At 43.1% G+C, this 144,179-nt stretch overlaps 3 protein-coding genes across 8 annotated transcripts in view; 2 read left to right on the top strand and 1 right to left on the bottom strand.

The window, feature by feature from the left end:
- Positions 1 to 10,875, top strand: part of LOC135526953 (proline-rich membrane anchor 1-like) — a 14,595-nt gene extending 3,720 nt beyond the window's left edge. For both annotated transcript variants that reach the window (XM_064955620.1, XM_064955619.1), the window contains exons 3-4: positions 3,854 to 3,977; positions 8,767 to 10,875. In XM_064955620.1, coding sequence (XP_064811692.1) covers positions 3,854 to 3,977; positions 8,767 to 8,866 — 224 coding nt within the window. In that variant the 3' untranslated portion in view covers positions 8,867 to 10,875. The remainder of the gene's footprint in view (positions 1 to 3,853; positions 3,978 to 8,766) is intronic.
- Positions 10,876 to 13,759: 2,884 nt separating this feature from the next.
- On the bottom strand, positions 13,760 to 62,865 carry LOC135525826 (protein unc-79 homolog). Of its 3 annotated transcripts, XM_064953725.1 has the most exons (51): positions 62,778 to 62,865; positions 61,157 to 61,277; positions 56,456 to 56,769; positions 52,108 to 52,278; positions 51,774 to 51,869; positions 51,578 to 51,633; positions 51,144 to 51,273; positions 50,657 to 50,721; positions 49,699 to 49,787; positions 49,461 to 49,501; positions 49,227 to 49,255; positions 46,967 to 47,196; positions 46,392 to 46,563; positions 45,962 to 46,192; positions 45,533 to 45,723; positions 45,136 to 45,259; positions 42,696 to 42,839; positions 40,808 to 41,023; positions 40,279 to 40,506; positions 40,005 to 40,155; positions 39,619 to 39,698; positions 39,312 to 39,460; positions 38,919 to 39,076; positions 37,962 to 38,143; positions 37,230 to 37,431; positions 36,828 to 37,007; positions 36,267 to 36,335; positions 35,448 to 35,737; positions 34,995 to 35,177; positions 34,631 to 34,793; positions 31,027 to 31,176; positions 29,510 to 30,880; positions 28,659 to 28,760; positions 25,901 to 26,017; positions 25,689 to 25,791; positions 25,431 to 25,571; positions 25,262 to 25,300; positions 24,971 to 25,083; positions 24,788 to 24,873; positions 23,834 to 24,007; positions 23,659 to 23,727; positions 19,712 to 19,822; positions 16,743 to 16,847; positions 16,556 to 16,633; positions 16,344 to 16,433; positions 15,930 to 16,105; positions 15,509 to 15,692; positions 15,148 to 15,351; positions 14,669 to 14,746; positions 14,516 to 14,557; positions 13,760 to 14,409 (listed from the first exon to the last, which is right to left on the bottom strand). In XM_064953725.1, the coding sequence occupies exons 1-51, from the start codon at positions 62,797 to 62,799 to the stop codon at positions 14,221 to 14,223; spliced, it is 8,199 nt and encodes a 2,732-aa protein (XP_064809797.1). In that variant the 5' UTR covers positions 62,800 to 62,865; the 3' UTR covers positions 13,760 to 14,220. The 3 variants fall into 3 exon arrangements, with proteins under 3 accessions (XP_064809797.1, XP_064809795.1, XP_064809796.1); XM_064953723.1 differs by lacking the exons at positions 61,157 to 61,277; positions 62,778 to 62,865 and having other exon boundaries at positions 56,456 to 56,739; XM_064953724.1 differs by lacking the exons at positions 28,659 to 28,760; positions 61,157 to 61,277; positions 62,778 to 62,865 and having other exon boundaries at positions 56,456 to 56,739.
- A 10,710-nt stretch (positions 62,866 to 73,575) lies between these two features.
- Positions 73,576 to 129,985, top strand: LOC135525825 (BTB/POZ domain-containing protein 7-like). Of its 3 annotated transcripts, XM_064953722.1 has the most exons (12): positions 78,931 to 80,086; positions 80,406 to 80,612; positions 103,709 to 103,932; positions 105,752 to 106,888; positions 123,737 to 123,945; positions 124,497 to 124,572; positions 124,854 to 125,014; positions 125,177 to 125,320; positions 125,450 to 125,639; positions 125,739 to 125,917; positions 126,072 to 126,467; positions 126,596 to 129,985. In XM_064953722.1, exons 3-12 carry the CDS (start codon positions 103,851 to 103,853, stop codon positions 127,349 to 127,351), a joined length of 3,330 nt encoding a protein of 1,109 aa, XP_064809794.1. In that variant the 5' UTR covers positions 78,931 to 80,086; positions 80,406 to 80,612; positions 103,709 to 103,850; the 3' UTR covers positions 127,352 to 129,985. The 3 variants fall into 3 exon arrangements, with proteins under 3 accessions (XP_064809791.1, XP_064809794.1, XP_064809792.1); XM_064953719.1 differs by lacking the exons at positions 78,931 to 80,086; positions 80,406 to 80,612 and adding an exon at positions 73,576 to 73,921; XM_064953720.1 differs by having other exon boundaries at positions 78,931 to 80,612.
- Positions 129,986 to 144,179: the final 14,194 nt, after the last annotated feature.

The raw sequence follows: 144,179 nt of genomic DNA, 5'->3' as shown, positions 1-144,179 counted from the left end.
AAGGAGTATCAGACCACTGCAAATTTACCAAGACCTGGCCGTCCCTCTAAACTTTCAGCTCATACAAGGAGAAGACTGATCAGAGATGCAGCCAAGAGGCCCATGATCACTCTGGATGAACTGCAGAGATCTACAGCTGAGGTGGGAGACTCTGTCCATAGGACAACAATCAGTCGTATATTGCACAAATCTGGCCTTTATGGAAGAGTGGCAAGAAGAAAGCCATTTCTTAAAGATATCCATAAAAAGTGTCGTTTAAAGTTTGCCACAAGCCACCTGGGAGACACACCAAACATGTGGAAGAAGGTGCTCTGGTCAGATGAAACCAAAATTGAACTTTTTGGCAACAATGCAAAACGTTATGTTTGGCGTAAAAGCAACACACCATCCCCACTGTCAAACATGGTGGTGGCAGCATCATGGTTTGGGCCTGCATTTCTTCAGCAGGGACAGGGAAGATGGTTAAAATTGATGGGAAGATGGATGGAGCCAAATACAGGACCATTCTGGAAGAAAACCTGATGGAGTCTGCAAGAGACCTGAGACTGGGATGGAGATTTGTCTTCCAACAAGACAATGATCCAAAACATAAAGCAAAATCTACAATGGAATGGTTCAAAAATAAACATATCCAGGTGTTAGAATGGCCAAGTCAAAGTCCAGACCTGAATCCAATCGAGAATCTGTGGAAAGAACTGAAAACTGCTGTTCACAAATGCTCTCCATCCAACCTCACTGAGCTCGAGCTGTTTTGCAAGGAGGAATGGGAAAAAATTTCAGTCTCTCGATGTGCATAACTGATAGAGACATACCCCAAGCGACTTACAGCTGTAATCGCAGCAAAAGGTGGCGCTACAAAGTATTAACTTAAGGGGGCTGAATAATTTTGCACGCCCAATTTTTCAGTTTTTGATTTGTTAAAAAAGTTTGAAATATCCAATAAATGTCGTTCCACTTCATGATTGTGTCCCACATGTTGTTGATTCTTCACAAAAAAATACAGTTTTATATCTTTATGTTTGAAACCTGAAATGTGGCAAAAGGTCGCAAAGTTCAAGGGGGCCGAATACTTTCGCAAGGCACTGTATCTGCCACCTGTTGATTTATGAGTCTACAATGTCCACCATGAATGCAGGACTCTTCCACTGGGTGTTTTCTGCGAACTTGGTCTACAGTCTAGTTTTGGTTGTGTATCTTCTCACCATATTGTAATTCCCTTTTTCTGAATCTAGAGAGTTATCTACGGTTTGTATGTATGTTGTTCTATTTCTTTGGTTATAGACCTCTGTGTGTGTGACTGCTCTCAAGGCCTCTGCATGGAAGATTCTCAGAATCATTTTATGAGATTCTCTAACTGTACATTGCAGCATGTCGTTCTGTGTTTGTTATGCGGTTCGACAAGAAGAGAACCATTACAACTGCGAAGAAAAAACTCTTGGCCCCAGCAAAAGAAATATTCATTTTTAGAGTACATTTTGAAAATAGCAGCTTTTTATAATAGCCTATGGTAGGTTAGGAAGGAGGCACTTATTTATGTTGTTTATGTATTGGGAAGGAGGCACTTGTTTATGTATTGGGAACGAGGCACTTATTTATGTTGTTTATGTATTGGCGGGAGGCACTTATTTATGTTGTTTATGTATTGGGAGGGAGGCACTTATTTATGTTGTTTATGTATTGGGAGGGAGGCACTTATTTATGTTTTTTATGTATTGGGAGGGATGCACTTATTTATGTTGTTTATGCATTGGGAGGGAGGTACTTATTTATGTTGTTTATGTATTGGGAGGGAGGCAAAACATGTATCATCTGGCCTTAGTGAGAGTTTTCTGAATAAATGAGAGGCGTAAATGATTTAACTGTAATCATTGCTGCTATAAAATCTGTTTGTTTTGGTATGTGCCAGATGCATAAGGGAGCCGATTGGAGTTTTCAGAGGTTCCAAAATAATACATGAATATGCATGAAGTATGCATGAAAGTGGGACAATGAGAGAGACTGTATCTATAAAAAGTTTCAAATAAGGGAAATTGGCAGTGTTGAGTAAGAGTCTGTGCTCTAAAAATGGATCAGAAGACCTTTCAAAGGAGAGAGGTTTATCACAAGGAAGTAGATCCTTACCCTTGACTGAACTAAATTGTACAGCCGTTGACAAAATGTAGGATCAAAACCGAAGTTGGGCTCAGAGGAGATTTTACATTCATAGTGACTCATGACGTGGTGTACTGGGGAGAAACGTGCCTTGTCATTTGCTCTGGATAAATATGCAGTGTTGGAATATTCCACAGCATTACTAAGGGTTATGTGTTACCATGGAGTCAATTCCTCCCTCTCGTTCACCAAATAACTATACTCCAAATACTTGGGTATGTGATTATTGCATTTCTCTCTGTTACTGGATGGTAGGTAAACCTAGATCAGGGATGGGCAACTTTGATGGAGGTGGGGGCCACAACAAATCTGAACTCATCATGAGCGGCCGCAGTGGATTGCGGGTCTGTGTACCCACATCCCATACCCACACATGCAGTCAAAGCCAGCCCTGACCTTTTGGGGGCCCTAAGTGAAATTGTGTGAACAAAACATTTTAGTAGCCACCCTCTTGACAGCAGAGAGAGAAAATATATGTTTTAGAGTTAATTTCCTGCAATTCTAAACATTTTGCCATAAAGTGGGGAGAAATGTTTGCAGTTCTTAATAGGATATCTGAGTGAGAGTGACTAACAAAATCAATGGGGGCCCCCCGGTCAGTAATTTGACTATGATTACTACAATTTTAGATAGCTGGCTAAACTAACTTACCAATATAAGAAATGTTAGCTGACATGGGTTAATTGAGGGACTGTCGGTGACTGACATAGCAAGAGAGAAACTGCTGATGCACTACCAAATATCAAAATTGCACCTTTTGTATTCTAACTCTCAACAGTAAGTTGAGACTGACTGAGTTCCTACAAATGTAAATCAAGTTGCCAATCCCTGATCTAGATTATTATATCCAGAATACAGCCACATTCATACTTAGATATAATAAAATATATCCCCTCTCTGACAGAATGAGACATGCGTATTGCTGGAAACCTCCCTCCTGTCAAAATGAGCAGTATTGTCAGTGCCACATAGTTCAAATCGGTCTCCATGGAGAGAGAGAGAACACTCTTGATACTGTAAGTTGCTAAGCTGCACTGAGTGTAATACAATGTCCCTGACATGTCTTCTTGTACATGGTTCTACCCTCAGTCAGACATAATGTGACCAGAACATGGTGCTCCTGCAGGTGAAATCCATTTGGACACGGAGTGCTCTTGTAATAAAGACTGACTGCATTTTAAATGATTCATGGAGCAGGGTTAGATATCTCTGAGCATTGAACCTTAGAACAGGTGAGCACCACCCTGCTACCCGGATTTAGGAAGCAAATCAGATCCAGAGCTTTATGGTGTAATGGTGTGGTGTAATAATGGTGTAATAACTGAATGCATTCAACTGAAATGTGTCTTCCACACGTAATGGCATAGTAATACAAGGTTTCTGAGAATCAATACATTTTTATTCAGCAAGTTGATTTACAACATGGACAGTGGTTGGGTTGCATTAATGATGAGCTTTCATCATGCTATCTTAAGCTATAATGGCTGTCTATGAAGCAGTTATGATGTAATACATAGAACAAACACAGTATCTAGTCTAAAGCAGTTTGCATGATAACCTAATCTCGATAAGAGGCCAAGTGCTGATGCTGTTAGAATGCTAATGATGTTTGAAAAATAAAACTACTGTGTCTTTTTCTCCCTTTGTCCATCCCCCTCTCTCTCTACCCCCTGTCCTCCCCACTTCTCTTCCCTCCCAGTAGTTGAGTCTCCTCTGCCCCTGTTGAGACCGTGGTGGATGGAGATCTTAGTGCTTGGGACAGTGGGCTGTGCCTCAGCTGTTTTCCTCCTTTCAGCCATGATCATCTGCTACAAGGCCATAAAGAGGTATGTTGGTTAGCTGTCAATGCGATTGGCATGGAAGAGACTGTGGTGACATTCTTATAGCCTACATCCATTCAGAATACACAAAAAAGTATTGGCCAAGGAATTGGCTTTGGGGGTGACCAGTGAAATATACCTTCTGGAGCGCGTGCTACAGGTGGGTAATGCTATGGTTACCAGTGAGCTGAGATAAGGTGGGGCTTTACCTAGCAAAGACTTATAGATGACCTGGAGCCAGTGGGTTTGGCGACGAATATGAAGCGAGGGCCAGCCAACAAGAGCATACAGGTCACAGTGGTGGGTAGTATATGGGGCTTTGGTGACAAAACGGATTGCACTGTGATAAACTGTATCCAATTTGCTGAGTAGAGTGTTGGAGGCTATTTTGTAAATGACATCGCCGAAGTCAAGGATCGGTAGGATAGTCAGTTTTACGAGGGTATGTTTGGCAGCATGAATGAAGGATGCTTTGATGTGAAATAGGAAGCTGATTCTAGATTTAATTTTGGATTGGAGATGCTTAATGTGAGTTTGGAAGGAGAGTTTACAATCTAACCAGACAACTAGGTATTTGTAGTTGTCCACATATTTTGAGTCAGAACCGTCCAGAGTAGTGATGCTGGATGGGCGGGCAGGTGTGTGCAGCGATCGGTTGAAGAAAATGCATCTAGTTTTACTTGCATTTAAGAGCAGTTGGAGGCCACGGAAGGAGAGTTGTATGGCATTGAAGCTCTTCTGGACGTTAGTTAACACAGTGTCCAAAGAAGAGCCAGAAGTATACAGAATGGTGTTGTCTGCGTAGAGGTGGATCAGATAATCACCGATTTGAAACACTGAACTCTGACTGAGAAGTAGTTGGTGAACCAGGCGAGGCAGTCATTTGAGAAACCAAGGCAGTTGAGTCTGCCGATAAGAATGTGGTGATTGACAGAGTCGAAAGCCTTGACCAGGTCGATGAATAGAGCTGCAGAGTATTGACTCTTATCGATTAAGGTTATGATATCATTTAGGACCTTGATTGTGGCTGAGGTGCACCCTTGACCAGCTCAAAACCAGATTGCATAGTGGAGAAGGTCGGTGGGATTCAAAATGGTCAGTGATCTGTTTGTTTACTTGACGTTAATCATTAAGAAGATAGATTGGGGGTAAGGCCCTGCGATAGACTAGCGTCCTGTCTAGGGGATGTACTTGTACATCAAGTTGCCTCACGCTAGAGAAACAGGAGATAGGAGCAGGAGCCTATGAGCCGTTCCGGCAGGTTCTATTTCTCGGAGTGGGCTGATTACTCAATTGTGTAATTGTACAGAGCTTTTTAGACTACCAGCTGAATGTTTGTGAAAGTAAAGGCAAGATGGCATACCGGAGAAAGCCCGTGACCCCTGTCCCTCTCACCGTAGAGAAGATGTGCACTGTTTCGATTAGTTCATCAAAGGAAAGGCCATGTGGGGTTTTAGCCTGCAGCACAACCAAGAACCAATTCCCTGTCTGATATTCAGGCAGCACAGTGTGTCACACAGGCACCCAGAAACACTCGTTCAGACACATAAACACACACATATACTGTGCAAGGTGCTGGACACGGTCACACATGATAAACACACATAAACACATGCTAACAGACACAGTGTTACTAAAGAACATGAATGTGCGTGAAGAAATGCATACAGACACAGCTGTAGATACGTTTCTGCACATTATTTGAATACATCAAATTGTTAATCATAAAGCTGTAAAAAGTGGATGCTACATATGTCTTTCCTCAGGATTATATTTCTACTTTTCTGTAACGACAAACAGGCAAGGTCAGGCAGTGGAACTAATAGGCGGTTGGCTCAGGAATTCATTATGGCAATTTTCCAGCCCCCTCTGTCGCCAAGGGGCACCTTTTTTAATGCAGCGATGGCAGGAAAGTGTTGTTGCAATATGGGCCGCTGTAGCCTCAAACCCAAGTCATTATTTATGAATTAATTTGCGCAGTCATTCAGTCGCAGGCCACATCTTTTATACATGCAAGCAGGTTGTGTCCTGAAGCTCTGATGGAAGTGGGCTCTGTGACTGCAGAATCTGTGAAACACCAAGCCTCCATCCCCTCTGACTGAGTGAGGAGGGAGAAACTTTCTAGGATCCAGTCTGATTGCCCACATTGAACACCCATTAGTCCTGAGCCAATGAAATATCAGTCTGAGGAAACTGAGGAAATTAGAAATAGAAAATATTGATTTGAAAATTGTCATTGGCGCTATAATCATGCATCCTCTCTGACTGAGTGTGAGAGAGAAACATCCAGAGAGATGAAAGATGCAGGAACAGATACAGATGTTGTCTACCAAAGCTGGGAAACAGCAGTAATTGGATGTCCTTGTCAATAACAATGTGATAGTGGGTTTGTCAGTGAGAAAAGCAGAGCCTGTTATATATAGCCCTTCCGGGCCCCTCAGTGGTCAGGGCTTTCCCAATGAAAATCAGCTGGAGTTTAGCCAAGGCCCCAGCAGCACAGACACTAGAGGTGCGATCTCTGTAAGCCCTGGCCGTTCCTTAGCTCGGGCTGCACATATTTGGCCTTTTTGTTTTGTCTCATAATCTTATTCCGCCAGTCATCTGCCAGAGTGAATGGGGTTGGACGAAACCCATTCCATTCAATTCAATTAGGTTTGTAGCGTCAGGGGAGCTGCTGTTAGTGAGCATAGAGAGGAAGATTCAGCCATGCTGTGTGACAGTGCTGTGCTATCCAAACCGCAGACATGATGCTGCAGTCCATGCTGGCAGCAATGCAGGGAGTCTAAACACCACAACAAAACAAGATAACATACTAATGAATCTGTTCTGGTTTTTCTCAACTACTTGCTCCTCAGGGATTTCTGTCCAACAAGGAGGACAAATCAGGACAGTTTGTGTTCAGGGTAAATCCACCATAACCATTCAGTTATGGAAAGATTTAATGAGGAAGCTAAATATACTGTATCTGTAATAAATATATTACATAGTAGGTTATCTATTATGGTTTTATGATATTTAATTACCACAACAACTTTCAAAACAGTGAAAGTGAAAACCACTATGTGAGGGGTGAACAGTAGATTGTTCCTCTAATATCCTGATGGGATGAGAATAACTGTAAACAGCTCAACACATGTCCCAACCTCAACATTATCCCTTCCCCAAACTTCAAACGGATGTGTGCTGCGATTGCACAGCTTTGATATGAAATATGAATCTGACCTGTGAAGTGTTGTGTAGCCACCTGCCACGTGTCAACAGCATGACATCTATTATTGAAGGCCTGGGGAGAGGTTGCTGTGAGGTCCAAACACCCTGCCCTCTATGATGGCCTCCCTAGAAAAACATTGATCATTTACTAGAGACTAGGTCAGTGCCTTTTGAGAATGTTAAAACACCTCTTTAGTGGTCTGTGAAGACTGCAGTGGGGAAGTCTGGTGTATCCCATCTCCCCTAGCTACCTCCAATCACGAACACATGCGCGCGCACACATACACCCCAGCAGTAGCACATCATGTCCCAGCAGGATGCATTGGTACACTTGGACCCAGAAGTTTCCTCTCCCAGGCAGGTTGTCCCAGAGGGAGAACACAGCATCTGTTTATCAGCAGGGCTGGCGTCTGTCTAGCCATCACCACCACCACCGTCCAGCACTACAGGACACATTTACAGAAAGCACAGGAAGTGCACTGAGTCACTATCACTGTCTCGTGTGATGGGTAACCTTGCCTGAGATTTAGGAAGCCAACGGTCACCCCCAGACAGGAAGCTAGTAAGGAAGCTACTGAGTACTCATTAGTGACTATTCAGTTATACTAATGAGTGACTCCAAGTTAAGTGTTTCTAAGTTAAGACTGGAAAGAGGGAATGGGTTCAGAGACATTAACACAGGACATTAACCATGGAGATTAAACATGCTCTTTTTACAAGAAGACAGAGCATTTGTGGTTGATGATTTGTTTAGTTTATTTGCACCAACGGAAATAAGTGATAAACAACAATACATCTTTTTTTTCTTTTTTTTTTTAATACTGTGTGCAGGTGCGGTTGGAAGCCAAAGGGCTGAAATATAAAAACCATACCACAAAAAAACAATATACAATACATAAATGCAAAAATAAAAAAGGTTTGTTGTGGACATAGCATTTGTGGATTAAACTGAGAATGACTGTCTGTCAGGTAAGACTAGCCAGCTGTGGCTTTAAGAAGAGAGGGATGGAGACACTGACCTGAGATGTAACTTAAGGGTCCCCTGTGCCACTGAAGGCTATGTACAGTATTGAGTGGGATAATGACTGTACTGACTGTTTTCAGATCTGTCCCTGGGTTACATAAGCCTGGACAGAGGAGAGCAGCTGAAGGGGTCGGCACAAAAGACACAGTACACTGGACAAATATAATAACCACAAAAGCACTGAGGGATGCATGAGAAGGTCTTGCATTGAAGGATACTGCTTTTCACAGAGCAATTACAGTGGAGGATCATGTGCTTCGGCTTGTTTTTATCCCGACTGTGGCTCACCACCATCAATGGAGAGTGTGTCTAAATGCCACATCCAACTCTTCTGTTTGACTTGTATCTTGTCTTTCCTTTCATGGCTCTGAGAGTAATGTGACCTTTTAATGTTCAGCTTATTAGAGAACATGGCTGACCAGTGCGTCCAAACACACTCGCCTATGGAATCCAATCTCTCCGCAGGTGAACAGACACAGGCTTTAGTAGAATGATTGATGTTTTTCCGGAAATTGACTAAAGCCCTTTTACTGTCCTGACATAAGTTGTGTCTGTTTGCAGGAAACCACAACGGAAAGAGGAGAACGGGACAAGTCGTGGGGAGTATGCCATGAGTGTACGCAAAAAGAAGGCCATGGGCCCCAACAACACTGTGGTGTAGACTGTCCACTGACAGAAAGAGGAAGTCACATCACCATCATCCCCACTACCCACCCTATCCTACCCAAATCTCCTATTACCTAGAACGCAACAGGGGGTTGACCTGTTAAAAATGCATAAACGCCTTTCCTTCTCTCCTAGCATGTTGCCTGGATGAAAGACAACGTCCAGATAAAGGAGAGTAGCGAGAACTAGAGAGAGAGAAAAATTAAACATGGAAGTGAATTCAGAGAATGAGTAAAAAAGTGAATTGAGGAATAAAGCGAATTGAGAAGTTCTACACCAGATTGTCGACAAGAAGTGTCATTGACAGGGGAATGGTTGACTGCTAATCTGTCAACCTACACAGCTCCACACTTCTTACAGACAACTTCGATGTAGGAACAGACACTGAAGCACTGCGATGGGATAGGAGGTTGCGGGGGACCAGATCAAGAACAAAATGTGCACGCAGTTTTTATGGAAAATGCAACATTCTTTTCTACGGTCGGGCTGTCTCATCTATTCTCATCTGACCGTTTTTCTTTTTAATTTATTAAAGCAGAATTTGTATTATACTGGCACAGTTGCAGGTTCTTGCTGTGTTTTGAGATGTATAGTGCTCATCTGACTATGCAATTAAAACATACATTTACAGGTCATACCAAGTGGGAAGTAAAACAACAAGATCAAGTCAGTTCCTATGTTCCATACCAACGACACAACTGAGAACAGCCTGAGGACAAACTTTATCTACTTATCTAATTTGTTCATTTATTTATTTACTGTATTTATTCATTAATTTGTCTGCTTATGTATGTTATTATTGTTTAATTCAGTCAGTTTAATGATTTGAAATGTTTTCTTTTTATATTAATTATTTAGTAATCATATCATTCATTTTAATGGTCTGACGCTTCAAGCCCACTTTTAATTTGCTACAGACACTGATGCAGAAAACACATCTGCAAAGAGTTTTGGCGCTCAATTGTTCATCTCTTGCTGTTTGATATGCCTTTCTGTGTTCCCCTGCGACTTCAGCGAATATGATGGGGATTTCTGTGATGCGAGTTTGTGAATGTGTGTTTTCTGACCGTGCTTTTAGCAGCTTATTCTACCCCTCAATTCTTTATCACAAGACTAACATGGTATTACATTTTGTGCTGTCACATCTCACTGGTTAGACAGTCAGGGGGAGGTAGTGGGGGACAATGGGAAGCCCTTTGCCGTGTTCGGATGTGATTTTTACAGTCTTAATTGTTCCACCTCCCAGCAAGGAGAGAACCCATCACTATAGAAACAGTGCACATGATCCCAGGACTGACATGCTGATTGGTGGAGGACGGGATTCCAAACAGAGGCTAATCTGGATATCAAGTTGCAGAGAGGATGGCCTCAAAAAGGGACATGTGACTCAGTGCACTCACACTCGCAGGCATCCCCAACATCCTTCTGCAATAAACAGTCCACAGTTGATTTAAAGCATCACTCAATTATTACGCTGCGTGTTGGCATAGGTGCAGTTCATTTGTATATTAGTGCGTGTTGTGTGCGTGAGAGAGAGCACAATACATGTATGGCTGGCAGTACCTCTGAAAATGTTCCATTACTGTTGAATTTTGTAAACACAGACCTTGCATTGTGAAATGCATAGGAATTAGCATATCTTACCAGTAATGTACCCAGAAACTGAAGATACGTCACTAATACTGTACATTGAGGGAAATTACCTTGGATGCATGAATGTAAATATTGATATTTAAAAATATCTGCCTTCTGGACTGTTAATAACATGTACAGTGTAACAGAAAATATGTTTATACATAGTAGAAATTAAACAATGTGCTACCAATTAGAAATAAATCAATGTCATCATGTTTATGGAGCAAGCCATTCATGTATATTTGGCAATGAAAGTTATTTTACAATTGATGCATTATATACCAAAAGGATACATAGAGTCCTATGTATACATCGATAATGTGCATTCAGTTGATTTAATTGCTAACTTTTTCAGTTGTAAATAAAGGTGAACAGAATAACAGGCCTATAGTCTTATCACATAAGCATCAAAAGGAGAGACAGAATTAGAACATGGTTTAATTGAATGGCGTACAGTACAACATTGATAAAGCCAGTGTATGTTAATGTTTTTTTTAAGCCTGTACCCATGGTGCCTCACCTCTCCGTGTCTCAGAGAGCTCTGTGCTGGTCTTCTTCTGGTCTCCCCTGGGCGCAGGACGTGTTCTCAGTCTGTCTCACACCGTTCATTTTTAATGAACAGCTATCAAACACGGCCATCTCCCTGGGGCTCGGTCATGCAAACAGGATAACTTGTGGGCCACTGGGGTTCTTTTGATGTCAGGGTCTTGGCACGGCCCAATCCCTGTACACAAACTACATTATGTACATAGGACTGGTCAGCCACTCTGGCCATTGTGACACATGGGGGAATAGAGCAACTGACAAACCCAAATCATACAATCTGGGAACATGTACTCTCCTCATGAATGTTGTCAATAGATAATAGAATTGGGAAAAGCTATGGGCTCTGGTAGGTCATCAAGGAATCAATAAGTCCATATTCTTGAGAATTTTCCTCCTTTAAAAGGGGAGACCATTAGAAACACAACCACTTCAGAGGGGGAGAAATCCAGCAGGGTCCAAGCTGAGCCATGTAGAGAGGGAGAGAGGAATGGGAATGAGAGACCATACACTAGTCTGCCTTCTCCTGCTTTAAATGTGCCACTTGATGATAATGCCATGGGACACTCTGGGCAATTTAAACATTCATGCATTGTCCAGCCAGGGTACTCTGAGTTGCTCTGTATTAAAAAGGATCTGACAGGCCTGAAGAGGAAGGCCAGGGATCCTCTCTATCTCAACAAGCTCTGCTTTCCCAGATAAAAGACAATGTATTCCAACAGGGTAAATGGGAAAATAATCACCTTGTTATTTGTTTAGCAGCAAATTCAATCCATTCTTGACAGTAATATAGCGATTGTGGTCTTAGATCGTTTCTATCATTACAAGAGTTTAGGCTTCTTATATGCTATTGACTGATTATGACCAATCAGAGGACACTTGCACTATTGGTTATATATGAGTATATACTTAAGCTATAAGGCACGAGGGGGTGTGGTATATGGCCAATATACAAAGGCTAAGGGATGTTCTTATGTATGACGAAACACAGAGTACCTGGATACAGCCCTTAGCTGTGGTTTATTGGCCATATACCACAAACCCCAGAGGTGCCTTATTGCTTTATAAACTGGTTACCAACGTAATTAGAGCAGTAAAAATAAACGTTTTGTCATACCTGTGGTATACAGTCTGATACGACTGTTAGCCAATCAGAATTCAGGGCTCAAACCACCCAATTTTTAATTGTTATTAGACATCCAATGAGTGTTTCTGTGTTTCTCTTATTTGTGGCTGTTAGCTCAAGGCTGAACTGTTTGCTGTTGAGCAGTAAACAGGCTTCCCTTTATATCAGAGAAAATTCATGCATGTCCATGCTGCTGTGTGTGTCTCAAAGCTGACCTTCGCAATCTAGGGCTGCTTGCTCTGGGGACACTCTCTGCCTGAGAGCCCTTGGTCAGCATTAATTACCCACTAGATCTCCAACTGCCTGCTCATCAGGTCAGTGCTCCCATATGGTCCTCCAGGAGGAGGGAGGCCAGCAGGCAGGCCGGGGCAGGGAGAGTGCTGGGTACCTTTGGGACATTGATTAGATAAGCAGCTGCTAATAAGAGATTCTTTAAAAAAGAGCTGCAAGTTCAAACGATCATGACAGTGGCAACGGCTGGCAGATGCAGCCCCGGTGCAAGGGGATTTCACTTGATTAAACACACACACACACACACACACACGCACACACACATAGGAACACTGTTGCAGAGAGGCTATTTGATGAGCCAAGCACAGAGATTGATGGAGTCACCTGTGTGTGTGTGTGTGTGTGTGTGTGTGTGTGTGTGTGTGTGTGTGTGTGTGTGTGTGTGTGTGTGTGTGTGTGTGTGTGTGTGTGTGTGTGTGTGTGTGTGTGTGTGTGCATGTGATATCATCAGACAGCACTCAAAGCTGGTGACTCATTTGACACACGCCTCTCATAGAGGATCCCTTTACAAAGTGCAGGCGTAGAGAAGTTATGAAATATGATACATTCTACAGGACTCATCTAATTCTACCCTGCTTGTTTTCATTTTGTGTCTGACAACCATGGCATTAAATAGCTTTTTAATTCAACTTGAAAATAAAGGGGAAACAATGTAGAGAAAAAAAGTGAGTGAGATCAAGCTTTGATTTAAATATACGGTAGCCCAGCTCTCATGTGGCGTGGCATTCCCTGACAAGTGCCCTTTCCATAATGTCATTAGATTCCACAACAATGCTTTATCATGACAAACCACATTAGACCAGAGGTAACTGTATTTGGGCCATGTCAGTGGAAAATGATGGCTAGGCTCTACAGGGGGCGGTCAACATGGACAAGCTTGTCTTGTTTACCTCCCCTGTTTGGTTTCATCCTGATCGAGTTACAACGCTGATGCTTTTGTTGCTACTGCAATCTTTTGTTGCTACTGCAATATTTTGTTGCTACTGCGATCTGGGCTCTGATGGCGAGAGGCAACCTGTTGGAACTGAGCAGAGGAATAGGTGAGACAGGAGCCCTAAAGTCTAATTGGATTTACTGATAAGATATATAGTATGATTGCTAATGGTTTCTTCTGAGCTAGGATATGGGTGGTTCCTATACAGTCTTTGGGTTTAACAGATCCTCTTGCAGTCATTTAGTTTTCCCATAAACCTTTAGGGAAGATATACTGTAGTAGTTACTGTGCAGATGTGCAATCATATCACACTTTGTGCACTTTAACTGTTCTCTGTAGAAATGACAGTGACAACAATATTTAGAAAATGTGTCTTGATTTTATTATTTTTATCAGGCTTGCAACCAAGCAACTGAACATATAGACCATGAGCATCACCAAGTGAACAAGTCTGAGCTTCAGCATTCCTCATCCAGACTATCATCTGCTGCTATATATTCTCTCCGTCTGTTCTGACCTCTGATGCAGCACACAGCATGTTGGAAATCTAACCTGCTATCTACAGAACTGTGATCCCCCTACATCTGCACACCTGCCCAACCTGTACTCACCTATCCTTTCATTGCACCAAAGAATAGTATAGATATACAAAGTTTAGAAGGTGCTGAAGATGATTACATCCGAAGCAGTGTCTTAAGACGGTGAGAGTCAGTTTATGCAGGAGTCGACTTCCTGATATGTATGGTCAGGCAGACAGATGCATGCTGGTCCTGAGGAGGACTGGGTCTTGGAGGATCTCCCATAGTGAGAGGTGGGCAGGTCACATGGGGTAGAACTGTGAGGCAGCCTCGGATGACTGGATTTCCACCTGGGCCATCTTGAACTGTGTGCACTGCAGCCACTTGCGCAGGGCGAAGGGCAGGGCCCCGGCCGCCTGGCCCTGCACACACTGGTGGTTCACTCTGTTCTGGATGGCCTGCAGCCGCAGCTGTAGACCAGCAGACAGGTGCTGCATGGGACAGGGTGAGAGTTTTTTGTTCTGGAGAAAATTTGAGCATCTATATCCATATATAAACATAATACAAATCCTATTTGAATTGCAATTTAACTCTTACCTTTAGGTTAGATTGAATCATGGGCAACCACATAGGTATTAACTGATGGAGAGAAGAGGGGAATTTTGAGTTGAAATAGAAAGCAACATGAAGAGGCAAAATAAAGTGTAAAATCAAATGTTAGGGGAAATTGTGGGTAAATGCCCCTCTTACCTTCACAAAGATAGTTGAGTTGCATTCTTGTAGAGCCTCCATCAGGCTAATGACATGTAGACACACCATCTCCACCATCTTGGAAAGTTAGAAATAACACGTTTGTATTACTGCAAGGGATCAAAACATGATTTATGATCACCCCGCTTCCAAATATGAATCAAAATATATCATGGCAAAGCAGCTTCTTAGGTCGGGATTCAATCTGACTGTGTATTTGGACAATGCTTTAAAGGTTATTTCCGATTGGGCTTTTACATAACAGCAATGTCCTGTCAGACACAACAAGGATCTGTTTGTGCTTTAGCCAACTCCTCTGCCACATTTACAATTACCGAAATCTGGGTAGTAGTTTGCCGAGGTAACAATAGCCTGTCTTTACATTTCATATTCAACTGCACATATCTCCATGCACATCCTATTTCCAGCCCACCCCCTCGTGCAGCTGACAGAGAGATAAGCGTGTGGATCTTCCTCACCACTTTGTTGTGGGCCATGAGCTGCAAGATGCTGGGTGTGACGCGGCTCCAGAACTCCAGGCCGGTCAGAATGGCGTTGGAGGAGAACTCTGTCTGATTCTGGTTCTGCAGGGCCGGAGTGGCCGCCGACTGCTCACAGTAAATTGTCCACAGCTGGGCAAACATGAAGGCATGGAACAGGGAGCACATGTGCAGCACTGACGTCTGCAGACAGAGGATGGAAAGAAGAGAGAGGTCAGTGACACTTTGGTCTTTATCTTATCCTAGACTTCAGTTGAGGGAGGACAAATAAAAATCTTCATACATTTACGTAGCATTTACTTCAACATTTATGCATATAACATTTAGACATTGTCCAGACCTTGGATTGTTCAGGGAAGCCAATGAGGATGACGATGAGGTGGTCAGCGATGTGTGAGCCAGCATCCAGGGGGATGGGCATACAGGAGGTGGAGCCCTGGTGCAGGGCATAGTGGGTCAGGGAGCCCAGGAGCAGCCAGGACAGCTGGCGGATGTGGGACACACACTCAATGAACTCCTTAGGTCTAGGGAGAGGACAGAGGTTAAACACTTTTTGAGCATACATTACAGTCTTATTATACTCCCAATGTATTGTAATGATGTATAGAAGCACTTCTACTGATAGCAATCCACTAAAAACTACAGAAATCTAACTGGTCAAGTCTGCTATACCATTTGTGACATATAGTTCTATCTTCATGGTTATTATTAGGGAGATCACTGAAAGTGACATCTGTGCTGTGACTGTCTGTGCCTCTCACCCCTGCTGCATGGCGGACGGGGGATGGTAGAGCCAGGGCAGATAACGGATCACTGCCTTGTTGTCACGGTGATTGCCTTTGCTGATCTCCATGGCAGCTACCTGTGCCAGGCCCACTTTCAGGTTCCCTCCGAACGTGTCCTCGTGCAGTGGCTGACAACACGCCTTCATATGGCTCTGGAGAGTGTCACATGATCACAGGATAGGTCACATGACTAGGGCCTGGCAGTGACACCACTCTCAAGGTGTGGTGTCTCAGGGAGAGTTGGGATACGCAAACATTTTTCCAATTCACACCTGCGTATAATACACACTTGTACATGTATGAAATAGGACAAATATAAGCACCCACCCACATGACGAGATGGCTAGAGGTGAGACTTATGTAAGACAGGTGAATGAGGAGGAAACTCACTTTTAGTTTGGTCAGCGTGTGCATATCCGCTATGAAGTCTAGAAGTTCACTGATGTATTGCCTCATGCATTCCATTGCTGCTGTCGTGCACTGAAAAAGACAGAGAGAATAGCGCAACAATCAAAAGGACAATATCTGTATCTCATTTGGCTTCATTAGGTTATCATAAAGGGACCCATAGAACCAATGTAATGCATGATGTACGGTCTTACCCCTGGAAGAGATGAGATCATGTGTTTTGAGAGAACAGTAGACTCTGCTAGCCTCGTACCAATATCTGAACAAACAAACTGACAATATACACGGATGCAGTTAACATAAATAAATATGCAAAGTCATCTTAGGTACTTTGGAGTTAAAGTCTTTTCCACAAGTAGTTCTGATTGTACAACTGTTTACCTGGACCAGCAGTAGCAGGTTAGTATCGGGTAGAGGAGACTTGAACTTCAGAGCCTGTAGAAGCTCCAGCACCACAATACGAGACATATAGAACTTATCTCGCTCCTGGGCAAACAAGACACACCAAATAGCTCAGGATAGAGGAAATAAGGATAGTGGAGAGAGAATATAGAAAACCACTGTGTACAAATGTTGTAATTAATTTTAGAGGAACCATGTGAGATAAACTCTTCGGGATACTGAGGGAAGAAGGTTTGCCGAGTGGTTGTCTTATTTAATATTACAGGGTTGTGCACGATATCTCTCTGCCTCTCCAGTGCTCATACAGTGTTGCCTGTGTGGACTGGAGTATAAAGGCTGTATGTGTTCTGAATAAAGACAGAGAGACAGAGGAGCTGATTAGCACGGCACCCAGTCTAGATCTCCTCTCTCCCAGAGATCCAGTTCAGATGAGCCTGTCAGCCTGAGAAGCCACTGCTCTCTGTTAAATCATCCACTCAATACAAAGCTCTGCCTGCTGCCTGTTTACCAACTAGACTGTAATCCTCTCTCTCTCTCTCTAGTATACTTATGGCATAGCATACAGTAATTACCTTATTATCACCTTATTATACACGTTGGTAGTGGTACATATTGGTTCATACACTACACTACAAAAGTATGTGGACAAATGCTTGTTGAACATCTCACTCCAAAATCATGGGCATTCTGGGAAGGCTTTCCACTAGATGTTGGAACATTGCTGCGGGGACTTGTTTCCATTCAACCATAAGAGCATTAGTGAGGTCAGGCACGGCAGGTAGCCTAGTGGTTAGAGCAATGGACTAGTAACCGGAAGGTTGCAAGATCGAATCCCTGAGCTGACAAAGTAAAAATCGGTTGTTCTGCCCCTGGACAAGGCAGTAAACTCACTGTTCCTAGACCATCATTGATGTTGTTCTTAATGACTTGCCTAGTTAAATGAAGGTTTAAAAAAAAATGTTGGGTGATTAGATCTGGCTTGCAGTTGGCTTTCCAATTAATCCCAAAGGTGTTAGATGGGGCTAAGGTCAGGGCTCTGTACAGGCCAGTAAAGTTATTCTACACTGATCGAGACACATTGTCATGCTGAAACAGGAAACCCATTTCATGAAGCTCCCGATGAACAGTTGTTGTGTTGACGTTGCTTCCAGAGACAGTTTGGAACTCGGTAGTGAGTGTTGCAACCGAGGACAGAAGATCTTTACACGGTATACGCATCAGCACTCGGCGGTCCCGTTCTGAGAGCTTGTGCTTGCTCCTAGACGTTTCCACTTCACAATAACAGCACTTACATTTGACCGGGGAAGCTCTTGCAGGGCAGACATTTGATGAACTGACTTGCTGGAAAGGTGGCATCCTGTGATGGTGCCATGTTGAAAGTCACTGAGCTCTTCAGTAAGGCCATTCTACTGCCATGGTTTGTCTATGGAGATTGCATGGGGTGTCCACATACTTTTGTATATTATAAATTATATAGTGTATATAATTTACAAAATAAATTATTGCATGGGGTGTCCACATACTTTTGTATATATAGTGTATATTATAAATTATATAGTGTATATAATTTACAAAATAAATTATTGCCTTCTCATTAGCATGAAACCCCAATACATACAGTACAGTTGATTTGGGTCACATTTGTTAAAATGTTCAATGTATAATGCATTAGTGATAAACATAACTTCCCAAACATCCATACGTCTACAATAACCCAATGAAAAATCCTCCTTAAACTTGTATTTGAGAAAGCTCACCTCATAAGACTAACTGCACAGGAAACAGTTAAATAGACATTATCAGTCATGTTGACTTGCATATTGAGAAACGGATGTTATATAGCAGGGATTTAAAAGGCTAGAGGAAATCAATAGAGCTGGAGACATAAAGTATGGCGCTGTGACAGCAGTAGCAGGGGGAGGATCCATCATTCCTGCAGCAGGAGACAGCCAATGCCCCAGCTCTAACAGAGGGAGGCTTGCCCTCAGATACACACCATACATCCTCAGCCCAGAGCCCAAATTAATAAATGTAAATCAATACTGGCTGATTGCCTACTTAATCATCTGTGACACATAGCCACCTTGCTGTCTAGTGGGAGAGGCTGGGGATAAGTATTACAACCAAGAACTACTGTATACAAAGGTCTGCAGACATGGTTTTATATTTAACAATGTGGGAAAGTTATTGGGCTTTTCTAATTGGGCCTTTCACGTGAGATAAATGCATTGCTACAGATGAAGGATCTTAATTTAAGCCAATTTGCTACAGCAGGAAAATAATCCTGCAGCAACAGGAAATGTGAATTATTATGTGGATTATAATGTACATTTTTTGTAGGGATTTATACATGTTTCATTAAGGAAAATCGCTGCAACAAATAATTTTACAGTTTTTCTCGATTGCTAAGACACCTTTTATGAAACTGGGGTCCACTTGCTTTCCATCATAACCTAATGAGCACAACAGTTTTATGTTTTGCAAAACAGTCATTCCTCATTGCTTTCACACACAATGCAAATGCTAAGCACATTTTTACAAAACAGTCAACACAATTTTCTACAAAATGCGCAAGTTAGTTGAGTAAATCATGTCAAACCAAATTTAAACATTTGGTCAGAGCTGATACAAATTACTCCCATGAATGTGAACCTCTTCTGCAGGTGTGCAAAAATTCTTTGCACAATTGTTCAATCAGCAATCAGTCCTTATTCATGCATAAAAGAGGTCACTTCTGAGTTGCTTATTGTAAAAATAGACCAAGTAAGAGGTCGAGAGCAAGGACAAAGGAGAGGTCGATGGGCCCATAGAGGAAGATAGTGCAGCTCTCAGTTAAAATGGAAAAAGGTCAAATAAAGCAACAAATGTGATCAAATTAAGATCCTACATTTGTACATAATAAACAAATATACTAATATCAAATGTAAGCTAACCTGTACATATCTTACCTTATTGAAGGCTTTGTAGCAGAGGCCACACAGCTCCACCAGGTAAGAGAGGCTGAACACTCCATACTGGATGACAAAGCTCAGCAGTTTGGAGAAGGGCTCCAGTAAGCTCTGAGGAAGAAGAGGAAGAGAGGGAGTTAAGGGTCAATGCCTGGTGGGTGGGTGAGGGGATCTTACCACACTAGTGGTTTTGTTATTTTTTCTGCTTATTCTAAATGAGTAAGACTTCTGGGTTCAGTCATGCAAATGACAGTCAATGTGAGTGAGCTGTTCACTGACCACTGAACAAGATCTCAAATCAAATCAAAAGGTTATTTGTTGTAGACTTAACCATGCAGTTGTTTCTGACGAGCCCTTCCCAATGATGCAGAGTTAAAAAATTATCACAATAAAAAGAAAAATAGTAACACGAATAATAAAATGCTCAATGGAGCTACAGTATATACAGGCAGTACCAATACCAGATCAATGTGGAGGAATATGAGGTAGAAACTATGTGTACATGAATGCAGGGTAAAGTGACTAGGCATCAGGATAGATAATAATAATAATAGTAAAATAAATCAAATCAAATCAAATTTTATTTGTCACATACACATGGTTAGCAGATGTTAATGCGAGTGTAGCGAAATGCTTGTGCTTCTAGTTCCGACAATGCAGTAATAACCAACAAGTAATCTAACTAACAATTCCAAAACTACTGTCTTATACACACAAGTGTAAGGGGATAAAGAATATGTACATAAAGATATATGAATGAGTGATGGTACAGAGCAGCATAGGCAAGATACAGTAGATGGTATTGAGTACAGTATATACATATGAGATGAGTATGTAAACAAAGTGGCATAGTTAAAGTGGCTAGTGATACATGTATTACATAAAGATGCAGTAGATGATATAGAGTACAGTATATGCGTATACATATGAGATGAATAATGTAGGGTATGTAAAAATTATATTAGGTAGCATTGTTTAAAGTGGCTAGTGATATATTTTACATCATTTCCCATCAATTCCCATTATTAAAGTGGCTGGAGTTGAGTCATTGTGTTGGCAGCAGCCACTCAATGTTAGTGGTGGCTGTTTAACAGTCTGATGGCCTTGAGATAGAAGCTGTTTTTCAGTCTCTCGGTCCCAGCTTTGATGCACCCGTACTGACCTCGCCTTCTGGATGATAGCGGGGTGAACAGGCAGTGGCTCAGGTGGTTGTTGTCCTTGATGATCTTTATGGCCTTCCTGTAACATCGGGTGGTGTAGGTGTCCTGGAGGGCAGGTAGTTTGCCCCCGGTGATGCATTGTGCAGACCTCACTACTCTCTGGAGAGCCTTACGGTTGTGGGTGGAGCAGTTGCCGTACCAGGCGGTGATACAGCCCGCCAGGGTGCTCTCGATTGTGCATCTGTAGAAGTTTGTGAGTGCTTTTGGTGACAAGCCAAATTTCTTCAGCCTCCTGAGGTTGAAGAGGCACTGCTGCGCCTTCTTCACGATGCTGTCTGTGTGGGTGGACCAATTCAGTTTGTCTGTGATGTGTATGCCGAGGAACTTAAAGCTTACTACCCTCTCCACTACTGTTCCATCGATGTGGATAGGGGGGTGTTCCCTCTGCTGTTTCCTGAAGTCCACAATCATCTCCTTAGTGTTGTTGACATTGAGTGTGAGGTTATTTTCCTGACACCACATTCCGAGGGCCCTCACCTCCTCCCTGTAGGCCGTCTCGTCGTTGTTGGTAATCAAGCCTACCACTGTTGTGTCATCCGCAAACTTGAAGATTGAGTTGGAGGCGTGCGTGGCCACGCAGTCGTGGGTGAACAGGGAGTACAGGAGAGGGCTCAGAACGCACCCTTGTGGGGCCCCAGTGTTGAGGATCAGCGGGGTGGATATGTTGTTGCCTACCCTCACCACCTGGGGGCGGCCCGTCAGGAAGTCCAGTACCCAGTTGTACAGGGCGGGGTCGAGACCCAGGGTCTCGAGCTTAATGACGAGCTTGGAGGGTACTATGGTGTTAAATGCCGAGCTGTAGTCGATGAACAGCATTCTCACATAGGTATTCCTCTTGTCCAGATGGGTTAGGGCAGTGTGCAGTGTGGTTGAGATTGCATAGTCTGTGGTCCTGTGTGGCTCAGTCGGTAGAGCATGGCGCTTGCAACGCCAAGCGTCGTGGGTTTGATTCCCGCTGGGGCCACCCATATGTAAAAAAAAAAAAAAAAGTAGTGGCCCCAGCCGACTTGTAAGTCGCTTTGGACAAAAGCGTCTGCTAAATGGGATATATATATATATACCTATTTGGGCGGTAAGCAAATTGGAGTGGGTCTAGGGTGTCAGGTAGGGTGGAGGTGATATGGTCCTTGACTAGTCTCTCAAAACACTTCATGATGACGGAAGTGAGTGCTACGGGGCGGTAGTCGTTTAGCTCAGTTACCTTAGCTTTCTTGGGAACAGGAACAATGGTGGCCCTCTTGAAGCATGTGGGAACAGCAGACTGGTATAGGGATTGATTGAATATGTCCGTAAACACACCAGCCAGCTTGTCTGCGCATGCTCTGAGGGCGCGGCTGGGAATGCCGTCTGGGCCTGCAGCCTTGCGAGGGTTAACACGTTTAAATGTTTTACTCACCTCGGCTGCAGTGAAGGAGAGTCCACATGTTTTCATTGCAGGCCGTGTCAGTGGCACTGTATTGTCCTCAAAGCGGGCAAAAAAGTTATTTAGTCTGCCTGGGAGCAAGACATCCTGGTCCGTGACGGGGCTGGTTTTCTTTTTGTAATCAGTGATTGACTGTAGACCCTGCCACATACCTCTTGTGTCTGAGCCGTTGAATTGAGATTCTACTTTGTCTCTATACTGACGCTTAGCTTGTTTGATTGCCCTGCGGAGGGAATAGCTACACTGTTTGTTACACATGTTTCCGGTCACCTTGCCCTGATTAAAAGCAGTGGTTCGCGCTTTCAGTTTCACGCGAATGCTGCCATCAATCCACGGTTTCTGGTTTGGGAATGTTTTAATCGTTGCTATGGAAACGACATCTTCAACGCACGTTCTAATGAACTCGCACACCGAATCAGCGTATTCGTCAATGTTGTTGTCTGACGCAATACGAAACATATCCCAGTCCACGTGATGGAAGCAGTCTTGGAGTGTGGAATCAGATTGGTTGGACCAGCGTTGGACAGACCTCAGCGTGGGAGCTTCTTGTTTTAGTTTCTGTCTGTAGGCAGGGATCAACAAAATGGAGTCGTGGTCAGCTTTTCCGAAAGGAGGGCGGGGCAGGGCCTTATATGCGTCGCGGAAGTTAGAATAGCAATGATCCAAGGTTTTGCCAGCCCTGGTTGCACAATCGATATGCTGATACAATTTAGGTAGTCTTGTGAACAGAGGTGTGTGTGTTGTGTCAGTATCTGCATGTGTGTGTGTGTGTGTGTGTGTGTGTGTGTGTGTGTGTGTGTGTGTGTGTGTGTGTGTGTGTGTGTGTGTGTGTGTGTGTGTGTGTGTGTAATGTTGTGAATGTGTGTGGGTTTAGTGTGTCAGTCTAGTGTGTGTGTATGGTGTGTATATATAGTCTTGTGAGTGTTCATTGAGTCAGTTCAAAATAGTCTGGGTAGCCATTAGTTAACTATTTCGCACTCTTATGGTTTGGTGGTCAAAGGTGTTTCGGAGCCTGTTGGTCCGAGAGCCAATGCTCAGGTAACGTTTGCCGGACGGTAGCAGAGTGAACAGTCAGTCTATGGCTTGGGCACCTGGAGTCTTTTGGCAATTTTCCGGGCCTTCCTCTGATCTGACATAACTGAATGTTATCAGGTCTAAGTCATTATAATTAAAGAGTCAGAATGTAACCAATCATAACCTGCTCAGGGCCTGGGATAGGGTTACTTATGACACTCAAATGAAGACTGACCTCACCATTTGGTTAGTAGTCCTAATGTATATCAAGCCAACACAGACAGACTCACCCGGGTTGCACTTGTGGTGGGGATCTTCAACAGGCAAATGATGATCCTCAAACTGGAGTCCAGGGGACACTGAGAGAGACGTCATCACATTCTTCATAAGGCTATAGCTCTATATTGATCACAGTTAAAAAAACAAACAATCAATGCAGCCTATATGCAGAGCGAGGTCCAGTACCTTCAGAGGCAGCACAGAGGGTAGTTTAGTGAGGAAGGTCTGGAACTGATTGCAGATGGTGGTCCACAGGTTGCTGGGGGAGTCCATGGGCAGGGCCTCCATGAAGGTGGCGATGTTCTCCAGGCAGTGCAGCATGGTGCCCCCTGCTGGTAGACTCTTCTTGTTGTTCAGACCCTGAGGACAGTGGCATAAATGATAACAGGGTTACAATTTATTGCCGTAGAGCCCTTACCAGCTGTAACAATTTTGTTTAAAAATATATTCTAAACGTGGTTTGGATTATTGATTGTTATGAGCCAAAGGAGTGAACTGAGATAGACTATCATAAGTGCTATTGCTTTAACATTGTAACAGTGTGCTAAATAAAACAAACCAAGTTAATAGTGCAGAGTAAATATTGGGAATAACCATGCAGAGGCATGCTCTTCAGCAGTACTCATTATCTGCTTTAGTATCATGCTATCCAAACAGCAGTGTTAGTCTTGTCAATTTATACAAGAGCTCCTCCTGCTGGATACATGATGAAAGTGAAGATTTTTCTTGAGACTCAAGACAGAGGGCTCGATTCAATTCAAACTCTGGAAGATGTGCGTTGTAGCGCGATTGAAATTTAAAGGTAATGTCCGATAGAGCCGACATATGCAGCATTTACTATGAATGCGAAAAAAATGCTTTTAATGTCAATCGCGTTGTAACGCTGATCTTCTGTGTTAGCGATTGAATCAAATCAAATTTTATTTCTCACATTCGCCGAAAACAACCCGTGTAGACCTTGAAATGCTTACTGACAAGCCCGTATCCAACAATGCAGTTGTAAGAAAATAGAGTTAAGAAAATATTGACTAAATAAAATAAAAGTTAAAAATAAAAAGCCCATACACAAACACACACCGCATAGAACCTTCAGCCAAGTGCTGAGCTTTAAGCATTACACTAAGCAGGAAAACGTCCCACCTCCAGCAGCTGGTTCAGTGCAGCCACAGAACTCAGTTCATTAAAATCAATCAGGGAAAAGGCCAATGTTCTCAGAAACCCTCCATCTGAAAATGCACAGAAAAGAATGATGGTAAGGATCCAACCATATCCATCAGAGAGCTGCTCCTAACAGCAGACATGTTGTGGTGTGTATGAGTAGACCTTTAATGTTGCTCTGGAAGAGCTGGGGCAGGATGCCATTGGGGGCCAGCTGATGGAACACACAGCGGAGGAACTGTTTAGCCACACCTGCTGCGTTGCCAGGGATCAGCATGCTACACCAACAGAGACATCAACACACATAGAACGTCTGCACCTCATATTGGCATATATTCTCATTTGTGTACAAGAATACAGCCAGCGTCAACAAATCATCAGCATCCACATTACACCTGAGTTTAGCACACACAATATAATAATATACTTAGTATGTCTGGCTGTGATGTGTCATACCTCTCAGCCTGCCCAGAGAAATTAGCACTAGACGCCAGCCTGAAAGACACAAATCTGAATTTAACATCGGAGACATGACAGAGAGTGTGCAAAAATGTTACTGAACAATCAAGTTTGTGTATGTCAAAGTATAATAAGGTTGGTGCAGGAGCTGCTGTAGTTGCCAGACCTGCCCACAGACTGCATGATGTCCAGCAGCAGTGGAGCGGCCTGGTCAGGGCTGAGGTGGATGAACATGGAGAGCACCACCACTGCCAGGCCCAGGGTCTCCTCATCATACTCCTCTAGCACCGCACCACAGTCACGACACCTGAGTGACCACACAGTATTATCATTAATAACACTGAATAACCATTCATGTACACAGTGTCTGCGATCCTGAATGACACACCAGTCAGTGTTGGTGGTTGGCGTTAGGTTCTCTCACCTGTCAGTCATGGTGGTGGGCTGGTCATCAATGAACTCCTCAGGGGCAGGCACAAACATGCTGACTGTACTGGGGGCAGATAGGAGGCTGGTCTTGGTGGGGCCTGTAGAGAGAAACACTAAAATCAGCACAGTCAAAACCAATCATTAAAAATCTGTTTAGATGTTTTTCCCTCTGGAGAGGTGGACCAGAGATAGTTAGCAGTGACTAACCTGTCTCCCAGGTGCTGATGTTGTGAGGGGCACTGGACTGGTGCTCCAGCTGTCTCTTCATCAGCTGGCTCATGGTTAGAGCTCCCAACGAGCCTCGCTTTGCCTGACGGTACTGAGCTGGGGGTGCGACAAACACACACCCAAAGAACTGAGCTGCCTGGTACTTTTCCTCTATCGCCACTATTTTAATTTCAATGTCTGGTTTACTTAAAGGGCAACTCCATCACTTTTCAACCTCATTTTCATTATCTCCAGCACAATGCCAGTGCCAACATATGTGACAACGGTGCATTTCTACCTTGTGCTAGAAACTCATTGCAGGTTTTTTTATTCTACTCTGTGATGTCACAGAGAGTCATTTTTTAGGATCTTTCTTCTTATATTTTTAACCACTGATCATAGAAATATGCTGTTTCACATGTGACTCTTTTCAGGAAACTAGGCGTGTGTCGCATGTTACTACTTCACTGGAGCACCATTTGAACATAAACTTTTTTGGGACAGAAATGCCTTCTGGAACATGTGACCTGTCATATGCCTTAATAACAAACTTGTATGCCATCTGTAAATACAAATAAAATTGTTAAATTAAGAGCCTAGTTGGTTTAGCCATGGGAAAAGTCAGCAGCCTCCCGAGTGGCACAGTGGTCTAAGGCACTGCATCGCAATGCAAGCTGTGCCACTAGAGATTCTGGGTTCGAGTCCAGGCTCTGTCGCAGCCGGCCGCGACCGGGAGTCCCATGGGGCGGCGCACAATTGGTTAGGGGAGGGTTTGGCCGACAGGGATATCCTTGTCTCATCGCGCACTAGTGACTCGCGGGCCGGGCGCAGTGCACACTCACACGGTCACCAGGTGTACGGTGTTTCCTCTGACACATTGGTGTGGCTGGCTTCTGGGTTGGATGGGCAGAGTGGCTTGGTTGAGTTGTGTTACGGAGGATGCATGGCTCTCGACCTTGGCCTGTCCTGAGTCCGTACAGGAGTTGCAGCGATGAGACAAGACTGTAACTACTACCAATTGGATACCATGAGATTAGGGTGAAAAAAATTAAATAAAACATGTCAGCAACTTTGTAGCTCAACACTGATTGGCTGAGATGAGTTTGGATTGGTCTGCATGTAGCACGCTACATGTCTATAATATGAGCTGGTCAGTATGTGTAGGTAATCCTTTCTAACGCAGCTTTTTTTAAATATAAATCACGTAGTAGAACTGCATAAGTGTTGCTCTCCAATTTCTGGAGGACCGAGTTTTGAAATCCGTGGAATTAGAGCGTTTGATTGTAAATATGCAGAAGGAGTCGAAAAAAGAACACACGGAAGGCTGTTGTATAAAACACCTGTCTCTGGATTACATCTTCAAACTAAGGGCAACCATGGCATCCGTGACAGAGAGGGAGAAGCTTCCATCCATATATACGGGTAAGAGAGTCCAGCTAGCTACAGTTTCAGATATTACATGTTTCTAATTTTGTCAGAAAGTCATTTTCATTTCAAGTTAAATTGTACTGTAGGGTAGTAACGTTATGAGTTGGTATTATGGTTCATTGTTTAGTTAGCTAGCTACATGTCTAAACAAAAGACTCCACTATGCAAATACCTATTTCAATAAAATGTTTATGATGTCACTGCGACATCTGTCGCTGGCAGCTGATAAATTCGCTCTGGCAACCTATTCCAATTTCAGAGTACTTTCAGCAGAGTGTGCCAAAGCACAGAATAACTGACACATTTATGAACGCTCAACACCCGTTGCATATGGCCAGTGTTAGTAAACATTGGCAAAAAAATGTCATTAAATTGTAGCCAGCAGCACAGTTGCAGTCACCAACGCTCTGGATTACATAAAAACAGCCTAACTAGCTCTGCAAGGGCGAGTAAAATGGTCAGAGTGAGCTGTTCTCTAATTGGTGTCTGGAAGTAGCTAGTCAAAGTCAGCCAGTTAGCTTGGGTGCTTGACTGCTGTTGTTAGGTCAGAACGCTCGGATCAACCCTACTTTTTGTCCAGAGCGTCCTGTCTGCAATCTGAATGCTCCGAGAGCGGAACACTCTGAATTTACGGACTGACAATTTTTAACACACCCGTAGTATAAACTAGCCTTTAGTCTTGAAATCTTTGGTTGTTTAACACATAGCTTCACATGTGAATCATTAAAGAGATGGGTGGGGCTAAAGCTTAAAAGGGTGTGAACGATGCTGAATGGGTGTAGACAAAGAAGGTACCAAAACATTCAAGGGCCATTTCTCAAAAGTGGGGTAACAAGTTTATCAACTTTCAGAGCAGAATTACTTTCCCATTGTTCCTCAACTGCAGTGTATGGTATACCATTTTCTAGCTCTGAGTCTCTACTTTTATCTAAGGTTAAAAAAAAACACAATTTCAAATTTTGCAACATAAGACCAAATCGAACCGGTCGGTCACATAATGTAGACACTGGTTTGGTGCTGGAGATGATGAATATGAGGTTGAAAAGTGGTGGAATTGCCCTTTAAAGCAACTGTCAGGAAAATGGGGGGTAGAAGACACTCACAGAGGTAAATATAAAAATGAAATGATTTAATGGCTTAGTTGCGCATATTCATTAATTTATATAGTCGGATTAGTAGAATCCTGATCTATTGATCAGAAAAATAAAATAACCATGAAAAAACTGCACTGGTGTCTTAATAAACAAAAGGAAAAACACTACTAAAAAAAATTATTTTACACCTTTAAAAGTCAAGGCCAAATGTCAATGTGGAAGTATTTGGAGCCTACTTGATACTGAAGAGCGGTTGCTTGTTTCTGGGATAGCAGCTTCAAGGGTGGGGGCTGAGGCCGATTCCCGTGGCTTTTCCAGGGGAGACAGAACTTTGTGATCTGCAAGGCAATGTGGGTGAGTGATGGTGCGGAATAGTGGCTGCTTCTGCATCTCAGCCTCCTCCTTACCTCACATGTAGGCAACTAGTTAGCGCATGGGATGCTGCAGACACCCAACGCCAATACAAATGTAGTGTTGAGAGCTACAAGTAATTAACTGCAAGTATACATTGAGTCCTAGTGAAAGAGCAATCGAAAATGAAGATGTGGTTTATTGATGTACTATTTAGTAAAAAAATAAATTTCTCATTTAGGCTATTACTAGTTCTTATGTGGACAGCTATTTATGGAAAGTGTGTTGCAGTAATTTGAAGGCGCTGTACTGATATTTACTCGGTTTCTCTGACTTTCTTTTACAGTAGGCTTTTCAGAAGTTTACCATGGGTTGGAATGGGAAAAGGGAGAGACAAAGCCACAGGACAGGAAACAGCAATGGTGACCAGTTGACTAAAGATTTGAGGTAGCATGGATATGCGACGAGACAATTTATATTTTGTTCATGTGGTTCTGCAATTCTAAGCAGACACTTTAGTAGAAAACGTATTTTATCAATCATATCTCATAAGCCCCCTCAAACCTTAAGAGATGTCATCACTGAAACACACATACATCCAAAGGCACATTGTGCATGAAGTCAGCATACTTATCTCAGGGGCACAGAAAAAGGAAACAGCAGCTGTAAGTCCATGCAGAGGGACCCCTCTCTCTGTACTTAGGCTCCTGTCTCCCCGGACCCTGGTCTCTCTTACCTGTGTCAGTGGGCTGCTCACCCAGCTTGTCCAGGGTGTTGAAGGAGATGTCTAGGTACTCTCTCTGGATGGCGCTCACAGCTATCTTCCTCTGCTTGCGTTGCCTGGGAACTATCTGGATCTTAAACTCTGCCTCGCCGTTCTCATCATCATCGGGTTTAAAGTCACTGTCATCAAGGTCCTCATCATCTTCTTCATAATATTCCTCTTCGTCGTTGTTGTTCCCCTCCAGAGAGGTGAGGGGTTCAACTGTGTCCTCAGGGATGTCCAGGAAGATCATTCTGCCAGACGGACTGGTCCCCAGACCCACCCCTGCCTTCAAGTCCTCAGGATGCACAAAGTCATCCAGGGAGGTGTCAGGGACAGCAGGGGTCTTCCTCAGCAGGTCCCTCTTCTGTTGTAAGCTGAGAGTCATGGGGCTCTCCAGGCCAGGGTGCACTGACCGGTCAGGCAGCTCCAGGGAGGTAGTGGGGGTTGCATAGCATGGCCTCCTCTGTAGAGGCTGTTGGGGGCTTTCTTTTGATGGGGAGTCTGTGGTCCTCTTCTCCTTAGAACAGTCCTCCACGCTCACCTGTACCATGGGGGACAGGCACACGGTGCTTCTGCTGGCAGGGGAGGCAGTGGGCCTGGTAGGGGAGGCAACGGGCTTGGCAGGGGGGGCAGCAGACCTGGCCGGGGAGGCAGGGGGCCTGGCAGGGGAGGCAGAGGGCCTGGCAGGGGAAGCAGGGGGCCTGGCACTCCCATTCAGCCTGGGGCCCATCACCATGTTCAGGTCAAACTCCTCGTCACTCTCCACGATCCTCAGTGGTGGTAGGGGCTCAAACACCAGGGAGTCGCTGTCGGACATGGAGAGGATGGAGTGCTTCTCTGGGATTGAAGTGCAGTCGGAGGAGAGATCAATGAGGTCCTGGTCCTCCTTCTCTGCAGAAGAGCCGCCTGTAAGAGGGGAGTCCAAGTCAGCCTTGTCCTCAAACGTCTCCATGCAGCTGAGGCGCACCTCTGGGATGACAGGCCTGGAGCAGTCTGAGTGGCCCCCCCGGGTTCCTGAACGGTCCTGGTGGTCACTGCCCTCTGCTCGGCCTGAGGAGCCGTCTGACGAGCCCTTCCCATGGCCCCCTGTCCGCCTGGGGTGGGAGGTGGTGGAGGAGGGGGGCCCGGGGGTACCATGCTGCAGGTCACAGCGGTCTATGCAGGACTTGCGTCGGTGCTCGTCCAGGTTGTAGAGGATGGAGTCAGTGTTGGAAATGTCCAGGGACTTCTGCTTGTGCATGGCCTGCAGACGCTTCTTCCTGGTGCTCTCCTCCCTCACACAGTGCAAGATGTTGTCCTGCACTGCACTCGCCTCACGGTACTCAGACAGCTCAATTTCACCTGACGCAGACAAAGAGAGGATCAAAAGACAGATCATATCTGATTGGGAAAATCTGTGAATGCTCAATTCATGTCAGCGAAGCATTTAAGTTCAATTAATGTAATTGCTGGATAAAATAGATCATCCTTTGAGACGATATTCATACTTTTCTGGGCATTCAGCTCTACCGGCTGGTACTTGACAGACTTGCTGCCACCGATTCTTTTCAGACGGGCAAAGAAGGTCTGAGACTCCTTGTTGCCTGCTCCAGTTGGTGTGTCATGAACGTCAGACTCATCAAACACACTGTCCTCCTCTGAAAAAAAACATCATACACATTACAGATGTAGGATCTTTTGTTGCCAACTATTTTCTTGCACTGCAGGAAATGCGGATGTGCTTTGTGATTTACATAAATTCACTGAAAACCCACATTAACACACAGTTATATTAACATTATTGCCTTTTCATGCAGACAATTCTTTGGCCAGCAAATAACCTAACCACCGATCAAGCAACATTATGGACTAAATTTTCAAATCCTGTTGCTGAAGGATTATTTTGCAGCAACAATATAAGTCAAATTAAGATCCTACATCTGTATTTTTGGGCTTTGACGGAGACTTGGATCACCCAAGAGTACACTGCTACTCCAGCTGCTCTCTCTTAATTTCTCTCATAGTCCAAGAGCATCTGGTCATCGTGGTAGGAATCTCCTATGTGGAGATTTTATTTTTTCTCCCTCTCTCACCTGTCCATCTCCTCATTTGAAGTCCACTCAAGCTTAACATTGTTGTCATCTACCACCTACCAGGTGTCCTTAGAGAATTCCTCAATGAGCTTGAAACCTTGATAAGCTCATTTCCTGATGATGGCTCACTGCTCTTCGTACTTGACGACTTCAACCTCCTGACATCTGCCTTCAATTCATTTCTTTCCAACTCTCTCTTTCCCCTCCTTGCCTCTTTTGACCTCATCTTTCCCAGTGCCCTCCCACTCACAAGGCAGACAATATGCTTGACCTCATCTTTCCCAGTGCCCTCCCACTTACAAGGCAGACAATATGCTTGACCTCATCTTTCCCAGTGCCCTCCCACTCACAAGACAGACAATATGCTTGACCTCATCTTTCCCAGTGCCCTCCCACTTACAAGGCAGACAATATGCTTGACCTCATCTTTCCCAGTCCCCTCCCACTCACAAGGCAGACAATATGCTTGACCTCATCTTTCCCAGTGCCCTCCCACTCACAAGGCAGACAATATGCTTGACCTCATCTTTCCCAGTCCCCTCCCACTTACAAGGCAGACAATATGCTTGACCTCATCTTTCCCAGTGCCCTCCCACTCACAAGACAGACAATATGCTTGACCTCATCTTTCCCAGTGCCCTCCCACTCACAAGGCAGACAATATGCTTGACCTCATTTTTCCCAGTGCCCTCCCACTCACAAGGCAGACAATATGCTTGACCTCATCTTTCCCAGTGCCCTCCCACTCACAAGGCAGACAATATGCTTGACCTCATCTTTCCCAGTGCCCTCCCACTCACAAGGCAGAAAATATGCTTGACCTCATCTTTCCCAGTCCCCGCCCACTCACAAGGCAGACAATATGCTTTTCTTTTCTGTCTCCCTTTCCTCTAAACCTAGTCACTTAGCCCCTACCCATATGGTCATGAGCCGTCGCAATCTTCGCTCTCTCTCTCCCACTACTTTCTCCTCTTCTATTCTATCATATCTCCCTTCTGCTAAATCCTTCTCACTCCTGTATCCTGATTCTGCCTCTTGGACCCTACTCTGCGTGCAGCTGAGCGAAAATTTAAACTTCCGGAGGATCTATCATCCTTTCACTCCCTCCTCTCTACCTTCTCTTCCTCTGTATCCGCTGCTAAAGCCACTTTCTATCACTCTAAATGTTGAGCTTCTGCCTCTAACCTTGGAAACTCTTTTCCACCTTCTCCTCCCTCCTTAATCCTCCACCGCCTCCTCCTCCCTCTCTGCAGACAACTTTATCAGCCACTTTGTCAACCACTCCTCATACACTCAGCCTATTGAGTCCTCTGGTCCCACTCGCACAGAAGTACCCTACGCCTTAAGCTCTTTCTCCCATCTCTCTCCAGATGAAATCCTGAGACTAATGAAGTCCGGCCGCCCGACAACTTGCTCGCTCCACCCCATCCCCTCCTCCCTTCTCTAGACCATCTCTGGAGACCTTCTCCCATTCCTCACTTCACTCATCAACTCATCCCTGACCACTGGCTGAATCCCCTCTGACTTCAAAATGTCCCGAGTCCCTCCCCTCCTCCTACACTCGACAACTCTGACTTCAAAAACTACAGACCGGTATCCCTTCTTTCTTTTCTTTCCAAAACACTTGAGCGTTCCGTCTCTGACCATCTCTCTCGCTATCTCTCCCAGAGCGATCTTCTTGATCCTAACTAGTCAGGTTTCAAGACGGGTCCCTCAACCGAAACTGCTTTTCTCTGTGTCACGGAGGCTCTCCACACTGCCAAATCTGACTCTCTCTCCTCTGTTCTCATCCTTCTAGATCTATCTGCTGTCTTCGACACTGAACCATCAGATCCTCCTCTCCACCTTCTCAGGGCTGGGCGTCTCAGGCGCTGCACACTCTTGGATTGCATCCTACCTGGCAGGCCGCTCCTACCAGGTGACGTGGAGAGGATCTGTGTCTGCACAATGTACTCTCACTACTGATGCACCACATACTCGCACTACTCTCTGTACACCAAGTTACTCGGCGCTGTCATGTCCTCCTTTATGCTCTACAACGTCCAAAGAATACGACCCTACCTCACACAGGAAGAGGCGCAGGTCCTAATCCAGGCACTTGTCATCTCCCGTCTAGACTACTGCAACTCGCTGTTGGCTGGGCTCCCCATTTGTGCCATCAAACCCCTGCAACTTTTGCAGAATGCAGCAGCGGTTTTCAACCTCCCAAGTTCTCCCATGTCACCCCGCTCCTCTGCACACTCCACTGGCTTCCAGTCAAAGCTTGCATCCACTACAAGACCCTGGTATTGCCTACGATGCAACAAGAGGAACTGTCCCTCACTACCTTCAGAGCTCCCGAGTGGACTGCACCTCAGGCACTGCATCTCAGTGTTAGAGGCGTCACTACAGACCCGGGTTTGATTCAAGGCTGTATCACAACCAGCCATGATTGGGAGTCCCATTGGGCAGCGCACAACTGGCCCAGCGTCGGGTTAGGGTTTGGCTGGGGTATGCCGTCATTGTAAATAAGAATTTGTTCTTAACTGACTTGCCTAGTTAAATAAAGGTTAAATGCTGAAACCCTACACCCCAATCCGAGCACTCCGTTCTGCTAACTCTGGTCTCTTGGCCCTCCCACCCCTACAGGAGGGCAGCTTCCACTCAGCCTAGTCCAAGCTCTTTGTTGTGGCACCCCAATGGTGGTACCAGCTTTCCCCCTGAAGCTAGGATAGCAGAGTCCTTGCCCATATTTCCGAAAACATTTGTAACCCTACCTCTTCAAAGACTATCTTAAATAATCCCACAGCACCACCCTCGCATCCACTCCTCACTTTATTGAGGAAAATGTACTTACTATGACTGTGATATGTTGTTGTATCCCCGAGCTATCTTATGATAAATACACTAACTGCAAGTAGCTCTGGATAAGAGCGTCTGCTAAATGACTAAAATGTAATGTAAATGTAATATTCCTGATCATTTAAAATAAAAGCCTATATTTATAATCCAGGCATGTGACAATCGCTGTTGTCCCCACCTTTCTCTTTCTCGTTGTAGCGGCTGATGTTGGAGTTGTCACTATAGAGGGGTCCAGCAGTGGCATGGGGCCTACAGCTGTGGTACTGGGCATTCAGGGTGTTGATGGTGATGTGGATCAGGTGCAGAACCCCTTTACTCACATCCATATCCCTGTAGGGGTACTGAGACCACACACAGGATCGATAGAAGTGAAGGGTAAGTACAAAGCAACTTAATATATATAGATTAGCTGTCCTCAATATTACATTTTCACAATTACAGGTAATCAATTATAGACACACTGCATCTATAAAGTTTACAATGTAAACACATTCACATAGTGAATAAGATTTCATTATATTCCAACTGTGGGTGGTGTGTACCTTGTAGAGGATGACCAGCAGGGCTTTGAGCCACATCTGTCTGATGTGTGGCTGCAGGGCCCAGAGAGAGCAACGCGGCGGCTGCTGGAAGTAGTGTCTGAGCTGGGGGCAGGTGCAGTACTTCAACACCTGGACCACCAGGGGGAGCAGCTGCTTCCCCAGCCCAATGTTGTAGTCCATCACCTGGAGGAGATATCACATCACACCAGGTTCTTCTTGATGCTTGACAGATTGTCATAATTCACATCATTCAGCAGCAGCAACACAATGCTTAAAACTTTACAGTGGGAAACAATGTGAAAAACTCCCATCTTTCATGTACTCCCAACTGAAGCAGGATTTCTCTCGGGTTTAAACTCTAGATTTACTCAAGGATTGTCTTTTAAAACAAATGTTAGAACTAGTACAGCAGTAACTCAAGAGTCATTTATAGGGTTAATGATATCCTCTAACCTGTGCGATGCCAGCAATGAAAGCATTGAAGCAGGTGGAGGTCCTCATCTTTTGCGGTGCGATCATGAAGCAACCCTCCTGCTGGTCATAGCCCAGCAGCACATACAGATGGCGCTTCACCGAGTTGAAGGCCTTGGCACTGCCGATGTCTGCCTCAGCACTGCTCTTGTCTTTGGCCATGAACTTCATGAGTACCATGATGAGCTGGTGCACCGTCTGGTGATCTATCCCAGCATCCTCTGGGAGCAGGTCCCTGATGACCGAGTCATCCTCCATTGAGGGGCTGTGGCCTTGGAGAGGGGCCAAAGCATCAGGGTTAAAAGGCAGGAGGAAGCGTGCTGCCGACATGGGAGCGGATGGAGAGGGGCGGTGAAGCAGGGGAACAAAGCTCGGGGGAGGGTACGACAGTCATCGGACTTGGTCTACATTTGGCAGGGTGATTACCTATATGGACGTCACTTTAACATTGTCATGAAATATGTAAAATGCAAACAGAAAATGACAAGCTATCAAGATAGCAAGAGTAACGGACTACCCACTGGGCACAGATGTCAGTTCAACGTCTACTCCACATTGGTTCAACGTAATTTCATTGAAATGACGTGGGAACAACATTCATTCAACCAGTGTATGCCCAGTGGGTATCTATGAATTTTGGATGAAAAGCAATGAATGTCAGTGAAGAGCAAACATTGCTTTTTCATCAAGTTTCCTGATGCCCATCAACTTTATGAGTAGCCATAAGTTAGTCATATGATGCGATTTATGCTGAAGGGAATGTTGATCTGTTTCTATATTTAGATTTGGATTGTTATTTACCTGGCAGGACTTTCTCTATCATATCTCCCAGAGTCGGGGCAGAGTGCTCTTGCCTCGTAAGCCTTAAAGCTAAAAACCACACATGAAGAATGCAATTTAGGAGAATGTTCTTGGGAGGTAGCACAGGACACAAGTCTGAGCTTCCAGATAACCCTATACATCCCAATGTCTCACACCATTCACATAAAGTCATCCTAATATGTATTTGGATGCTGAGACTTTTCCGAGTTATTCTATTAATAATTTCACCTCCACTTGCTTACTCAAGCTCAACAACCACACAGTCTAAAGCCAAGAGTAAACCCCCTCTCCCAGAAACTCAGACCGCATGCTGTGCAGGGTCAATGAGGAAATCACAGAGAAGACAAACCTCTTACCTCCAGCAAGATAACAAATCACTGAGAAAATATGCAATTGAGTGAAACAAACAGGAATAAAGATTTTGTAGGTATACTAACAGAACAGAGAGGTGAATTGATGACGAGAGAAACAGTAGAAGCATGGGACAGACAAAGGCTGAGAGCTACGGACTAGTAGCCTAAGCAACCGATGGACACTCACGTAGTCGGTTACACAGAGTCTCTGGGAGGGAGAAGGCTCGCTTGGTTGTGGACGGGCCCTTGATGCTGTCACGGAGGGAACGCACACTCTTCTGGCGGTTCCTGGCAAAGCGCGCCCGTCTGATTTTCCACATCGCTGCATCACTAAGGTTGGCCACGTTGGTACGCACAGCTGTGATGGCTGACAAGGAGAGGCAAGGAAGGAAAGATAAATAACATACATCAATGTGCCGATGTCTCATAACGCTTAACACACCTCCACCACACGAACATGAACTGTAATGTTCTGATTTCACAGGTTTATGTTTCCCTACATGCTTGGTTTGTTGTATTGAACATAAGTCATAGTGAAAATTCTATTCTGCAGACTATGTAACTGATAAAATCCCCCAGCTGGGCATACTAGTGGGAAAAGGGAACTCCTTGTTGCAGTCCAGGTGGAGCTGGGCCTCCAGGGAGAGCGTCTCGAAGCGGTTCACAAAGAACTCCCAGCTGAGGGCAGGGACTTCCTGCTTCAGGTGGTGCAGCATCAACAGCTTGCTGAGGATGATGGGTCGGTCCCTCACCACCGTGTCGAACTGGAAGTCCAGGCACAGACACAAGCCCTGCAGACACACAAACACACAGACACAGACATACAAACACACAGACACAGACACACAAAGACATACAAACACACAGACACACAAACACACAGACATACAGAAACAGATATACAAACACACAGACACACAAACACACAGACATACAGAAACAGACACACAGACACACAGACACACAAACACACAGACATACAGAAACAGACACACAAACACACAGACACAGACACACAAACACAGACATACAAACACACAGACACACAAACACAGACATACAAACACACAGACACACAAACACACAGACATACAGAAACAGACACACAAACACACAGACACAGACATACACAAGTGTTAGCACTGCACTTACATGTTTTTGTGTTATTCATCAATAGAAAATTGTTTGCTGACTTGCTGCGAAGCAATTTGTCCTCCAGGACAAGAAAGACTCCATACACGTTATCAATTGTCACATGAAAAGTGGTTGTATGGCAGTTTAATAGTATTTATCTTGGCCTAGATAGATATCTGTTAATCACCTGTAGTGCTGGGCTCTTGATGGTGTCCAGCAGCAGCCTGGCGCGTGTGGCCACAGCCGGGTTGACATCCTCCACAGAGGCCAGGAAGCTGCAGAAGGCATGGGCCAGGGAGTACTTCAGCAGGTGGTTCTTCGTCAAAGAACCAATGTCTAGGAACCGACAGAGCACCGCCACCTTCTCCACTGGGAGTTCCCATGACAACACAGACAGGACACAACATCAAGACAACATCTCAGCGCCATGTCACATTTAGTTTGATAGGACACTGCAAAGGATAATGTTAAAAGCAGCATCACTCTAAAACTGATGGGTAATGTACAGTGTCACTAGATGGCAGTGTGGCAGTGGAGGGAGTGGAGATAGTATTATTGTAGCCAGATTGCCTGTGGGCCATAGTGATGCTTTGGCACCCAACTGGTATCTTTTTGGGTTGATTTACACAAACAGGTAAATTACCATGTTTCAGAATAGCTAATATGAGGCCATAATTAGATCATTAACATTCATGATCATCATCCTACGGTTCACGTGTGTACACAACCTGTAGTCATGACAACTCATTAGCAATTGTTCATGTTATTTTGCAATGTTACTTTGCAAGCAATATGCAATAAACATCTGCTTTCTATGCTGTTTGAAGTCAGAGTCTGTTAAATCACTTCATGTGAATTTAACAGACTGATATTATTATATTATATTCTAATCTGATTTAGTGGGGTTTGGTTAAATGCGGAAGACACATTTCAGTTGAATGCATTCAGTTGTACAACTGACTAGATATTCCCCTTTCCCTTGATTGGTGCTCTGTGACATTGTCAACAATAAAACAGCAAAAAATGAATTCAAAGATAGATGTTTGTATCTATTCATATCATCACATTCCTATCATCACATACAGTACCCCCCCACACACACACACACACACATACGTGAGGTGAAGGCTCATATATAATTCACCTGCTTCGAAGCGTATCTTCCAGTCCTTGCTGTTAAAGTTGCTGTCCACCAGGTTCCAAAAGATGTCTGCTCCATGGGAGAGGGAGAGGGCATGCAGGAGCTGGGGCACGGCCAAGGAGGCCAGCTGGCAGAACTCTGACTTCAGCATGGTCCACAGGCTGGAACACACTATCACATTAGACACACACGCATACCTGGCTGCTTTTCACGTATTTGATGATCAAGTTCAACTGACATCAAGATCGTGATCAACGATTTCAGTTTCAGCATGTAGCTACATCTCATGGCTCAAGGCATGTTTAAAGAAAGTACTAGTGGAGATTTCTGTAAACAAACAACAAGCTACATGTGAAACTGCAGGAGGGGCCCCATGCGGTGATGGTGACTGCTGACCTGGGAATGAGCATCTTCTCCTGGATGTGGGCCAGGAACTGGGGGTGGTCCTTACGGGCCAGGTACAGACACTCTCCGTGGAGACACAGGATATTCAGACAGTTCAGCATGTTGAACAGGATATCAGGCTCCTCAAACTTAGACATTTCCTACAAAGGGAACAAAAGGTACATTTCCTTTGCTCACTCAATCTTTTCTAATGAGGATACAGGATTATTGTCTTTGATTAGGCATCTATTATATTCTATAGACAAGTTATATCTTGACAAGATGACTTAACACTGGATAAAGGTGGACTGGCAGGTACCTGCAGAATAGTGTATATTAGCTTGAGAGATACAGGGAGCTGCTGGTAGGAAAACTTCTTATCAGCATTATTCTTCATTGCTGTAAGAGAGAAATCGTTGCTGTAAAAAGAGAGAATTCCCCAGCAGAGGAGAAACTATGCAGTGTTTCCTTTTCATGTTGTACGCAGCCTCTGAACTGTTACAGAGAAATGTTCATCTCATGTTTTTTTCTTCATGTCATAAAATTCATTTGGGATTAGATTTTGGTAATGCTGAGGTATTTACACCTACAAAACTGAGAATTGTTCTGCTTGTGTTTAATCAGATCTGTATCAGTACACTGAGATATTCGGTACTCAATCCAAAACCCTTCCATCCCAAGCTTTATTTCGCCATGGATACATACGTGGGTTGTCAGGAGAGTAACTTTGAATTGTAGGGTTGTCAGTGTGTGTGCTGGCAGGGTTGTCCGCTTCCTCTGCCCCTTGCTTTGTCCGTTGTTCAGGCCCAAACACTTGAGGCAACAGCAATGTGTCCTCCAAGATGTCTGTTGACTCCTATAGTCAAGACACAATAATGTCTACTGACAACCAAATACAGTAAGAATTACAAACCATTGAAAAACAATTGGACCGATTCAGGACATGCTGTTTTTACAGGAGTCTGCTTGTGTGTCTCACCACCAGACGTATCTCCTCCCTGGGGGTGAGTCTCTCCAGGAGCTCACAGCCTAGCTGGTAGCACAAAATGCTGGACTGGCACAGGCTGCACTCTAGAGCCTTCTCATCCTTCTGACAGGTGTGGGAGCCCCCCCACGGGGCCTGGAAGACATTGTTGATGATGCCCACAATGTCCTTCCCCAGGCTGCTTTCCAGACCGAGCATCACACCGTCATCCTGGAGCTCCATCTGAACAAGGACATTGTAGCTGGGTTTATTGTGTCAGTTGCCCTGTCTTTTTTTTCTATTTGCTTTTTATTTTTAGATTATGCACTTTGAGATTATTCTGTATAATGGAAAGCGCTTTACAAATGGATTAAATTATTATTAGAAGTAAGGAACCACTACAACATTGTTGGACAGGAGAACCCACAGAAATAGAAAGTGGGACAGAACTCAGCTTGGTGGCTCTGAGGTATTCAATAAGGTATTGTAAAATGTAACAGTACTCTATAATTGAACCCATGTCTGCAGTGTATGGGCTTGCCACCTGTTTGAGGATGAGGTCGAACATGAGAATGAAACAGCCCAGGTTCATGTCATCGTCATCACAGTCCAGGTCCAGGGCACAGTGTCCCGTAGCATGGCCCAGGTTCTTAAAGGGGCTGCAGTGCAGGGGGCTCCGGAATGGGCTCCGGAACGGACTGGGGAACGGGCTCACAGTGTTGTGCGGCCCAAGATGGCCTGGATCTGAAACCACGCTTTCCTAGGGACATGACACACACACACACACAAACACACACACACACACACACACACACACACACACACACACACACACACACACACACACACACACACACACACACACACACACACACACACACACACACACACACACACAAAAAAACAGGTATCATTGTTCCATAATTGTACTGTCATGAGATCCACCCTCCAAGTTATCAAAGTGTATTCAGGTGTAGAAATATGCTGTGGATAGATGAGCCAAAGGGTTTAACTTTCACAGATAAATCTGAATGATGGCAGAGCTCAATTAAGCTCCTTATATAGAACTATATTTAGACTTCAGCAGTTACCAGGGCAACACATATGCCTGTGGATGGTTGACAGTAGAGCGTATCCAGCTAGCATATTTGGTTCCTTGGAAGTTGTAGGAACATACTTTTTTGGTTTGCCATTGGTTCTGGGAACGAAGGCAAGTTCCCTGACTGGTAAAACTGAACGTTTTTTTTTAACGTTCTGAGAACAGAAGTGAAAATGTTGCCTGTTCTGGGAGGTACATTTTTAGATTGCAGGGAGGTTCTGAGAATGTTTAACTGCGGTTCCCTGAAAGTTTTCCTGGGAGGTTTGATAGGTTATTTTAAGGTAATTAAATAACGTTCTGAGAACATAATTCAACATGACTATTAATAACACTGCTTGCTTAGGTTAACTGTTTTGAACTACAATCACAAATAGGACACATGGACATTGATTTGCTTAGTTATTAATCATGCATACACATTTATTTTTTATTGTTGCACGGCGTCAGGGAGATTGAAACCTATGATATTCTGTTCTCTATCCATGGAATGGAGACATTATTTTTTTTACTCATACAAAGCTGTTCATTTCAGTCTACTCAAACAGACCCCATTTCAAAGCAAACAAGCACACATTAAGATCAGGTGTGGCCAATTATTGGGTGCGGCCTACACACCTGAACACACTTAACAAGATAAAGGATAGAGAGATAGAGTTTTGTTGATGCTGAGAATGGAATGTGTGTTTTTAAATAACATTATTAAAATGTTCTTTGAACCTTACTAAGGTTTTCTTGTGGGCTTTTTTGGGAAAGTTTTCTTGATGTTCTGAGAACATAACTTTAAATAGAACCATGAGGAAACCTGTAGGAAATGTTATGCTGAAGTATTGAAATTCCCACAAAAGAACATTGTTTCTTAACGTTCTCTGATCTATTTGAGAACATTCCCAATGCCAAACCAGTTGGAGAACGTTCCTAGAACATTACCAAAATATGATTGAACTTTTAGGAAACATTCTGTTAAAGTAATGAAATACCAAGCAAATAATGTTTTTTTGTCAAGTTCCTTAAATGTGCTGCCAAACAACCAAGCAGCTATCCTGCACAATTCACAGAAAGTTGTGGGAAGGTTGTATGCAAAATAACCATAGGCCAAACCACACTCTCACCAAGCTCGAAGAAACAGATGGTTCTCAGAACATTATGTGCTGGCTGGGTAAATAGATAACAAGCATTTTCAGATTGTGGATGTAAACTGTTTAGTTCCTCAGCTCATTTGTTTTGCTCTTACTGTTTCATTGACAGAGAGAGAGGAAATTTGAGTGATAATAGCTTATTTCTGTGTAATTTAGGTAGTTTTGCATGGGAGTTGATGACTAGTACGATATCTCACCCTCCGAGCCTCAGTATTTTCACCAGTTAGATCTGAGACTCGAGTCTTTCTCTGATTGGCCAGTTCCTTCACTGAGTTCACCCCGTCAAAGAACATCCCGATCAACAGCTGCAGAGGCACCACAATGTCCAGCTCTGACAACACCTGTGTCCAACCAGACACGCACACACATACACCAACAGGTACACAAACACACAAGAGATCATGCAAAGATGCACACCAAACTCACATACAAGACACATTAATGACAACAGGTTTAGGTTAACAGGTTTACACACACACATAAAACACACAAACAGACAACAGAGACATTCAGAGAGGCAAAAGAGAAGACGTATATAAGCAGATAGAAATATATAAGTAGTACTCTACACATATTCCTGTAGTATGTGTGACCTATATGCAGTTGAAGTCGGAAGTTTACATACACCTTAGCCAAATACATTTAAACTCAGTTTTTCACAATTCCTGAAATGTAATCTTAGTAAAAATGCCTTGTCTTAGGTCAGTTAGGATCACCACTTTATTTTGAGATTGTGAAATGTCAGAATAATAGAGAGAATGATTTATTTCTGCTTTAATTTCTTTCATCACAGGGGCGGCAGGGTAGCCTAGTGGTTAGAGCATTGGAATAGTAACCGAAAGGTTGCAAGTTCGAATCCCCGAGCTGACACAGTACAAAGCTGTTGTTCCTAGGCTGTCATTGAAAATAAGAATTTGTTCTTAACTGACTTGCCTTGTAAAATAAAGATAAAATCACATTCCCAGTGAGTCAGAACTTGACATACACTCAATATGTATTTGCTTTAAATTGTTTAACTTGGGTCAAACCTTTCAGGTAGCCTTCCACAAGTTTCCCACAATAAGTTGGGTGAATTTTGGCCCATTCCTCCTGACAGAGCTGGGGTAACTGAGTCAGGTTTGTAGGCCTCCTTGCTCGCACATGCTTTTTTTTTTTTTTTCCACAAATGTTCTATAGGATTGAGGTCAGGGCTTTGTGATGGACACTCCAATACCTTGACTTTGTTGTCCTTAAGCCATTTTGCCACAATTTTGGAAGTATGTTTGGGGTCATTGTCCATTTGGAAGACCCATTTGCGACCAAGCTTTAACTTCCTGACTGATGTTGAGATGTTGCTTTAATATATCCACATAATTGTCCTGCCTCATGATGTCATCTATTTTGTGAAGTGCACCAGTCCCTCCTGCAGCAAAGCACCCCCACAACATAATGCTTCACGATTGGGATGGTGTTCTTTGGCTTGAAGGCCTCCCCCTTTGTCCTCCAAACATAACGATGGTCATTATGCCTAACAGTTCTATTTTTGTTTCATCAGACCAGAGGATATTTCTCCAAAAAGTGCGATCTTTGTTCCCATGTGCAGTTGCAAACCGTAGTCTGGCTTTTTTATGACGGTTTTGGAGCAGTGTCTTCTTCCCTGCTGAGTGGCCTTTCAGGTTATGTCGATATAGGACTCATTTTACTGTGGATATAGATAATTTTGTACCTGTTTCCTCCAGCATCTTCACAATGTCCTTTGCTGTTGTTCTGGGATTGATTTGCACTTTTTGCACCAAAGTAGGTTAATCTCTAGGAGACAGAATGCGTCTCCTTCCTGAGCGGTATGACAGCTGCGTGGTCCCATGATGTTTATACTTGCATACTATTGTTTGTACAGATGAATGTGGTACCTTCAGGCGTTTGAAAATTGCTCCCAAGGATGAACCAGACAGGTAGAGGTCTACAATTCTATTTCTGAGGTCTTGGCTGATTTCTTTTGATTTTCCAAGGATGTCAAGCAAAGAGGCACTGAGTTTGAAGGTACGCCTTGAAATACATCCACAGGTATACCTCCAATTGACTCAAATGATGTCAATTTGCCTATCTGAAACTTCTAAAGCCATGACGTCATTTTCTAGAATTTTCCAAGCTGTTTGAAGGCACAGTCAATTTAGTGTATGTAAACTTCTGACCCACTGGAATTGTGAAACAATCCGTCTGTCAACAATTGTTGAAAAAATGTCTTGTGTCATGCAGAAAGTAGATGTCCTAACCGACTTGCCAAAACAATAGTTGGTTAACAAGAAATTTGTGGAGTGGTTGAAAAACTAGTTTTAATGACTCCAACTTAAGTGTATGTAAACTTCTGACTTCAACTGTATATATTCAGATTGAATTACTTTGGTGTCTGTTATCACAGTCGTGAAAGAAACCTTTCCACGTATATAGGACAGCAGGGTGTGAGTGCATATGGAATCAAAAGCAAAATCCTTCCTCTCTCACTCTCAGAACTCCAGTCTCATGCTAGCCTTGGGACCCAGTTCCATATTCAGTACAGCCCCTGCCCAGGCACTCACACATCATGACAACCTGTTCATTTCATTTCAACCACACAATATGAAATGGATCCTCATAAAAAGCCACAGGCCTTATACTCACATGCAGCCAGAGCAGAGCCTGCTCCTGCACAGAGGCTGGGTATCCCGAGAACCTGCAGCTAATGAACCCAAACATCTCCTCCATGGAGAAGGGCAGAGGGCACAGCTCAATGTCAAACATTTTGCTGCAGGGGGAGCAGAGGGGTGAGGAGTGGGGGCAATGCTTTTAAAGTTGAGCATTTGGTATATCCCCTCTCAAGTGTATCACTAGCAGGTGGGACCATGGAAACCATTTTCACTGTGTGTTACACATAGTCACATATAATTTCACATAACATTCTATTATTCGCACAAGACAGAAAATTATTTGTGCATGATCAGTAACCATAGGACACCATTGAAGTAGAGGAGGTGGTACAGTGAACTAGGTGACTTGGAGGAGGTCCAGTATACAGTACCTGAGCACTTCTCTGAACTCCTTGAGCTGCTGGTCAGGCACCTCAGTGCGGATGGCCTCCAGCCACTCTGGCATGAAGCACTCCCATAGCGGCTGGCTGATCACATTGTAGGGGATCAGGCACAGGATCCGGTTCAGCCCCTCTTTCAGCTGGGTCACCGTGCTGCAAGACTTATCCCAGTAACCCCCCACCTGGGGATATGGGTACATAGACACATACACAAGGTCAGGTACAGTATAACCAAGGGGGATATTCACCAAGAAACACAAACATCACACACTGTCCCTCCAGTGTGCATTGTCCCCAGAGAAACATTCCTAACCTCATACTACCCTACACCCAACATTACACCTTTTACAACCCCTCACGAACACTTACTGAGCCGCCTTTACCCTCCAACACCCCTTCTCCTGCCCCGCTCCTCCTCACCCTGGCAAACTCCACCGGCTTGGGCAGCAGGCACATCACCATGACGTCGAAGCGCACGTCACACACGGTCTTCAACCACTTGGTGACAAACTGTGGCTTGAGCTTCTCCACCAGGGAGCCCACCTCGTCGTCCATCATGTAGGCTGTGGAGTGGAACCACTGGAACACCATGCTCACCAGCCGCGCCAGGCTCTCAGTGGGCGTGTTCTCACTGGGGGTGCACAGGCTCACCTACAGGGGTGGGGGCAAGGATGGGGTGTAACATGGTCAGTCAGGGGCTTCCAAGATCGGAGACGGATACCGTTAAAGCATTATAATGTTTCACTATGAAGAGAGTACAGCACAGGCTGGTAATAAGAGCCCAGACAGGTGTGTCAACATCCTAATCTCTCAACTGTGATAGTGAGTAATAGACCAGCGAGCCACGCACCAGGAACCAGATGCCAAACTGACTGAGGAGCCTCTGGTCGTGCTGGTCGTCCTCCTTGTTGTCAAAGTCGATGTTGTCCAGGGAGTGGTGGGAGGCAGACAGGCCCATCTGACGACGCCTGTTCAGCTCAAACTCACGCAGCTCCGCGTGGATCTCTGCCTCCTTCAGTAGGCTGATGTTGATAGATGGATGGAGAGAGAGGGGGGATAAAGAGAGAGACAGACAGAAAGGCAAGAGGGAGATAGACAGATAGTGATAGAGAGATAACTGTGTTGTATACAGTGCTACTGTGAAGCATGCGGTTGGTTGCCTGTGTTGTCTGTGATGCTGTGACGCAGCGGTCTAAGGCACTGCATCTCAGTGCAAGAGGCGTCACTACAGACCCTGGTTCGATTCCAGGCTGTATCACAACCTGCCGTGATTGGGAGTCTCGTAGGGCGGCGCACAACTGGCCCAGCGTTGTCTGGTTTAGTGTAGGCCGTCATTTTAAATAAGAGTTTGTTCTTAACTGACTTGCCTAGTTAAATAAAGGTTAAATAAAAAAAATGTAATGCACCAAATACAAATAACAATACCTGATAACAGCCTCCACAGTACACACCAGCTCCTCTGCCCCACACTCGCGGGTGTTGATGGGAGGTGGGGAGGTCTGGTACAGATGGGTCTCCGCCGCAGTCCCCACCTCGCTGCTGTGGTGGTTGACATGGCAACGCTTACAGTAGCGGACGGGTCGGTTGCCATGGCGCCCGCAGCAACCAGCTGAGAAGCAGGTGACAACTGCCCTCCTGACATGAGAGCTACAGTTCTACAAGACAGAGGGGACAATGAGATAAAACAACTCCTTGTATAATTTATAAACTGAGAAAATCTAGGAATCCTAATAAACTGTTTTCACTGTGAAAAAAAGCTATCCTTAAAAGGTCCAATGCCTCAATAAATTAATTGATGTGTAAACGTCCTAAATTAAAAGAACGAGTGGTGTTCTTTTTGTGTGTGTATGCTAATGAATAGGCTGTCATGGGACAGATAGCATCATTCTTAGATAGAGACTGTACATATGGTGTCTTATTGGTTTCATCTGATCAGCCACTGAAACCCCCAGCCTTTCAAATGAACAGATCCTCTTCCTCTGTTCTCTTCCTGTCTTCTCCCCTCTCTCTCTGTTCTCTTCCTGTCTTCCCCCCTCTCTCTGTTCTCTTCCTGTCTTCTCCCCTCTCTCTCTGTTCTCTTCCTGTCTCCCCCCCTCTCTCTCTGTTCTCTTCCTGTCTTCCCCCCTCTCTCTGTTCTCTTCCTGTCTTCTCCCCTCTCTCTCTGTTCTCTTCCTGTCTTCCCCCCTCTCTCTGTTCTCTTCCTGTCTTCTCCCCTCTCTCTCTCTGTTCTCTTCCTGTCTTCCCCCCTCTCTCTCTGTTCTCTTCCTGTCTTCTCCCCTCTCTCTCTCTGTTCTCTTCCTGTCTTCTCCCCTCTCTCTGTAATCGTTACAAAAACATACAACTGACAATGGTGAAAACCTGGTCAATGGATACAGTACAGCAAATTGACCGCAAGAGGCCCAAACAGATACTAAAACATCATCATTTCAAACCTTGCTTACATTTGTATACGATCACATATACTGTATCTCGCTATTATGCATGGGAATCCTTTGGAACAGATTTCGAAAATTCTAATCACTTGGAGCTGATTTACTGGTGTTTTTACAGTCTTCTATGTCCAACAAAAACAAATAAAAAACAACTTTGCTCAGATAACTTGGGGGGCCAAATAAAATCACCTGCGGGTTGGGGAACACTGCACTACAGTATATCTTATACTGTAACTGCAGAGCACTGTGAAAGCAATCCCTATTCTAGCTGTAACTCTGACAAGCAATCACATCTCAGATAGAACAATGATGTGTGTGCTGATAATGAGAGAGCTGGCGTGGATCCAGGTAAGAGCTTTCTGCAGTGGGACAAAGCCTATTGAAAAGGCTGTGTGAGGATTAAAACTACTGCTGGATGAACTAGATATAGGACAGCTGTTTCCCATGACAACCCTGGGCTGCTCAGCTTAGTCTTTTCTTTTGATTATACTTTTTAAACTCTGCATCATTGTGAAGGGCTCATAAGCAAGCATTTCACGGTTAAGTCTACACCCGTAACATTTGATTTGATTTGATACACTACCCGACAGATTTGTGTGTCAGTCTCCGTGGGAACCAAGGGGGAACTTTTATGCCTTTGGACTGTGTTCCGGAACAAACATCATGCCCTGCCAATTCCATTAAGACTGGACCATCCATTAGACAAGTAATGAACAGAGTGTTCGAGTGAATGGACTCTCCAAATGAAAGTGCACGGTCCTTAAACACTTCAGAGATAAATGTGATGGTCTGCTATATGAAATGTCGAAGTGCAAGTTGTAGCTTCTTTGGGCCTCGTTAGCCTGTAGCAGGCTAGCATTGTGTTTCTTTTTCCACCACTTAAAATGACACAATTGGTTATCTCTCTCCTGTCCTCAAATCAATTACAAAGCAGTTTTTACTGCTCATGGTTAAATGAACACTGGGTGGATGTTGGCATGAAGGCATGATATTTATACACAACCAGCAATGACATAGCAAGGGAGGCCCAACCACAGTCCATGATTATGTACGCAAAGCCATCCAACAGAGAAGTAAACAAATACTAGCAAACAATTCTATTCACCAGTCTACTTCACTTGTTGCTCTAATATGAAGAAGAAAGGGGTACTCTTGTTTAGCCACGAGTTTTACCACTATGAATACTGCGTGAGCTGACGAGAGCACAAACACAAACACAAACACATATCAATGCACCAACGTTCATGTCTTACCTTCTTTTGACAAATAGCAGATATCTCAGCTGTAAAAATGAGGCCACAGAGGTATTCAGTATAACATACAGACAGACAATGGGTTCACTCAGCCTAAATAACTCCCCTCTGATTGACTCGATTTTGGGGGTATTGAGGTACATGTGTGCATGTATGTACTTGTATATGTGTGTGAGAGAGGGAGAGAGAGAGAGATGGCAACCTGAACGCTAATACTTCTTTGCTAACACTCACCTTGGGGCAAGAGCACATCAACAAGCCATTCTGAATGGTCTCTGTAAAGGTCACAGGAATATGTAAATCAAATTATAGTTAGCTGAGAATACCTCCGTTGAAAATACACTTCCAGCAAAGGAATTATGCAACCATGGTGATGCTTCTCCCTTGGGATAAAGACCAGAATAATGACGCAGACAGCAGGTGATGTTTGGAATGGCATCTATGTGGAGAGAAAGAGGTTACAACCACATACCCTGCTATCCTTTGGCTGCACTCCTCACAGATGTATAGAGGAGGGGGCTTGTCTCCCAGTGCAACAGAGAGGGTGGGGTCGATGCACATCTATAGGGCGACAACAGACAGTTACTGAATCCAGATGGAATATACAGTAGTAGCAGTGATATCTAGCTTTAGGGGTCATAAGAAGTGTATACCACACCTTATTTCTCCACTGCTTGTGCCCTGACACGTGATAACACCTCAAACTCAAATAAATGTATGTGTGTGTGTGTGTGTGTGTGTGTGTGTGTGTGTGTGTGTGTGTGTGTGTGTGTGTGTGTGTGTGTGTGTGTGTGTGTGTGTGTGTGTGTGTGTGTGTATATAATGTCCTCTTTACCTGTCTCTGCAGCTGGCTGCATGCATATGGTTCTGTTCAGTTCTTTATGATCTGTGCATGGCCCTGTATTAAGCTACAGTGCTTATGGCCTAGATGCTCAGATGGTGTTCTGTAATTTACTGCTCTCGCTTACAGGCGCCCTATCCTCAGGGGCGGCATGGGGTCATCGCTTCCAATTAGCCCCCCCCCCCCCCCCCCCCACACACACACACACACACACACACACACCCTCTGCAATCCTGGGTAATTGAAATCTGGCCCCTGTCCCTGCCCCTGTTCCCGTCTCTGCTCTACTTGTCTGTTTTTAGCACAGTTGAGCAGAGACAGGCTGAGCATAGCAAACAGGCCTTGAGTCGGGTGGCCACTGATATCATTACCCCATGGAACTACTACAGTGACTCAAGCAATCCCTGGCTCATTTAACGTTGCACTTACAGCAGCAAACACCAAGACACTTTAACACACCATGGCAATCTGGCAAATACTGTGTGTATTCACTTTATGTTTGTGTACACAATGGATGTTCTCATTGAATATATCGGTCTTGTATATGTTTTATATTGGCTACAGTGCACAGTAGTTACTCAGACGTTACCTTGACAGCAGGTTTATTGATGGCATTGTGACACTCAATGTGTTGGCAATGGATGGGGTTCCAGGCTGTGGCAGTGGGAAATAGAATAGAGGGAGAGAAGGAAAGGGGAAAAGGTAGTGTGGGAGGAGGGTTAGACTGCTGCAACCTGAGATCTACAGATGTAGGATCTTATTTTGAGACAGTTTGCTACAGCAGGAAAATAATTCTGCTGCAACAGGAAATGTGGATTATTATGTGGATTATAATTAATGGACATTTTTGTAGGGGTTGATACATTTTTCGTAAAAGGAAAATCAAGTCTGAAATTTCAAAGTGGAAATTACAAACTTCAGAAGCCTTTTCAAACCTCAAATACACTATACGTTTTAAATGTCCTGTATGTCCTGTATTGCTGGAATATTCTCCTGCAACAAGGTGATCAAATAAAAATCCTACACCTGTATTGCATACAAGCACAGCCTGACAGGCAGACCATAAGTTACCTCACCTGTGTATTGCAGTCCACTGTATTCACTGATGGCTCCTGGGGGCTTTAGGTTTGGCCAGTAATGAAAGAGCATCTGCACGGCTGGAGGCTTGACTTGGGATGGTCCGTACGAAATGACATACAGCAGGTCCTGCCACAGCACAACACAGGCCATAGTGATGAGCTAACGTGTAAGACCGTCACAAAGCTTTTCACTGACACTTTCCATATCTACAGATGTAGGATCTTAATTTGAGCAAGTTTGCTACAGCAGGTAAATAATTCTGCAGCAACAGAAAATGTAAATGATTATGTGGATTATAATTCATGGACATCACCCTGTTGCAGTTCTACTTCTACAGGGTGATCAAATGAAGATCCTACATCTGTATGAGAGAGTTGTTTGGGCATCTAATCTATGTGAATTATGACACATTCCATTTGTGAACATATACCTTCCAGACTTCCTGCTTGTGCTTCATAAGACACTCCAACAACTGGCAGTGGTATACTGGAAACAAATAGACAAAGATTTAAGTCACATAGGTGGCAGGTACAATACAGTATGAAATCAAAAGACGTGCTGTGCGACATGACAGAAAAACTGTGACGTACTGTACTGGTTGGGAATAACCTAAGTTACACGTTTACCTGGGTTGGAAGTGTACTGCATAGCAATCATTAGCATGGAGGAGGCAGAGAGATTGACATATGCTGGGACGCCCCCTTCTCTTCTAGTGGAACCCACTAAAAAAGGGCAGGAAAGACAAGAAACAACCCAAGCCTCATGAAGTAGTGCTTTAAAGTAGGACACCAACCAAACAGTTCCTTTGATATGGTGATGCACATTGATATTTCTGCTAAAAAGATATGACTACTCATATTAAATTATACTTATCCCACTTAATGACTTGTCTTGAATTCAACAGTGGGTTTTTTTCACATGCATGTAGATGGATGTTTGATACAGAGTGGCTGTACTCACATATAGCCATGGGGAGGAAAGAGGTGCTCAGGTACTCAATGATGTCTTTGTGAAGGAATGGGGGGAATGTAGCTAAAGTGGAGATCATAGTGTAGGGTAAAGTGCTGAGAATATCGTCACTGAGAAAGGGCAGGAGGCAAGTTGTTGTGTAAAATATGGACTGTCCAAGATCTGATGGGAGAAGGGAGAGCCAAAACGCACAAACACAGAGAGATAGAAATTCAATGAAATGTACATATTTTGCAAAGTAAATTAAAAATATAGCATTAAAACGTAAAGGAAACGCATAAATATATAGAATTTGTAAAATCAGATCTGTTCAGATATTTGTGGATTCGAGTATTTTCTTATTTTTTTTATTCTGTGTTTTTGAGTATTTTCAAATACACATCCCAAAACAAGTACTTTTATTTGAGTATTTGAATGGTTATTTGTAAAAAATCAAATAGACGACCAACTTGTATTTGAAAGTATTTTCATACTTTGTTTCAAGTACTATTTTCCAAATTGCTGGGTTAAATGCATGGGAGTATATTTGAGTGTATTTTCCAAATATGTTCCAATATTCAAATACTTCAAATAAATATGTATTTGAATACTTGTCTTGAAATATATTCAAAAGTAATTAAAATACCTGAAAAAGAATTTGAACCCAGGTTTGGTATAAAAACAACAACATCCTGAGAGAGCATTGTGATACTGATGCTTACACTCAGCAAAGGGTAGGGCTTTCCAGTCAAGAAGTTAGGCTTTCATGTTTTTACATTTTTTAAACTAATCAATTAGTCATGAAACACTACTGTTGCAAACATTCTATATACTCAGATATACAGTTGAAGTCGGAAGTTTACAAACATCTTAGCCAAATACATTTCAACTCAGTTTTTCACAATTCCTGACATTTAATCCCCGTAAAAAATTCCCTGTCTTAGGTCAGATAAGATCACCACTTTATTTTAAGAATGTGAAATATCAGAATAATAGTAGAGAGAAGGATTTATTTCCGCTTTTATTTCTTTCATCACATTCCCAGTGGGTCACAAGTTTACATACACTCAATTAGTATTTGGTAGCATTGCCTTTAAATTGTTTAACTTGGGTCAAACGTTTCAGGTAGCCCTCCACAAGTTTCCCACAATAAAGTTGGGTGAATTTTGGCCCATTCCTCCTGACAGAGCTGCTGTAACTGAGTCAGGTTTGTAGGCCTCCTTGCTCCCACACGCTTTTTCAGTTCTGCCCACAAATATTCTATAGGATTGAGGTCAGGGCTTTGTGATGGACACTCCAATACCTTGACTTTGTTGTCCTTAAGCCATTTTTCCACAAATTTGGAAGTATGCTTGGGGTCATTGTCCATTTGGAAGACCCATTTGCGACCAAGCTTTAACTTCCTGGCTGATGTCTTGAGATGTTGCTTCAATATATCCACATAGTTTTCCTCCCTTATGATGTAATCTATTTTGTGAGGTGCACCAGTCCCTCCTGCAGCCAAGCACCCCCACAACATGATGCTGCCACCCCAGTGCTTCAAGGTTGGGATGAGGATCTTCGGCTTGCAAGCCTCCCCCTTTTTCACCCAAACATAACGATGGTCATTATGGCCAAACAGTTTCATCAGACCAGAGGACATTTCTCCAAAAAGTACGATCTTTGTCCCCATGTGCAGTTGCAAACCGGCTTTTTTATGGCGGTTTTGGAGCAGTGGCATCTCCCTTGCTGAGCGGCATTTCAGGTTATGTCGATATAGGACTCATTTTACTGTGGATATAGATAATTTTGTACCGGTTTCATCCAGCATCTTCACATGGTCCTTTGCTGTTCTTCTGGGATTGATTTGCACTTTTTGCACCAAAGTAGGTTCATCTCTAGGAGACAGAACGCGTCTCCTTCCTGAGCGGTATGGCAGCTGCGTGGTCCCATGGTGTTTATACTTGCGTACAATTGTTTGTACAGATGAACGTGGCACCTTCAGGCATTTGGAAATTGCTCCCAAAGATGAACCAGAACTGAATTGGTCCACCCACACAGACAGCGTGGTGAAGAAGGCACAGGATGCTGAAGAAATTCTGCTTGTCACCAAAAACACTCACAAACTTTTACAGATGCACAATCGAGAGCATCCTGTCGGGCTGTATCACCGCCTGGTACGGCAACTGCTCCGCCCACAACCGCAAGGCTCTCCAGAGGGTAGTGAGGTCTGCACAACTCATCACCGGGGGCAAACTACCTGCTCTCAAGGACACCTACACCACCCGATGTCACAGGAATCCCAAAAAGATCATCAAGGACAACAACCACCTGAGCCACTGCCTGTTCACCCTACTATCATCCAGAAGGCAAGGTCAGTACAGGTGCATCAAAGCTGGGACCAGAGAGACTGAAAAACAGCTTCTATCTCAAGGCCATCAGACAGTTATTCAGACATCACTAACATTGAGTGGCTGCTGCCAACATAATGACTCAATCTCAAGCCACTTTATTAATTTTTATTTTATTTTACTAGGCAAGTCAGTTAAGAACAAATTCTTATTTTCAAAGACAGCCTAGGAACAGGGATTTGAACTTGCAACCTTTCGGTTACTAGTCCAACGCTCTAACCACTAGGCTACCCTGCCACCCCAAAATAATGGGATGTTATAAATGTATCACTAGTCACTTTAAACTATGCCACTTTATATAATGTTTACATACCCTACACTACTCGTCTTATATGTATATACTGTACTCTATACCATCTACTGCATCTTGCCTATACCGTTCGGCCATCGCTCATCCATATATATTTTTATGTACATATTCTCATTCATTCCTTTACACTTGTGTGTATAAGGTATTTGTTGTGAAATTGTTAGATTACTTGTTAGATATTACAGCATGGTCGAAACTGGAATCACAAGCATTTCGCTACACTCGCATCAACATCTGCAAACCATCTGTATGTGACAAAAAAAAATGATTTGATTTGACTCTGGTGCGAAAAGTGCAAATCAATCCCAGAACAACAGCAAAGGACCTTGTGAAGATGCTGGAGGAAACAGGTACAAAAGTATCTATATCCACAGTAAAACGAGTCCTATATCGACATAACCTGAAAGGCCGCTCAGCAAGGAAGAAGCCACTGCTCCAAAATCGCCATAACAAAGCCAGACTACGGTTTGCAACTGCACATGGGGACAAAGATCGTACTTTTTGGAGAAATGTCCTCTGGTCTGATGAAAAAAATAGAACTGTTTGGCCATAATGACCATCATTATGTTTGGAGGAAAAAGGGGGAGGCTTGCAAGCCGAAGAACACCATCCCAACCGTAAAGTATCATGTTGTGGGGCTGCTTTGCTGCAGGAGAGACTGGTGCACTTCACAAAATAGATAGCGACATGAGGGAGGAGAATTATGTGGAGATATTGAAGCAACATCTCAAGTCATCCGTCAGGAAGTTAAAGCTTGGTCGCAAATGGGTCTTCCAAATGGACAATGACCCCAAACATACTTCCAAAGTTGTAGCAAAATGGATTAAGGACAACAAAGTCAAGGTATTGGAGTGTCCATCACAAAGCCCTGACCTCAAACCTATAGAAAATTTGTGGGCCGAACTGAAAAAGCGTGTGCGAGCCTACAAACCTGACTCAGTTACACCAGCTCTGTCAGGAGGAATGGGCCAAAATTCACCCAACTTATTGTGTGAAGCTTGTGGAAGGCTACCTGAAACGTTTGACCCAAGTTAAACAATTTAAAGCCAATGCTACCAAATACTAATTGAGTGCATGTAAACTTCTGACCCACTGGGAATGTGATGAAATAATAAAAGCTGAAATAAATAATTCTCTCTACAATTATTCTGACATTTCACATTCTCAAAATAAAGTGGTGATCCTAACTGAGACAGGAAATTTTTACTAGGATTAAATGTCAGGAATTGTGAAAAACTGAGTTGAAATGTACTTGGCTAAGGTGTATGTAAACTGCCGACTTCAACTGTATTAACAGACTTGCTATTGACAGATTACTATTCCCTGGTGCAGTTAATAGATACACAACATATGCTAGCCATAGCAATTTAACCTTTAAATGGCTTTTCTGCAAATACATTTTCAATGCATTTTTCCAATTTCACATTCTCATTCACAAAGAGAAAGCAAACCAGTAAGTACATGTTTACAGTACTACAGTATGTCTGTAAATTCCATGTTTTATGTTATTAACAAAGTGAGCTGTCAGGATCCAGCGTGTTCCCCATCACCCCATGCATCCCTTCAGATCATCTGTGGGACTCCTCTCTTGGTGGAAATGAGGCGGGGGTGGGGGGTGGGGGGAGGTGGACATGTACAGAGGACACCCTGGTTCACTCACCATGCTGACCGTGCTGCAGCAGGGGCACCAGGTCAAGCAGGGTCACGAGGGTCGCATAGAGCCCCTGATAGTCCAGAGAGGGGTACTCTGAGAGCTGAGCGTCCCGACTCTGCTGCCCCTGCCCCCCGCGGTCTGACGGGGCATCACGCAGAACGCTGTAAAGGAGGGAGCGAGTAACTGTAGGGTTGATGGAACTGACTTGTGGTCTTAGAGATGGGGTGAGTGGGAATGGCACAGGAAAAAGACACATGGTCATGGGCACGGCCAAATTGGATGCTTCCTGGTTCTCCTTCCTGCCTGTGCGGGACAGAATGCTGCTCCGGGGGTGAGGGGGTAGGGGGGGAGGGGGGAACAAGGGAAAAAAGAGACAACAAAGAAACAAAGAAACAGCACATTACATTGAAATGGCACTACAGAGACAGGGTAAATAGAAAAAAACTAACCCAGATAGACTCCACATATGATGCAGTGTCTGTAATATTTCACTGAAGGCATGGGGAATTGTTCCCTGCTTTATCTGTTCAGTGTCATATAGAATTACTTACATTTTCTATTTCACTTTTTGTACATCTTTTGTCTTCTAAAAACAAAAAATATGAACAGAAACATTTGCAAAAACTGCAATGATCACTGCATCTCATGCGTATCTGGTGACAAGGAGCAAGAATGTAAAAAATGGCATGTTTTCAGTGGCAACCCCATACTTCTCCAAAGGGGAAACGGCAAATGGTTTTCCCTCTATGGCTGCTATATTCCGATCAGATTGATTCAGCAACCGCCATACAGTGAGGCCAATGGGCCATGATGTTTCCCAGGGAAATATATCCTGTTTTGTGGGGCTGTCGTGAAGGACGTGAGCAACACCACATCGTTTAGGAAAAATACAGAGGTGGCACTTTGGAAACATGCTTCAGCTAGTAATAAATATGTGTGTGAGGTTAGATAAGAATTCCTGGGTCACAACACATGTTTATTGCACCAGAGAAATGTCTGTACGCATACATTATGATACTGTGTCAGTATCATCAGGATTAATAATGAGATCCAACAGGCATATGGATTCGAGTCTCTTAAATAATTGTAAGAACTAATCTACGGTAGGGGAGAAACTATAATGACAAAGGAATAGGTTGTTTCAAACGGGATGACCGGTAGCATTATGTTTGTGAGCTAATGTGGAATGGACGTTTGTGTTTTCTGTCCCCTGGCAAGGTGGAAATCTCACCAGGGATGGAAAACGAGTTGGTTGGTTAGTGTGTGAGGATTCTAGCGTTGGGGAGGGGGGAGGGTGGGTGGAGAGCCCTTCTCTTTCACTAAACATTATGTAAAAGAACTAAGCTTTTCTATCAGTAAAATGATTTGGAGGTACGTAGCATGAGAGCACAGATTACAAATGCTGATGTATTGTGTTTTTGAAAGGTCATTTATAGAGATAGAGGTATAGCATTTCTAGAGGGGTGTGAGTAAGGAGATTATAGTGCAGAAATACAGAATAGCCTACTATTATAACATTTTACAATACCAACATCATTTCGCACTTTCTTTACTCTGACAATTCCCCTGAAAGTTATACTCCGCAAGAATTTGGATATGTTGGACAGTTTTAAATAGCAGTAACCAAAGTGTGAAAAACGTTAACATTTTTCTCTGGGAGTTGGAATGGATAGTCAGTTTAACAATCCGGGGGGGGGTCAGCTTTACATCTTGTGGAGTATGACTTAATATCACTGAGCCCTATGCACATATCAAACAGCAGAACTCAATTGAGCACACACACACACACACACACACACACACACACACACAACACACACACACACACACACACACACACACACACACACACACACACACACACACACACACACACACACACACACACACACACACACACACAGACAAACCCACATACAGTACACAGACTCAGGTTATGCGCACACAGTTAGACACACATCTCAGATCAGATAAAACATCCTACACTTCCAATCAAAGCTATATTCCAAATGTCTTCTCTAACTGTGGCAATGTGTAGTTGCTCTCAAGCATGAGTGAGCCACTGATTATAAGTAGCATTACTGTAACGAAGTATTAGCTCTGAGATACAATATCGTAATAGCCCCTGTTTTTTGTCTCAAATAGCTAGATGTGAGATTTTTGCAAGATTCAACATTCCATTATACTATGATACATTCCATTATCTGTTTTCAGTGTCAGTTGGTTCCTCACAGGCACTCTAATGAGTGATGGAATTTGGCAGGCATGGGGTCAGGGCGACTGTGAATCCATGGCTCATTGATGCATAGAGCTAGAGAGCTTGGCTGGTATGTGTTACTTTCTAGATGACTGGCTGGGAGGAAAATCTGGCAACTATATCATATTTGACTAATTTATGACATGTTACATAACACCCCCTTGGGGTAAACTTCCTTAAATTGAGCCCAAGGGTAGCCCCATCCTTTTAAACCAATACCGTCAATGTCTTACACTGATTTCTTTCTATGCTGCAGAATTCATGAAATATTAATTTGGCCGCTCCATCCTCTGTCTGTGCAGGGTTCTTTCTTTTCAGGAACCTGACATATGCTCGTTCCAGTTTTCAAGCCTCAGTGCACCCCAGGCCAATGAAACACAGGTGTCTGTCTGAACGTCTGAGAGTCTACTGAGCAGTGCAGAGTGGTTTCAATGTGGGAGGCATGGCTTGATGTGTGAGTTAGGAGGGAGGAGATTTAGCTCAAGGAAAACACGAGACGAATGTTACAGTATCATAACAGCAGGATTCCCTTCACACCCCAACGATACCGCGCCTCACAGACACAATTGTCATTCGAGTTAACTGCCACAACACAGGCTCGTACAATCACAGCCCCCATCACGCTCCATCTGTGCCAAGGACAAATAGGATGCCAGGCTTGTAACAACACACTCACAAGGGCTGCAAGCTCTCTCAGCAAAGTCAGAAAGATCCAGGATACTTTACCAATGTTTGACTTGAAAATAATCTGAATTTGGCCACAGTAAAATGTATTGACAGTACATTATTACTGTATGTCCACTGTGTGAGGAAATTAAAGGGAAAGTCATAATCCCATAATTTTCATGAAAGTGGAACATGAAAGTTCTGTCTCCCTCATGCACATCCTTTTAGATTACTGTGCCTAATGATGATGATTTCTGTAGCCAATGATCAAAGCACAGCTCATTCTCACAGAGAGCTCTGCTCAAATTCAAAGCCTTAAATGTCACATACTGCTTATGGCCATAATGGCTGCCCTGGCTTCTTGACCTGTTCTGAGGGGACGTGTTGTTCCTTCCCGTCCTCTGTCACAGCACATTGGGGACTTCTCAGACCCAAGGAGCCAGAGGACCAGACCTCCCCTAGCCCCTTTGGGAGTGAGACTCCAGGACATCCCATGGACATGTACATCTAGAAAGCTAACACTGAACCTACAGAGGGGTTGAGATGGCCTATTTCTTTTCTTTTTTTCTCAAATATAAAACAAACCATACCCGATATAATCAGCAAGATAACATCATTATTAACATTTATAACCTCCTACTTGCAGACAACATCAACACAATTCAAATCTACCAAAATTGCCATTATTGGCTTGTCTCAATTTGAGCATACTATTCCAAACAGCCATGGCATGATAAGAGGGGGAACATGTTGTTGACTCTATCATGCTGACCACACCACTCGCATCTCGTGCGCAAGCTTTGCAAAAATAAATGTACACATACATGTTATTCAATCATTGCACCCACACTGCTCGCGCGCCTCAGCAAGTGTCTGGTAGGCCAGGCGGTAAATTAGAAATAGGTTCTATTTGTGACGCTCAATGCGCTGCAAGTCCGGCCTCTCCCATCTCCTCATTGGTGTTTATGGGCATATATCCACGTGGGTGATTAAAAGATTAACTGACGTCCACACTCCAGTCGGTTGTAGTAATGCACCATAAAGTTGGTTGCCAACCGCTATATAAAGTTCAAAGAAGTCAAAAAGAAGCCTGAGGAAGGAGGAGAGATAACGTGAAAGGAATTTGGTATATACTGTTTTATCTGTGGATTAATTGTCAGAATAGAGGACCTTGTGCATTTCAGGTAAAATAACAACCCAATGTTTCTATCCCAGGACATATTAGCTAGCAACAGCAAGCTAGCTAGCTAAATTGCCATAAATGTTTAATGCTTTTCGACCTGTCCCCAAATTAATATTATTGGTTCAGAGTTTTGTTTGATATTTCAACCTGCGTGTCCTGATCCTGATCATCATGTCTGGTGTGGGGGTACAAAATCAACATGGCGCGATGGCGCACGCACGCGTCCAGTTTGGTCAGATTGTTACAGTGCACTGATGAGATACTGTAGGATCATGGTCCTCATACAGCAACATGAAGCATATGGTATCACAAAGGCAGAGGATGGAGCAAGACAATTCCCTCTCTGAAAATTACCTGAGGGTTTTCAACTAGGATTCTTAAATGATGATGCACACTATAAAGTTACATTGTAGAATACCGTTTCCCATATTTCCACTTCTATCTTTTAATTCCAACTGACTTCCTACCAGCAGTAATCCTGTCTTATTGCTGTGCATGTATTAGAATTAGACTTAACCCTAGTCACCTCTCCTCTGAAACTAAACACCAAATACTGTTACACTCCTTTACTTCACCTGTGGTTCCAGCGCAGGCTACTTACCTGAGCAGGGTTTGGGAAAAGTATTTCAATGTGTTTGCAATGTCTGTTCCGGAGGGCACGGGGTAAATATTGTGTTGCACGCGGTTGTGATACTCTTGCAAGTATCTTATCTTAGAGGCAACTAAACAAGATAAAGAGCAGAGTGACAAACATATGACGTCTGATGAAGCCTTATCACATCAGGGGGGGGGGGCTATGGGTTATGGTTGGTACAGTATAAGCCTGGTCATTGATATGCTGCCCCATAAGCATGGCAAAGGGCGAGGGTCTCTGTGAACCTTCATTGTCTCTCTTTAAGTGGCATTTGTGTTTGTCCAGCTAGGTCACAACCAGCCCTGGAATGGGTCGTTTTGGTGCCATTTTGTGACTCAGAGAGGAATAGTGGTTAGCTTTCGCTGACCTGCAAATGACAAGTCCCAAAAATAACAACAACACCCACAGGCTTTGTTTGGGGGGGGGTGCGTGCGTGCATGTGGAAGTCAATTAGTGTGTTTAGGTTATCTACGAGTGTATGAGTGTGTTATTTTTTGCAAATTTCATAGCAATGAATGACTGCATTGCTAAAATAGGCTACCTTCAGACACACTTTGCAAAACCAGAAATGTGAGCAAAGGTGTAACCTCATTCACAGGCTCACTTGCCTGCTGGGTGGACGAGATTAGCAAAGGTGCAAAATCTGGACATCTACTGTCTCTAGTTTTTGCCTGACAAAAAAACAATTTCAACTGTTGTTTTAAGGGCTAAAATTTGTGAAACTTGTGCAAACTAATGTCCGACCAATTCAGTAATGTCTATGTACTGAAGGGAGGAGAAACAACACAAATCATCTATTGGCTAGAGTTGAAATGGTGATTATTTCCCTTTCATGCGATGTTTACAATACATAGCCTACATGGGACCATAGATTAGCCTATAGAACATTCTATTTTGCCCCAAACATGGCCAAGTACATTTCAAGTCGATATTGAGCAGGCTTTATACCAAATAAATGTAGATGGGCCTATATTAACTTGTTTCTTCCAGTTATTACTATAGGCCTATTCGAAACCAAGTAACACAATCCTACTTGAGTAATGTTGAGTTCTCCAAGGTGTGTTGACTGACAACAACAACAAACCACCAATTGTTTATTACACTGTGCATTGATTCAGTTGATCATATACAGTGTAACCGCAGTATGCTTATCCACCTGTTTCAGACGCAAATGATGAAGAAAAAAACTCGTCTCATATTATGTCAAGTAAGTAAAAGAACAAGCAAAGCAACCACATTACTGATCGCCAATGCCACCATATTGTTTAGCGGAGCATTTGTCAAATCGACCTTGAAACCAATAACCTACATCTCTTTCTCCGCACCAACCTTTCTTTCAACGTGTCAATCAAAAATGAAAGGTTCATATGTATTATTATGTTATCCCCATATCGTTGTGTTGACCACCGCCAGAAAATAGCGCATCCCTTACTCGAGCCCCTACCTAGAGCCATCATCTGCAGAGCGAGTACGTGTTGCAACCTGCCTTGGCAACCGCGGTTTCGTCACCAAGGACAGCTCCCCTCCTTCGCTTTCTTACTAGAAAATTACACCTAAAAATGAATGGATTTTAAATAATGGTACTTACATTGCTCTGCTTTCGTAGACATTGTGGAAACACTTCACGAATCCTAAAACAAACACTGTCAAATGTTTTTTCCCCCTACGGTGTTGTTCCCCCTCAGTCTTGGAAAAGTGAATAATCCCCCCTCGCTCACAGGCTCGCTCTGGTTGTACCACTGCTTCCATAAAAAGCATGTTAACAGAAATTGCAATCAATTGCATTGGCCTTGTAAATAATTTAAATGCATGCGGTGGACATTTTTATAATTTGGGAATGTATATGTCATTGTGCTGATAGAAAAGCCAGACCCAAATCCGCACATACCTTTCAAAATGGACTGGTCCGACTCTGACAAATTGTCATTCAAGAAAGTGATATTTAACACCCGACTCAACACGAAGCTGCTAAAGCTCTTTTGAATCAGCTGAGATTCAAAGAGTGAGTTTCAAAGGTGGTGGTATACTTGCTCTTCTTAAACTTTAGGCTATATATCACTATTTTACATAATTTATAATCCAGATGGTTTTCAGAGATTTTGTAACTGTAATTTATAAAGAGCATCAAGGGTAGCATTTTTAAACAATGTATTTTGACAGTATGCACAAAGACCATGTTTAGGAAGGATACTATCAAACTACTACAGGCAATTTGAGAACCGCAGTAAGTAGTGGTGAAGGGAAATTGCTTCCTATACAGTGGGGCAAAAAAGTATTTAGTCAGCCACCAATTGTGCAAGTTCTCCCACTTAAAAAGATGAGAGAGGCCTGTAATTTTCATCATAGGTACACTTCAACTATGAAAGACAAAATGAGAAAAAACATCCAGAAAATCACATTGTAGGATTTTTAATGAATTTATTTGCAAATTATGGTGGAAAATAAGTATTTGGTCACCTACAAACAAGCAAGATTTCTGGCTCTCACAGACCTGTAACTTCTTCTTTAAGAGGCTCCTCTGTCCTCCACTCGTTACCTGTATTAATGGCACCTGTTTGAACTTGTTATCAGTATAAAATACACCTGTCCACAACCTCAAACAGTCACACTCCAAACTCCACTATGGCCAAGACCAAAGAGCTGTCAAAGGACACCAGAAACAAAATTGTAGACCTGCACCAGGCTGGGAAGACTGAATCTGCAATAGGTAAGCAGCTTGGTTTGAAGAAATCAACTGTGGGAGCAATTATTAGGAAATGGAAGACAGAGAGCTGGGACCAAAGTAACAAAGCCTACCATCAGTAGCACACTACGCCGCCAGGGACTCAAATCCTGCAGTTCCAGACGTGTCCCCCTGCTTAAGCCAGTACATGTCCAGGCCCGTCTGAAGTTTGCTAGAGAGCATTTGGATGATCCAGAAGAAGATTGGGAGAATGTCATATGGTCAGATGAAACCAAAATATAACTTTTTGGTAAAAACTCAACTCGTCGTGTTTGGAGGACAAAGAATGCTGAGTTGCATCCAAAGAACACCATACCTACTGTGAAGCATGGGGGTGGAAACATCATGCTTTGGGGCTGTTTGTCTGCAAAGGGACCAGGACAACTGATCTGTGTAAAGGATAGAATAAATGGGGCCATGTATCGTGAGATTTTGAGTGAAAACCTCCTTCCATCAGCAAGGGCATTGAAGACGAAACGTGGCTGGGTCTTTCAGCATGACAATGATCCCAAACACACTGCACGGGCAACAAAGGAGTGGCTTCGTAAGAAGCATTTCAAGGTCCTGGAGTGGCCTAGCCAGTCTCCAGATCTCAACCCCATAGAAAATCTTTGGAGGGAGTTGAAAGTCCATGTTGCCCAGCAACAGCCCCAAAACATCACTGCTCTAGAGGAGATCTGCATGGAGGAATGGGCCAAAATACCAGCAACAGTGTGTGAAAACCTTGTGAAGACTTACAGAAAACGTTTGACCTCTGTCATTGCCAACAAAGTGTATATAACAAAGTATTGAGATAAACTTTTGTTATTGACCAAATACTTATTTTCCACCATAATTTGCAAATTAATTAATTAATAATCCTACAATGTGATTTTCTGGATTTTTTCTCATTTTGTCTGTCAGTTGAAGTGTACCTATGATGAAAATTACAGGCCTCTCATCTTTTTAAGAGGGAGAACTTGCACAATTGGTGGCTGACTAAATACTTTTTTGCCCCACTGTAGTTTTTTGCTTTTCCAACAGTCTTTCCATTGTCACTGTGGAGTTATGGCAACTGACTATTTACAGTATGAGTCACACGTTTGGACACACTGACTCATTCAAGGGGTTTTCTTCATTTTTACTATTTTCTACATTGTAGAATAATAGCGAAGAGGTCAAAGTTTGATTTGATTTGATCAAACTATGAAATGACACATGGAATCATGTAGTAACCAAAAAAGTGTTAAACAAATCAAAATATATTTTATATTCTTCAAAGTAGCCACCCTTTGCCTTGATGACAGCTTTGACATTCTCTCAACCAGCTTCATGAGGTAGTCACCTGGAATGCACTTGTTGGCTGCTTTTCCTTCACTCTGCGGTCCAATTCCTCCCAAACCATCTCAATTGGGTTGAGGTATGGTGATTGTGGAGGCCAGGTCATCTGATACAGCACTCTCCTTTGTCAAATAGCCCTTACACAGCCTGGAGGTCATTGTCCTGTTGAAAACAAATGATAGTACCACTAAGTGCAAACCAGATGGGATGGCGTATTGCTGCAGAATGCTGTGGTAGACATGCTGTTCAAGAGTACCTTGAATTCTAAATAAATCACTGACACTGACACTCCCACACCATAACACCTCCTCCATGCTTTACAGTGGCAAATACACATGCAGAGATCATCCATTCACCCACACTGCGTCTCACAAAGACACTGCGGTTGGAATCAAAAATCTCCAATTTGGACTCCAGACCAAAGGACAGATTTCCACCGGTCTAATGTCCATTGCTAGTGTTGGTCCACGCAAGTCTCTTATTATTATTGGTGTCCTTTAGTAGTGTTTTTTTGCAGTAATTTGACCACGAAGGCCTGATTTGCGTAGTCTCCTCTGAACAGTTGATGTTGAGATCTGTTGATGTCTTGAACTCTGTGAAGCATTTATTTGGGCTGCAATTTCTGAGGCTGGTAACTGTAATGAACTTATCCTCTGCAGCAGAGGTAACTCTGGGTCTTCCTTTCAGTGGCGGTCCTCATGAGAGCCAGTTTCATCATAGTGGTTGATGGTTTTTGCAATTGCACTTGAAGATACATTGAAAGTTCTTGAAATTTTCTGAATTTTCTGAAATCATTGACTGACCTTCATGTCTTAATTAAAGTAATGACGGACTGTTGTTTCTCGTTGCTTATTTGAGCTGTTCTTGCCATAACATGGACTTGGTATTTTACCAAATAGGGCTAGCTTCTGTGTACCACCCTACCTTGTCACAACACAACTGACTGGCTCAAACTCATTAAGAAGGAAAGAAATTTCACAAATTAACTTTTAACAAGGCACACCTGTTAATTGAAATGCATTCCAGGTGAGCACCTCATGAAGCTAGTTGAGAGAATACCAAGAGTGTGCAAAGCTGTCATCAAAGCAAAGGGTGGCTACTTTGAAGAATCTCAAATATAACATGTGTTTTGATTTAATTAACACTTTATTTTTTGGTTACTACATGATTCCATATGTGTTATTCCTGTCACACCCTAACCTGATATATCTGTTTCTTTATATTTTGGTTAGGTCAGGGTGTGAATAGGGTGGGTACGTTCATTTTTGTATTGTCTAGGGTTTTTGTATTGTCTTGGGCTAGGTTTTTGTATGTCTAGGGTTTTGTAGGAGTATGGGGTTTTTGTATATCTATGTTGGCCTGATATGGTTCCTAATCAGAGACAGCTGTTTATCGTTGTCTCTGATTGGGGATCATATTTAGTTAGCCATTTCCCTTTGGTGTTTGTGGGATCTTGTCTATGTGTAGTTGCCTGTCAGCACTCGTTTGTATAGCGTTTTGTTATTTTGTTAGTATGTGAAGTGTTTCATTCTTTTAATAAATAATAATAACAGCGCTGCGCCTTGGTCCGATCCTTATAACGAACGTGACAATTTCATAGATGTGATGTCTTCAGTATTATTCTACAATGTAGAAAATAGTAAAAATAAAGAAAAACCCTTGAATGAGTATGTGTGTCCAAGCTTTTGACTGGTACAGTATATCAGGAATGGTTTTCTTTTCTTTACAGGAAGCAATTAGAATTATTCCCAGTTCACCCCAGCTAAAAGATAAACAAGAATTTCAGTTCTGAGGCAAGAGAATAGACACTACAACCTTAACTATACTTCTCAACAGATCTTAGTGTTTGTCAAGAACCAGGACTAGAGTATTCCCCTTCCCATCTCCATCTGATAAAGTAACAACATCCTGTGTCTGGCGCCTGGTTCTGTATGTCCACTAGAAGATCTCAAAAATCACTCATTCAACTGAAGGCACATGCAGATTGGAATTTTGGAGGTGAAAACTGAGTGGGCCGGGTGTCAGTCTGCTGAAACAATGTTAAGTGTCTGCAATAAAGACAAGCAACAATGCAATGCCATCAAGACAAAAATACTCAATTTCATAATTCAACCTCTTTAGAAACTAAATAAATTACAAATATTAAACATTATACCATCCACTTGGTAAATGATTGCGGTTTAGTTTGTGTTTATACATTAATTCATCTTATATATTATTAAGATTAGCTTCATTTAGGCAGTTTTTGTGGCTCAGTGATTTTTCAGTGATGTCCTTTTATACATTTTGGTGGAGCCGAGTGAGTGTTCTGGAGGGGTCTCTGGCGGTAAACTGGGATATGGTGCATGATCCATCCAACCGGGACTGGGAGAGTGAACGCAAACACTAACATTGTGAAGAGAGATTGCTGTGAGGGAAACAAGGAGATCACATACATATTTAGCATGTAAAACATTGCTGTGCAAATACTGAATCAAACGGTTAACAGGCACCACCTGAATGTAACGCCTTAGTCTTTTAATAATAATAATAATGATAATATATTGAACAAAAATATAAATGCAACATGTAACAATTTCAAAGACTTTACTGAGTTACAGTTCATATGAGGGAATTAGTCAATTAAAATATATTCATTAGGCCTTGATCTATGGATGTCACATGACCGGAAATACAGATAAGGTTCTGTTGGTTACAGATACCTTTAAAAAATGGGCCTCATGATCTCGTCGCGTATTATTGTGTATTCAAATTGCCAATCGATAAAATGTCATTGTGTTCGTTGTCCGTAGTTTATGCCTGCCCATACCATAACCCCTACCACCACAATGGGGCACTTTTCTCACAATGTTGACATCAGCAAACCGCTCGGCCACACGACGCTATACCCATGGTCTGCGGTTGTGAGGCGCGTTGGACATACTACCAAATTCTCTAAAACGACGTTGGAGGCAGCTTATGCTAGAGAAATTAACATTACATTAGCTTCCAACAGCTCTGGTGAACATTCCTGCAGTCATCATGCCAATTGCACGCTCCCTCAAAACTTTAGACATCTGTGGCATTGTGTTGTGAGACAAAACTGCACATTTTAGAGTGGCCTTTTATTGTCCCCAGGACTAGGTGCATTTGTGTTATGATCATGCTGTTTAATCAGCTTCTTGATATGCCACACCTGTCAGGTGGATGGATTATCTTGGCACAGGAGAAATGCTCATGAACAGGGATGTAGACAAATGTTTTGAGAGAAACAAGCTTTTTGTACAAGCGTGTATTAATAATATAATATGTGTAAATTGGAAATATGTTTTTTGCATATCCCAATTCTCACTGAGACACCTCTGCGAGTAGGGTCATGGTCAGGGTCTGCCATTATCATTGGTGGCCCTAAAGCAATTAGGGTTAAGTGCCTTCCTCAAGGGCACATCTACAGATTTTTCACCTTGTCAGCTTGGGGATTTGAACAAGAAACCTTTTGGTTACTGGCCCAACGCGTTAACTGCTAGGCTACGTTACAGTGTAATAACACAGTAATTACCTTGTTCAGGTTTTTATGCTTTGTGTAAAGCCATCTCACGCTCTCTCTCTTCCTCTCTCCCTCGCTCCCTCTCTCTCACTCTCTATCTCTTTCTCTCATAGAAACCAACTTCCCCTCAAGCTGTAGGTTTACAGCTTGGCGGACCAATTGACCTCCCCCCCAGAGGCTCATGAACCTTGGCTCTGATGATAATATATCGTTGTCTCCCTAGCACAGTCTCCATCCCCCTGCCTCCATAGCATCCTCCCCTGGCACTGTAGACTTCATAGCAACACCCATAAATGATCCGTTAAAAACCCTGTAGATGTCCCTGAGGAGAGCAGAGCGGACAGCTGGACCAACATTGGGCTCTGTCTCACATCTCAGTCATCATATCTCTTTTCCGAGGGGAAAGCTTGGCTCTACTAACTTATAAATAACAAATAAATAAAACATATTTCTCTCTCGGCTGGAAAACCCACCTCACTTGAATTCACCACATTAGAGAATGTAAAGTGATATGTTACAGATATGGCTGCCTGATACTGAAACTTTGTTGTTATGTTGTAGTTTCTTGTGTGATGTTAGGAGTTCAGTGGGCAACAACTTGTAAAAGTTAGCTTTCTTTTAATTAAATTCCTATGAGCTTTGTCTAAACCTGCCTGACCCTACAATTCTGACATTGGATGATAATATAGTGTACCATGCACTTTAAACTATTTGCAGACAACAACAAAAAATAATGCAAAAGATCTAAATAAATTCTTAACATTGACATAATGAAATAAATGCCAAAAGAGACAATTCCAAAACAATGTTTTTTTGGTAAAAGATTACCTTATATACGTATATATACTGTATATTAGGCCTTAATCTATATATATATATATCTATATATATATATATATATATATATATATATATATATATATATATATATATATATATACAGTGCCTTGCGAAAGTATTCTGCCCCCTTGAACTTTGCGACTTTTTGCCACATTTCAGGCTTCAAACATAAAGATATAAAAATGTATTTTTTTGTGAAGAATCAACAACAAGTGGGACACAATCATGAAGTGGAACGAGATTTATTGGATATTTCAAACTTTTTTAACAAATCAAAAACTGCAAAATTATTCAGCCCCCTTAAGTTAATACTTTGTAGCACCACCTTTTGCTGCGATTACAGCTGTAAGTCGCTTGGGGTATGTCTCTATCAGTTTTGCACATCGAGAGACTGAAATTTTTTCCCATTCCTCCTTGTAAAACAGCTCGAGCTCAGTGAGGTTGGATGGGGAGCATTTGTGAACAGCAGTTTTCAGTTCTTTCCACAGATTCTCGATTGGATTCAGGTCTGGACTTTGACTTGGCCATTCTAACACCTGGATATGTTTATTTTTGAACCATTCCATTGTAGATTTTGCTTTATGTTTTGGATCATTGTCTTGTTGGAAGACAAATCTCCGTCCCAGTCTCAGGTCTTTTGCAGACTCCATCAGGTTTTCTTCCAGAATGGTCCTGTATTTGGCTCCATCCATCTTCCCATCAATTTTAACCATCTTCCCTGTCCCTGCTGAAGAAAAGCAGGCCCCTTGAACTTTGCAACCTTTTGCCACATTTCAGGCTTCAAACATAAAGATATAAAACTGTATTTGTTTGTGAAGAATCAACAACAAGTGGGACACAAAAATTTTTAACAAATCAAAAACTGAAAAATTGGGCGTGCAAAATTATTCAGCCCCTTTACTTTCAGTGCAGCAAACTCTCTCCAGAAGTTCAGTGAGGATCTCTGAATGATCCAATGTTGACCTAAATGACTAATGATGATAAATACAATCCACCTGTGTGTAATCAAGTCTCCGTATAAATGCACCTGCACTGTGATAGTCTCAGAGGTCCGTTAAAAGAGCAGAGAGCATCATGAAGAACAAGGAACACACCAGGCAGGTCCGAGATACTGTTGTGAAGAAGTTTAAAGCCGGATTTGGATACAAAAAGATTTCCCAAGCTTTAAACATCCCAAGGAGCACTGTGCAAGCGATAATATTGAAATGGAAGGAGTATCAGACCACTGCAAATCTACCAAGACCTGGCCGTCCCTCTAAACTTTCAGCTCATACAAGGAGAAGACTGATCAGAGATGCAGCCAAGAGGCCCATGATCACTCTGGATGAACTGCAGAGATCTACAGCTGAGGTGGGAGACTCTGTCCATAGGACAACAATCAGTCGTATATTGCACAAATCTGGCCTTTATGGAAGAGTGGCAAGAAGAAAGCCATTTCTTAAAGATATCCATAAAAAGTGTTGTTTAAAGTTTGCCACAAGCCACCTGGGAGACACACCAAACATGTGGAAGAAGGTGCTCTGGTCAGATGAAACCAAAATTGAACTTTTTGGCAACAATGCAAAACGTTATGTTTGGCGTAAAAGCAACAAAGCTCATCACCCTGACCACACCATCCCCACTGTCAAACATGGTGGTGGCAGCATCATGGTCTGGGCCTGCTTTTCTTCAGCAGGGACAGGGAAGATGGTTAAAATTGATGGGAAGATGGATGGAGCCAAATACAGGACCATTCTGGAAGAAAACCTGATGGAGTCTGCAAAAGACCTGAGATTGGGGCTGTAGATTTGTCTTCCAACAAGACAATGATCCAAAACATAAAGCAAAATCTACAATGGAATGGTTCAAAAATAAACATATCCAGGTGTTAGAATGGCCAAGTCAAAGTCCAGACCTGAATCCAATCGAGAATCTGTGGAAAGAACTGAATACTGCTGTTCACAAATGCTCTCCATCCAACCTCACTGAGCTCGAGCTGTTTTGCAAGGAGGAATGGGAAAAAATTTCAGTCTCTCGATGTGCAAAACTGATAGAGACATACCCCAAGTGACTTACAGCTGTAATCGCAGCAAAAGGTGGCTCTACAAAGTATTAACTTAAGGGGGCTGAATAATTCTGCAGTTTTTGATTTGTTAAAAAAGTTTGAAATATCCAATAAATGTCGTTCCACTTCATGATTGTGTCCCACTTGTTGTTGATTCTTCACAAAAAAATACATTTTTATATCTTTATGTTTGAAGCCTGAAATGTGGCAAAAGGTCGCAAAGTTCAAGGGGGCCGAATACTTTCGCAAGGCACTGTATGTATGCACACTGTGTGGTCTTCATGGTAGCTCATTGTTGCTCTCATGGAATGTAATTCCCTGTCTACAAATAGGCCTATAAGGCAGTGCTGGAAAATGATGGTGGCCACACAAAATATTGACACTTTGGGCCCAAATTAGACATTTTCACTTAGGGGTGTACTCACTTTTGTTGCCAGCGGTTTAGACATTAATGGCTGTGTGTTGAGTAATTTTGAGGGGAAATTTACACTGTTATACAAGCTGTACACTCACTACTTTACATTGTAGCAAAGTGTCATTTCTTCAGTGTTGCCACATAAAAAGATATACTCAAATATTTACAAAAATGTGAGGGGTGTACTCACTTCTGTGATATACTGTATGTTTTGTTCGATAAAGTTCATATTTATATTCAAAAATCTCAGTTTACATTGGCTCGTTATGTTCAGTAATGTTTTGCTTCCAAAACATCCGGTGATTTTGCAGAGAGCCACATCAATTTACAGAAATGCTTTTTCACAAATGTTTATGTAAATACAATTGTTATGCATGGAACTTTAGATAAACTTCTCCTTAATACAACCGCTGTGTCAGATTTCAAAAAAGCTTTACTGAAAAAGCACACCATGTAATAATCTGAGTACACCGCTTAGAGACAAAAACAAGCCATACAGATATCTGCCATGTTGTGAAGTCAACAGAAGTCAGAAATAGCATTATAAATATTCACTTACCTTTGATGATCTTCATCAGAATGCACTCCCAGGAATCCCAGTTCCACAATAAATGTTTGATTTGTTTGATAAAGTCCATAATTTATGTCCAAATACCTCCTTTTTGTTTGCGCGTTTAGTACACACTCCAAACTCACGAGGCGCCATGTGAAAGTTCAGACGAAAAGTCATATTACAGTTCGTAGAAACATGTCAAACAAAGTATAGAATCAATCTTTAATATGTTTTTATCAAAAAACTTAAATAATGTTTCAACCGAAGAATTCCTTTGTCTGTACAAATGATGAGCTCATGGCACTCTGCCAGACCCCTGACTCAATCAGCTCTCATTCCCCCCTCCTTCACAGTAGAAGCCTCAAACAAGGTTCTAAAGACTGTTGACATCTAGTGGAAGCCCTAGGGAGTGCAATATGACCCCATAGACACTGTATATTCGATAGGAAATTACTTGAAAAACTACAAACCTCAGATTTCCCACTTCCTGGTTGGATTTTTTTCTCAGGTTTTTGCCTGCCATATGAGTGCTGTTATACTCACATACATCATTCAAACATTTTTAGAAACTTCAGAGTGTTGTCTATCCAAATATACTGATAATATGCATATATCAGCAACTGGGCCTGAGTAGCAGGTAGTTTACTCTGGGCACATTATTCATCCAAGCTACTCAATACTGCCCCCAGCCATAAGAAGTACGACAGAGAAATCTGGTGAAAGTGCATGTGTAGCTGTCATTGCATGCATTTGCTCCATTGTTAACATGTTGGTAACCCACTCTTTGATTGTTTACAATTTTCCAGACTGTGGCTTTTAAATACTCATAAACTACACTTTAAATATTTAATGAGTACTGGAGGCCTATTATATGACCTACCTATATTGCTCGCATATACAGCTAGACGGCGCTCGCAAGCTGACAATTCCCGACTCATTACAGATTTGAACCAGTCAGCAAACAGCCTCCGGATAGGCCACACCACCCACCCAACCAAGCGCGGTGCAAGGATGTTTTTTCTTCGGGAAAACAAATCCAAGCAAAGGGTCACGTCTTGAGTTTATTTTCTCGCTAAAAAAACATGGAATTTGTTGAAAAGTCGAGGCAAAGTGGATCTAAAGGCATTCTCTCGTTGGATATGGCGTCGATCTATGCGTGATGCTCGGTGTTACAAAGGGGATTTGTGCCGTTGACAAAAAAAAATCTAAAAGGAATTATCATAACTTGAGTCGGGAATCAACTTGAAAGGAAGAATAATTTCTGTAAGAAGAGAAGGAAAGGAAGGCTCGAGCATATTGAAGTCGGCTCAAGGTATGACATCTCAAACTATTCAGTCAACGACCTATATTATTAATGAACATTTACAAAACTTGTCAAGTCTCCGCGCACTAGTCAAAGTAGACGTAGCAACCGACATGTAATTACAGGGTTATGAACGTGGCTAACAGGCTACCGAAATGTTTCTTTGCGTTTTTGCACTGGACTTGTTTGCTTTAATGGCCACTTTTACTGCGATTAATTTCCGATTCAGCCGAACCTATTCCACACGAGGAATGGGCATGCGAAGGTTTTAGCAGGAATAATCGAACTGCTGTCAGCAAGGCAACAACAGCTCCGTGGTAGGCTAATGGATTACGATAGTTTACTATAACAAAGCCTTTCCACTGCATTCTTCTGGCTTGTTATGTAGCCTTTTTGTAGGCAAAGTTGCAGCGACACAGAACGGTCTGATCCGTATGCTATTCCCCTAACTAGAACACCTCTTGTTAAATTGTACATACAAAAAATAATAATAAAGGCCTCTACTATTATTCAATAAAAAGTGAAACGTTGTTGTTATTTATTGCTAGCCTATACATCGCCTCTTTACTGTTGAAGTGACGGATGCGGCGTTGCAATGAGTGGTGTCCCAATTTTGTCAACGTCAAACATTCAAATGTATTTTTTTTTCACGTTGGCAGATCAATGTATTAAACTTACATTTGACTCCAACAGTAACGCCATTTGAATAACCTCTTTCCTTCTATGGCAACTTGAATTTAGTTTTTGGACTTATCTCAGGTAGCAGAGTGTTTACTTGTCTGCTTTAGGATGTTTAGTGTATAGGAGGACCCTATGGAGTGTGAAATCCACCAGTATGTCATTGAGTTGCGTCAGAATGGCTCACACAGGCATCAGATTAGATAAAAATATATATATTTTTATATATTACACCTTTATTTTATCAGGTAGGCTAGTTGAGAACAAGTTCTCATTTGCAACTGCGACCTTGCCAAGATTAATGCAAGCAGTTCGACACATACAACAACACAGAGTTACACATGGAATAAACAAACATACAGTCAATAATACAGTAGAAAATTATATACACAGTATGTGCAAATGAGGTAGGATAAGGGTGATAAGGCAATAAATAGGCCATGGTGGCGAAGTAATTACAATATAGCAATTAAACACTGGAATGGTAGATGTGCAGAATATATATATATATATATATGTGTGTGTGTGTGTGTGTGTGTGTGTGTGTGTGTGTGTGTGTGTGTGTGTGTGTGTGTGTGTGTGTGTGTGTGTGTGAGTGAATATGCAAGTAGAGATACTGGGGTGCAAAGGAGCAAGATAAATAAATACAGTATGGGGATGAAGTAGTTGGATGGGCTATGTACAGGTGCAGCGATCTGTGAGCTGCTCTGACAGCTGGTGCTTAAAGCTAGTGAGGGAGATATGAGTCTCCAGCTACAGTGATTTTTGCAGTTCGTTCCAGTCATTGGCAGCAGAGAACTGGAAGGAAAGGCAACCAAAGGAAGAATTGGCTTTGGGGGTGACCAGTGAGATATACCTGCTGGAGCACATGCTATGGGTGGGTGCTGCTATGGTGACCAGTGAGCTGAGATAAGGCGGGGCTTTCCCTAACAAAGACTTGTAGATGACCTGGAACCAGTGTGTTTGGTGACGAGTATGAAGTGAGGGCCAGCCAACGAGAGCGTACAGGTCGCAGTGGTGGGTAGTATATGGGGCCTTGGTGACAAAACGGATGGCACTGTGATAGACTGCATCCAATTTGTTGAGTAGAGTGTTGGAGGCTATTTTGTAAATGACATCGCCGAAGTCTAGGATCGGTAGGATGGTCAGTTTTACGAGGGTATGTTTTGCAGCATGAGTGAAGGATGCTTTGTTGTGAAATAAGAAGCCGATTCTAGATTTAATTTTGGATTGGAGATTCTTAATGTGGTTGTGGAAGGAGAGTTTACAGTCTAAACAGACACCTAGGTATTTGTAGTTGTCCACATATTCTAAGTCAGAACCGTCCAGAGTAGTGATGCTGGACGGACGGGCAGGTGCGGGCAGCCATCGGTTGAAGAGCATGCATTTAGTTTTACTTGCATTTAAGAGCAGTTGGAGGCCACGGAAGGAGAGTTGTATGGCATTAAAGCTCGTCTGGAGGTCAGTTAACACAGTGTCCAAAGAAGGGCCAGAGGTATACAGAATGGTGTCGTCTGCGTAGAGGTGAATCAGAATCACCAGCAGCTAGAGCGAAATAATTGATGTACACAGAGAAGAGAGTCGGCCCGAGAATTGAACCCTGTGGCACCCCCATAGAGACTGCCAGACGTCCGGACTAGAGGTCGACCAATTAATCGGAATGGCCGATTAATTAGGGCCAATTTCAAGTTTTCATAACAATCGGAAATCGGTATTTTTGTGCGGCGATTTTCCCGATTAAAATATATATATATATATTTATTTTTATACCTTTATTTAACTAGGCAAGTCAATTAAGTACACATTCTTATTTTCAATGATGGCGTAGGAACGGTGGGTTAACTGGCTTGTTCAGGGGCAGAATGACAGATTTTCACCTTGTCAGCTCGAGGGATCCAATCTTGCAACCTTACAGTTAACTCGTCCAACGTTCTAACCACCTGCCTCTCATTGCACTCCACGAGGAGCCTGCCTGTTACGCGAATGCAGTTGAAGCCAAGGTAAATTGCAAGCTAGCATTAAACTTATATCTTATAAAAATCAATCAATCATAATCACTAGTTATAACTACACATGGTTGATGATATTACTAGTTTATCTAGCGTGTCCTGCGTTGCATATAATCGATGCAACGCTGGGGAATGATTTAACAAAAGCGCATTTGCGAAAATAGCACAATTGTTGGACGACTGTACCTAACCATAAACACCAATGCCTTTAAACCTGCATACTTAGCTAAAATAATTCCAGGTTAGCAGGCAATATTAACCAGGTGAAATTATGTAATTTCTCTTGCGTTCATTGCACGCAGAGTCAGGGTATATGCAACAGTTTGGGCCACCTGGCTCATTATGAACTAATTTGCCAGAATGTTACGTAATTATGACATAACATTGAAGGTTGTGCAATGTAACACAAATATTTAGACTTATGGATGCCACTGGTTAGATAAAATACCGAACGGTTCCGTATTTCACTGAAATAATAAACATTTTGTTTTCGAAATGATAGTTTCCGGTTTCGACCATATTAATGACCAAAGGCTCATATTTCTGTGTGTTATTATGTTATAATTAAGTCTATGTTTAGATAGAGCAGTCTGACTGAGCGATGGTAGGCAGCAGCAGGCTCGTAAGCATTCATTCAAACAGCACTTTCGTGCGTTTTCAGCAGCAAGCACAGCTCTGTTTATGACTTCAAGCCTATCAGTCTAATGGCTGGTGTAACCGATGTGAAATGGCTAGCTAGTTAGCTGGGTGTGCGCTAATAGCGTTTCAAACGTCACTCGCTCTGAGACTTGGAGTAGTTATTCCCCTTGCTCTGCAAGGGCCGCGGCTTTTGTGGAGCGATGGGTAACGCTGCTTCGAGTCTGGCTGTTGTCGACGTGTTCCTGGTTCGAGCCCAGGTAGGGGCGAGGAGAGGGACGGAAGCTATACTGTTACACTGGCAATACTGTAGTGCCTATAAGAACATCCAATAGTCAAAGGTATATGAAATACAAATGGTATAGAGAGAAATAGTCCTATAAATACAATATTAACTACAACCTAAAACCTCTTACCTTGGAATATTGAAGTTTCATGTTAAAAGGAACCACCAACTTTCATATGTTCTCATGTTCTGAGCAAGCAAACTTTTTTACATTGCACTTTTACATTTACATTAAATTACATTTAAGTCATTTAGCAGACGCTCTTATCCAGAGCGACTTACAAATTGGTGAATTCACCTTCTGACATCCAGTGGAACAGCCACTTTACAATAGTGCATCTAAATCATTAAGGGGGGGGGGGTGAGAAGGATTACTTATCCTATCCTAGGTATTCCTTGAAGAGGTGGGGTTTCAGGTGTCTCTAACACTTTGGTGGGGTTTCAGGTGTCTCTAACACTTTGTTTTTGCATTATTTAAACCAAATTGAACATGTTTCATTATTTATTTGAGGCTAAATTGATTTTTATTGATGTATTATATTAAGTTAAAATAAGTGTTCATTCAGTATTGTTGTAATTGTTATTATTACAAACAAAAAAATACATTTTTTAAAAATCGGCCGATTAATCGGTACCGGCATTTTGGGGGGGGATCAACCTCTAGTCCGGACAACAGGCCCTCCAATTTGACACACTGAACTCTATCAGAGAAGTAGTTGGTGAACCAGGCGAGGCAATCATTTGAGAAACCAAGGCTGTTGAGTCTGCCGATAAGAATTTGGTGATTGACAGAGTCGAAAGCCTTGGCCAGGTCAATGAATACGGCTGCACAGTAATGTCTCTTATCAAATGCGGTTATGATATCGTTTAGTTCCTTGAGCGTGACTGAGGTGCACCCATGACCAGCTCTGAAACCAGATTGCAAAGCGGAGAAGGTACGGTGGGATTCAAAATGGTCTGTAATATGTTTGTTAACTTGGCTTACGAAGACCTTAGAAAGGCAGGGTAGGATAGATATAGGTCTGTAGCAGTTTGGGTTTAGAGTGTCTCCCCCTTTGAAGAGGGGAATGACCGCGGCAGCTTTCCAATCTTTGGGAATCTCAGATGATACGAAAGAGAGGTTGAACAGGCTAGTGATAGGGGTTGCAACAATTTCGGCAGATAATTTTATAAAGAAAGGGTCCAGATTGTCTAGCCCGGCTGATTTGTAGGGGTCCAGATTTTGCAGCTCTTTCAGAACATCAGCTATCTGAATTTGGGTGAAGGAGACATGGGGATGCTTGGGCAAGTTGCTGTGGGGAGTGGAGGGATGTTGATCGGGATAGAGGTAGCCAGGTGGAAAGCATGGCCAGCCGTAGAAAAATGCTTATTGAAATTCTCAATTATAATGGATTTTTTTTAGTTTTTTTAGTTTGCGCTACAGGATCCACATTTTTGCTTGAAAAAGCTAGCCTTAGCTTTCTTAACTGCCTGTGTATATTGGTTCCTAACTTCCCTGAAAAGTTGCATATGACTGGGGCTATTCGATGCTAAAGCAGAACGCCACAGGATGTTATTGTGCTAGTCAAGGGCAGTCAGGTCTGGAGAGAACCAAGGCCTATATCTGTTCCTGGTTCTACATTTTTTGAATGGGGCATGCTTATTTAAGATGGTGAGGAATGCACTTTTAAAGAATACCCAGGCATCCTCTACTGACGGGATGAGGTCAATATCCTTCCAGGATACCGGGCCAGGTCGATTAGAATGGCCAGCTTGCTGAAGTGTTTTAGGGAACGTTTGACAGTGATGAGGGGTAGTCGTTTGACCGCAGACCCATTACGGATGCAGGCAATGAGGCAGTGATTGCTGAGATCTTGTTTGAAAACAGCAGAGGTGTATTTGTAGGGCAAGCTGGTTAGGATGATATCTATGAGGGTGCCCGTGTATACGGATTTGGGGTTGTACCTGGTGGGTTCATTGATAATTTGTGTGAGATGGAGGGCATCAAGCTTAGATTGTAGGATGGCTGGCGTGTTAAGCTTGTCCCAGTTTAGGTCACCTGGCAGCATGAGCTCTGAAGATAGATGGGGGGCAATAAATTCACATACCGTGTATGGTGTCCAGGGCACAGCTGGGGGCAGAGGGTGGTCTATAGCAAGCGGCAACAGTGAGAGACTTGTTTCTGGAAAGGTGGGTTTTTAAAGTAGAAGCTAGTAGAATGTCAGGTCTAAGGTTGCAAAGGGTCGGAAACTTTCCAGTAAATTTCCCTAATTTTCCCGGATATTTTCCATGAGAAGTTAAGTCCGGGAATTTTGCTTAAATTCATCAAAACAAGTTAGCTTATAACATTGAACCTTTTTTGTGGGAAACACATAAGGCAATTCTAGGTCTTGTGGCATGTTTTGGTTAAAGTATCCTCAATTCAACGGAATTGTAACCCTTTGCATGCACAGTGCATTCTTCCATCACATGTGCAGTGCACTCTTCCATCACATGTACAGCTGATTCTCCAGATCTTGCACACTAATGAGATGCTATTGAGCCCACTCTACTAAACTGTCTGACCCAAGGACTACATGCTTTCTGGTAAGTTTTGATTACAACACTGGGTGGTTAATATATTTTATGACATACATTATTTTTTGTTACCTAGTAAATAGTAGCCATCAGCAAAGTGTGTTTAAATCATTTTAAACAATTTCTGCTAGTTAGTTTTTGCTACCATGTGGGTTTTAGCTTGATTGAGCCTGCTAACTGAGGAGTGTTAATTCACATGTTTCCATACATGTTTCATTATAAAACATTTATCTTACAAAGGAGTTGTTTAACCTAACTGCTAGACTATTTATCTGTACATGGAATTGTATTAGGCTTTTTTTAAATTATTTTTTTCTAATCTTTACAGGAAAATGCCACGGGCACAATATGACGTGTGGAGACAATTCACTGCAGCTAATGTAGAAGGGAAAAGCGGGGTGTATTTGCAAATACTGTGCCAAACCATATGTGAAGAATGCAACAAAGATGCAGAATCATCTGGCCAAGTGCATGAAGTTCCCTCAGCGCTCACAAGAAGCAACCTCTGACAAAAGTCCTTCTGCTTCTATTTGAGGTGAAAATTATGAATCAGACACCTTATCGATAGCAATAGCTCATGGTCCTCCTGGAATCAGAAGATTTTTTGACTCAATGGAGGAACGTAGTCTGATAGATGCTGATGAATGTCTGGCTGGAGCTGTGTATGCAACTGGTTCACCTCTGATGCGCACAGGCAATGTGTATTGGAAGAGATTTCTGAATGTTCTTCGCCCAGCATGCACCCCTCCAGCCAGACATGCTTTATCTACTCATTTGCTGGATGCAGAGTTCAACAGAGTTCAAATGAAGGTCAAGCAAATCATAGAAAGCAGACTGTATTGCAATCATCTCTGATGGGTGGTCGGATGTCCGTGGGCAAGGAATAATTAACTACATCTCCACCCCTGCACCAGTATTCTACAACAGCACAGACACAAGGGACAACAGACACACCGGTCTCTACATTGCAGATGACAGCGTACGCGAGTGTTGCAAAATAAATGTAGAAATCTATATTATTAAATTATTGTACCCACACTGCTCGCGCGCGCCAACAAGTGTCTGCGATGACAAGGGCTAAAATAGAAGCCAGTTCTATTCCTGACGCAGATCGCACTGCAAGTCCTGCCTCTCCCATCTCCTCATTGGTTTATAGAAGCAGGTACCCACGTGCCATCTCCTCATTGGTTATACCCACGTGGGTGACTGAAAGACGAACAAGGTCAGTGGCGGTAATGCACCTAATTTATGAAAGTTGCCAATCACAATATAAAGTCAAGAGAAGAAAAAGCCTAGAAGGAGGAGAGATGACGAGAAACGATTCGGTCTTGATAGTTTTATGTGCGGATTAATTGTCGGAGTAGGGGACCTTGTGCATTTCAAGTAAAATAACAACTAAATGTTTATAACTCAGGACAAATTAGCTAGCAACAGCAAACTAGCTAAATATGACAAATTAGCTTGCATTTGCAAGCTAGCTAGCTAAATTGCCATAAATGTTTAATGCTTTTCGACCTGTCCCCAAATTAATGTAATTGGTTCAGAGATTGTTTTGATATTTTAACCTGTGTGTCATGATCGCGTTTGGTGTGGGGGGACAAAATACATTTATGCACTATGGCCCATGGGTTCTGTGTGAGCTGAAATAATAGTAATCAATGACCTTGGACCACAGAAGGTATTTGCACTGGTGACAGACAATGCTGTGAACATGAAGGCTGCTTGGTCTAAAGTGGAGGAGCTCTACCCTCACATTACACCCATTGGCTGTGCTGCTCCTCAAGGACATCATGGCACTGAAAACAATGGATACATTCTACAAGAGAGCCAAGGAAATGGTTAGGTATGTGAAGGGTCATCAAGTTATAGCAGCTATCTACCTAACCAAGCAAAGTGAGAATAATAAGATCACCACATTGAAGCTGCCCAGCAGCACCCTTTGGGGTGATGGTGTCATCATTTTGGACAGTCTCCTGGAGGGGAAGGAGTCTCCAAGAAATGTCTATATCACAATCTGCCGATATGGACAGCCCCATCAGCCTGAAACCCCTGAAACCGATAGCAGTAGCCATTGACTCTGCTTGCAGATGTAAGAGAAGAAATCCGTACCGCCCTGCCCACTTCACTGTTGTTCCAAGCTGAGGAAACTGCAGTTCTGAAATACATCAAAAAGCGTGAAGACTTCTACCTGAAGCCCATACACGCCGCAGTGTACATGTTGGACTCCAAGTATGCTGACAAGAGCAAGGAACTTTGTGGCTCTGAGACTCTTTCCCCTGTTGCCTCCATCATCCTCCAAATTCCACAAACATCAGCACACAGTTTATACCTATGTTGGCATGTGTAGGTTGTGACTTGAGAGCCTATGAGCACTTGGATGATCAGTTGGACTTTGGCCTTCTATGCTGTTGAGTCTGGAACCGGAAAATATAGAGCTCACTAACAATGGACAAGTGAGTGCTCACTAAACAATCTGTGAGGCAAAGAAGCCACTGTTTTCATCCTACGGGGAACATCAATTATTGCTTAAGATGCCTCTTTGGAGGCAGACACTTCAGGCCTGTGCTTACATAATCATTAAAAGCATACACTCACTGCTTCTCATTTAAAGTTCCTGTTGTATGCTAGCTGACCCAAATTTGAAAAAAGCAGGTCACTGCCTTTGTTTCACAAGATGTTGAAAGTCACCATGAGAGACTGGCTATAGACTTCCAGTTCCTTTATTGTTTGTAATGTCAAGGCAGACTGTTGAATGATGCACTCATTCATTTGCACACACAGCATAACACAGAGGATCACTAGCTTCCATGAGTTGTGTTGACATGCAGACCACCTTTTGTGTCCTCAGTTGTTTTGTTTGGTCAGTGTGCTTTTCTTTTTTCATCTGTTCCTGTTGTTTCTGGTAGCTGTCCTAACGAAGGCTGTAATCAATAGAATGAGTGGGTTCACTGCCCAACTGATATGCCTGGTGGACCAGAGTACTGCAGCGCTTTGTTACATGCCTACGTGAGTCTGTCCCTGTGACTCACAGACGACACAACGACACAATGTTTTTTTCTTCTGTCCTTTAAGGTAAAATGTGTAGGGTGGATTCTGACTGAATGGTGATTGATCCATTATGTCATTTTGGACAAAGGTGGCTAGGTCAAATCTAATTGTATTTGTCACATACACATGGTTAGCAGATGTTTACATGAGTGTAGCGATATGCTTGTGCTACAAATTTCTTGTTAACTTCTTCAGGCAGTATTCAAAAGTTTGGATGAATGAGGTGCCCAAAGCCTGTTTTTTTATTTGTTTATTTGACCAGGCAAGTCAGTTAAGAAATTCTTATTTTCAATGATGGCCTAGGAACAGTGGGTTAACTGCCTGTTCAGGGGTAGAATTTGTACCTTGTCAGCTCAGGGGTTTGAACTTGAAACCTTCAGGTTACTAGTCCAACGCTCTAACCACTCGGCTACGCTGCCGCCCCTGTTACTTAGGCCCAGAAGCTAGGATATGCATATCATTGGTAGTATTGGATAGAAAACACTCTTAAGTTTCCAAAACGGTTACAATAATGTCTGTGAGTATAACAAAACTGATATGGCAGGTGAAAACCCGAGGACAATCCATCCAGAAAAAAACACAATCAGCGCACCCTTGATTACTATGGCTGTCAATGGGAATATAAAAGTAAGACCTCCCAGATTGCAGTTCCTAGGGCTTCCACTAGATGTCAACAGACTTTAGAAAGAGTTTCAGGCTTGTTTTCGGAAAATGTAGCTAGAATTTGTAGTTTTAGTAAGTGGCTCCCATTTTGGCTGTAGTGTTTGTTGCGCGTTCCGGTGAGGTCGCGCACTTCGTTATTTATCTCCGGTAATGGTCTCCGGTATTCTCTGTCTTAAATTTGATCATTTATTTACATATTAGGGTACCTGAGGATTGAAGAAGTTGAGAAGTTTATTGGTAACTTACGGGATTCATTTGTATGCATTTTGAACGAGGGAAACAGGTGGATTACTGAGTCTAACGCGCCAATGGAACAGACTTTTTGGGGATATAAAGAAGGACTTTATCGATCAAAAGGACCATTTATTATGTATCTGGGACCCTTGTGATTGCAACCAGATGAAGATCTTCAAAGGTAAGTGATTTATTTTATCACTATTTCTGACTTTCGTGACATCTCTGCTTGGTTGGAAAATGTGTGTAACGCTTTTGTGTGCGGGGTGCTGTCCTCAGATAATTGTATGGTGTGCTTTAGCTGTAAAGCCCTTTTGAAATCTGACAACGCGGCTCGATTAACAAGAAGTTGAGCTTTTAAATGATTATGACACTTGTATTTTTATGAATTTTTCTTACGATTTCTGAAATTTGCATTTCGCGCTCTGCAATTTCACCAGATGTTGTCGAGGTGAGATGCTAGCGTCCCACTGATCCGTAAGAAGTTAACAAACTATAGTTTTGGCAAGTCGGTTAGGACATCTACTTTGTGAATTACACAAGTAATTTTACCAACAATTGTTGACAGACAGATTATTTCACTTATAATTCACTGTATCACAATTCCAGTGGGTCAGAAGTTCACATACACTAAGTTGACTGTGCCTTTAAACAGCTTGGAAAATTACAGAAAATAATGTCATGGCTTTAGAAGCTTCTGATAGGCTAATTGACATCATTTGAGTCAATTGGAGGTGTACCTGTGGATGTATTTCAAGGCCTACCTTCAAACTCAGTGCCTATTTGCTTGACAGCATGGGAAAATCAAAAGAAATCATCCAAGACCTCAGAAAAAAATTGTAGATCTCCATAAGTCTGGTTCATCCTTACGAGCAATTTCCAAACGCCTTAAGGTCCCACGTTCATCTGTACAATCAATAGTACACAGGTATAAACACCATGGGACCACGCAGCCGTCATACCACTCAGGAAAAAGACGCGTTCGGTCTCCTGGAGCTGAATGTACTTTGGTGCAAAAAGTGCAAATCAATCCCAGAACAACAGCGGAGATCGTTGTGAAGATGCTGGAGGAAACAGGTACAAAAGTATATATATCCACAGTAAAACGAGTCCTATATTGACGTAACCTGAAAGGCCGCACAGCAAGGAAAAAGCCCTGGTCCTAAACTGCCATAAAAAGCTAGACTAACTGCACATGGGGACAAAGTACCTTTTGGAGAAATGTCCTCTGGTCTGATGAAACAAAAATAGAACTGTTTAGCCTTAATGACCATGGTTATGTTTGGAGGAAAAAGGGGAGGCTTGCAAGCCGAAGAACACCATCCCAACCGTGAAGCACGAGGGTGGCAGCATCATGTTGTTGGGGTGCTTTGCTGCAGGAGGGACTGGTGCACTTCACAAAATCGATGGCTTCATGAGGAATGGAAATTATGTGGATATATTGAAGCATCATCTCAAGACATCAGTCAGGAAGTTTAGGCTTGGTAACAAATGGGTCTTTCAAATGGACAATGACCCCAAGCATACTTCCAAAGTTGTGGCAAAATGGCTTAAGGACAACAAAGTCAAGGTATTGGAGTGTCCATCACAAAGCCCTGACCTCAATCCTATAGCAAATTTGTGGGCAGAACTGAAAAGCGTGTGCGAGCAAGGAGGCCTACAAACCTGACTGAGTTACACCAGCTCTGTCAGGAGGAATGGGCCAAAATTCACCCAACTTATTGTGGGAAGCTTGTGGAAGGCTACCCGAAACGTTTGACCCGAGTTAAACAATTTAAAGGCAATGCTTCCAAATACTATTTGAGTGTATGTAAAGTTCTGACCCACTGGGAATGTGATGAAAGAAATAAAAGCTGAAATAAATCACTCTCAACTGACATTTCACATTCTTAATATAAAGTGGTGATCCTAACTGACCGAAGATCATGGACTTTTTACTAGGATTAAATGTCAGGAATTGTGAAAAACTGTGTTGAAATGTATTTGGCTCAGGTGTATGTAAACTTCCGACTTCAATTGTAAGTATATGGATGAGCGATGGCCGAGCGGCATAGGCAAGGTGCAATAGATGGTATAAAATACAGTATACAGTATATGTGATATGAGCAATGCAAGATATGTAAACATTAAGTGACATTATTTAGTGTGAATTGTATAAAGTGACTAGTGATCCATTTATTAAAGTGGCCAGTGATTGGGTCCCAATGTAGGCAGCAGCCTCTCTGAGTTTGTGATTGCTGTTTAGCAGTCTGATGGCCTTGAGATAGAAGCTGCTTTTCAGTCTCTCGGTCTCAGCTTTGATGCACCTTTGATTGACCTCGCCTTCTGGATGGTAGCAGTGTGAACAGGCAGTGGCTTGGGTGGTTGAAGTCCTTGATGATCTTTTTGACCTTCCTTTGACATCGGGTGCTGTAGGTGTCATGGAGGGCAGGTAGTTTGTCACTGTTGATGCGTTGTGCAGACCGCACCACCCTCTGGAGAGCCTTGCGGTTGAGTGCGGAGCAGTTGCCGTACCAGGCTGTGATGCAGCCCAACAGGATGCTCTCTATTGTGCATCTGTAAAAGTTTGTCAGGGTTATGGGTGACAAGCCAAATTTCTTCAGCCTCCTGAGGTTGAAGTGGCGCTGTTACGCCTTCTTCACCACACTGTCTGTGTGAGTGGACCATTTCAGTTTGTCTGTGATGTGTACAACTTAAAACTTTCCACCCTCTCCACTGCTGTCCCTTCGATGTGGATAGAGGGGTGCTCCCTCTGCTGTTTCCTGAAGTCCACAATCATCTTTGTTTTGTTGACGTTAAGTGAGAGGTTGTTTTCCAGACACCACACTCCGAGGGCCCTTACCTCGTCGTTGTTGGTAATCAAGCCCACTACTGTTGTGTTGTCTGCAAACTTGATGATTGAGTTGGAGGCGTGCATGGTCACACAGTCGTGGGTGAACAGGAAGTACAGGAGGGGGCTGAGCACGCACCCTTGTGGGGCCCCAGTGTTGAAAGTCAGCGAAGTGGTGATGTTGTTTCCTACCGTCAGAAAGTCCAGGACCCAATTGCACAGGGCGGGTTGAGATCCAGGGCCTCTAGCTTGCTGATGACCTTGGAGGGTACTATGGTGTTGAATGCTGAGCTATAGTCAATGAACAGCATTCTTACATAGGTATTCCTTTTGTCCAGATGGGACAGGGCAGTGTGCAGTGTGATGGTGATTGCGTCGTCTGTGGACTTCTTGGGGCGGTATGCAAACTGAAGTGGGTCTAGTGTGGCCGGTAAAGTGGAGGTGATATGATCCTTGACTATTCTCTCTAAGCACTTCATGATGACAGAAGTGAGTGCTACGGGGCAGTAGTCATTTAGTTCAGTTATCTTTGCCTTCTTGGGTACAGGAACAATGGTAGCTGTTTTGAAGCATGTGAGGACAACAGACTGGGATAGGGAGCGATTGAATATATCCGTAAACACACCACAGGTGTGTGTCAAGTCTGTGTCAAGGTGTGTGTCAAGTGTCAATGGTGAAACCACTTGCTCATTCTCCCGGAACAGACAGCTGATCTACTGATTGTGAACCAGCTGTTTTAGGACATGCTCAGCAGCTGGCCTGGGGAATGGGGATTTTGACTGTCTGCCATCCTGCCTGAGATGATGCTGTGAAGTTAGAGTCCGGCTCATTAGTTAGCACAGTAGTAAAGCAAAGCTCTCAACGAGAATGACGCAGAGAGAGCCTACTTGTTATGCCCCCAGCACTCTCCTAGTCAACAATCAGCTGAGATGTGTTGGTAGAAGACCAGTACAGAGTTTCTCTTCTGAGGTTTGGTGTCCCAAACCTCAATTTCCAGCTCAGGGAGTCACACGACCTGACTTTTTTGACGATAACTTGGGACAGCTTTGCTCTAAGACAATGCTAATTGGATGTTCGAGCAATGAACTGTCAGGGCAGCTTAAATGATTAGAGAAGACCTTAGAAATCAATAGCCTTCTTCTACATCTTCATTGTAAGTAAATTAAGAGAAAATCCCTGTGGGTTATGGAGCGCTAAAGGCTATATGAATGAGTGAACTGTTATAATATACTATCAATTCAAGGCTTTGGTGTTTTTGTAACGAGTGCGCTGAGTCGGGAAGCAAGTTCAAGGAGTGAGTGTTTTAATAAATAAAATAAACAATAAACAATGAACACGAAACACAAAACTCACCGACATGATAACAGAGTCAATAACACCTGAGGAAAGAACCAAGGGGAGTGACAGGTATAGGGAAGATGATCAAGGAGGAGATGGAGTCCAGGTGAGTGTCATGAGGCGCAGGTGCGTGAGATGATGGGGACAGGTGTGCGAGACGATGGTGAAAGGTGTGCGGGATAATCAGCAGCCTGAAGACTGGCTTCTAAAATAGTTGTATTGATGACAGGGAAAATAAGGTGCTGAAAGAGAACCTTGTCTTTGACACTTTTTAATGAGGATCAAATGTGCTACTGGGTACCTTACAATGCAGTGAATGTATGTATTTTTCTACTGCTGGTGTTTGTCATCTACTTTCTTTCTTTGTGTCAATGGCATGTTGATTGGGCCTAAAGAGTTTTTGAAGCTCTTTCAAAAGAGGAATATATGAAGTGATTTAATCCTCAATTTTATTCAGTGCAAATTCGGTATGGGTCAGGTGAGGTCACTAGCACACATATGTCTTTGACACATCCAAGCGTGTGGAGTGTTTATGCATGTGTGTGTGAAGAACACTGATTCAATGAGAAAATCTCAATGCACAGTGCCTTTTGGAATGTTGAACTAAATGGCACAGTAACCAATTGAAGAACTAGACCAATCTGCAACTCTGGACTATCTGGGGCATTGCATAAACAGTAGTCAAATCGGCATTTGGCCTCTGCTTTAACTATAGAACACTTAGTAGATCAAGTTATCCCAATTGTTACTGTCTACCTTATGCAAATTCATGGCTGTGCACACGTGTGAGCTGTACTGTGGCGTGAGATGACAGCCACTGTTAATGATCTGATACAGGTTGAACAGGAGGGTTTTGGGAGAGCTGAAATTTTAGTAGGATATGAATTGGACCCAGAGATCTCACAGACACAAGACGTATGTGGCAGGGGCTACAAAGTGAAAACCAGCCACTTCGGACACCGACATCTTGCTTCCTGACAAGCTAAACACCTTCTTTGCCTGCTTTGAGGATAACACAGTGCCACCGACGCAGCCCGCTACCAAGGACTGTGGGCTCTTCTTCTCCGTGGCCGATGTGAGTAAGACATTAAAGCGTGTTAACCCTCGCAAGGCTGCCAGCCCAGACGGCATCCCTTGCCGCATCCTCAGAGCATGCAAAGACCAGCTGGCTGGAGTGTTTACGGAAATATTAAATCTCTCCCTATCCCAGTCTGCTGTCCCCACTGGCTTCAATATGTCCACCATTGTTCCTGTACCCAAGAAAGCAAAGGTAACTGAACTACCTATCCCATCTGGACAAGAGGAATACCTATGTAAGAATGCTGTTCATTGAGTATAGCTTAGCATTCAACACCATCGTACCCTCCAAGCTCATCATTAAGCTTGAGGCCCTGGGTCTGAACACCACCCTGTGCAACTGGGTCCTGGACGTCCTGGACCTCCACTTCACTGACTCTCAACACAGTTCCTTAAAGTTCCTCGGGGTACACATCACTGACGATCTGAAATGGTCCACCCACACAGACAGTGTGGTGAAGAAGGTGCAATAGTACCTCTTCAACCTCAGGAGGCTGAAGAAATTTGTCTTGGCCCCTAAAACCCTCTCAAACCTTTACAGATGCACAATTGAGAGCATCCTGTCGGGCTGTATCTCCACCTGGTACGGCAACTGCACCGCCCGCAACCGCAGGGCTCTCCAGAGTGTGGTGCGGTCTGCCAAATGCATCACTGGGGGCAAACTACCTGCCCTCCAGGACACCTACAGCACCCAATGCCACAGGAAGGCCATCAACCACCCGAGCCACAGCCTGTTCACCCCGCTATCATCCAGAAGGCGAGGTCAGGTGCATCAACAGGTGCATCAACCATGGGACAAGAGACTGGAACACAGCTTTTATCTCAAGGCCATCAGACTGTTAAATAGCCATCATTAGCCGGCTTCCACCCAGTTACGCAACCCTGCACCTTAGAGGCTGCTGCCCTATGTACAAAGACTTGGAATCACTGGCACTTTAATAATGGGAACACTAGTCACTTTAATCATGTTTAAATAATGTTTACATGCCACTTTACTCATCTCATATATATATATATATATATATATATATATATATATATATATATATATATATACAGTGCCTTGCGAAAGTATTCGGCCCCCTTGAACTTTGCGACCTTTTGCCACATTTCAGGCTTCAAACATAAAGATATAAAACTGTATTTTTTTGTGAAGAATCAACAACAAGTGGGACACAATCATGAAGTTGAACGACATTTATTGGATATTTCAAACTTTTTTAACAAATCAAAAACTGAAAAATTGGGCGTGCAAAATTATTCAGCCCCTTCACTTTCAGTGCAGCAAACTCTCTCCAGAAGTTCAGTGAGGATCTCTGAATGATCCAATGTTGACCTAAATGACTAATGATTATAAATATAATCCACCTGTGTGTAATCAAGTCTCCGTATAAATGCACCTGCACTGTGATAGTCTCAGAGGTCCGTTAAAAGCGCAGAGAGCATCATGAAGAACAAGGAACACACCAGGCAGGTCCGAGATACTGTTGTGAAGAAGTTTAAAGCCAGATTTGGATACAAAAAGATTTCCCAAGCTTTAAACATCCCAAGGAGCACTGTGCAAGCGATAATATTGAAATGGAAGGAGTATCAGACCACTGCAAATCTACCAAGACCTGGCCGTCCCTCTAAACTTTCAGCTCACACATGGAGAAGACTGATCAGAGATGCAGCCAAGAGGCCCATGATCACTCTGGATGAACTGCAGAGATCTACAGCTGAGGTGGGAGACTCTGTCCATAGGATAACAATTAGTCGTATATTGCACAAATCTGGCCTTTATGGAAGAGTGGCAAGAAGAAAGCCATTTCTTAAAGATATCCATAAAAAGTGTTGTTTAAAGTTTGCCACAAGCCACCTGGGAGACACACCAAACATGTGGAAGGAGGTGCTCTGGTCAGATGAAACCAAAATTGAACTTTTTGGCAACAATGCAAAACGTTATGTTTGGCGTTAAAGCAACACAGCTCATCACCCTGAACACACCATACCCACTGTCAAACATGGTGGTGGCAGCATCATGGTTTGGGCCTGCTTTTCTTCAGCAGGGACAGGGAAGATGGTTAAAATTGATGGGAAGATGGATGGAGCCAAATATAGGACCATTCTGGAAGAAAACCAGATGGAGTCTGCAAAAGACCTGAGACTGGGACGGAGATTTGTCTTCCAACAAGACAATGATCCAAAACATAAAGCAAAATCTACAATGGAATGGTTCAAAAATAAACATATCCAGGTGTTAGAATGGCCAAGTCAAAGTCCAGACCTGAATCCAATCGAGAATCTGTGGAAAGAACTGAAAACTGCTGTTCACAAATGCTCTCCATCCAACCTCACTGAGCTCGAGCTGTTTTGCAAGGAGGAATGGGAAAACATTTCAGTCTCTCGATGTGCAAAACTGATAGAGACATACCCCAAGCGACTTACAGCTGTAATCGCAGCAAAAGGTGGCGCTACAAAGTATTAACTTAAGGGGGCTGAATAATTTTGCACGCCCAATTTTTCAGTTTTTGATTTGTTAAAAAAGTTTGAAATATCCAATAAATGTCGTTCCACTTCATGATTGTGTCCCACTTGTTGTTGATTCTTCACAAAAAAATACAGTTTTATATCTTTATGTTTGAAGCCTGAAATGTGGCAAAAGGTCAAGGTTCAAGGGGGCCGAATACTTTCGCAAGGCACTGTATATACTGTATTGTATTCTACTGTATTTTAGTCAATGCCTTTCCGACATTGCTCAATCTAATATTTATATATTTCTTAATTCCCTTCTTTTACTTTTAGATTTATGTGTATTGTTGTGAATTGTTAGATACTACTGCACTGTTGGAGCTAGAAACACTAGCATTTCGCTACACCTGCAATAACATCTGTTAAATATGTGTATGTGACCCCCCAAAAAATATTTGATTTGGGTCTCCTCTTTTGTCTTTCTGCATTTTCGGAGGAAGAAATCCATATAAATGATTGATAAAGTGACTTCACTGTAATTTGAATAATGCATTGATCCTATTTCTGCCTGGCGTTTTGTATGGTAATGTGCTGTGGGAGGCTGAGGTACTCGGTCTGCTCTGTAAATGGCTGATTTAAATACAGAGACCCAACCCACTCTGGTGAGGTGTGTGTGTGGTGTGTGTTTGCGAGCTACAGAATGAAAAATGGGGGATGGGGAGTGCGGTGGCGTGTAGGCTTGCCTTTCCCCTGTCACCTCTCATTAGCGACGCATAGCCCAGCTAACCTTGCCACTCCCCTCCCCAAACCCACCACATGCCCATCCCAGTCCCAGTTCCCAACACCCTGCTCCAGCCCAGCTGTCTCCCTCCCCCACACCACCAGACATCCTTCCTCTTCCCATTCAATATCAGCGAGAAAGAGAGCATGTGGGGTTAGATTTAGGAAGCTGAGTAGACACAATGTCCAGGTCTCAAGAAAATAGTTGTTTTCCAAACATTAGGATGTGCTTCCAGGATCCTAGTTGAATATGTGGTAATTATGGTTCTTGCAGTTGATTGTTGTTTGGGCTCTAGCTGTGTATGGGGGGGTGGGGTGTATTGTTTACTCTACATCTATCCTGCCCCACAGAGGACTCTTGTCTGCAAACAAGACGGCACATCTCAGGGGTTTTCTCTTCATCCTGGATATTCAAATTCTCTACACAAATCCCTCTTAAGCCTGGCACAGTTTTATTAGGTTTTAGTGTATTGCAGTGTGGATATTTGGTTTACCATTGTGTGTATTGATTAAGAGCGTGTGGTTTTCCTGGGAGCCCCTGGGAGGCTGGTTAAAGAGCTGCTCAATGGGAGCAGACACAGTGATTTATTAGTGTGCTGGAGGAAAAACTGCCTTTTGAGATAAAGCAGATCTCCCATCACATTGGAATTCCCCACCAGCCTCCCAGAGGGACAGGAGCTGCTAGACTGTGTGTGTGTCTTTGTTGGTTTTGGGGAGATGGGGTTGTTGATGGTTACATAATCTTTAGTTTTGTATCAAACATTGTTTTGCTATAGGCAATGTAAATTACGTGATGTATTATGGCAATTTCATGGTAACAGAATTACGCTTTGACTCAGTTTATTCACTTTAAAATGTATGGCCAAAATTTTTGGGATTTCAAAGTTTAACAAACCATACAACTCTATTAACCAATTCCACAGAAACATGTACAAAAACTAATTTAGTAGAAGAACTGTGCAGATGCAAACTTTGGTAATGTAATTACAGTAACTTTGGTAATGTAATTACAAAAACTGTTAAATATCTGCTCCGAATTAAGATTCAAAGATGTCTGCAGAAATAACTGGGTGTTAGCTATTTTTACTTTATTTTTCTTATTATATATATTTTTGTGCTTTTTACCCTTTTTTATCCCCAATTTCGTGATATTCAATTGGTAGTTACAGTCTTGTCCCATTGCTGCAACTCCCGTACGGACTCGGTAGAGGCCAAGGTCGAGAGCCTTGTGCCTGCTTAACCCGGAAGTTTGGACATCACAGTACAGTCGAGTACAGTACAGCATAGATTACTGAACTATACTCTACTTTTCTTCACTGTATTGTATTGGACTGTAGTCTACTGTGCTCTACTCACTGTACAGTACTGTACTGTACTGTGCTATTCAAACTTGTGAATCATACACTACCGGTCAAAAGTTTAAGAACACCGTTCTCATTCAAGGGTTTTTCTTTATTTTGACAATTTTCTACATTGTAGAATAATAGCAGATGGCTACTTTTAATAATTTGTTTAACACGTTTTTGGTTACTACTGATTCCATATGTGTTATTTCATAGTTTTGATGTATTCACTATTATTCTACATTGTAGAAAATAGTACAAATAAAGAAAAACCCTTGAATGAGTAGGTGTTCTAAAACTTTTGACCAATAATGTACATCTATGTTAGGTTCGGATGTGGTCCGGTCCGTTTGTGGACGTTAACATAACGGCCAACGTGGACTGACCAAATTTCAACTACTTTTCAATGTCCATGGATGCCCAGTGTCGGCCGGTACTCAGTGAGTGTAGATGCTGGTTACAGTAAATGGAAAGAAAGGTGGCACCTGGGTAGGTGTCAGTAAGAGCTGGGAGAGGTGACATTAACTTAAGAGTGAGAGCGAGAGGCAGAGAGAGGGAGGGGGAGGAGAAGGGGAAAGGGAGAGAGGGTTTTTCCACCAGACAACAGAAAGACAAATAAAACCGTTATGAGCTGAAAATAACAGTATGCAAGTGGAAGGGAGGACAGTAGCAGGTGACCCAACTGTGGTTTATCACTATTATGATTTCCCATTGTAGCTATTTCAGTTGCAGTAATTATGTTACAGATTTTTTGGTTCACGAGTTTTAATTACCTAATACTTGATAAACGAATTTCAAATCAGTAAAATCACTATAAATAATTGGTACATTTAACATTACTTAAAAACCTCTTTGGGCTGAGATCCCGCTAACGGGATCGATATGACAACAGCCAGTGAAAGTGCAGGGCGCCAAATTCAAAACAACAGAAATCTCATAATTAAAATTCCTCAAACATAGAACATAGTATTTTACACCATTTTAAAAAGATACACCTCTTGTTAATCCCACCACAGTGTTCGATTTCAAAAAGGCTTTACAGCAAAAGCAAACCAAATGATTATATTAGGTCAGAGCCAAGTCACAGAAAAACACAGCCATTTTTCCAGCCAAAGAGAGGAGTCACAAAAAGCAGAAATATAGATAAAATTAATCACTAACCTTTGATGATCTTCATCAGATGACACTCATAGGACATCATGTTACACAATACATGTATGTTTTGTTCGATAAAGTGCATATTTATATCCCAAAATCGGAGTTTACATTGGCGCGTTACGTTCAGTAGTTCCAAAACATCCGGTGATTTTGCAGAGAGCCACATCAATTTACAGAAATACTCATAATAAACATTGCTAAAAGATACAATTGTTATGCATGGTATTTTAGATCCACTTCTCCTTAATGCAACTGCTGTGTCAGATTTCAAAAAAACTTTATGGAAAAAGCACACCATGCTATAATCTGAGTACAGCACTCAACAGAAGTCAGAAATAGCATTTTAAATATTCACTTACCTTTGATGATCTTCATCAGAATGCACTCCCAGGAATCCCAGTTCCACAATAAATGTTTGTTTTGTTCGATAAAGTCCATAATTTATGTCCAAATACCTCCTTTTGTTAGCGCGTTCAGTTCACAAATCAAAATTCATGACTCATATTCACTAGGAGCAGATGAAAAGTCAAAAAGTTCCGTTACAGTCCTTAGAAACATGTCAAACGAAGTATAGAATCAATCTTTAGGATGTTTTTAACATAAATATTCATTAATGTTCCAACTGGAGAATTCCTCTGTCTGTAGAAATGCAATGGAACAGAGCTCGCTCTCACGTGAACGAGCGTGGTCAGCTCATGGCTCTCTGCCAGAGCCCTGACTCATTCCCCTCTCATTCGCCCCCACTTCACAGTAGAAGCATCAAACAAGGTTCTAAAGACTGTTGACATCTAGTGGAAGCCTTAGGAAGTGCAATATGACCTATATCCCACTGTGTATTCGATAGGCCAAGAGTTGAAAAACTACAAACCTCAGATTTCACACTTCTTGGTTGGATTTTTTCTCAGGTTTTTGCCTGCCATATGACTTATGTTATACTCACAGACATCATTCAATCAGTTTTATAATCTTCAGAGTGTTTTCTATCCAAATATACTGATAATATGCATATCTTAGCTTCTGGGACTGAGGAGCAGGCAGTTTACTCTGGGCACCATATTCATCCAAGCTACTCAATACTGCCCCCAGCCATAAGAAGTTAAACTTTCATTATCCTCCACTCTCTTGCAGAAGGTTAACTTCTTGAAACTCCCCATCCCGGATCCGGGATCGTGACTAAAGCCTCAGGCTCATTAGCATAACGCAACGTTAACGATTTCTGAAAATCGCAAATAAAATGAAAATAATGCGCCTACTCTCAAGCTTAGCCTTTTCTTAACAACACTGTCATCTCAGATTTTCAAAATATGCTTTTGAACCATAGCAATTCACTAATTTGTGTAAGAGTATGCTAAGCTAGCTTAGCATTTTGAGTAGCATTTAGCACGCAACATTTTCACAAAAACCAGATAACCAAATAAATAAAATCATTTAACTTTGAAGAGCTTCGGATGTTTTCAATGAGGAGACTCTCAGTTACATAGCAAATGTGCAGTTTTTCAAAAAAATATTATTTGTGTAGGACAAATCGCTCCGTTTTGTTCACGTTTGGCTATGAAAAAAACCTGTATACAGTTATAGCCTGAAGCTCATTAGCATAAATGTAACGTTAACGATTTCTAAAAATCGCAAATAAAATCTAAATAATGCGCCTACTGTCAAGCTTAGCCTTTTCTTAACAACACTGTCATCTCAGATTTTCAAAATATGCTTTTGAACCATAGAAATTGACTAATTTGTGTAAGAGTATGCAAAGCTAGCAATGCATTTTGAATAACATGTAGCACGCAACATTTTCACAAAAACCAGATAACCAAATAAATAAAATCATTTACCTTTGAAGAGCTTCTGATGTTTTCAATGAGGAGACTCTCAGTTACTTACCAAATGCGCAGTGTTTCCTGAAAGCGTCTGTGTGTAGGAGAAATCGTTCCGTTTTCCACATTGCGTCTGGCTACCGAAACGAACCGAAAATTCAGTCACCTACAACGTAAAACCTTTTCCGGATTAACTACATAATATCGACCGAAACATGGCAAACGTTGTTTGGAATCAGTCCTCAAGGTGTTTTTTCACATATCTCTTCATTGACATGCAGTTCGTGGAAGCTTGCTTTACTCTCTGTATCCCTTGGAAAAATAGTGGCAGGTGACTTTTGCGCACCAATTTCGGCGCAGGACACCGGGCGGACACGTGGTAAATGTGGTCTCTTATGGTCAATCTTCCAATGATCTGCCTACAAATACGTCACAATGCTGCAGACACCTTGGGGAAACGACAGAAAGGGCATTCTCATTCCTCTCGCATTCACAGCCATATAAGGAGACAAGGGAAAACAGAGCTTCAAAAATCCTGTTCATTTCCTGGATGCCATCTCATCTTGGTTTTGCCTGAAGCTCACGTTCTAGGGCACGCATAGAAAATATCTTTGTATTTCTGGACACGTCAGAGTGTTTTCTTTCGAATCGTAGCAATTATATGCATAGTCGAGCATCTTTTTGTGACAAAATATCTTGTTTAAAACGGGAACGTTTTTCATCCAAAAATGAAATTGCGCCCCTAGAGTTTCAACAGGTTAACAACTTCCCCAAAATGAAATATAAGTGTTTATATTAGTTGACAGGGGTGTTTACGTCAACATGAACCCAAGCTTTTATTTATGTCGAATTTTTAAGATGGAAAATTGTTGAAAAGTGTATCTATACATTTCCCCCCCCCCCAAAAAAATATAGACTCTTAAAGGCAGGATTAGGCGTCCGCCTAGGGCAGCAGATTGACGAGGGCGACATTTTCTGAGCTAAACTGTCCAAGACGCACCTCCAACAACAACACATAAAACCTCACAATTCTGCCCAAAAACAATGACAATTTCTCTCAACCAGTGGCATATGGTTTTTTAGGTGAGCGCTGATGCCGCCCTGTGATAATCAGTCCCACTTTATCGAAGGCAGGGGTGCAAAATATTTTGCTTGTTCATTCCCAGCACGCCTCTTCAGCTGCTGTTGAAGAGATTTATCGCTGTGGCGCTCCACCAACATTCCGTCAAAAAAATAATCTAACATAAATCATGCAGCAGGTATAGGATATGGTAAACAGAGTATGTGGCCTTTTCTGTAGCCTAAAATCTGTAGATAAAATGTTTGACAATGTAGTGAGATGGATGCTTTTTACATCATGCAGGTTTCTCCGATCAAATAGCCTAACCTAAATGGTTCTTAATCAAATAAAATATGTGCTGTCATGTTAACAAACAGTATATCCTAAAAACAGGATAGGTCCAAGTAAAATGGACAATATGGAAGGGACAATCACAACTTTTGTCCAGACGTTTCACCCCATTGTCATGATCAGCTGTTCATAGCAAAAAAGAAAATACTTCTGCATAGTTAAATAAAGGTTCAATAAAAAATATATTTAAACACATTGTGAATAGGCTCACGGTAACTCCTGATAAAGTTGGGTAGCTGATATTCAGAGCTTAAATGGCCAAATTGATTAGTCATGGGAATCAGGGTTGATAAAGCCAATGCAGTGACCTGTTTTATAAACGGTGGCCTTACCACATGGATGGGCATTCATGAAATTCCATTGGGGCCAACATGGTAGGCTATACCCCAGTAAGCACGAGCCAACGTCTTTTTGTTTTTCCTGTCTGGATCTGACATCTTTTTTTGGTGTTTTACAAACAGCAGGCTTTCCACATAGTTGGGCATTTGTTGGGGTTCGTTCCTCCTTGTGCCTTGTCAATCATTGGCTCATTGGTGAAATTAGCATTATGACAATATCTTTAATTAAATAATTCAAAACCTTTATTAATGCAATTGCAGACAATCAGGAACATAGCACGCATGTTTCCGAGTAAGTTCTGAATCAAAGCTAAAGTCCCATGTTATTTTATCAACCCCGAAGTGATGTCACTGACTACGTCATTATCGTTTATTCATTAGACCCAAACCATGCCTACACAGCTATATAAACAAGGCTTTTAGTGTGTTATCTAAAAGCTTAGCAGTAAATGTCCAAGTTGATTTATAGTGGAATGTCTGACAAGTCTTATCTCCTACACTCCCCTGCAGAGTTCTGTCTCAGTCACACATTTCTCAGAGGGGTCTCTTTTATAAGAGGCAGAGAGAGAGAGAGAAATAGAAAACAACTGTGGAACAATATTAAAACCTCATAATGTGTATATATATATATATATTGTTAATCTGTAGTCTAGGACCCTATACATGTAAAGAAGGAGGGGTCTTATAACCCCTCCCCTTCTATTAATACAACATAAGCATAATCAATTATTCTAATACATCCATCATTTGGTACATCCCCAATCATGACCCCTAGGTGAACTCCTGACACATTCATAAATTACTTTTCAACTTTAATTCAGAAGCAAAAATTTGCTTGATTTCAACATCCAGAAAATACAGATTTTCATCGTCTGGAAAATACGTATTCTTCAATGTCCGGAAAAGATGCCTCTTCAACATCCTTGGAAAATGTGTATTTTAAACATACGGAAAATATATTTTCACCTTTCATTCAGAACCTTAATTTAATCGTAACTCAAAGTCTGGAAAATACATATTTTAGACATCTTTTCAATGTCATTTTGCTTACTGTGGGACTATTGTAGTTTTGTGAGTGGGCTGCATCTTTTGGTCTCACCTAGGGTGGCAGAACGGCAAGGACCGGCCATGCTTCACATATTGGTGCTAATTGGTCCTTTTCGATGGAAATTCCCATTTATCATTTGAAAACTGACAGCAGCAGACCAGTAGCAGAACACCGTGACTTGTACTTGCCAACAGACATAAAGACTTGCAGATGGTTTACTTCATATTTCAGATCTCAAACTGCTGTCAACCACAGTTCAAAGTAGGGTTATGTCCAGGTTTGGTCAATGGAGGAGCTATAGTGCCTAGTGAAAGTCTACACACCTCTTGCACATTTGTCATTTTTCTGCCTTAAAATTACATCTAAAAAGGGTTTAAATTAGATTTTTTCCCCTCCATATCTACACAATCTGCTCCACATTTTCAAAGTGAAAGAAAAGTATAGAAATGCTTGAAATTAATAGTAATGTCTTCACACCCCAGAGTTAATACTTGGTGGAAGCACCTTTGTCTGCAATTACAGCTGTAAATCATTTTGAATTAGATTCTACCAACTTTGCACAACTCTTAGAGCAACATATACAATGTCGTCAGAAAGTATTCAAACCCCTTAACCTTTTCCATATTTTGTTATGTTACAGCCTTATTCTAAAATCGATTCAATTGTTTTTTCCCTAATCAATCTACACATTATACCCCATAAGGAGAAAGCAAAAACAGTTTTTTAGAATTGTGTGATTCGTTTCAGGAAACTAGGCATATGTCGCGGGTCACTACTTCACAGAAGAGCCATTTGAACGTAACCTTTCTTTTAAAATCAAAATGCGTTTTTTGGCAGAAATGCCTTCTGGAACATGTGAATTTACTTGCATGTGCCTTAATAACAGACTTGTATGCCATCTGTAAATACGAATCAAATTGTTAAATTACGAGACTGGTTGGTTTAGCCACAGAAAACGACAGCAACCTTCCCGCTAGCCATGCTTGGCTGAGATAATGAGTGGGCTGGACATGCCGAGAGATGAGTTCGGATTGGTCTGCCATGAAGCACACTTCTGTCTATTTGAGCTGGTCAGTATGTGTAGGTAATCCTGTCGAACGCGGGCTTTAAAAAAATGTATTGTGTAGTAGAACTGCATTAGTGTTGCTCTCCACTTTCTGGAGGACCGAGTTTTTAAATCAGTGGAATTAGAGTATGATACCTAAGGACATGGAGAAAACACCGGTCTCCAAATTACATCTTCAAACTAAGGGCAACCATGGCATTCGTGACAGGGAGAGGAGTCCATTCATAATGTATATGGGTAAGATAGTCTAGCTAGCTATATTTTCAGATATTACACACTTAAAGTGTACTGTTAGCTAGCTTGCGAACGTTAGCTAGCTGGCTCACTAGCTAACTTTATGTCTATGGTCTTATTATTCGTATCTCAGAGCCATTTGCTTTGCTAGTTATAGCCTAATGTTAGCAAGCTAACATTGAACCTGGTTGGTTAGCTACCTGTAGATTCATGCGTTGGGATCATGGTTCATTGTTTACCTAGCTAGCTAGTTACATGTCGGTTCTCTCACATTAGCCAGTAATTTATTTATTTATTAAAATAAATATGAAAGGAGCAAAGCCCAGGTAAAAAGTTGAAAACCTGCCTCAGTCTTCTGAATACTTAACCCTGGATGAGAGTTTTTATTTTTCAGTGGGACAATTACACACATTTTAATGCCAAAGACCAGAATGGCTTTCCAAGAGTTTTTGAGCGTTCCTGAGGGGTCCAGTCTCAGTCCTGACTTACAGCTGCTTGAAAATCAGTGACATGGTTTAAATATTGCTGTCCTTAAATGATTCACAACCAAATGTACTGAGCTTCAGCAATTTTGAGTTATGCAGAGTTGGTAGTCTCTTATTCAAACTTATTTTCAGCTTTAATTGCTGACAAATGTGCTTCCACAAAGTATTAACTTTGGGGGTGTGAAGACATGCGCAATCAAGCGATCCTTGTTTTTATTCATTTTTTAAAAATCTATTATTTTCTTTCACTTTGAAAATGTGGAGCAGATCATAGCTCTGTAGGGAAAATATCTAATTTAATCCCTTTTTAGATTTTGTTTTAACGCAGTGAAATGTGACCACTGTGCGAAGAGTCAGTAGACTCATTAGGCACTGTATGTCTAACAGATCGAGTGAGGTTGGTTGCAGGGGCAACTTGGGGCTAATGCTGAGGCTGGGGCTGCAGAGAGGGGTTGAGCTGGGGTTTGTATGGGGCTTTTGGTTGAAAAGAGGTGGGCTGGACAGGGCTGGTTCCCCACAAAGATCGCCATACATCTGTATTGCATTTATTGCCTGCGCTAGTCAACATTTTTTGAGGGGCAGGAAGAGAAAGTGCCCGAGATGAAGGTATAACATATAATAATTTTTATTCTTCATATTAGCCTTTGCACATATATAGCACATATAGGGATGTTATACAAGAACAAGTTAATGATTTGATTTTCAAAAGGAATCTTCATCCTCTATCTGAAAAATATATATTTGCTATTTTTTAACTTCTTACGGCTGAGATCCCGTTAACGGAATTGATATGACAACAGCCAGTGAAAGTGCAGGGCGCCAAATTCAAAGAACAGAAATCTCATAATTAAAATTCCTCAAACATACAAGTATTTTACACCATTTTAAAGATAAACTTGTTGTTAATCCCACCACAGTGTCCGATTTCAAAAAGGCTTTACGACAAAAGCACACCATCTGATTATGTTAGGTCAGTACCTAGTCACAGAAAAACAGCCATTTTTCCAGCCAAAGAGAGGAGTCACGAAAAGCAGAAATATAGATCAAATTAATCACTAACCTTTGATGATCTTCATCAGATGACACTCATAGGACTTCATGTTACACAATACATGTATGTTTTGTTCATATTTATGTAATTTATATTTATATTCATATGTATATAAGTTCATATTTATATCCAAAAATCTCAGTTTACATTGGCGCGTTACGTCCAGTAATGTTTTGCTTCTAAAAATATTGCAATTTACAGAAGTACTCATCATACATGTTGATGAAAATATAATTGTTATGCATGGAACTTTAGATATACTTCTCTTTAATGCAAACGCTGTGTCAGATTTCAAAAAAGCTTTACCGAAAAAGCACACCATGCAATAATCTGAGTACGGCACTCAGACACAAAAACAAGCCATACAGATATCTGCCATTATAAATATTCACTTACCTTTGATGATCTTCATCAGGAATGCACTCCCAGCAATCCCAGTTCCACAATAAATGTTTGTTTTGTTTGATAAAGTCCATAATTTATGTCCAAATACCTCCTTTTTGTTCGCGCCTGTAGTTCACAAATCCAAATTCACGACAGTTCGTAGAAACATGTCAAACGATGTATAGAATCAATCTTTAGGATGTTTTTAACATAAATCTTCAATAATATTTCAACCGGAAAATTCCTTTGTCTTTAGAAATGCAATAGAACGCAGCTACCTCTCACGGGAGCGCGCCTGAATGAGCTCATGGCCTTCTGGCAGACCTCTTACTCAATCAGCTCTCATTCTCTCCTCCTTCACAGTGGAAGCCTCAAACAAAGTTCTAAAGACTGTTGACATCTGGGGGAAGCCTTAGGAAGGTCAATCGGACCAAATTTACACTGCATCTTGGGTAGGCAAAGAGTTGAAAAACTACAAACCTCAGATTTCCCACTTCCTGGTTGGATTTTTTTCTCGGGTTTTTGCCTGCGATGTGAGTTATGTTATACTCACAGACATCATTCAAACAGTTGTAGAAACTTCAGAATGTTTTCTATCAAAATCTACTATTAATATGCATATTTTAGCTTCTGGGCTTGAGTAGCAGGCAGTTTACTCTGGGTACCTTATTCATCCAAGCTACTCAATACTGCCTCCAAGCCATAAGAAGTTAACAATTGGGGGTTGAGATCAGTCGAAGTAACAGGATGTATGGTTATGCATTGACTAATACAATTCAAACAGACCAATTTCATCAGGCCTTGATCCCCATGGCACGTTACTCAGTAACAGAGTTACTCAAAACAATCCCCTGCTCCCTCTCCTTTCCCCCTCTCAGGCATGGCAGGCTGGGCTTGGGTGTCTAAAGAGGCTCAGGACCTGAGAGAGAGAGCCGACGGCTGAGGAACTAAGCATTTCTCCTGGGCAGAATGAAGATGCAGGAGGCGAGATCCCCGAACAACAAGTGAAGAAGAGTGACGATGGGTGCTAATGCATCCAGCTACCCGCACTCATGTTCCCCTCGTACAGGGGGGAACACACAGACACAACAGACCTTCATAGGTAAGTTTCAATGTTCTTACTTTACTGTAATAGTGTATGTATTTACCTTTATTTAACTAGGCAAGTCAGTTAAGAACAAATTCTTATTTTCAATGATGGCCTAGGAACAGTAGGTTAACTGCCTTGTTCAGGGATCGAACGACAGATTTGTACCTTGTTAGTTCAAGGATTTGAAGTTGCAACCTTTCAGTTACTAGTTCTAGTGGTCTTTAACCACTAGGCTACCCTGCCGCCCCGACTTTGTTTCTTCAAAGTCCTCAGTGGGACATATCATCAGTGTCCACAACAGACCCTCATGGCAAGGATATGAACATAGATAAACGATATGCGTAAAATATGATGCATGATACAGCGAGGTTGGTGTCACCTTGATTGGGGAGAACGGGCTCGTGGCAATGACTGTATCGGAATCTGTGGAATGGTATCAGATACATCAATCACATGGTTTCCAGGTGTTTGATGCCATTCCATTTGCGCCGTTCCGGCCATTATTATGGGCTGTTCTCCCCTCAGTAGCCTTCACTGCGATACAGGAATGTGCAAGTCATTGTGGAGGGTGGTTGGTTGGAGTTTATCTTTTCAGTTCCAGCAACTGATTTAGGCTCTAGTTTTTACAAACTGAGTTCTGTCAGTCAGTTTTTTTTCTTGACTTATGAAGTTGAAGTCATCTGTGTCTGGTTTGTTGGAAGTGTACAAGCTGCATTCTATTAGTTTTAATTTCTCTGGCGGCTCTCGCAGAGAACTGCTCAGTCATCCACCACTGCCTCTATGATAATTTCCATTTCAGACTCCAAGCATCAATCCCTCATTCATTTTCTAGGCCTTATTGATGGCCATTTATGAGTGGCTGCTTATGAATTTACTCAGATTTTATAGGCTTTTTGAGATAGTTTTGGATTCAATCAATGTCTGCGTAAGGAAAACCCCAGGCTTTTATATTAATTTTCCTGTTGCGCCTTTCTTGTCCGTAGTCCTAGAGACATACAGTAGGTCCAAGCTCATGGAGATTTGATTGAGTTGAAAGCCCTGTAGATTTCAGAAATAAACTGATGTTGTTTCCAGTTCTAAGGATTGTTGGTTGTAAGCTGAAGTCGCTGCTGTGCAGGCGTAGATGGAGGTTGATTCACAGTATTAGAATGACTACTATGTGGGTCACTGTGATGGATGTTCAGGGAAGGAAGGCCAAAGAGAGACTTTCCTATTTGGCAGTGTTGCCTCTGACGCAAGGGTCCCCTGTCTCCAGCCAAACATCATTGCTATTAGGGGTAGTTCATTTGTGTATGGCTGGACAAGTGTATTGCATAAGACTACATAGGAGGGGGGACTTTCCTATCCCCAGACTGACAATCCAAAATGTTGTAGTCCATGTTCTACTTGCTGTTGTCCTCTAATTCCATCCATGCCTTAATCAAAGTCAGCTTTATTGATGCTTGTGATGACATCTGATGGAATTTTGATAATGATGGCCTGTTCTTTTACACAGACAGTTTGAATTATCTGTGAAATGAGACTGGGGCACTAGATCAAGGGAGTGCCAAGCAGGCTATGGGGGAGTTAGAGGAGAGTGTCTAGACTGCCAGGTCAAATGACCAGCCTAGGAGGAAATACCGCTTGGGTTTCATATGGTCATGATTTCAGAATTGAACAGGCAAACTGGATAATATCAAGCCCGAGGAATTGACTGCATTTATAAAACGGCTGTGGGAAAACAAGATACGTGTATCATATTAATAAAATCCTGACATGACTTCTTTCCCATTTCAAAAAACAACCACAACATTTGAGCCAGCTGACCTCTGTGTTATGTTATGTGTTGCAGGGACGTCGTCATACTCCCAGCAGGGCTATGGCTGGGAGTCCAAGCTGTACAGCCTGGAGCAGGGTCACGACAAGCCCCATGACAGGAAGAAGAAGAGCCTGGGCCTGGCCACCCTCAAGAGGAGGTTCATCAAGCGCCGTAAGTCGAGCCGCTCTGCCGACCATGCCCGCTTGATGCGGGAGCTCCTGTCGGGGTGGGATGTGCGTGATGCCAACGCCCTGGTGGAGGAGTACGAGGGCACATCCTCCCTCAAGGAGCTGAGCTTCCATGCCAGCCTGGCGCGGGCCGAGGCACCCAGCCTGCAGCGTGACCTGTCTGCCCTCTACCAGCACAAGTACTGCACCGACTTGGACCTCATCTTCCAAGACACCTGTTTCCCCGCCCACCGCGCTGTGCTGGCTGCCCGCTGTCCCTTCTTCAAGACCCTGCTGTCCTCCTCCCCGGGGTACGGTGCCGAGGTCCTCATGGACATAGAGACGGCAGGCATCGACGTGCCCATGTTCTCTGCACTGCTGCACTACCTGTACACGGGGGAGTTTGGGGTGGGCGGGGCGGAGGACACCAGGCTGCAGAACGTGGACGTGCTGGTGCAGCTGAGCGAGGAGTTTGGCACGCCCAACTCCTTGGAGGCAGACATGAGAGGTCTGTTTGACTACATGTGTTACTATGATGCCCTGCTCAGCTTCTCCTCCGACGCGGAGCTGGTGGAGGCTTACAGCAGTGGGGGGGCTGGAGGGGGCGTGGCCACAGGGGGCGGTGGGGGGCTGGGCTTCACAGATGAGAACCTGAGGGCCCACAAGGCCGTGCTCTCGGCCCGCTCGCCCTTTTTCCGGAACCTTCTGCAGCGGCGCATCCGCACGGGGGAGGAGATGACTGAGCGCACACTCCAGACACCCACGCGCATCGTGCTGGATGAGTCCATCATCCCGCGAAAGTACGTGCGGGTAATCCTGCACTGCATGTATACAGACTTGGTGGAGCTAGGGCTGGTGATGAGGGGGAGCCCCTCGGCCGGGAGCCTGGGGGAGGTGCAGGTCCTGGTTGCCGGGGGCAGGGGAGGAGCCAGCACCTGCACTGAGGAGGCCATGGAGCTCTACCACATCGCCCTCTTCCTTGAGTTCAGCATGCTGGCACAAGGTAAGCTACGGTATCAACCATGAATGAATGGTTCTCAGTAGAGAGCTGGTGTTTACATTCAACCTGGCGGTACATGTTGAGGTCATCCCAGATCCCCTTATAATCTGTCCAGTATATGAGGATGAATGGTAGTCTGGGAGGCTGCCTGTAACAGCCAGTGAGAATATACTTTGATGCTTTATATCCTTTTAAATCTGGGCTGCGTTATGAATTTGAATGTCAATCTGTCATGCTAGGAGTGTTATTTTAATGGCATGGGTGTCCATGTGATATTGCCCTTAGCTCTGTGACAGTATGGGTCTGACTGGGGATGGATATCCTCATATAACTGCATCTCTGAATGCTGAAATCTAACATAGGTTAGCAGGACAGGAGTGTGAGCCAACATCAAGGCTTTAATGTAGACTGGGCATTGGCATAACTGAAAATGCTATCTCAATTGATCCATCCATGCCCATCCATCCCCAAGTGTGGGAAATACTTTTGGTGGAGGGCTGCACACAGATTGTTTTTGGGGACCGATTTGTTCATCAAAAAAATGTGCAGGCCAATTTAATTTCAATGTATTTCTATATAGTTTTAGATGTTTAAGAGTGGCCTGGGGTAATTTTTAACCCCAAATAATAATTTACAAAAAGATATACCGTAAAACTTAAATCAATAGCCCAGGTGTTTATTTGCTTCAATCACTGAACACAACATTAGAGAAAGGCTTCTATTTGAGCCAGGTGCCTATTTCCTTAATGCACACAGCTTTTGCTCATTTGTATAGTTAATTGTTTAATTCCAGCATTTGCTTCCAGCCTTTTAATTAATGCACTAATTTATCATTTACACACTGTCCTGTTTATTTTTGTCTCAGTATGCCTCTGTTTCCAGATAATTATTATTCTGTCACAAAACAATTTAAATAATTATTCTCCTCTTTGACTGTGCATGTTTGGCAGTTCTTATTTTCACCACTAGAGGGTAATCAGACGATTTCTGGGGGTCTGTTAGTGGTGCTTGAGACAGCTGTTTGTTCACCCACACCTGCCAGCAATTGCTAATAACTCATCCGCAACCGCCACACTATATGTGAAAAAATTAAAATCTGAGGCCTGCAAACCGCTAATATAAAAAGTGAAAGATTTTTTGACGAGGGTGCAATTTTTTTATGCCTGATTTTAAGGACCGTCCAAACCAAGGACGATAACTATAACGGTCACTATAACGAATAAGAAAATAAAATGTGTTCAAATTCAAGTGAACAGGAGCGTTCAGACTACAACGATAACTACAAAAAGAGTGGAAAACGATAACGACAGTATCGTTTGGATCACTTTCAGAGTGATTTGTATTTTTTCGCTGTCCCTTTGACTATAAAATATTGACAACCGATCAAAAACGCGTTCTATTGAAGCGGTCTAGGTGCGTAAGGCTGCTCAGAGAGGAGAGAAGGCAGAGCGCACGCTAAGCTTGCCTGAATAACTGGGCCTGTGTGAGCATATTGGTGGGCCACATTAATTATAGTACCACTTGGGAGAAGGATGTGCCTTTCTGTACCTTAGCTGTCGAGAAAATACCCATTACTGATCCAAGTGGTTGCCTAATCAGGCCAGAACTAGATTATTATTATTCAGAATGAAACATGCATTCAAAACTCAGGGGTTTTTAGCAGATATTGAAAGGGCATATTCACTGTAGTTTACAGCCTAGAATATAATTATTTATAAAAATGCATTATTGCATTGTGTTGTTATAGCCTATGTGTGATAATTTTCTTGTCCCTAAAAAGTTTAATCAATTGGGGAGACTTCCGAGCTGCGTGTCTGCAGGGACTGGGAGCGCAGCCTAGGGAGCACACTATCCTAGGCTACCTGTCATTTCATAATCTGATGTAAAAATATCTATTTCAATGTGTAAATCCATTGGGTATAGGCTATTCACTGCAGTATTGGGCCTAATATTTAGCTAATGAATGATGGGTTGCATACACTTCTAACTTATGCTGCACATCTCTACCAACGGCAGGGGAGCCTAGTGGTTAGAACTTTGGACTAGTAACCGGAAGGCCGTCATTGAAAATAAGAGTTTGTTCTTAACTGACTTGCCTAGTTAAATAAAGGTACAATTAAAAAAATAAAAACTGGGCAAAACTGGTTGAATCGACATTACCAAGTCATTTCAACCAAAACAGTGTGATAACATTAAATCAACGTGGTTAAAACTGTTTGGATTTGCAAAAGGTTATCAACATAGGGGCATTTTGTTAACTTTTAACCTAAATCCAATGACATGGTGACTTTAAATTTTTTTTTTTATTCACATTCGTTGACCTGATGTCTGTGCCTAGTGGGTAGTTTGTCTTCACAGTTCTCTTCGCGCAATTACGCACCTGACCTCTCCACTGCTTCTCAGCTAAAGCTATTCCTCCTAACACTTGGAGTCCCAGGAAAAGCTAGACTATAATAGCTTGTTGTACATTTAATTCAAGCAGTTTATTTACTACTAGCCTATCAAGGAGAGATTTCAGCTTGCTGAATGTAAAATAGGAGAGTTTTAAAGGAGAGAGAGCGCACCATGGTGTGATCAAAGTACACCACACGAGTGGCCTGCTAATGTACCTTTCTGAAACTTGTAAACTGTGGAGAATAGAACTCAACTGATCCATATGGTTGCATAATCAGGCCTAGGCTGTATGCAGTTGTTTTTGTCAAGAAGCATTCAAAACAGGACGTTTGAGCAGTTATTCAAATTAGCCTACATCATTGCAGTTTACAGCCCTAGACAATAATTGTGCACTCACTTGATAACAATAATACTTTCCTCATTGCAGTGTGTTGTTGTAGCCTAGGTAGAATAATGTTATTGTCTCAACGTAGGCCTAATCAATAGTGGAGCTTTGCGTGTCTTACTGCTGCCTGGAAGAATGTACAGATCTACCATTTATATATATATATATCCCATTTAGCAGACGCTTTTGTCCAAAGCGACTTACAAGTCGGCTGGGGCCACTACTTTTTACATATGGGTGGCCCCAGCGGGAATCGAACCCACGACGCTTGGCGTTGCAAGCGCCATGCTCTACCGACTGAGCCACACAGGACCCTGATAATAGGGGGGCTACCATTTCATAATTGAACTTTTTTTCTTGCACTTTGACAGGCTACTATTTATATCTACACTATTTAGCTAATGAGGAGCCTGATAATAGGGGGGCGGCAGGTAGCCTAGTGATTAGAGCGTCGGACTGGTGACCAAAAGGTTGCAAGATCGAATCCCCCAGCTGACAAGGTAAACATCTGTCGTCCTGCCCCTGAACAAGGCAGTTAACCTGTTCCTCGAATGTCATTGAAAATTAGAATTTGTTCTTAACTGACTTGCCTATTAAAATAAATAATTACAATTATCTAGCTAATATTTATCTTCTTACTTCAGCTACACATATCCAGCTGTTCCTGTGCATAATAGTCTGTGCAAGCCACTCCACTATTCCTCTTCATGTGAAATCTCAGAAAAAGCTTTAGGCTGCAAAAGCTATAGGACATTTATTTTGAGCTTTTTTTGATATAGTAGGCTTAATAGCCTTTTCATGGAGAGGCTCTTGCCTCTTGCTAATTGCTGAATGTAAAATAGGCCTAGGCCAAAGGAACCGTCAGGGAAAGTTATGGAGAGAGAGTGCATTGGTGTGATCACTTTGGCCAGTGATCATAACATTGTTGCGCTGATGCATTACAAATGGTTCTGGTCCTTGGTGTGGACAGTCCTTCAGATAGGTTTCTGTTCTATCATTCCTGACATTTTGGTAGGCTATTTGTTAGTCTGTAATTGTCTGTAATTAGATACATGCGGCTTCTCCTCTGTCATTATCTGTTGCTCTAGAAGACTAAATAAACCCGTACTCACCAGAATAATGCCATAAATGATAGAATGAAGGCTTTAATCCAGTTGACATCTGTAAAGTTGTCTCTGTCATCTCTGCTTCTTTCACGGAGCAAAGACGTTTATGGACCGTGGAGAAATGCAATAACAAAAAAAGACTGGAAAGATTTTCTGTTCAAAATGTCCAAAAGACATCAATTTGACCCGTTGTAAGGAAATAGAAAGGTGTGAAAACGGATCAGATTTCAGTTTGGCTTGGATGCCTACTGTATGTGGTAGAATCAGCTTGTATGATTCTGATAAAGATAGCACCCCCACAGATGGTATCGAACTGCACTATTCACATTCTCTTAAGATGCTGAAAGAAAGAAGTCATATTTCTCCACTCCTGCTCCCAAGTCAAAATTTACCTACATCTGGTTTATAATTTTACTGCAAGAAATGCTTAATTGTGTAGGAGTTAATATTACTGCTATGTGATAGGTTAAAGACCAACAGTCGGTGTCCAGATTTCAGTTTCCATTTAACCCATCTGAACAGTAGGCTACAGTTCCCTTATTATTTGAAGTCTCGTCTTGTGACTGTGGAATTTGTATAGCGCCTCATAATCGTCACACATAACATAGCGCCTGATAATCATCACACATAACATAGAGCCTCATAATCGTCACACATAACATAGCGCCTGATAATCATCACACATAACATAGAGCCTCATAATCATCACACATAACATAGAGCCTCATAATCATCACACATAACATAGAGCCTCATAATCGTCACACATAACATAGAGCCTCATAATCATCACACATAACATAGAGCCTCATAATCATCACACATAACATAGAGCCTCATAATCATCACACATAACATAGAGCCTCATAATCATCACACATAACATAGCGCCTGATAATCATCACACATAACATAGAGCCTCATAATCGTCACACATAACATAGAGCCTCATAATCGTCACACATAACATAGCGCCTGATAATCATCACCTATAACACAGCTGGCACTACTATCATCCTCTTTTACCAAATCTTTCCCAAACATTACTTTCCTGGCCATCCCTTCTCTTTATTTTCAACTCTCCATTTTGCAGATTTTCTCTTATTGAACTTTGACATTGCCCCTGTGTATCGACTTTTTCTGCCCGTTCCCAAAAGCATTTGACGATTGGCATGTAGCCTATTTGGCACGCGTACAGTTAGGTCTTAAAGCTTAGGCTTATACACTAATAAAAGATAATGAAAGAAAAACATTAATGTAGCCTATAGATTGATCAAGAATGATACATTTATGGATTTTGTAAGGTATTGTTTTCTTTTATTCAACCCACCACCCACCTGCCCTTCATCCACAAAATATTTCATGACCCTAAACCCCCCACACCGCGGATATAACCATGGGGATTGCGAGTCAAACTAGGGTCTGTACTCTGAAGATGTTGACTGTTTTTATGCTTGCCATTTAGCTAGTTTTTCTCAGCTGTGGATAATGGATAACAGTTTCCTACTCGCAAAAACACTCAACCTCATAAAATAATTAATGATAATTCATGGTAGCCTCGTAAACAATTAATTTAGATATGCTGTTTATTTGAAACTGGCATTTATTTGATGAAATGTGTGCCATAACCCGGCTATTAAAAGGGACAGGCAGCTATTTGAGACTCAGCATTTAATTTAAGTTTTACGGTACAGGGCTGTATATATATACAGTGGGGCAAAAAAGTATTTAGTCATCCACCAATTGTGCAAGTTCTCCCACTTAAAAAGATGAGAGAGGCATAATTTTCATCATAGGTACACTTCAACTATGACAGACAAAATGAGAAAAAAAATCCAGAAAATCACATTGCATGATTTTTTATGAATTTATTTGCAAATTATGATGGAAAATAAGTATTTGGTCACCTACAAACAAGCAAGATTTCTGGCTCTCACAGACCTGTAACTTCTTCTTTAAGAGGCTCCTCTGTCCTCCACTCGTTACCTGTATTAATGGCACCTGTTTGAACTTGTTATCAGTATAAAAGACACCTGTCCACAACCTCAAACAGTCACATTCCAAACTCCACTATGACCAAGATTAAAGAGCTGTCAAAGGACACCAGAAACAAAATTGTAGACCTGCACCAGGTTGGGAAGACTGAATCTGCAACAGGTAAGCAGCTTGGTTTGAAGAAATCAACTGTGGGAGCAATTATTAGGAAATGGAAGACATACAAGACCACTGATAATGTCTCTTGATCTGGGGCTCCATGCAAGATCTCACCCCGTGGGGACAAAAATATCACAAGAACGGTGAGCAAAAATCCCAGAAACACACAGGGGGGACCTAGTGAATGACCTGCAGAGAGCTGGGACCAAAGTAACAAAGCCTACCATCAGTAACACACTACGCCACCAGGGACTCAAATCCTGCAGTGTCAGACGTGTCCCCCTGCTTAAGCCAGTACATGTCCAGGCCCGTCTGAATGCTAGAGAGCATTTTGATGATCCAGAAGAAGATTGGGAGAATGTCATATGGTCAGATGAAACCAAAATATAACTTTTTGGTAAAAACTCAACTTGTCATGTTTAGAGGACAAAGAATGCTGAGTTGCATCCAAAGAACACTATACCTACTGTGAAGCATGGGGTTGGAAACATCATGCTTTGGGGCTGTTTGTCTGCAAAGGGACCAGGACGACTGATCCGTGTAAAGGAAAGAATGAATGGGGCCATGTATCGTGAGATTTTGAGTGAAAACCTCCTTCCATCAGCAAGGGCATTGAAGATGAAACGTGGCTGAGTCTTTCAGCATGACAATGATCCCAAACACACCGCCCGGGCAACGAAGGAGTGGCTTCGTAAGAAGCATTTCAAGGTCCTGGAGTGGCCTAGCCAGTCTCCAGATCTCAACCCCATAGAAAATCTTTGGAGGGAGTTGAAAGTCCATGTTGCCCAGCAACAGCCCCAAAACAGCACTGCTCTAGAGGAGATCTGCATGGAGGAATGGGCCAAAATACCAGCAACAGTGTGTGAAAACCTTGTGAAGACTTACACAAAACTTTGACCTCTGCCTCTACTTTTGTTATTGACCAAATACTTATTTTCCACCATAATTTTTTTCCCTCATTTTGTCTGTCATAGTTGAAGTGTACCCATGATGAAAATTACAGGCTTCTCTCATCTTTTTAAGTGGGAGAACTTGCACAATTGGTGGCTGACTAAATACTTTTTTGCCCCACTGTATATACAGTGCCTTGTGAAAGTATTCGGCCCCCTTGAACTTTGCGACCTTTTGCCACCTTTCAGGCTTCAAACATAAAGATATAAAACTGTATTTTTTGTGAAGAGTCAACAACAAGTGGGACACAATCATGAAGTGGAATGACATTTATTGAATATTTCAAACTTTTTTAACAAATCAAAAACTGAAAAATTGGGCGTGCAAAATTATTCAGCCCCTTTACTTTCAGTGCAGCAAACTCTCTCCAGAAGTTCAGTGAGGATCTCTGAATGATCCAATGTTGACCTAAATGACTAATGATTATAAATACAATCCACCTGTGTGTAATCAAGTCTCCGTATAAATGCACCTGCACTGTGATAGTCTCAGAGGTCCGTTAAAAGCGCAGAGAGCATCATGAAGAACAAGGAACACACCAGGCAGGTCCGAGATACTGTTGTGAAGAAGTTTAAAGCCGGATTTGGATACAAAAAGATTTCCCAAGCTTTAAACATCCCAAGTAGCACTGTGCAAGCGATAATATTGAAATGGAAGGAGTATCAGACCACTGCAAATCTACCAAGACCTGGCCGTCCCTCTAAACTTTCAGCTCATACAAGGAGAAGACTGATCAGAGATGCAGCCAAGAGGCCCATGATCACTCTGGATGAACTGCAGAGATCTACAGCTGAGGTGGGAGACTCTGTCCATAGGACAACAATCAGTTGTATATTGCACAAATCTGGCCTTTATGGAAGAGTGGCAAGAAGAAAGCCATTTCTTAAAGATATCCATAAAACGTGTTGTTTAAAGTTTGCCACAAGCCACCTGGGAGACACACCAAACATGTGGAAGGAGGTGCTCTGGTCAGATGAAACCAAAATTGAACTTTTTGGCAACAATGCAAAACGTTATGTTTGTCGTAAAAGCAACACAGCTCATCACCTTGAACACACCATCTCCACTGTCAAACATGGTGGTGGCAGATCATGGTTTGGGCCTGCTTTTCTTCAGCATGGACAGGGAAGATGGTTAAAATTGATGGGAAGATGGATGGAGCCAAATACAGGACTATTCTGGAAGAAAACCTGATGGAGTCTGCAAAAGACCTGAGACTGGGACGGAGATTTGTCTTCCAACAAGACAATGATCCAAAACATAAAGCAAAATCTACAATGGAATGGTTCAAAAATAAACATATCCAGGTGTTAGAATGGCCAAGTCAAAGTCCAGACCTGAAACCAATCGAGAATCTGCGGAAAGAACTGAAAACTGCTGTTCACAAATGCTCTCCATCCAACCTCACTGAGCTGGAGCTGTTTTGCAAGGAGGAATGGGAAAACATTTCAGTCTCTCGATGTGCAAAACTGATAGAGACATACCCCAAGCGACTTACAGCTGTAATCGCAGCAAAATGTGGCGCTACAAAGTATTAACTTAAGGGGGCTGAATAATTTTGCACGCCCAATTTTTCAGTTTTTGATATGTTAAAAAAGTTTGAAATATCCAATAAATGTCGTTCCACTTCATGATTGTGTCCCACTTGTTGTTGATTCTTCAAAAAAATACAGTTTTATATCTTTATGTTTGAAGCCTGAAATGTGGCAAAAGGTCGCAAAGTTCAAGGGGGCCGAATACTTTCGCAAGGCACTGTATACACTACATGTGGACACCTGCTCGTCGAACATCTCATTCCAAAACCATGGGCATAAATATGGAGTTGGTTCCCCTTTGCTGCGATAACATCCTCCACTCTTCTGGGAAGGCTTTCCACTAGATGTTGGAACATTTCTGCTGGGACTTGCTTCTGTTCAGCCACATGAGCATTAGTGAGGTTGGGCAATTAGACCTGGCTCGCTGTTAGCGTTCCAATTCATAACAAAGGTGTTCGATGGGGTTGTGGTCAGTGCTCTGTGCAGGCCAGTCAAGTTCTTCCACCGATCTCGACAAACTATTTCTATATGGACCTTGCTTTGTACACGGGGGCATTGTTTCGCTAAAACAGAAAAGGGCCTTCCCCAAACTGTTGCCACAAAGTTGGAAACACAAAGTCATCTAGAATGTCATTGTATGCTGTAGCGTTAAGATTTCCCTTCACTGGAACTGAGGGGCCTAGCCCAAACCATGAAAAACAGCCCCAGACCATTATTTCTCCTCCACCAAACTTTACAGTTGCCACTATGGATTTGGGCTGGTAGCGTTCTCCTGGCATCTGCCAAACCCAGATTTGTCCGTTGGCGTGCCAGATGTTGAAGTGTAATTCATCACTCCAGAGAACGCGTTTCTACTGCTCCAGAGTTCAATGGCAGCGAGCTTTCCACCACTCCAGCCGACGCTTGTCATTGCGCATGGTAATCTTAGGCTGGTGTGCAGCTGCTCAGCCATGGAAACCCATTTCATGAAGCTCCCGACAAACAGTTTTTGTGCTGACGCTGCTTCCAGAGGCAGTTTGGAACTCGGTAGTGAGTGTTGCAATCGAGGACAGACAATTTTTACACGGCAGTCCCTTTCTGTGAGCTTGTGTGGCCTACCACTTTGTGGCTGTGCCGTTGTTTCTACTTCACAATAGCAGCCCTTACAGTTGACCGGGGCAGCTCTAGCATGTCAGATATTTGACAAACTGACTTGTTGGAAAGTTGGCGTCCTATGACAGTGCCACGTTGAAAGTCACTGAGCTCCTCAGTAAGACCATTCTACTGCCAATGTTTGTCTATGGAGATTGCATGGCGGTGTGCTCAATTTTATACACTTGTCAACAACAGGTGTGGCTGAAATAGCCGAATCAACTAGTTTGAAGGGGAGTCCACATACGTTTGTATATATAGTGTTCTTCTCAAACCTCCTGCGGGCCAGATTGAATGGGCTCGTGGCCCAGATCCAGAGCCATATGTTCTCCACCCCTACTATAATTCCTATGGCTGTATTCTCCATATATCCTCATCTCAAATTCCCTGCTTGTTTTGGTAAAGTTTTTTGTCATTTGCAGACATTAGGCCAGTTTAAATGGAAAAAAACAGGACTGTTTCTCTGCCCTCCCTCCCAGTAACAGATTGCTCCAGGCAGGGGGTTGTAGAGGTCTCCAGTGACAGACAGTCTTATTGATACACAGCTCTGCTGAGCAGAGAGCTAGCCAGCGCTGCTGTCAGGGCTCCATCACTCCTTTATTTATCACAAGACAGCTGCCCTCTCTCCTTTGCTCTCCCTCTCTCTGGCTGCTGTCACTCTCAGCACTCTGAGTTGACCCCCAGAGCTCCCTAGAATGTCAGATTGAGACGAAAGCGGAGCTGTTGTCAGTTTATTACCATCATCTCCCATTGCAATGAGAGATGGTGTTTTAAACCTGAGGGGGGGTTGCTCTCTTCATGACTGTGAGGTTCAGTTGAATATAAATGTACTAAGTCACACATGGGAGGTATGTTGTTTCTCACCTGCGTTAGGCAGCGGTCATGATGATGTGTGGTGTTCTGCTAACAGAGACCCCTCACACCTTTCTCTGACAGCTGAGTGACAGGTTGAATTATTTGAAAAACCTGCCCCTCCGTCAAAATACACCTTGAAATATTGATATATAGAGAACTGAGGGTGAAAAGATTCCATTTGCCCATCTGTCTTCAACAGCTACATTCCATCTCTCTTGGAGATCGGTGTGGTTTTGACTGTATTACAGATTCAGTAGTAAAGTCCCTGATTATGGCCATTGCCCACCCACTCCATCACACAGGCACAGGGATTAGTGTATTGTGAAAGTGGCCTCTGTCACACTACAGTCACTAGCAGCATCACAGACAGGAAACGATGTACGACTGGGCCGTAGAGAGGATTAAAACCTCAATCCGTCAGACAACAAACACAAAATGTTAATAACAATAACATTTTTATTTCTAAAACGTTTCATGTAAATCTCAAAGTGTAGGGTTTCCTCACAAAACTAGAAAAAAATACCATGATTGTCACGTTCTGACCTTTATTTCCTTTGTTTTGTTATTTATTTAGTATGGTCAGGGCGTGAGTTGGGGTGGGCAGTCTGTGTTTGTTTTTCTATGATTTGGGGATTTGTATGTTTCGGCCTAGTATGGTTCTCAATCAGAGGCAGGTGTCATTAGTTGTCTCTGATTGAGAATCATACTTAGGTAGCCTGGGTTTCACTGTTTGTTTGTGGGTGATTGTCTATGTTGATTGCTTGTGTGTTCACAGCTCTCATTTAGCTTCACGGTCGTTATTTATTTGTTTATTGTTTTGTATAGTGTGTTTCAGTGTTCAGTGTTTTCTTTATCAAATTTCATCATGAACACATACCACGCCGCATTTTGGTCCTCCGATCCTTCTCGCCTCTCCTCTTCAGATGAAGAGGAGGACGACCGTGAAAATGATTTGGGGGATTTTCACAACATTGTATCTTAAAGCATAATTAAGAAATAATTAATTGAAGTTGGAACATTTGTGACATTTTGGCCTTACCCAGATCTCCTTTAAGACTCTATTAGGTTTCATCTATAGGTGCTACAAAGCATAAAATGGTGTCATATGACGCTTTACCGCTCGCTCTGCAATATGAGTAGTTTTTTTTATTTCAATAACGATTGTCTTACATTCATTTAGGGATTAGTGTATTGTGGAAATGGTCTCTGTCACACTACTGTCACCAGCAGCATCACACGCAGGAAACTACTGGGCCATAGAGGCAGAGACAATGGGATGATTAAAACTCAATCTGTCAGACAACAAACACATTATGTTGATAACAATAACATTTTTATAAAGCTTTTCATGTAAATCCCAAAGTGACTGTTAAAAGAACATAGAGCACAAAGAACACAAATGAAGTCACTGCACATAATACACAACACTAATACGTGGAAAACTTGAGAATAGATAAGGGGTTGGGGGAGTGGAGTAGTGCAGTCAGTTTGCCGGTTATGAAGGCACAGTGGAAGAGATGGATCACACACACAGCTGGCCAGATCCTCCTTCCCCCTCCCTGCGTTGTCACTCTCAGGGTCGCCTAAGCAGCTTTAGCACCAGGCAAACTGTCATCCCTTCAAACCTCCCCTCCCCCTACTCCAAGCCCCTACTCTAGGGTATTTATATCACCTCTCTCTCTCCCACAGAGAAGCAACATCAGTTCCCATGAAACCCCATGTTGTGTGGAATGGCTGTGGTGTATGTTGAGTATCAAGGTCCTCTCATTTTGTCTGTGCTATAGCCCTTTATTTACTTCCCTGCTTTTCATCTCTCCATATTCCTTTTTTTCTTTCTCTTTCCTGTGTTAGTTATCCTCCTCTCAGTGACACACTAACCTTTAAACACACACACACACACACACACACACACACACACACACACACACACACACACACACACACACACACACACACACACACACACACACACACACACACACACACACACACACACACACACACACACACACATCAAATGAGCTGGGAAGCCCATGATTTCATTTCCATGTGACAACCTTAAGTGACCTCAGCTGCCTGTCAGAGACCTGGGTAGCTGCAAGCTATCTCAGGAGACACTTGGTATGCTGATGTCCGGGGTTGTGGTGGAGCTCTGTCATCTGGCAGTCTCTTCCTTCTCCTCCTCTATGTGACTTCACTGCTTCCTCTCCGTCTGGTTGAGGCCAGGGTACACTTTCACTAGAGGTAGGGGTCAATCTGACAGCCTCTTTCTCCATCAGCAATTATCAACCTTATTAGGGCATTCAACTGAAATGTGACTTCTGCATTTAACACAACCCCTCTGAATCAGAGGTGTGGTGGGCTGCCTTAAACGTCATTGTCGGCGCCCAGGGAACAGTGGGTTGGTTAACTGCCTTGCTCAGGGGCAGAACAGCAGATTTTTACCTTGTCAGCTCAGGGATTCGATCCATCAACCTTTCAGTTACTGGCCCAATGCTCTAACCACTAGGCTACCTGCCTCCTAGCCAGAGGAGATCACTCACTCTTTTACTCACTCTCACTTAACTGACATTAAAAGCCTTTCTAGCACAGTGAGAGTGATGATAATTAGTGGCTCAGCACACAATGCAGATTTTTTCTCTACTTCCTCTCTCTCTTTACACACACACACAAACACACAGAGAGAGAAGAGAGAGAGAGAGAGAGAGAGAGAGGAGAGTAATGACTCATCTGTGGAGACCTACGGCCCATTACAATCATAATTCATGTGCGGTGAGTTTTTTAGACATTGATTAATACGATTAATGACCACACTACCGCACACCTTGGGAGGAAATAATGTTAGTCAGTTAGTCTTCAGAACTGCTTGCCGATGTGAAAGTGTTAAGAGTGGTAGTGAATGGGATATGAATTTAAATCTAAACTTGGCGTTGCATCTACGAGGCTGTTGCTCGGCCCTGTGTGTGACTAACAGCCTTCCATTAGGAGAATCAGTCAGCTGTTGTGTTGTTTTAAGGATAAGTCTTGGTCTGTGATATTGCTGTCTGATCAAGTCATTTCTCTGGTTAACAGGCAGAGCTTGACCTATGACGTGAGTGAACCCTAATGCAATTGGACCAAACGAGACTGAATCTCCACAGATATCAGTCCAGTAGTGTTTTTGTTAGCCTTGGGCCTACTTGTGTTCCAAGCAGAGAGGGATTTCCAGTTGCTCCTGGGCAGAACTTCAGCTTATCGGTTAACTTAGAAGTTGGACTTAAACCTCAGGTAGTCAGAGCAGAGCCCATCATTCTGTTTAAGTCTCTCCTCCTTCATTTTTGTTTTGTTTGAGACAGCAAAGAACTAGGTCCTTGAGTAATCAGACATGATTCAAGTCCAGCATGGTGTTTACAGGTCCTGAGTGCGGCTGATGTTTAAGTGTGTCTGGAAATGTTGTGTTCCATAAACACAGAGCTCCAAATAAAAACAGCAAGACAAAATGCCTCATTTATTGCAGTGTCAAAGATGTGGTTGCCATAACACTCATTGTATTGATATTCTTGTAAGTCTACTAGGCTCCAGTGAATGCATAGTGCCACCCGTGGAGGGAGAGAGGAGGGGAAGGAGGAAGGGGGGAAATGGTTTTAGTATTACATATAATGCTGATTCTAATCTCCGGCTCATAATAACATTGCAAAGCTTTCTTTATAAGGCTGAATGGTGCTGTGAATTCTAGTGGGCTAATAGAGAACAGAGCCGTCTGCTTTTATGTGCTGCTGGTCCCCAATTGGGAATCTTTACTTTTCAAAAGGAACGTGTGTGTGTCCGTCTATGGTCTACCTCTGCTCAGAGTGCGAGCAGAAATATGCAGAGATAAGGACAAAATTAGAGGGATATGTCGTTACTAGTTACCACAGCCACAAAGTCATAATTATGTCTAAACCCTGCCTATTTCTATTCTCAAAATCTGATTTTAAACCTAATTTTGACCTTAACCACACTGCCAACCTTATGCCTAACTCTAACCTTAAATTAAAAGCAAATTTTAGTTTTCATACATTTTTACAATATAGACCATTTTTACTTTGTGGCAATGGTAACAACTGAGGGATACAGAGTGGGAGGGAGAAGTGTGGAATCCATTCCCTCTTCTAGACTGTTTATGGGAGATAAAAAGGCAAAAATGCCTGTGTCCACGTTTCAACTTAATCTGTCCTCTTAACGATTTCCATCCTGCATTTAAAACACTATGGGGGTCTGCTAGAATCTCTGCCTAGCTAATAAAAGTAACGGAAGGGACCAAACATGTAGGTTTAAGTGTGTGTGACAGTTGAAGGGAAATAAACCTTTTAAATGCCGAAGCAAGAGGGCAGGAGTCAATTTCCCAGAGTGCATTTTCAAAGCAGTTTCAAAGGCGAATGGTAGTGCAGCAGATCAAATCAAATTGTATTTGTCACATGCGCCAAATACAACAGGTGTCGTAGACCTTATAGTGAAATGCTTACTTATACAAGCCCTTAACCAACAATGCCATTTTGAAAAAAAAGTGTTAAAGTATTTACTAAAATAAACTATAGTAAAAAAATAACTGAAATAGAAAAATAACAAATAATTAAGGCGCCACAACAAAATAACAGTATGCTGGCTATATACAGGGGGTACCGGTACAGACTCAATGTGTGGGTGCACCGGTTAGTTAAGGTAATATGTACATGTACGTAAAGGTAAAGTGATTGCATGGATAATAAACAGAGTAGCAGCAGCGTAAAAATGGGGGTGGGGACAATGCAAATAGTCTGGGTAGCCATTTGATTAGCTGTTCAGGAGTCTTATGGCTTAGAGGTAGAAGCTGTTAGACTGTTCTCTCCACTACCGCACAACAGCTTATGACTAGGGTGGCTGGAGTCTTTGACCATTTTTATGGCCTTCCTCTGACGCCGCCTGGTTTAGAGGTCCTGGATGGCAGGAAGTTGGCCCCAGTGATTTACTGGGCCGTACGCACTACCCTCTGTAGTGCCTTGCGGTCAGAGGCCGAGCAGTTGCCATACCAGGCAGTGATGAAACCATGCTCTCGATGGTGCAGCTGTATAACTTTTTGAGGCTCTAAGGACCCATGCCAAATCATTTCAGTCTCCTGAGGGTGAAAAGGCATCATTGTTCCCTCTTCACAACTGGCTTGGTGTGTTTGGACCATAATAGTTTGTTGGTGATGTGGACACCAAGATCTCACACAGCCCACAGATAAGAGTCCCATAGGAGCGCTGGTACTAGAGCTCATAACCCAGCTATTCCCAGGGCAGGGCAGGCTGCTCGGCTCCACTAGACCCATACAAAGCCAGCAGCAACAGGGTCAGGGCTGGGCAGGGGCCACATTAAAGCAGACTAGTATCTCTGTTTGTCTGTCTCAGAGGCACACGGTGTGGCTCTATCACTGACATCACACTGCCTGGTATCATTTCCACTGTGTTGACTGTCAAAAAGAAAGCCAAATTATTGATGTGTCCTTGTGGACATGTACTAGTTTCCTATCTACATTAACATAATTTGATTGTTTGATGTTTATTCTGCTTGTATCTCGATTACAATTGCTACTATGACTACCACTATAGCCATTTCTTAAATTCCATTTCACCCCAGATTTGTTCAAATAGCTACAGTAAATCAGGTACCTAATTCATAAACCATCTGCAACTTTTAATTCGTTTTTGATTATTTTGTGTGTGTTTGCATGTGCACGAGAGTGTGTGTGCGTTTGTCCATGTTTTTTGTGTGTGTGCGGATGTGCACACATGCATGTGTGCTTATACGATGTGTGTGTCTGCGCAGCATACTTCCCTCTGGCTGCTGTGTTTACTTAGTGTGGTGAATGGGAGGTAGAGTGACTGAAGCACAGGAAGGTATCAAAGGCATTTCTGTGGGGTTGTGTGTAACAGAGTTAAACCACTGCCTGCTGTTCTAGTATGTGCTCTGATTTAGAAAACGCAGGGAGGGGGTTGTGCTGCAGGGGGCTTAGGGGAAGGGGAGTGCTCCCTGTGGTGTTAAATAGGAGGGGAACTATTGCAGCCATCTGAATGGCTCCAGAAGTGACCACTGTGTGACTGTATTGCGGGATATTTATGGTTCAATTAAATCACCCATTAAAACTCTTACCACCATTCTAACAGTGTATGACTTCCCATACAAGAGATTTAAAAAATATAACCTGGGCCCATATTGTACGTGCTGTAGCCACACAGAGGAGTTGGTTGAAGCACAAACTGACTGGACAACCAGGCTATTAAAGAGGCTGTTCACTCTGTGATATGAGTGTTAGACTGAGGTATCTAACCACTGTGGTGTGTGTTCCTGTCTCCTCTCCCAGGCTGTGAGGACATTGTGGTGGAGAGCCTGTCCCTGGACTCTCTGGTCCCCATCCTGAAGTGGAGCTCTCAGCCTTACGGCTCCAAGTGGGTCTACCGCCAGGCCCTGCACTTCTTGTGTGAGGAGTTCAGCCAGGTTATGACCTCTGACGTTCTCTACGAGCTTAGCAAGGAGCACCTGCTCACCGCCATCCAGTCAGACTACCTGCAGGTGACTACTGTCTGTGTGATTGGCCTGAATGCATTTACCAATTATGTTATCCTGTTTAAATTACCCATTTGTAGTCGGTGCTTTGATGATAATGGTTGACAAAATAAGAACACTTTTTTACGTATTTTCAACCATCCAGTTTTAACGTAAATCTGCAAGGCAGCTAGGGTATGATTGGTTTGATATAATTATTTAGTGAAGTTGCAACACGCACGCAGATTCATAAACACAAACCCAAACACGTGTAGTCTGGAGCACAAACCGAGTGAGAACATTCCCTGGAGGCATTGCCTTCAAGGATGGACTCTAAATGAAGCTGAGCTCTGGTCTGCTCTGCTGTGCCAAACTCCCTGGGTATCACACAGGACGGCTGAGGTGAAACGCTGTAATCCAACCAGACAAATATAACACTCAGCCACAACTACACCGTCAACCACATATGCAAGCATCCTCACTACAATGTATAACCTTGTCCTTACTCTTTTCCTTACCTATCACCATCTCCCAATCTTCTTCTCTTGCACCCCTGCCCTCCTCTCTCCCTTTCACAGGCGAGTGAGCAGGACATTCTCAAGTACGTTGTTAAGTGGGGCGAGCAGCAGCTTATTAAGAGGATGGCAGACAGGGGTAAGATAATACACTCCATAATTACCCTCAGAGCAGGCCCCCTAATGGCTCTGAGAAAATACACTCTAAAAGGCTATAAAAGAAGCCAAGTTTTATCCTTAAAATGGGAGACTCTGAAGCACCTCAATTGTAGATTGCAGTATTTTGTTTTTGTGTAGCTCTGAACCCGACTGAAAATAGTGTCTCATAAAACAATAATGAGTGTAGTGTGTATGTTGGCCGTCCTAACCATAGAATGAACTACAAACTATGTGTTTTTTGCGTCTGGTTTCTTTTCCCAGAGCCCAACGTGCTGAGTGGGACGGCCCACAGTGTGAACAAGCGGGGGGTGAAGAGGAGGGACCTGGATGTGGAAGAACTGAAGGAGATCCTGTCCCCGCTGCTGCCCTTCATCCGCACCGAGCACATCCTCCCTGCCAACAGTGACATCCTCTCTGACGCGGTCAGTAGTCATGGATGATTCATCATATGTTGGCTTCAATACAGTTTCTGCTGTCAATACAGAAAGTGCAATCGATCTATCTATCATGTTGACTGACCTGTCCCTCTACGTGTGTTCTTTTGTGTTCTCTTTAAATCACCCCCCTCCTCTTCCCGTCCACAGACGAAGAGGGGTCTGATCAGCACCCCTCCCTCGGACATGCTGCCCACGACAGATGGGGGCAAGGCCAATTCTTGGTTGCGACAGAAGAATGCTGGCATCTATGTGCGGCCCCGCCTCTTCTCTCCCTATGTAGAGGAAGCCAAGGTAAGACACTCAGCATCGAGGGGTTAATGACGATTAGCAGTGCAGGTTTTCTCTGTTAGATCTCATCTCTGAGGGTTTGGGTCAGGCCGAGGTCATACAGACTCCTAATCCATCTCCTCCTCCCCTCAGTCTGTGCTGGATGAGATGATGGTGGAACAGACCGATCTGGTGCGTCTGCGTTTGGTGCGCATGTCCAACGTGCCTGACACCCTCTACATGGTCAACAACGCTGTGCCACAGTGCTGTCACATGATCAACCATCAGCAGATGGCCAACAACCAGTCCAACGTCCCGTCCGTGGTGGCAAATGAGATCCCAGGTTAAAGGAGAATACTGGTGCCAATAAGGAAGCCATTTTGTATAACATATTAGTAACATTGACATGTTCCACTAATCCTCTGTGTGTGTGTCCTGTCAGTACCCAGACTGGCGGTGGTGAAGGAGATGATCCGGAGGCTACAGGAGCTGAGGCACACAGACCAGGTCCAGAGGGCCTACGCCCTCAACTGTGGCGAGGGGGCCACTGTCAGCTATGAGCTGCAGCTGCGTGTGCTGAGGGAGTTTGGCCTGGCGGACGGGGCTACTGAGCTACTGCAGGTGAGGGGAAACACCCTCGGGTACAGGGAGGACCAGGTCTGAGAAAGTAACCAGGCTATAGACTGATAGACTTGGTGTACTATGCTGATGACTTGTATGCATTGTAGTTGTAGACCATTTAGATACCAATGCAAAATCTTTTGTTTATTCTCAGAACCCCTTCAAGTTCTTCCCAGAGGAGCGTTTTGGAGACGAGAGTCCGGTTCTGGCCCTGCGCCAGGCAGGACGTTGTCGAGTCAACAGCAGCCCAGCGATGGACAGCATGTTCTCAGACCTGGAGGGCCTGGCTGGGTTTCACCCCCCGCTGCCTCCCCCTCCACCCCCATACCACCCCCCTGCCACTCCCAGCCATGCCCAGCTGAAGGGGGCATGGAGGCCCCGTGTGCCCGTCCCACCCCCCACCCGCTCCTTCTCCTACCCCTGTAACCGCACCCAGCTCCACGCCTCAGTCAAGCATGGTAGCCCTGACTACCCCTCTGCCCCCAGGCCTCCACCTCCAGACTGCACCAATCCCCAGGCCATGTGTCGAGCCCTGCTCGCAGAACCACAGGTGAAGGTCCACATGTCATGCTGTGTGTGTGGATTGCATTTGGTCAGTGTAGCTGTAGAAGTGTATTGTGCTGTGGTCTTGTATAACTCTAACTAGCTGTGTTTGTGTGCTTCTTTTTGTTTCTCCAGCTGAGCATGGAGCCTGTGATGAGGGAGTTCATGCCTGACATCGCTCTGGGTGTCTCTGTCATGACCCTGAGGGAGCACCGTATGGGGAACAGGGACGGTCACAACCCTCCCCCTCATGGCCCCACCCCGACCCCACACCTCCCCCCCGGACCCTGTCCCTCAACTCGTCTCAGCCATGGCCATACTCACTCCTGTAAGAGGCACGCTCCAGAGCCAAAGCTGGAGGCCCAGGCAGAGTTCCCTGACCTCTACGACTTCTCCTGCAGACCTACCACCCCGACCTCCAGCCACCCCCTGGCTCCTCCCTTCGCAGGGCCAGACCTCTACAGCCACAGCCCCTCCAGCAGCCTCCCTCCCTCCTATGTGTCTGACACCCAGGGATGGACAGCTGAGGCATGCTCTGACCCCCTGCGCTTGGACGTGCTGGGCCTGCCCCCTCAGCGGCAGAATGGAGCTCTGGCTAATCCCTCTGGTTCCCATGCCAAGTCAGGACATGTCCCCAGAGGACAATCAAACAATGAGACTGACCTCACTCACGGCCTTGGCCACTTGTGGGGCTCCGCTAGTCAAAACCTAGAAGGGTATGAGGAGAGGCCGTCGGCCCACAGTGAACCCCAGGAGGAGATGGGGGTTACTGGCGAGTTCACAGGGTCAGGGGCCCAGCAGCCTCATAGAAATAGTGTTAGCGAGGAGGCTAACAGAGACCGCAGGTCGCCTAACAAGCCTGACTACCCTTACAAGAAGTCAGCACTTTAACCCCTGGAGAGGAGTGGGGGTTGAGTTGTCTAAAGGGAAAGGTGGGGAAAATGACCTCCCGTCATGGACATCAGAGCACTAATGAGTGTGTGAAGGGTTGGCTAATGATTTCTATTTATAGATTGTGTGTGTAAATATCCCACCTCCTCCAGCCCTCCCGTTATGACATAGTGCTGTCTTCACCTCACGTCTCCTCTGATTGTTACAGACTAGCGGCATCTAGTCTGTAGGTTAGAGAAACAGCAGTGACAGTAGTGTTTCAGTCTGACTGTTGAATTGAAGCTTGCCGAAGCCAACCTCAGTGCTGCAGTTTTACAATATCATTCCAGCAGTACTGTTTAGGAGGGATTTTGCCTATTTTCCTTGAGCCTTGTTGCACACAGAGGTTTGTTGTAACCTCTTAGATGTGGGAGTCAGGAATGAAGATCATATCATTACAACGATGTGTTATGATCATAACAATTGTATAATATAGCTGAAATATGTGCTGAGGACATGTAATATACATAAGGACTGTAGTTATCAGCATATACTTTACCTGGGAGATATATACATAGGATCTCAGTATAAACTAGTGAACACCAGCACGTAGCTCCAAACAGCGTTATCTTCATGATAAAGTTATGTAAAAACATGTCTGTATTTTCTTGCTCCTCTCATTTGTATTTCCTCTCTCTTCCTGTAGCATTCCTCCAGTACGTACCTCACCTGATTAGTTACATTTGCTTTCCCCTTCCTGGTGATGAGTACTAGGCTCTGGCTGGTTCGGATTAGGCAGGAAGTGGATCAGATGGGGAGTAGGTCTGTACAGGCTGTCATTGTTCTCTCTGGATACCGCGGTCATCTTCTGGGTTATTGTTTGTGTCCAGAACTCACCAGTACTGCTTCTGCACAGTCTCTGGCTTTTATATTCTCACAAAAGCATGAGCCTAGGTTTTCAGACTGAGACAGGAGGGTGAGGGCATAGGTTGATGACTGTGGTACACTGGGAAAGATAAGGGTGCCATGGCAACTGTTGTACAGTGGTGTGTGATTGAACGCGCTCGTCAGGAGATGTTTGTATTCAGCAGAACGTGTGTGTGGTTTCGTACTCCCAGGCAACTGTTTGAACAGTATCAGTACTGTAGACTCAGTATCCATCTTTAATCAGGTCTGTATTTACATATCAACATGAGGCTCTGAGATGATTAACCAGTGACCGACCATAGAAGTGTATGGCCAATATGCTTGAAACCATCTTGCTCTTTCAATGGAATTAACAATTAGAAGCCTTAATCCACATTTTGAAGTGACCAAACGGAATTCATCACAAGCGTGATGCCACTACTGGCTCTCCTAGTTGTCAGTGTGACTCTTCTGTACAGCCTCTACACACACACACACTATTCCAATGTACTCTGTCTAATGTTCATTTTGGTTGTTCTATGTGACCACCATCACGCCACCTTTTGGCCAATCCTGGACCTGCAAAGACCTGCTCTTTCTCTCTCTCTCTGCCATCAGAGATTATGGCATACTGAATGAGAGCTATCGGCCTGTTGCTACAGAAACCAAAGTGCACACATCAGAGCCTGTAAGATCACCCACACCTGTCTCTCCTATGACAAACTATGATACATAAAGATGCAACATTGCACTGTAGGAACAATCCATTTCACATGGGGGAATATGAACAAATGAATTTAGAACAAAAGGGATCCAGAACACCTAAATCATTCTTTAGTAAATAAAATTGTATGGCCTCCATCACCTGCATTCTACCATTCAGAAATCCTGAGCATTGCCTGTAAATAATAATTTGTTATACTGTACAACAGAAATCCTTGTTATTACATCTTAGTGGATTTATATGAATTATTCAGCTGTTTTGTAGCTGTGGAGGACTACAGTGTGAAGTTGTTTAGAACCACATTTCACCTAGAAAGAATAATCACTCAGATTTTTGTTCTTAAATGTTTTGTTTTATGGAAATTGTTTAATATTGATATTGGTGAGAATACCACGATTGTGTAGATTTTATACATTTTATTTTTTAAATCTAGCACAGGATTTTTAAATTAGCGCAGGAACATGTAGATATTCACTCTGCCATGTAGTAATGAAGTTGCAGGGCAGAAACATGTTTTTGTTCCATCCAGTTTGTTTTGGGAAAAAAAACATTCTAAACTTCAGATTCCTCATGTTCATGTTGGTTAGTTGCTTTATTTTCCAGGACAGTGTTCCCTTTGAATAAAAAGCCTCCACATTCTCTTTTTGCTGTCAGTGCCTTCCCCTGCCACAAACTGGGCTTTTGTTGAAGTGACTGATATCCTATGCAAGCCTTTTCTACAAGCTTACCAACCTGCATCAAATAGTCCTTTGCAAAACTCATATAGCTAATTATTTGTTTACATAGTGGGTTTTTTGGTACCTTTTGAAATTGAACCCTCTGGAACTGTGATTGGTTATTTGTTGAGAATTTTATAATTGAACAGGTACTTTGTACTCGTTTGATCTATATAAAACACTTCTGTAGATTCCTGTACTAAGTTGTATTTAGTTTCACTGGTTCTATTTTTCTACTGTTACCTCAAAAGGTGCATAACAGTGATGAACTTGGGCATCTTTGAAATAAACTGCTTCAATATAATTCTAGACTGTGTTAAGTCATTGAGTTCAACCTAGAATAACATTGAGTCAGGAATCTAAGAAGTACTTTCTGGTTCAAGAAGCAGAGCGACTTTGCGGGGGTCGTGTTTCGGAGGACGCATGGCTCTCGACCTTCGTTTCTCCCGAGTCCGTACAGGAGTTGCAGTGATGGGACAAGACTAACTACCAAGTGGATATCACAAAATTGAGGAGAAAAAGGGGTAAAAAGTTTTTTTTTTTTTTTTTAAAGAAGTACCTTCTGGTATTTGGAGGACAAGTAGCCACACAATCACGTCACGGAGTATGCTGGATGAACTATTCAAATGTTTAATTAACAGGACTGCTTAGCGACAACATGAAATGGTCACATACTGGATCTGTTTCAATATGAATGGCAGTGCATTGCAGTGCAGTGCAGTGCAATCCTCATCAGGTGTCACATTATTATGAAATTCTAATGACAACTAAGACATAATTGACCAAATAACAGTAAGTCCATGACTAAAATGACTATAGATTCCATCAGCATCTCTCCAAGCCTGCTAACAGCGTGCTACTTCAGCTTCTCATGAGACATGGAATGCCATTTGAAATCCATGGAGAGCCATTCGAGAACAACTTTCTGGGCAAAACTTTCAACTTCATAAACCTCAGTAACAGCATATTTTATAGCAGCACTGTTATTTAAAGCAGAAGGTGTTTGGTGGACAGAACTGTTTTGCTATGAACCCAAAGTAACATTACAAAATTGCACAAGTAAACAACAGGACACCGTGGATCAGAATGACATCAGCTGTTCATCTGTTGCCTCTTCTTCATCAGCTCCCCAAAGAATTGGTGGATGGCTTCTGCTGTGATGACCTGAGAGGGAGAGGGGAGGAGTGGTTCAATGGGGATGAGGTAAACGACCAAATGCAGTACTTGTTTTGCTTTTCAGCTACTGTTTGGGCCCGAGCAAATCAAGTATATACATTCAATCATTCAGTGCTGACGTGTCAAGTAACCTGCAGTATGGACTGCTACTCATAGATTTTGGTTTCTTATGCTGTGTTTATGTGCTCTCAGAATTATTGGAAATATTCTGGAACTATCACCAGACATTTTGTCCTCAGTAAACAAACATACAGCACCTCACCTTTCCTTCATCAGCAATCTGCTGTAGGAAAGCCATCAGTTCAGTCTCCTTCTCAATTAACTCAGAGATAGAAGAAACATTTTACTTTCATCAAATGGTATAAACCCTGTGTTAGGTTACATCTACAGTTAATAGCTGCCAAACAAATAAATGAAAAAGATGGTCCCCATCCTTAAGTTAATATCCAGTTGCTGAATGCTGTCCAGAGTACTCAACCGTCTGCTTATGCCAGGCCTGAGACTAGCAGTTCCTTGCTCTATAGTGCCTCGGTTCTCATAGGCCAGGACAGTGTCTGACTCATCCAGCAGGCCCTCCGAGCAGAAATGACAACACATATTCAATGGAAACAGCTCTCCACCTTTAACCAATCCAAAGGGCTGAGACAACAATGAAACGGTTAGCTACAGCAATCTGTTCCACATCAAATAGCTAAAAACAACAGTGGCTGCACTGTGCTTTGAATAAATCATGGCAAAACACACAATCTCAAGAGAGAAGCATCTTTACTGGCCCACCTTGCAACTGACGCAGGTGCACAGCTGGACTCGCCAGTGGTTAGGCTAGAACACAGCCCCTTCCCTAGCACTCTCCAAGCCGTGGGCCTTCAGCTTCCTCAGCCTGCAGTACACAATATTGACCTGGCTCTTCACAGGAAGACCTGCGTTACCTTTCCCGCTGCGCCTCCAGACCGTAGTCGGGACGGCTCAGGGTAGCCTTTACTTGCTCGCTCCAGGACCAGAGCAATTTACAGATGTTCTGGGGTAATTCCCACATTTGGGGATCTTATCCGCTGCTAATGACGAATTAGTCTGGAATGCCACTGAAGTAGTTAACTGGAAATCATTGGAGGTAGTAATATAGTAGTGGGCTAACGGAGGAAAAAGATCATTGCTCATAGTTCGGTTACAGCCGTCACACACAATTGCATCCAAAACCGAAAGTAAACTTACTACGTTAACCATAATCAGTGTTTTAAAGCTATACCCCTACTTTACCAACACATCATCTCCTGGTGAGTCCATTTACAGGCAGCCCTCCCATTCATAGCCTGTTTTTGGACAAAAGACAGCAAGGGAGATAACAGTGGTGGGAAAAGTACCCATTGTCACACTTGAGTTAAAGTAAAGATACCTTAATAGAAAATGACAAAGTGAAAGTCGCCCAGTATGCTCCTACTTGAGTAAAAGTCCCAAAGTATTTGGTTTTAAATCTACTTATCAAAAGTATATATTATTTCAAATTCCTTGTATTAATCAAACCACACGGCACCATTTTCTTGTTTTTTAAATTTACAGATAGCCAGGGGCATACTCCAACACTCATTTACAAATGAGGCAAGTGTTTAGTGAGTCCGCCAGATCAGAGGCAGTAGGGATGACCAGGGATGTTCTCTTGATAAGTGTGTGAATTAGACAATTTTCTTGTCCTGCTAAGCATTCAAAATGTACTTTTGGGTGTCAGGGTAAAAATGTATGGAGTAAACAGTACATCATTTTCTTTAGGAATGTAGTGAAGTAAAAGTAGTCAAAAATCTAAATAGTAAAGTACAGATACCCCCCCAAAAAACATAAGTAGTACTTTAAAGTACTTCTACTAAAGTACTTTACACCACTGGATAACATGCATTATGTTTTAGGCTTTTTAGGATTGTGTTTATTTAGACACTCTGGTGACACACAAACTCTCTAAAAGGAGTTGACATGATGAGAGGGTGGGCTGATGAAATCAGTCCTGTTTACAGTAAGCGGAGCTGTGAAGCCTGGCCAAGCTAGTCCCCAGAGCAGAGGAATCTGTGCACCATGGATAATTTCTCCCCTAACTACCCAGAGTAGAGGGCAGCGAGGCAGGCAGCAAACAGGAACAGGAGTCCACTGTCTGCATCCTCCCAATACATTACTCTCCAGCGCCATCTGCTTGGAGTCAGGTGACCTCCACTGCAAATCACGTAGCAAATAGCTGAGTGGATGACTTGAATAATGCATGAATTGGTTTAGCAGGCAGTGTTAACCAAATGACTGCTTATGTATAGATGTGCTTATTTCGGCCTTTAACTTCTTGAAACTCCCCATCCCGGATCCGGGTTTGTGACTAAAGCCTCAGGCTCATTAGCATAACGCAACGTTAACGATTTCTGAAAATCGCAAATAAAATGAAAATAATGCGTCTGCTCTCAAGCTTAGCCTTTTCTTAACAACACTGTCATCTCAGATTTTCAAAATATGCTTTTGAACCATAGAAATTGACTAATTTGTGTAAGAGTATGCAAAGCTAGCATAGCATTTTGAGTAGCATGTAGCACGCAACATTTTCACAAAAACCAGATAACCAAATAAATAAAATCATTTACCTTTGAAGAGCTTCTGATGTTTTCAATGAGGAGACTCTCAGTTACATACCAAATGCGCAGTTTTTCCTGAAAGCGTCTGTGTGTAGGAGAAATCGTTCCGTTTTCTACATTGCGTCTGGCTACCGAAACGAACCGAAAATTGTCACCTACAACGTAAAACTTTTTCCGGATTAACTACATAATATCGACCGAAACATAGCAAACGTTGTTTGGAATCAGTCCTCAAGGTGTTTTTTCACATATCTCTTCATTGATATGCAGTTTGTGGAAGCTTGCTTTCCTCTCTGTGTCCCATGGAAAAATACTGGCAGGTGACTTTTGCGCACCAATTTCGGCGCAGGACACCGGGCGGACACCTGGTAAATGTGGTCTCTTATGGTCAATCTTCCAATGATCTGCCTACAAATACGTCACAATGCTGCAGACACCTTGGGGAAACGACAGAAAGGGCAGGCTCATTCCTCTCGCATTCACAGCCATATAAGGAGACAATGGAAAACAGAGCCTCAAAAATCCTTGTCATTTCCTGGATGCCATCTCATCTTGGTTTTGCCTGAAGCTCACGTTCTAGGGCACGCACAGAGAATATCTTGGTATTTCTGGACACGTCAGAGTGTTTTCTTTCGAATGCTATCAATTATATGCATAGTCGAGCATCTTTTTGTGACAAAATATCTTGTTTAAAACGGGAACGTTTTTCATCCAAAAATGAAATAGCGCCCCCATAGATGTAAGAGGTTAATTGAAGGCAGCAGTACAATACAGAGAATCTCAAAATTCCTCTCCTCACTGCCCCAAAAAATGTATCATATGATCCCCATCCTTACAATCCTTACAATCTCCAGTTGCTGCACGGGGTACACAGTACTCAGGCCTGACATGAGCAGACTGTTGAAACGAGCAGTTCCTTGCTAATTGGGTGGTGCGGATGACCCAGCGCATCACTGGGGGTGAGCTCCCAGTCATCCAGGATGTACAAATTTTCCAAAGATGTGAGCCACCTGGGACGTGGATTGTTCTCCACGGAGAAAGATTTTTTTCTTTAACGAGTCAAACGCCAAGAATTTACTTCAGACACCGGACAAGACCCAAATCCCTATCATTCATATGAAGAAGAGACAGAGATATAGGGGACATAAGTCGGGGTGCCTTGTAAGGATCCGACAGCAAGTGGGTAATCCGCCTCTACCATCCGTCCTATTAGCCAACGTGCAACCATTAGATAATAAACTGGATGAGCTCCGATCAAGACTATCCTACCAACGGGACATTAAAAACTATAATATCTTATGCTTCACCGAGTTGTGGCTGAACGACGACATGGATAACATACAGCTGGCTGGATTTTCGCTCCATCTGCAAGATAGAACAGCTGCCTCTGTTAAGACAAGAGGTGGCGGTCTGTCTATTTGTCAATAACAGCTTGTGCACAAAATCAAAAGTCTTCCTTAGACTTGAGGTTTTTCTCGCCTGAGGTGGAGTATCTCATGATGAGCTGTAGACCACACTATTTACCAAAAAGTTGTCATCTATATTTTTCGTAGCTGTCTATTTACCACCACAAACCAATGCTGGCACTAAGACCGCACTCGAGCTGTACAAGGCCATAAGCAAACAAGAAAATGCTCATCCAGAAGCAGTGCTCCTAACGGCCGGTGACTTTAATAAAGGGAAACTTAAAATCCATTTTACCAGCATGCTCTGGGATTCTTCAATGGCATTGAGGAGTATACCACATCAGTAACAGGCTTCATCAATAAGTGTATCGATGACATCCTCCCCACAGTAACCGTACGTACATACCCCAATAAGAAGCCACGGATTACAGGCAACATCCGCACTGAGCTAAAGGGTAGAGCTGCCGCGTTCAAGGAGCGGGACTCTAACCCGGACGCTAAGAAATCCTGCTATGCCCTCCGATGAACCATCAAACAGGCAAAGTGTCAATACAGGACTAAGATTGAATCCTACTGCACTGGCTTCGAACTACTCAGATGTGGTAGGGCTCGCAAAATATTACAGACTACAAAAGGGAAGCACAGCCGCAAGCTGCCCAGTGATACGAGCCTACCAGACGAGCTAAATTACTTCTATGCGTGCTTTGAGGCAAGCAGCACAGAATCATGTATGAGAGCACCAGCTGTTCCGGATGACTGTGATCACGCTCTCAGTGGCCGATATAAGACCTTTAAACAGGTTAACATTCACAAGGTCGCAGGGCCAGACAGATTACTAGAACAGGTACTCCGAGCATGCGTTGACCAACTGGCAAATGTCTTTGCTGACATTTTCAACCTGTTCCTCACAAGGGTCTGGAATACCAACATGTTTCAAGCAGACCATCATAGTCCCTGTGCTCAAGAACACCAAGGTTACCTGCTTAAATGACAACCGACCCGTAGCACTCATGTCTGTAGCTATAAAGTCCTTTGAAAGGCTGGTCATGGCTCACATCAACACCATTATCCCAGAAACCCTAGACCCACTACCATTTGCATACCACCCAAACAGATCCACAGATGATGCACTCTCTATTGCAGTCCAAACTGCCCTTTCCCAACTGGACAAAAGGAAAATCTACGTGCGAACTGTTAATTTACTACAGCCCAACGTTCAACCTCATAGTGCCCTCAAAACTCATTACTAAGCTAAGGACCCTGGGACTAAACACCTCCCTCTGCAACTGGATTCTGGACTTCCTGACGGGCGGCGCCCAGGTGGTAAGGGTAGGTATCAACACATCTGCCACGCTGATCCTCAACACAGGGGCCCCTCAGGGGTGCGTGCTCAGTCCCCTCCTGTACTCCCTGTTCACTCATGACTGCATGGCCAGGCACAACACCAACACTAGCCACCCTACACTGGCTTCATGTTAAGGCAAGGGCAGATTTCAAGGTTTTACTGCTAACCTACAAAGCATTACATGGGCTTGCTCCTACCTATCTTTCCGATTTGGTCCTGCCGTACATACCTACACGTACGCTACGGTCACAAGACGCAGGCCTCCTAATTGTCCCTAGAATTTCTGAGCAAACATCTGGAGGCAGGGCTTTCTCCTATAGAGCTCCATTTTTATGGAACGGTTCCCTTCTCTCCACTGGGATTCTCTCCCTCTAACCTTATTACAGGGACTGAGTCACTGGTTTACTGCTGCTCTTCCATGCCGTCCATAGGAGGGGTGCGTTACTTGAGTGGGATGAGTCACTGACGTGATCTTCCTGTCTGGGTTGGCCACCCCACTTGGGTTGTGCCGTGGCGGAAATCTTTGTGGGCTATACTCGGCCTTGTCTCAGGATGGTAAGTTGGTGGTTGAAGATATCAAAAATCAAATCAAATTTCATTTGTCACATACACATGGTTAGCAGATGTTAATGCGAGTGTAGCGAAATGCTTGTGCTTCTAGTTCCGACAATGCAGTAATAACCAACAAGTAATCTAACTAACAATTCCTAAACTACTGTCTTATACACAGTGTAAGGGGATAAAGAATATGTACATAAGGATATATGAATGAGTGATGGTACAGAGCAGCATAGGCAAGATACAGTAGATGGTATCGAGTACAGTATATACATATGAGATGAGTATGTAAACAAAGTGGCATAGTTAAAGTGGCTAGTGATACATGTATTACATAAGGATGCAGTCGATGATATAGAGTACAGTATATACGTATGCATATGAGAAGAATAATGTAGGGTAAGTAACATTATATAAGGTAGCATTGTTTAAAGTGGCTAGTGATATATTTACATCATTTCCCATCAATTCCCATTATTAAAGTGGCTGGAGTTGAGTCAGTGTCAGTGTGTTGGCAGCAGTCACTCAATGTTAGTGGTGGCTGTTTAACAGTCTGATGGCCTTGAGATAGAAGCTGTTTTTCAGTCTCTCGGTCCCAGCTTTGATGCACCTGTACTGACCTCGCCTTCTGGATGATAGCGGGGTGAACAGGCAGTGGCTCGGGTGGTTGATGTCCTTGATGATCTTTATGGCCTTCCTGTAACATCGGGTGGTGTAGGTGTCCTGGAGGGCAGGTAGTTTGCCCCCGGTGATGCGTTGTGCAGACCTCACTACCCTCTGGAGAGCCTTATGGTTGAGGGCGGAGCAGTTGCCGTACCAGGCGGTGATACAGCCCGCCAGGATGCTCTCGATTGTGCATCTATAGAAGTTTGTGAGTGCTTTTGGTGACAAGCCAAATTTCTTCAGCCTCCTGAGGTTGAAGAGGCGCTGCTGCGCCTTCGTCACGATGCTGTCTGTGTGAGTGGACCAATTCAGTTTGTCTGAGATGTGTATGCCGAGGAACTTAAAACTTGCTACTCTCTCCACTACTGTTCCATCGATGTGGATAGGGGGGTGTTCCCTCTGCTGTTTCCTGAAGTCTACAATCATCTCCTTAGTTTTGTTGACGTTGAGTGTGAGGTTATTTTCCTGACACCACACTCCGAGGGCCCTCACCTCCTCCCTGTAGGCCGTCTCGTCGTTGTTGGTAATCAAGCCTACCACTGTTGTGTCGTCCGCAAACTTGATGATTGAGTTGGAGGCGTGCGTGGCCACGCAGTCGTGGGTGAACAGGGAGTACAGGAGAGGGCTCAGAACGCACCCTTGTGGGGCCCCAGTGTTGAGGATCAGCGGGGAGGAGATGTTGTTACCTTCCCTCACCACCTGGGGGCGGCCCGTCAGGAAGTCCAGTACCCAGTTGCACAGGGCGGGGTCGAGACCCAGGGTCTCGAGCTTGATGACGAGCTTGGAGGGTACTATGGTGTTGAATGCCGAGCTGTAGTCAATGAACAGCATTCTCACATAGGTATTCCTCTTGTCCAGATTGGTTAGGGCAGTGTGCAGTGTGGTTGAGATTGCATCGTCTGTGGACCTATTTGGGCGGTAAGCAAATTGGAGTGGGTCTAGGGTGTCAGGTAAAGTGGAGGTGATATGGTCCTTGACTAGTCTCTCAAAACACTTCATGATGACGGAAGTGAGTGCTACGGGGCGGTAGTCGTTCAGCTCAGTTACCTTAGCTTTCTTGGGAACAGGAACAATGGTGGCCCTCTTGAAGCATGTGGGAACAGCAGACTGGTATAGGGATTGATTGAATATGTCCGTAAACACACCAGCCAGCTGGTCTGCGCATGCTCTGAGGGCGCGGCTGGGGATGCCGTCCGGGCCTGCAGCCTTGCGAGGGTTAACACGTTTAAATGTTTTACTCACCTCGGCTGCAGTGAAGGAGAGACCGCATGTTTCCGTTGCAGGCCGTGTCAGTGGCACTGTATTGTCCTCAAAGCGGGCAAAAAAGTTATTTAGTCTGCCTGGTCCGTGACTGGGCTGGATTTCTTCCTGTAGTCCTTGATTGACTGTAGACCCTGCCACATGCCTCGTGTCTGAGCCGTTGAATTGGGATTCTACTTTGTCTCTGTACTGACGCTTAGCTTGTTTGATAGCCTTACGGAGGGAATAGCTGCACTGTTTGTATTCAGTCATGTTACCAGACACCTTGCCCTGATTGAAAGCAGTGGTTCGCGCTTTCAGTTTCACGCGAATGCTGCCATCAATCCACGGTTTCTGATTAGGGAATGTTTTAATCGTTGCTATGGGAACGACATCTTCAACGCACGTTCTAATGAACTCGCACACTGAATCAGCGTATTCGTCAATGTTGTTATCTGACGCAATACGAAACATGTCTCAGTCCACGTGATGGAAGCAGTCTTGGAGTGTGGAGTCAGCTTGGTCGGACCAGCGTTGGACAGACCTCAGCGTGGGAGCTTCTTTTTTTAATTTTTGTCTGTAGGCAGGTATCAGCAAAATGGAGTCGTGGTCAGCTTTTCCGAAAGGGGGGCGGGGCAGGGCCTTATATGCGTCGCGGAAGTTAAAGTAACAATGATCCAAGGTTTTTCCACCCCTGGTTGCGCAATCGATATGCTAATAAAATTTAGGGAGTCTTGTTTTCAGATTAGCCTTGTTAAAATCCCCCGGAACAATGAATGCAGCCTCCGGGTAAATGGTTTCCAGTTTGCAAAGAGTTAAATAAAGTTCGTTCAGAGCCATCAATGTGTCTGCTTGGGGGGGGATATATACGGCTGTGATTATAATCGAAGAGAATTCTCTTGGTAGATAATGCGGTCTACATTTGATTATGAGGAATTCTAAATCAGGTGAACAGAAGGATTTGAGTTCCTGTATGTTTCTTTCATCGCACCATGCCTCGTTAGCCATAAGGCATACACCCCCACCCCTCTTCTTACCAGAAAGGTGTCCCTCTAGTGGTGTGGGGGCTGTGCTTTGGCAAAGTGGGTTGGGTTATATCCTGCCTGTTTGGCCCTGTCCAGGGGTATCATCAGATAGGGCCAGTGTCTCCTGACCCCACCTGTCTCAGCCTCCAGTATTTATGCTGCAGTAGTTTGTGTCGGGGGGGCTAGGGTCAGTCTGTTATATCTGGAGTACTTCTCCTGTCTTATCCGGTGTCCTGTGTGAATTTAAGTATGCTCTCTCTAATTCTCTCTTTCTTTCTCAGAAGACCTGAGCCCTAGGACCATGCCTCTGGACTACCTGATATGATGACTCCTTGCTGTCCCCAGTCCACCTGGCTGTGCTGCTGTTCCAGTTTCAACTGTTCTGCCTGCAGCTATGGAACCCTGACCTGTTCACCGGACATACTACCTATCCCAGACCTGCTGTTTTCAACTCTCTAGAGACAGCAGGAGCGGTAGAGATAGTTGGCTTTTCATAGCTGATCATTAAGACTAACATTTACTCCTGAGGTGCTAACTTGTTGCACCCTCGACAACTACTGTGATTATTATTATTTGACCATGCTGGTCATTTATGAACATTTGAACATCTTGGCCATGTTCTGTTATAATCTCCACCCGTCACAGCCAGAAGAGGACTGGCCACCCCACATAGCCTGGTTCCTCTCTCGGTTTCTTCCTAGGTTTTGGCCTTTCTAGGGAGTTTTTCCTAGCCACCGTGCTTCTACACCTGCATTGCTTGCTGTTTGGGGTTTTAGGCTGGGTTTCTGTACAGCACTTTGAGATATCAGCTGATGTAAGAAGGGCTATATAATTCAATTTTATTTGAAAATTGCATTTGATTAAGTTTGCAGATGACATAACAGTGGTAGGCCTGATCACCAACAATGATGAGACAGCCTATAGGGAGGAGGTCAGAAACCTAGCAGTGTGGTGCCAGGCTAACAACCTCTCCCTTAACGTGATCAAGACAAGGGAGATGATCGTGGTTCATTGGTGTCCACATCACCAACGAACTATCATGGTCCAAACACATCAAGACAGTCATGAAGAGGGCACGACAACATCTATTCCCGCTCAGGAGACTGAAAAGATTTGGCATGGGTCCTCAGATCCTCAAAAAGTTCTACAGCTGCACCAGTGAGAGCATCTTGACTGGTTGCATCACCGCCTGGCATGGAAACTGCTCGGCCTCTGACCGCAAGGCACAACAGAGGGTTGTGCGTACAGCCCAGTTCATCACTGGGGTCAAGCTTCCTGCCACCCATAACCTTTACACCAGGCGGTGTGAGAGGAAGGCTCTGGACCATGCTGCCACACGGTACAGGAGCGCCAAGTCTAGGTCCAAAAAGCTTCTTAACAGCTTTGCTAGCTGAACTATTTGCATTGAATTTTGGCCCATGTAACTGAGTCAGGTTTGTAGGCCTCCTTGCTCACACATGCTTTTTCAGTTCTGCCCACACATGTTCTATAGGATTGAGGTCAGGGCTTTGTGATGGCCACTCCAATACCTTGACTTTGTTGTCCTTAAGCCATTTTGCCACAACTTTGGAAGTATGCTTGGGGTCATTGTCCATTTGGAAGACTTGTTTGCAACCAAGCTTTAACTCCTGACTGATGTCTTGAGATGTTGCTTCAATATTTCCACATAATTTTCCTTCGTCATTATGCCATCTATTTTGTGAAGTGCACCAGTCTCTCCTGCAGCAGAGCACCCCCACAACAAGATGCTGCCATGAACCAGACTTGTGGAGGTCTACAATTTATTTTGAGGTCTTGGCTGATTTCCCCATGATGTTAAGCAAAGAGGCACTGAGTTTGAAGGTAGGCCTTGAAATACATCCACAGGTACACCTCCTATTGACTCAAATTATGTCAATTTTGGTGCCGCTTCTCATACGAATGCTGTTTATTTTATCTAAAACATCAGGTGTACGCTGACCCCAGCTAAGTAACTCATGGAAAGAGCTAAAGCTCAATGTGTTTTATCTCCAGTACTTTGCCATGATTGTCAGTTATGTAGCTGCTCTACTGATAATCTCAGTGCGTCTTTGCTGGGATGACACAATCAGTCTACTATCGGAGAATATATCAACATGAAGCACATTGGTTCACCGTTCCACGGGAGCGGACAGTACACAGCATACCATAATGTTCTGAATAATGGCCAATCCTACTTCGCTCCCTATTCCACTGAACCGTTTAGGCGTAACAAACACAAGTTCAACATTTATCGGAAACTTTTAAACTACCTGTGCACTACCCTCCCACTCTCCGGGGATGTGCAACTCCATCCTGGGCCTAACATCACCGAGCCAGCTATACTCACCGGAGTGGAAAGCAGTGGATGGCCTCTCCACTGATCGTCGCTGCTGTGGAAGTGGGTGAGCGCTATGGTTCCATGGTTTCTCTCGACTCACCCGGCTCCAGGATAGATTTTGACTCTTCAAACATACCCAAGTCGCTATATGCGATCCCTGACTCTGTTTCTGGTACGCAAGCTGTTTTAATTAGTTCCCCGCATCCAGTGCAGGCGGGAGGGATTGTTAATTGCGCTACCGAACTGCCCCTAATCAAAACGGCCTAAACCCAGCCGTCAGAAAACACGTTTTTTCAATGTGTCAATCACTCTCGAGTCGTCTGGGACCCACGAGCTAAGCCCAAGGGACTACTAGGGGGGCACTTGAACATTTGTAGTGTCATTCCAAAAAGAGATCAAATTCAACATCTACTCACAGACTCCAACCTTGACTTCCTCTGCCTCTCAGAGACACGGCTCCATAAAAACTCTCTATCTGCTGCTTTGATTGTGATTGGCTACAATGTCTTCAGGAGAGACAGGATTGAAGGAGGAAGAGGGGGTGTGATGATTTACATTAAAGAACATATCCGACAACAAATTGAGTGGTCATGTGACAATGAACTAGAATGTATTGGCCTGAATGTTACACTGTCTCCCCAAATGTATTTTACCCTTATTGGAATGTATAGGCCACCTTCCACCAAAAGTGTGTTTTTTTGATCAGTTTAATAACATGCTTAGGGAATCTGATTTTGGGAAAGAGGTCATCTGAATGGGAGATTTTAATATTAATTATGAAGACAAGTCTAGTAGGAAAACCCTCAAACGGATCACTAATACCTTTGACCTTACACAGCTAGTTAAAGGGCCAACCAGGGTGACTTGTTGCTCTAAAACACAGATTGATTTGGTGTTCAGTAATAAACCAGAGAGAGTGACTAAATCATTCAATATGGTTACTGGGCTATCTGATCATAATCTGACACTTATAGCCAGAAAGCTGTCTAAGAGCAGGTTTAACCGCTCTACTGTTAGGTATTCTTAGTTGATCCGGCTTTCTAAGAGTGAATTAACGCAATTAAGGGAATTAACTGGAATGATCTCTTGTCCTAAACAGACGTGGAAGCTGATAGTCAGGTTTTTCTATCCACAATCCAGACTACAATAAATGGTTTCCTAAAGAAAATCAAATCCAAACCTGGCCAAAAGAGCACTCTTCCTTGGGTAAATTGAGAAATCTGGAAATTGATGAAAGAACGAGATTATGCTCTAAAAATAGCCCTAAGATCCAAATTAGAGCATGACAGACGTAGGTTTACCATGTTGAGAAATAAGGTGATGAAAGAAATCAGACAGGCCAAGGCAAAAAAATGTATTAACATAATTGGTGAAGCAAAGGGAAATTCTAAATTGATCTGGGAGAATCTAAAAAGGTTAACAGGGAAAGACCATAGTAACACTGCAAAAAGACTAGATATCATGGTGAATAACAATCCAACACAGGATGCAGTAGAAATAGCAATAGCCTTCAATTCCTACTTTATTGACTCTGTCAGGGTACTAACATACATCCCCTCCACTGGTTTATTGGGCTCAGTGCTAGTAAATGACACTCAACCTGTCTTCATCATAAGGGAGGTTTCTGAGTCAAATGTGAACAAGGTGATTAGCTCACTAAAGAACTCTAAAGCCAAATATGTGTTTGGGCTGGACTCTACCTTTCTTAAAAACTACAAAGAGTCACTCATTGGCCCCATTACTAAGGTCACCAACACATCTATTGATCTCGGGGTGTTTCCAAGGGTATGGAAGTCGGCCATAATAACGGCCATCTTTAAATCGGGCGACCCTGCTGACGTGAGTAACTACAGGCCCATTAGTATACTACCTGTGGTGTCAAAGGTTGTTGAAAAGTGTGTAGCAGAACAACTGATTGCCCACCTCAACAACAGCCCCTTCACATTACACTCCATGCAGTTTGGCTTCAGAGCGAAACACTCCACAGAAACGGCCAACTGCTTTCTTCTGGAAAATGTGAAGTCCAAGATGGACAAAGGGGGCGTTGTTGGGCTGTGTTTCTGGACCTAAGGAAGGCTTTTGATACTGTTAACCATGAAATTCTCATCACAAAATTGTCCAAGTTCAACTTTTCACCCGATGCCTTGAGATGG

The sequence above is a fragment of the Oncorhynchus masou genome, chromosome 32, assembly GCF_036934945.1.
Source record: "Oncorhynchus masou masou isolate Uvic2021 chromosome 32, UVic_Omas_1.1, whole genome shotgun sequence".
NCBI classification, from domain to species: domain Eukaryota; kingdom Metazoa; phylum Chordata; class Actinopteri; order Salmoniformes; family Salmonidae; genus Oncorhynchus; species Oncorhynchus masou.
Note: the sequence above shows the minus strand (reverse complement) of the source record. Positions and strands in the feature narration are given on the sequence as shown.

Excerpts from the sequence above, each read along its gene's own strand:
- LOC135525826 (XM_064953725.1), bottom strand. The coding sequence starts at position 62,799 with ATGTCTACGAAAGCAGAGCAAT. Across the intron at positions 38,144-38,918 it reads GAAGATACGCTTCGAAGCAG|TGGAGAAGGTGGCGGTGCTC; the intron begins GTGAATTATATA and ends GGGAACTCCCAG. Across the intron at positions 37,008-37,229 it reads GGAGTTCCCTTTTCCCACTA|CCATCACAGCTGTGCGTACC; the intron begins GTATGCCCAGCT and ends TCTCCTTGTCAG.
- LOC135525825 (XM_064953719.1), top strand. The coding sequence starts at position 103,851 with ATGGGTGCTAATGCATCCAGCTACCCGCACTCATGTTCCCCTCGTACA. Across the intron at positions 106,889-123,736 it reads GTTCAGCATGCTGGCACAAG|GCTGTGAGGACATTGTGGTG; the intron begins GTAAGCTACGGT and ends CTCCTCTCCCAG. Across the intron at positions 124,573-124,853 it reads TAAGAGGATGGCAGACAGGG|AGCCCAACGTGCTGAGTGGG; the intron begins GTAAGATAATAC and ends TTCTTTTCCCAG.